This window comes from Dama dama, chromosome 25 (genome assembly GCF_033118175.1).
Source record: "Dama dama isolate Ldn47 chromosome 25, ASM3311817v1, whole genome shotgun sequence".
NCBI classification, from domain to species: Eukaryota; Metazoa; Chordata; class Mammalia; order Artiodactyla; family Cervidae; genus Dama; species Dama dama.
Genome location: NC_083705.1, coordinates 10,708,516 through 10,849,811, shown reverse-complemented (window position 1 = coordinate 10,849,811; position 141,296 = coordinate 10,708,516). Strand labels below are relative to the sequence as shown.

Genomic DNA, 141,296 nt, shown 5'->3' with positions numbered 1-141,296 from the left:
GAATTAACTCGCTAACGCAGGCGTCTTTTCCCGCAGCGTCTTTTCCTGCAGGCGTCTTCTCCCGTGAGGGTAGCTGCTGTGCTGGATGCAAATCATTTTCAGTTTAACAGGCCTCTTAAAGGCCTCAACTAAGTAAACAAGTTGCTATATTGGCTCAAATCATTGTGCTTATTTAATCATTGTGTTCTAGCTACTGTGTGCTGAGGGCTCACTTGGTACTCTGTGCTCTGGGTTTTACACACCTGATTACATTTAATTCCCAAGAAACCCCATCAGATGTGATATTATGGTTCTATTTCACAGCTAAGAAAACTGAGTCTCAGTAAGATCTTGCCCAAGTCAAGATCAGGATTCAAATCCAAGTCTGTGTGATCCTAGAGTCTATTAACCTCCGTGCTGTGTTTGACAGGACCATCAGGGCATTTTAAAATTCATTGTTCCAAGTGGGATGCTGATCCTCTCACCCGCCATCCTTGGTATACATCAGATTATCGAGGGTGTCCTAGGACTTTTCCCATATAGGTTAAAGTGAAAGTGAAAGTCACTCGTGTGTGTGTCCGACTCTGCGACATCATGGACTGTAGCCCACCAGGCTCCTCTGTACCTGGAGTTCTCCAGGCAAGAATACTGGAGTAGGTAGCTGTTTCCTTCTCCAGGGGATCTTCCCAACCCAGGGATTGAACCCAGGTCTTGCGCATTGCAGGCAGATTCTTTACCGACTTAGCCACCAGGGAAATCAATCTCAATTGCTAGAAGCAGACTTCAGTCATATGGTTAAGGGAACACCTAAGGCCACCTTGGCAGGAGAAAACATCACGAAACGACAATATACTCCCATGTGCCCTGCTGACTGGAGCCCAAGTGAACGCTTTCTTGGTAGAGAGAAGTGGGGTGAGATGTAGCAGAATTATAAACGTTCACATCCTTGACCTAGCAAGTCCACTTCCAGCAATTTATCCTAGAGGCATGTGCATGTATATGCTCAGTCACTTCAGTCATGTCCAATTCTTTGAGACCGCAAGGACTATAGCCCACCAGGCTCCTCTGTCCATGGGGTTATTCTGGCAAGAATACTGGAGTGGGTTGCCAGTTCCTCCTCCAAGGGATCTTCTGGACCCAGGGTTCGAACCCGCATCTCCTGCAGCTCCTGCATTGGCAGGTTGATTCTTTGCCACTGAGCCACCTGGGAAAGTCTACTTCTGGTAATTTATCCTGCAGGCATAATCATGGATAAGAGAAGATTCATTTCTGAGTTGTTCATAATAGTGAAATTTTTGGAACCAAACTAAATATCCAACTGTAGGGAGTTACTGAAATAAATTCTAGTACCTGCATATACCAGGACATGTGATAGCCATTTTAAAAGCTGCTCCAAAATGACATTCAACCATATGAAAGTTGTTCACAATATGTTGCATACATTTTTTTAAAGGAGTTATAAAGAATTGTCCAATAAAGGACAGAAATGGTATGGACCTAACAGAAGCAGAAAATATTAAGAAGAGGTGGAAAGAATACATAGAACTATACAGAAAAGATCTTCACGACCCAGATAATCACTATGGGTGTGATCACTCACCTAGAGCCAGACATCCTAGAATGTGAAGTCAAGTGGGCCTTAAGAAGAGTCACTATGAATAAAGCTAGTGGAGGTAATGGAATTCCAGTTGAGCTATTTCAAATTCTAAAAGATGATGCTGTGAAAGTGCTGCACTCAATATGCCAGCAAATTTGGAAAACTCACTAATGGCCACAAGACTGGAAAAGATCAGTTTTCATTCCAATCCCAAAGAAAGGCAATGCCAAAGAATGCTCAAACTACCGCACAATTGCACTCATCTCACATGCTAGTAAAGTAATGCTCAAAATTCTCCAAGCCAGGCTTCAACAATATGTAAATTGTGAACTTCCAGATGTTCAAGCTGGATTTAGAAAAGGCAGAGGAACCAGAGATCAAATTGCCAACATCCATTGGATAATCGGAAAAAAAGCAAGAAAGTTCCAGAAAAACATCTACTTCTGCTTTATTGACTGTGCCGAAGCTTTTGACTGTGTGGATCACACCAAACTGTGGAAAATTCTTCAAGAGATGGGAATACCAGACCACCTGACCTGCCTCTTGAGAAACCTGTATGCAGGTCAAGAATCAACAGTTAGAACAGGACATGGAACAACAGACTGGTTCCAAATCGGGAAAGGAGTACACCAAGGCTATATATTGTCACCCTGCTTATTTAACTTATATGCAGAGTACATCAGGAGAAACGCTGGGCTGGAAGAAGCACAAACTGGAATCAAGATTGCTGGGAGAATTATCAATAACCTCAGATATGCAGATGACACCACCCTTATGGCAGAAAGCAAAGAAGAACTAAAGAGCTTCTTGATGAAAGTGAAAGAGGAGAGTGAAAAAGTTGGCTTAAAACTCAACATTCAGAAAACTATGATCATGGCATCTGGTCCCATCACTCCATGGCAAATAGATGAGGAAACAGTGGAAACGGTAACAGACTTTATCTTTTTGGGCTCCAAAATCACTGTAGATGGTAACTTCAGTCATGAAATTAAAAGATGCTTCCTCCTTGGAAGAAAGGCTATGACCAACCTAGATAGCATATTAAAAAGCAGAGACATTACTTTACCAACAAGGGTCCGTCTAGTCAAAGCTGTGGTTTTTCCAGTAGTCATGTGTGGATGTCAGAGTTGGACTGTAAAGAAAGCTGAGCACTGAAGAATTGATGCTTTTGAACCATGGTTTTGGAGAAGACTCTTGAGAGTCCCTTGGACAGCAAGGAGATCCAACCACATGAAACACAAGGGTAATAGACAACTTGAAGGCATTTGGGTGTTGCAAGGCTATCTCTCAGATCTCTGCCGACTGACCAACTCAGCACTCCAGACAGTGCCAAGGCTTCACTACATTCTAAACAGAGGTGCCTCAGAGACTTCCGGAGATACGAAAATCCCCATGTGCTGTTTCAGTTACGTCCTGAACAGTCTGATCTCCCTACTAGCAATTAGAGGGTGCTCTTGACTCATGTGCTTCTGGCCCTGCGGCCCTGGCTGAATCTACAGATCCCCCAGGTGTGTTTTTCAGGAGAAACCAAAAAGAAAGCTGAAGAGGCACCAGGTCTGGAAGGATTCCCGCATCCTGGACAGTGAGAAAGGGAAACGAACATGTGTTCTGGTTTCCCAAGGTCCTGCCAGTCAGGCTGTAGCAGAGCCTTCATCTGGGCCAGTCAGGCCTCATAAAGCCCCTCTGTGCCAGCAAGCCTGTCTCTCCTGAGACACTGTGTTGACCTGCCCTCAAGGAGACCCTCACCCAGTGGAAGAGGTGAGTGGTCAGACGGCCCCTGCTAGTTGGTGGTACATGAAGAGTGGGTGCAGCACCCCCTGGAAGCACCGAGGAGGGACCTTCACCTGTATTTGGAGGCTCAGGGAATCTTTCCCAAGGAGGCAATACTTAGCGTTGATATTCTCTTAGCATTGAATTGGAGAGCAGGTCCTTTACGCTTTCTCATAGAAGGGACAGGGTAATGTTCTCAATCTCCATTGAATCATCTGAAGTGATTCTGAAGTCACTGTCTGGGTAAGTGGGGGCCTGGGGCTCTAGAACCCTTGTCAGATAATCAAACAAGAGCTAAGAAAAGTCAGGAAAGGAGGTAAGTCTGGAGATGTGGGGTACGACAACCAGACTCAAAGCCAGGCTTCTAGTCTGATCCAGTCTCTGATAAGGGGGGCTGGACCAAGAGGGAGAGTAGCAGCCAGTGCGGCTGTGGACAGGGGTAGGGAGGAGGCGGAGAGATGGAAGCGCAGGGAGCCATAGACGGTGAGCGCGGTGCAGCGCGGAGAACAGCCACCAGGGGGAGCTCGAGACAGCCATTGCTACTGCAATTTGCTCTTGTGATTGTGGCTTTCTTTTTTCTTTTCTTTTTTAATTGGAAGAAAATCACTTTACAATGTAGCGGTGATTTCTGCCATACAACAACGTGAATCAGTCATAATTACATATATATATATATATATATATATATCTCTCTCTCTCTCCACCCTCCCTCTTGAGCCTCCCCCTCCCCCACTCCACCCCTCTAGGCCATCACAAAGCAGCACCCGGCTGGGATCCCTGTGTTATAGAGCAGCCTCCCACTAGCTTTCTGTTTTACACTTGTTAGTTCCTCAGTCATGCCCAACTCTTTGTGACCCCATGGACTGTGGCCCACCAGGCTCTCTGTCCATGGAATTCTCCAAGCAAGAATACAGAGTGGGTAGCCATTCCCTTCTCCAGAGGATCTTCCTGACCTAGGGATCGAACCTGGGTCCTCTGTGTTGCAGGCAGATTCTTACCACCTGAACCACTAGGGAAACCCATTTTACACATGATAGTGTATATATAAATGATAGCTGTATATATGTCAATGATACATTCTCAATTCGTCCCACACTCGTCTTCTCCCCCTGTGCCCACAAATCCAATGCTCATTGCAACACTATTTACAACAGCTGTGATTATGGTTTTAAGGTTCTTCAGCCTTTGGTGTCAGGAGGAGTAAAACCCTTTACAAGACCCAACCAGGTATGGAGAGAAGAGAGGGACCAGCATAGAGGAAGTGCTGTTTGACATTAAACCTAACAAGGCTGGCAAGGAAGAACAAAGACACCTTCACATGGTTAGTGGTTAAAGAGAGCACTCTCTGTGAATTTCCCCCAGGTCAGCCATGCACCCCGCTCTCCTGACAGCTTGCCTCGACCCATGGCCCCTCCTGAGCTGTTTCTAGTGATACATTTCCTTTGCTTCACATCTCTGGTATCCATCAGCGTGCGGGAACCTTCCCCCCCACGCCGCCAGGACAGCCTGTCCTGTGCTACCTCTCAAACAGGCTTGTGGTCCACGACTACTGTGTCTGTTGACAATGACCTCTGCGTTCACTGTTTACTTCTTGCCCGTTGGTTTCTCTCCCACTTGTTTGGCCAGGGCTGGAGCTTGTCTTCCTCATCCCCACAACCTGCTCCTTAGAACATCGGCTGGCATGTGGTGGGGCTTGATTTTTAAAAAGCACTGAATGAGTAAAAAGTGATTGTGTCTAAGGGGAGGAAAATAAGCTCTAGAATCAGATGCAGACAAACCTTAGGACTGAGCCCAACTCCACCACTTACCCATGGGGTGAACTTTGAGTCTTGACCAGTAAGATGGGTTATGCAAAAATTGTGGATTTGCAAAGTGCCTAGTATATAATAGAATAAAGGTTCCAAAAGTTGGCTTTTAAATTTTATTAGTATGATAAAGAATAAAGAAGAGAATTTTGCTGTTTTACCAGAGGGGGGAATGGAACAAAGGTTCAGAATTGCCAGCAGGCGATCTGGAGAATTACCGCCTGCGTAGGTCAGGAAGAGGGGCAGGAAGGGGCAGGGTGGAGGCACCAGGTCTGAGGACCTGTCTGCCATCACGCAGAGGGAAGGGAAGGCTCAGTTGTCGGGACTCGGCCCTTGAGGGCAGATGGAATGAGGTTTCCCCAGGCGATCTGTGGGCAGGTACCAGAGCAAACGCGGGACCTTCATTGTCGCTCAGCAGTGTGTATGTTTAAGGGGAGAATGCTCAGTTCAGCTCAGTATCTCCACGACCCCCTCCCCTCACCCCCGGCCATGGAACAGTGTCTTGGCATCTTACTGGGCAAATTGCCCTGGCAGACAAACCAGGTTAGGCATCATGGGTTCCTGTTTTGTCTCTTTCATGTGATGCAGATGACAATCTGGATATTGCAAAAGGTCAGGCTCTCAGAAAAAGGGAAAGTTCAGCTGAACAAAAGAATGCATGCTGGAGAAAATGGAAAAAGGGAGTCAAGACACAGTTGGTTTGAGAGAATCATGACAACGAAGCACAGAGAGAAAGATGCTTACTGAGAGTTCCAAGAATAAGGGAAAGAATTACAGGAGGCAGGGGAGAGTGGGGAGAGGACAGGACCAGGGTCAGGGCTCCAGGACCCTCAGTGCTCTGTGGTTCCAGTACCCATAATGCTCTGTGGCTCCAGTACCCTCAGTGCTCTGTGGTTCCAGTACCCATAATGCTCTGTGGCTCCAGTACCCTCGATGCTCTGTGGCTCCAGTACCCATAATGCTCTGTGGCTCCAGGACCCATAATGCTCTGTGGCTCCAGGACCCTCGATGCTCTGTGGCTCCAGGACCCTCGATGCTCTGTGGCTCCAGTACCCATAATGCTCTGTGGCTCCAGGACCCTCGATGCTCTGTGGCTCCAGGACCCTCGATGCTCTGTGGCTCCAGTACCCTCGATGCTCTGTGGCTCCAGGACCCTCGATGCTCTGTGGCTCCAGGACCCTCGATGCTCTGTGGCTCCAGTACCCATAATGCTCTGTGGCTCCAGGACCCTCGATGCTCTGTGGCTCCAGGACCCTCGATGCTCTGTGGCTCCAGGACCCATAATGCCTTGTGGCTCCAGTACCCATAATGCTCTGTGGCTCCAGGACCCTCGATGCTCTGTGGCTCCAGGACCCTCGATGCTCTGTGGCTCCAGTACCCATAATGCCTTGTGGCTCCAGTACCCATAATGCTCTGTGGCTCCAGGACCCTCGATGCTCTGTGGCTCCAGGACCCTCGATGCTCTGTGGCTCCAGGACCCTCGATGCTCTGTGGCTCCAGTATCCTCAGTGCTCTGTGGCTCCAGGACCTTCAATGCTCTGTGGCTCCAGGACCCTCAATGATCTGTGGCTCCAGTACCCTTAATGCTCTGCCCTTAGATGCTCTGTGGCTTTATGCCAGTGGCTTTCCCTCTCTGGGCTTCAGTTTTCTCAATGATCATCTGAGCTCCTCCTCTCAAAAATTCATGGATGGATTCATTCAGTCAATAATATTCCCCAAGCACTACATTTTTGCTGCACAGTGCTTAGGTACTGGGCATTCGGTAATGGGCAAAACTGACAAAAAAATCCACCCTTTTGTTTTCTGCCCACAGTAAACCAAATCAGGAAAATATGTTGTATCTTATTAATAGATCAGGATAAGTGTTACAGAGTAAAATGTGTGGGGGGAAAAGGGGACAAGGAGCCTTTTCTGAAAAGGTGACTCTGAGTCAAGACCTGAGGAGGTGAGGGAGTGAGCCAGGAGGACACTGGGGCAGAGTTCCAGACAGAGCGGACAGCAGTATGAAGGGGGTTCTGAACATGAAAACTTCTCATCTCCACTCCTTGTCATGCCACCAGCTCCCTGCCTCTATGCCTGCTCCCTACCAGTCCTCTCTCCACACGTGGCTGGTTAGTGTCAGTCGCTCGGTTGTGTTTGACTCATTGCGACCCCGTGGACTGTAGCCCACCAGGCTCCTCTGTCCTTGGGATTCTCCAGGCAAGAATACTGGAGTGATACAAGAATACTTTCTCCAGGGGATCCTCCCACCCAGGGGTCAAACCTGAGTCTCCTACATTGCAGGCGGATTCCTTACCATCTGAGCCAGCAGGGAAGCCCTACGTAGGGCTGGGGCGACTCTACAAAATGTAAGTCAGAACCCATCACTTTCCCACTCCAAACCCACTGGGAGCCTCTACCACACTCAGAACGAATACCAAAGTCCTCCCCAGGGTCTATCAGTGTCTCCGGAGTCACGTCCTCTCTCCTGCCTCCCTGGTTCACTCCTTCCCAGCTTCTCTGCTGGGATGCTGTTTCTGGAACACACCAAGCAGGCTGCAGCCTCACAAGCTTCACTCACAACTTCTGCTTAGGTGTCCTTCCTGGCTGCCTAGGTCTGGCTTCCTGACTTCTTACAGATGCCATCTCCTCAGGAGGACCTCCTTGGCTGATCTGTCCAAGCCAGCACTCCTCATCCTCTGTCCCTTCACTCTGCTTCGTTTGTCTTCATAATATTTATCACTCTTTCCCATCATTTTATATATTTATAATATAGCTTATAATTGATCAAGTATTTACTATGTGCTGAATGCTGTTCTAAAGATCCAAGAATTAATTTGTATTCCCCTAAACTCATCGAGGATGCTGTTCTTATTAACTACATTTTATAGGTTAATAACCAGAGATTCAGAGAGCTTAAGACATTTGTTTAAACTGGTGAGTGTCAGAGAGGATTCAAACCCTGGAGCTTCCATTATTGACTACAACCCTCTAGATCAGCACTGCCCCAAAGAGCTTGGTGATGATGGAAATATTCTGTGTCCAAAATGTCAGCCACTGGCTGTGTGTGACTGCTGCGTGCTTGAAATGCTTGTGGCTGAGGAACTGAAATTTTAATTTTATTTCATTTCACTTTACTTTCAATTTAAACAGCCACATGTGGCTAGTGGCTACCATGTTGGACAGCAGAGTCCCAGAGACCCTCATTTGTTCCTTTGTTAATGCTCGTCTCCCGCACACAGAGGGAGTTTCTCTGTGCCTCAGCTTCCTTATCTTCAGTTCAGTTCAGTTGCTCAGTTGTATCCAACTCTTTGCGACCCCATGGACTGCAGCATGCCAGGCCTTCCTGTCCATCACCATTCCTTATCTTATAGTAAAAGGCAAAAGATTTACATGATCTGAAGAGAAACCAGAGTATATTCTTACCTTATAGTGAGGAAAATAGCTTATAGGGCTCTTATGAGGATGAAATAAACTTATATATATATATATGGCTTAGAACATAGCCTGGCACAAAGTAAATATTCAATGACTTAATTATTATCATCACTACTATCTTGTCATTATTTTTATCATTATAAGACCCCATAAAACTAAAGGCTTTGTTTTCTGGTGAATCTCCATTATCTAGAATGTTTTGGCACATAGTAGGTGCTCAATACATATTTCTTAAGAGAATAAATAAGTGAATTGAATTGAATACAGGACTTGGATAAAAATCAACAGTCACAGACTCAAACTCTTTGGGGAGCTTGATAGGGAAAGCGAATGAGTGAGGGGGTGATGGTATAAAAAGGAGGGAGACTGAGAACTGTGGAAACGGAAGGGAGCATGCCCAGGGAAGGTGTTCAAGGTCGTTTCCTGGGAGTGGGGACAGCGCAAGGAGCACGGTGGTCCAAGCAGCACTCCCATAACTGAAATACACCCACAGGTGGTGACTTTGGGGGGCTTCCTGTCTCTATAATGACAAGTCTCTGGCTCCATTTTCCAGAGGTTCAACTCTAGGCATCCTCTGAACGTGAAGCATCTAGGATCCAGAGCTCGGAAAGCCAGCGCCATAGATGCTGCTGCTGAACTGCGCGTGGTCATCCAGGTTCTCACTCAATGCAGATCTCCCTGAGGAGGCAGAGTGGTGCCTCAGAGCTTACATGTGCCAAAAAAGAAAGAAAGAACGAAATGTGACTGGCTTCAGAAACAGGGACGTCAGTCTGGGAGCCCAGCTGACTTGACAGCAATGACAGGGAAAGAGCATATCTAGAAGGAAGTCTTTTCTCGGACAGGGTTTCTGTTCCCAACACAGAGCCTGGAGTCAGACTTCATGAGCTCACCCTGGGCCATTCACTGGTTTTCTTGAAGAGACCAGCAGGTAAAGTGACCCACACCATTGAGACTGTTATTTCTTGCTCTCCTCCCAGCCATGCACAGGTGCGTTTGTGCGGGCGCTGCGCATGTGAACGTCACACCGACAGGGGCTTCTCCAACGTCAGCTCACCTCGTTTGCCTTTCACCAAAGCCCCGGATGGTAACATGAATCCTGCCCTAAGAATCAGCACCCTTCATGTGAGTCATAGCTGTGTGATCTGGGTCACCTCTGGACAGTAATTAGGTTGATGAGTTCTTCCGAGTGAAAGAGTCTATGTCATTCATTGATTCTAAATCAGAAGTGGCTCACTGGAACAGAATTCAGATGTGATTTCTTGGGCCCACGTGTTTGTTTGTTTCTTTTTTTTAAGTTAGTTAATGTATTAGTTTTCTACTGCTGCTGCAATAAGTCACCACAAATGCAGTGGTTCAAAACAACACAAATTCATTACCTTACAGTTCTGGAGGGTGAAAGTCTGACATAGGTCTCACTGGGCTAAAGTAGGGGGCTATGTTCCTTCCTGAAGAGTCTAGGAGAGAGTCGTTACCTTGCCTTTCCCAGTTGCTAGAGGCCACTCTTATTCCTTGGCTTGTAGACTCCTTCCTCCATTTTCGAAACCAGACATGTTTCATCTCTCTTTTTCCTAGTCACTGATCACGTTTCCCATTGACTCTTCCCTCTTTTGCCTCCCTCTTCCACTTCTAAGAACCCTTGTGATTACATTGGGTCCATCCAAGTTTTCAAGATAATCTCAGTATTTAAGGGTAGTTGACTATATTCTGCCTAGCACAGTAGACTGCATTTCCTTTTTTTTGCAACATAAAAATCTTGCTTCTATACTCTTTTTTTTTTCATTTATTTTTATTAGTTGGAGGCTAATTACTTTACAATATTGTAGTGTGTTTTGTCATACATTGACATGAATCAGCCATGGAGTTACATGTATTCCCCATCCCGATCCCCCCTCCCACCTCCCTCTCCACCCAATTCCTCTGGGTCTTCCCAGTGCACCAACCCTGAGCACTTGTCTCATGCATCCAACCTGGGCTGGTGATCTGTTTCAACCTAGATGATATACATGTTTCAATGTTGTTCTCTCGAAACATCCCACCCTCGCCTTCTCCCACAGAGTCCAAAAGTCTGTTCTGTACATCTGTGTCTCTTTTTCTGTTTTGCATATAGGGTTATCATTACCATCTTTCTAAATTCCATATATATGTGTTAGTATGCTGTAATGTTCTTTATCTTTCTGGCTTACTTCACTCTGTATAATGGGCTCCAGTTTCATCCATCTCATTAGAACTGATTCAAATGAATTCTTTTTAACGGCTGAGTAATATTCCATTGTGTATATGTACCACAGCTTCCTTATCCATTCATCTGCTGACGGGCATCTAGGTTGCTTCCATGTCCTGGCTATTATAAACAGTGCTGCGATGAACATTGGGGTGCACGTGGCTCTTTCAGATCTGGTTTCCTCAGTGTGTATGCCCAGCAGTGGGATTGCTGGGTCACATGGCAGTTCTATTTCCAGTTTTTTAAGGAATCTCCACATCGTTCTCCATAGCGGCTGTACTAGTTTGCACTCCCACCAACAGTGTAAGAGGGTTCCCTTTTCTCCACACCCTCTCCAGCATTCATTGCTTGTATACTTTTGGATATTCTTAAACAAAGATCTAGCAACAGTGGACCCCAACCTGGCCCCCATTACAGTATGGCAGCGATGAGCTTAGACGGAGCTGCTTCCAGTTTGCCCTAGTCCTTATAACCTACCTGCCTAATGTCCAGAATAAAGTACCATTTCCCCCTGCCTTGGGTTATCATTTTTCCTACCAAGCTTGCTTCTCTCATCTGCATTTTTCTGCTGGCCTCTTCAGCCTTTGAGCCTGCAGCATCTCTTCTTAATTCTTAGGAGATGTCAACTCTACCATTCTTGTTGTCTGTCCATACCAGAAAAATTAAAAGCAGTGTATGCAATTGACCCTACCCCACATGTGACATGGGAAAGGGGAGCTCAGTGTTGTATGCAACTCAGGAACTCACCAGCTCATTGCTGGTCTTTGGGGAAGGAGAAATGAGTCAGATATGCTCACAATATAGTGAGCAATGCTAACAAGAACCACCATCTCTGGTGTGCCGGGGACTGCACTTTGTGCTTGCTGTTTTATTTCACTGAGTCTTCACAATCACTTCATGAGGTTGATGCTATTATTTGGCTTCCCCCATTTCCCTCTGAAAATTGTGGCACAGAGAAGTTAAGTTGCCCAATTTCACACAGCTGGTATGTAACAAAGTTGGGATTCAAAAGTGTTATTTTGACTCCAGAGTCTGAGTCTTGATTCCTATAAATTCTGCCTTTAGAGTGAAAGAATTGTCTGTGGTTGCAAGCTTTTGAGGGATTAAACTTAGGAAGAAGAGCCACACCAGAACAATTGTTCTACCGGGACTCCAGTATAGACTTGGATCCCTCTGAGTTCCCAGGTTCACACAGGAAGCCATGGAAACAGGAACAAGGACTCTCTGTCAGAGGATCCTGCCCTCGGGAGAACTCTGGCCCTGAAGTTGTCTAGGCTGTCTGGGCTGACTAAGTTGTCTGGGAGTACAGGCTGCTGGCAGGAGGGCCTGAAACTCTATAACAGATAAAAAGAACAGCGGTAGATGTTGGGGAGGAAGGAGGGAAGTTTATTTTGCAAGAACCTGTCACTTCTGTTGGCTTTTCTCACTTTAAATTTAGAACTGTGGACCTGCGTAACCTCCCTGGTTTAAAGATAAAGCAGACCCTTTAGTTCTCGACACGGGGGTGGAAGGCCATGGGTCTGCGGAGGTCTATCAGACAGCTGGCCACATGCTCTAGCATGCTCCCACCCAAGTTTAATTTGGGGTTTCTTCCTGTGGCAAATAGGAGACTGATTTCTTGCTAAGTGCAAATAGAGTCACATTTGCCAGAACAAATAGAGTGTAGACAATTCTCCTTAATGGGGGCAGATGAGACTTCACAGGAGAAAACTGACCAAAGCGTCCATATAGCCTGGTGAGGACTCTGTGATTCAGGACCTCTGTGTCCCCACTTTCCAGGGACGGCCCTGAGGTTTGCCTGCTGTGCCAGTGTATTATTAATGTGCCCGTTCTACTTCCAGAAACTTCCAGCTTGGTCAGTAACACACCCAATCACGCTCCAGTGGATAAGCATTGACATGGATACACTACGTGTAGAACAGACAGCCAGCGGGAAGCTGCTGCGTAACATTGGGGGCGCAGCTCCGTGCTTGGTGACCGAGGGGACGGCACGGGGGGGTGGAGAGGAGGTTCAAAAGGAAGGGATACGCGTGTACACACAGCCAATTCACCTTGCTGTAGAACAGAAACCAACACAGCATCATAAAGCAGTTATCCTCAAACAATCTCTGTGAATAAACAAGTTTCAGAATAAATACTTGGTATCATGTTATAGGCATATCTCATTTTATTGTGCTTTGTAGATATTGCATTTTTTAAATTGAGGGTTTGTGGCAACCCTGTGTTGAGCAAATCTAACGGCACCATCTTCCCAACAGCATTTGTTCACTTCATGTCTCTGTATCGTATTTTGGGAGTTCTCATATTTCAAAGCTTGATTATGCTTGTTATGGTGATCTAGGCTCTTATAATGACACGCTGCAGTCTCAGGTTAGCATTTTTAGCAATAAAACATTTCTAAATTAAAGTATGTACATTCTTTCTTTTTAAACATACGGTTATTGCACACTTACTAGACTACAGTTTAAATGTCAACATAACTTTTATATGCACCAGGAAACCAAAAAATTCATGAAACTTGCTTTATTGTGAAATTTAATTTATTGTGGTGGCCTGAAACCAAATCTGCAATATCTCTGAGGTCTGCCTGCATTTGTCTTTTTTGTTTTGATTCCAAAGAGAAACAGAGAAAATTAATCAGTGACTGAGAGCATCATAGAAAGTTAGAGCTGAAAAGAAGCTCTAGAAATCTTCTGGAGAAAGGGAACAAACATGTGACATCTGTATTTATATGCCAGACACAGTTCAGGCATGAGACATGAGCAATTTCATTTGTCACACAATTGCCCAGAGAGATGCTAAGCTTCATCAGCTTCTTTTAAAGATGAGGAAACTTCATAAAGGGCTCAAGGTCAGACACCCAGTTGATGGTATGCCTATGATTAGAATCTAAGCCTGGAATTCTCCATCTCTGAACCCCACAATCTCTTCCTTACCCCAGGCTGCCTTTTTTTCTTCCCCTTGACATTTTGGGGACAAATGAAAGAGGAAGGGCATTTGCACCCTGGAAGAGTTACAGGTTTGTTGTTGTTGTTGTGCTAGGATCTGAATGTTCTTGTCCCCCAAAGCTGACATGTTGAAACCCTAACCCTCAGTGTGCTGGTATTAGGAGGTGGTGCTGTTAGGAGAGGCTTAGATCAAAGCCTCTTGCAAATAGGATTAGTGCCCTGATAAAAGAGACCCTAGAGAGTTCCCTCTCCCCTTCTACCACACGAGGACACAGTGAGCATGTGTTATGAGCCGGGAAGGGGGCTCTTGTCAGAACACAACCATGCCGGCGCCTTGATCTTGAACTTCCAGGCCTGAGAACTGTGAGAGAACATTTCTGTTGTTTTAAGCCACCCAGTCTGCAGTGTTTGTTTCAGCAGCCTGAACTAAGGCAGGTTGCAAGCACAGAACCCAACTTTGTGCTATCTGAGCAACAGGGTAGTTTATTAGAAGGATACAGGGTAACTCATATTGTTCAAAAGGATGGTTTAAGAACCAGACTTGAATACAAAGATGCCAGACAACTCCAGGAGTCTCCACAGCAGCGGGACATAGATTTCTTCAGGGTCTCAGGGTAAAATGAATGAGGGCTGGTCATTCTCTTCCTTACTTTACTTCTCTCCTGGGCCCCCATCCCATCTCCACTCAGCCTGAGCCAACCAAGCCTGTCATCCCAAGTGAGTGTCCCCTTACTTGTAGGGCACAGTCAGGGGATTCAGTGAGCGTCAGCCGCTAACCTGGCATCAGCATCACTAAACTTGTTTGTTTGTTTGTTTTTTTAATTAGAGAAAAGTGTAGGTACACCAAGAATCATTATTTATTTCTTTTTAAAGATTTGATGAAATGAGAGCTTACCATAAAAATAATAAAACTGAGAAGGAAATTAGGTTGTTTCTGTGCCTTGTAACATTTTGAAATAACAAGAGGAATTATGGCTGATAAAATTATATTATCGCTTATTATCAGGAAGCAACATCAGGACATTTTGTGGACAGTGGGAGCGTTAACATATGTCAAGGAGCTGTATACCTTAAACTATACAGATATGTCAAATGTATCTCAATAAAACCGGAAGATATAATGAAAAACAAAAAACACCCCCTAAAACATCTTACCAATGTTGTAAGATACCAATACAACCTATGCAAGGTTAAACATTTCCTCCCATGTAACAATGTTTCTCATGAAATTCAACATCAAATAATTTTTGATTCAACACTAACAATTTTTGGCATCTCTCTCTTCACAATATGGAAGAACAAATCCTTTGAGATTTTCAACTTAATTTGAGATCAAAATTATATTTAGGGTTTGTATTGGAGAAGGCAAAACACCAAAAATTGTCAAAATGACAAAATATTTGAGAACTCAAAGACAAAAGATCCTTTCTTTCATAGCCTGAAGAATATGGTTGGTACAAATTGTTCTAGGGCTTCCCAGGTCACTCAGGAGTTAAGAATCTTCCTGCCAATGAAGGAAATGCAGAAGACACAGATTCCAACCCTGGGTCGAGAAGATACCCTGGAGTAGGAAATGGCAACCTACTCCAGTATTCTTGCCTGGGAAATCTCATGGACAGAGAAGCCTGGTGGGCTATAGTTCACAGGGTCGAAAAGAACTAAGTGACTGAACACACACGCACACACAAACTCTTCTAGATAAACACTGGTTATTCACCAAGTAAAATTCCATCTTTGGAAACAGCATCTCTCAGTGGAAAGAGTCGTAGCATCAGACAGGTTTGGTTTCAGATCCTTCTAGTTATCTGTGAGGCCTTGGACAAGCATTTGCTCTTTCTTACAATTTGCAAAATGGGCATTTATGCCCCCATTTTCTATTTACAAAGAGCAGTCACATAGATCACATGGTATTATAGAAGAAGTTTCTAGAATTTCTTTTCTCCAAACCCTTGAGGTTTCACAGAAGGGTTAGATAGACAAATTACCTCTTTGCTCCAAAACCCTGATGCACTCCTTCTAAGGGATCCGTTGTCTCTAGGAACACGTCATGGGAAACGCTGACCTTCACCCATAGGAAGGGGTAAAGGACTGAAGAGGCCAAACAAGGTGCCTCTCCTATTTGGAGGGTGCACTCTGGGTCAAAAATCAGGAAGGTCAGATATAAACTGGTGGTCAGGGCACTGATGTGGTCAAGGAAGCCAACATCAGGGGGTCCAGAAACAGCATGGTGGCCACAAGCACCAGGACTACACTGAGGCAGGAACATCCAGAGTGAAAGCCAACAGCCAAGAGACTTGTCAAGACTGGGGAGACAAGTTGTGAGAGAATAGACAGAAATCTGCCCGGCCCTGAGTTGACACTCTCCCTCCACACTGACTCGCCATGGAAACTTGGGCAAGTGAATTCTGGTCTCTCAGGGTCTATAAATTTGTTCTCTACTTACTCATAGGTCTTTGGTGAGGATGAAACGTGCTGAGAGCTATAACAGATTTGACCCATGCTGGGCTGCTGGGCTTGTGGGCTGCAAATCTTCTCTTCATCTTAGAGGAAGGTGGAGCTTCCCAGGTGGCACTAGTGGTCAAGAACTCCCCTGCCAATGCAAGAGACGGAAGAGTAGGTTCGATTTCTGGGTTGGGAAGATCCCTTGGAGGAGGACATAGCAACCCACTACAGTATTTTTTCCTGGAGAATCCTCATGGACAGAGGAGCCTGGCAGGCTACAGTCCATGGGGTCACGAAGGGTTGGACACAGCTGGAGCGACCGAGCACGTAGGGGTGGGTATGCTCTTCCAGGGCCCACAGCTCTCCCTGGGAGGGTGGGCTAGAGTGGGCCACAGTCCCCGTTGCTGGGCTTCGGGTAGCACTGCTTTTGCTTTTCTGGCACGCGTCTACCCCCCTCCATTGCCTTTCTCCAGCTTGCCTGGGGAGGGGGAGGAGGGGGGTCAAGGTTTTTTTCTCCTCTATCAAGCTGAGAAGCCTGCCTTCCCCTCTCTGCCCACAGCCCACCCACCCTTGCGGGCACTCGGGGAGTTTCCCTTCACGGCAGAGCTATCTGGGATAGGCTGCCCAAAGCGAAATATAGGGCAAATGAGGAAGACAGGCTTGACAGGAAGTCCAAATAAGCACTTCCTCACACCCACCTTCCACATTCTGACGCACCTCAGCCAAAACAGCCGAGAAAGAGACACAGAGAGAGGATTGAAAAATACACATTTTTTGAAAAGAGTGAAATTGTCAGCTCTGAGGAAGTGGAAACTATTGCTCCTCATTACCTCACAAGCACCAACCGGTTCATGCTTTCCTGCTGCACCTCCCGGGATGGGTGGTGACTGTGTCCAGACGGGGGTGGTCGCCCGGACAGAGTGCAGGACGGCCTGGAGAAGGGCTGCCCTGGGGCTCCAGCCTCCAGGAGCGTGGGGAGTGCGGGGCAGGCCTGCCCCTCCCCGCACCCGCGCCCCAGGCGGCCCCTCTGCTAGTGTACGGCTGCGCGGTGCCCGGGGCGGCCAGCTCACCAACGGCCAGGGCCCCGTCCTGTGCCCGCGTTGGAACCTCCTGTGTGGGTGGAGCCCTCAGTATCCAGAGGGGCTCCACACAGAGGGTGCCTCCAGTGCCGGCCTCGGAGAGCAGAGGGGAGAATGGGCCCCTCCCTGGGAGCTGACAGCTACACTGTAGACAAACATGGACAGGCCCCAAGGAAAACTTCCAGGAGCGATTTGGCCTCAGGGGACCCATGGAGCCGTAACAGGTTGATGGAGGTGAAGCTGGGGTGAACCCCTGTGAGGACGTTCTCTCCATGGCCCGCATGCCCCGAGGGGCCACCCTCTCTGGGCCACAGGCCCCCATGTTGTCTCCTTTCCCCAGCCAATACCCTCTGTCCAAATCACATCCGAATAAGCAATGTCCTCCCTTCCACGTTCCAGCTCCGTGGGTCCCTCTCCTAAAAACGTCAACACGGGCTCTCCATCATGGTCTCTACGCTTCCATTCTGCCCTGGTGCCCAAGTGACAGCTCCTATCCCTGCCCACCCCCGCCCCCTGAGGTCGCAACCCACAAGCCTCTTCTAGCAAATTGCGCTTTTCTCACTTCTAAAATTAGCTGTGAAGAAAGGCAGTTATCTCCTCATCTAATTCTTCTGTGGGTTAGTAGGGAAAAGAGCTTCAAGTCTGGCCAGGGCAGGGTGGGGCTGGGGGCACATTAGGAGGTCCTCCCCCCACTCTGGGTTGCAGTGTGCACCACTCCATAGCCACTTTTTGTCTCTAAGACCTAAAAATCTGACATGTTGCTCCCTGCAAGATTTGCTTTCTTGTCCATAGGCTCTGTTGGATGTACATTAAGATCCCTACCCCAAGAACCCCCATCCGCATATACTAATATGAATTGCTGTTATTGTGCACAGACCATTCACCATCGCCCTAACCTGGAAAAAGAGATTGCAAAGCCTTAGAAGTCCTCCATAACCTTTCAGTTTGAGCAAAACCCCTCATGAGTTCTGTGTTTCCCTCTGGCTGGAGGAGAGAGAGATGGGAGAGGGTGTCCACCCCCCAAGCCACTGCTCTGTATCACCTAGCCTTACCTGCGCCCTGTTCTCTGCCCTGCTTCACACTTGAAGTCAAGCCTGCTGTGAGCTGGCCCCGGCCTGCCTCGCCCCGGCATCTCCTCTGCTCTCATGACTGCCCATTTTATAGTGTGGAACTTGGGGCCAGGCCAAGTGAGCTGAACTGCCCCAGGTTACTCTGGTCTTCCTGCTATCCCGAGCCTCTCTTGGGGGCCAACTAGCCCCGCCCCTGGAACTTCTGGAATTCTCCAGCCAGGGACAGGAGCTGTGAAACTCGTGAGTGTTGGGAAATCACCGAGGGCTGGGGAAGTGGAAAGGCTCCAGCCTGAAGCAACCCACTTCCCCTTGCGCCACCTGCGCTCCTGGCCCAGCTGCCCTTTTTGGGGAATGGGCTTGTGACCCTGTCGGAAGGGGGCATCAAAGACCTGCCTCGGAGAAAGTGCTGTGTCCTCTTCTTAACCAGCCCTGGTCGCCAGCCTCGCCTGCTTTTCGTGGAAGGCAGACAGATAGAGAGGACGCTGCATAGGCTCTGGAGACCCAGCCGGGTTTGAACCTCCGTTCCACCTTGTGCAATTTATGGAACATCTCGGAGTCCCAAGGTGGTACAGAGGTCAAGAGCAGGGGCTCTGGACTCAGAGAGAGTTCCAGACAAGACCTGCTGCACCACCTACTTGCTGGGTGCAAGGGCAGCAAGAAGCCTCCCTGAGCCTGAGTTTTCTCTTTTGTGAGCAAGAGTGGTAACAGTGCCCACGATTAGTGCAGAGTCCTCAGGCTACTCCTTGGCACAGTGATTCTTGGTGATTCCCGTTGTCATCACTGTCATCCAGATTTCTTAACTGCTATGTCTCTCTTTTACATGGGTCTAGAGATTGTCCCAGAGAAGGCAATGGCACCCCACTCCAGTACTCTTGCCTGGATAATCCCATGGACGGAGGAGCCTGGTAGGCTGCAGTCCATGCGGTTGCTAAGAGTCGGACACGACTGAGTGACTTCACTTTCATTTTTCACTTTCATGCATTGGAGAAGGAAATGGCAACCCACTCCAGTGTTCTTGCCTGGAGAATCCCAGGGACGGGGGAGCCTGGTGGGCTGCCGTCTATGGGGTCACACAGAGTCGGACACGACTGAAGTGACTTAGCAGAGATCGTCCATCTTGGCCACTTTCATAGGATAATTATTCCAAAAGAACCTCATGCTTAGCTGTAAGTTAATTCCAACTTCTGCTTTTCTGTAGATTTGGATTCTTGTGAGTATGGGTAAACATCATTTAAAAAATTGCTTCTCTTTCTGAGGATGATCTTGAATGTTCCTTTCCACAGGAGTGCACAGGTGTGGCATGTTTTGTTTGCTCATGAAGCATAGCCCAACACACACACACTCCATACCATGCCACATCACATCACACAGGGGTTCAGAATGCCTTCCCTCAGCTGCCTCTTCCAAGGCCCTGCTTAAATCCCAGGTAATTCCGTGATACCTTCTTTGACTTCTTTATGTGGAAGCCACTTATCTCTCTTCCTGTCTTTTCAGAAGGGCTTTTTATCACTTGCTGCTCTTCTGGGGATATAAAAAGTGAAGGCACCTCTCCCGTTCGTGGTGGAAATTTCGATCAGCAGGCCATGTTTATGGGGCACACTCAGCCACAGAGAGCACTGAGATTCCTGCGCTGTGAGACGTGCTCGGCCTGGACTGTCTCAGCTGATGCCTCTGGCGCCCTTGGAGGTGAAGATGACCTTAGCTCGGATTCATGGACCACGTCCAGAAAGGTGCTTAGTCTGGGATAAAGGGCAGATCTCATTTACATGAAGACCTGGCGAGGCTGGTGCGTAACAATGAGATTGTGTATAAGATGGAAACTGCATGGCCAAAGCGATCTTTGAAAAAGCGTAAGGAAGGCATCACTTCAGGGGCCAGCTCAGTAAATGCAACAGACTCAGACATCAGGACAGACAGTCTGTGTGTGTCTGTGGAGCACTAGATTGAGTGGTGAACTCGTGTTTGGATCCTGTGGTGTTACACAGATAGATATGTTCGCTTTTGACACTGGGTTCACCCTCAGTCAAGGAGATGCTCAGCTATGAGAAGTGCACAGGGTCTGAGGAACCGACAGAGAACCCAGACTCCCATCTCCTGTCTCCAGGGCTCTGCTCTTTAGATAGAAATGTGGCTGAATAAATAGCAGATAGAATGTCTGGAGGGAACAATAGTGACTAGACTATATGGCAACATCAGTAGCAATTGTTATTTTTTTCCTTTCTTAAGTTTGTCTAGTTAAACGCATCTAAAGTTTTATGTGCATATGAAGCAATTTTTCTGTTCCTGTTTTACACATATGGAAACTGAGCTTCCTAGAGTTTAAGTCCTTGCCTGAGGTTGCCCAGCAAGGAAACAGGTATATCTGAAATGAAGCCTGGGGATTGTCCTGCTGGTCCAGTGGTTAAGACTTCATGCTCGCAAAGCAGGGGGCCCAGGTTCAATCCCTGGTCAAGGAACTAGATCCCACATGCCGCACCCAAAGATCCTGTGTGTTGCAAGTTAAGACCTGGTGCCGCCAAATAAACAAATGAAGAAGAAGATGAAAGAAAGAAAGAAAGAAAGAAATGAAGCCCAGGTCTTCCCAGTGGTGCTCCAGTTCTGGACCTCAGCTCACTCACTCAGAGGATCCACTTGTGGTAACGATAAGGGGCAGCTAGAGAAGCTCAACTTTACACTTTTGAGAGAAACTGAGCGGCGGTTGGAGAGCACTAAAGGTCATGTTCCTTCCCCTTCACTGATGTGGGAGATTGTCTGTATTTTAGGTGAACCGTCAAATTAGATTTTTCATCTGCAAACACCCACCCAGGCAGGAATGTGGGTTAAACATATGGATGCCAGGGATTTCAAAGGAAACCTACTTGGGTGTCTCAGTTCCCTTCATCACTCTTCCTACTGGGCTGGGGTGGATGGGGCCCAGTGGGGAATTGCCAGCCTGCAGCTCTTTCTGCCTCTTGAGTCCCCAGAGCCGAGCTTCCTTGTTTACTTATTTAGGGCCCAGCAGAGGAAGTGGTAAAGGAAACTTGCTGAGTCGTTTTCTGAGAAGAGACCATATTTGTTCGCAGAGGAAGCTCTTGCTTTCTGGGATCTGGCTACAACAGAAAGGACATCGGCTCCAACTAGAGTTTTCCAGAGGGTACCCGGGAGTTGGAAGAGCTGAAGACACCTCCACACTCTGGATTTGGGGTTCTCTGTCCATGGGTGCAGCGCCCGTGTTCAGCTGGTGAGCTTCATCCTGAGCGAGCAGCCATGGCATTCAAGAACGTGCCCTTTCGCTCTGAGGTCCTGAGTTGGGACCCTGACACCCTTGCAGACTATTTCAAAAAGGTGAGCCCTGTTCTTCGGGGGCTGGGAGGCTGGGCAGAGGGAGTGCAGGCAGAATGCGAGAGGCGTGAAAGACAGCGGGGAGCTTCCAGCCCTGTGCAGTCTCTCTGAGAGAGCAGCACTGAGCTCTCTGGCAGTATGTTCTGGGGAGAAGGGAACCTCTCAAGGGGCAAGTCCTACTACATGCTAGGATTTGAGTCTGTCCTCTTCAAGCACGGTCGTGTCTAACTCACTCCAGGATTGCTGTCCTACTGGCTCAGCTGCAAAATAAGCTCAAGGAAGCTAACTGGACCCAAGCCCCAGGGACTGCATGTGATGGAGGCAGGATTCCGGTCACACCTGTCCAGTTTCAACATGCCCTGAGACTCAGACTGCTATAACTGCTAGTGAGATCAAGGCTTCTTTCTCGAAAGGGAAATATGGAGTCTTGCAGGGTAGGAGAGAGGAAAGGAAGGGTGGAAGACTGTGATGAATGATGCTGGAGATGGCGTCTGAGCAAGTCATTGCTTGTGACTTTGAAAGTCACAAGTGACTTCAACCACTTACCTAGAACAGAGTCTCATGGGAACTTCATGAGGGTCTTAGGATGCAGGCTGGGAAATGACATGAGCCTCAGGTTATAGCTAGGGAAACTGAGTCCCCTGAAAAGGAAAAGATTTGCCGGGAAGGGTCAGGGGCCAAGCTTGTGGCAGAGCTGAGACCAGAGTGTTGCTGTCCTGCCTTCTTGTCATGAAGGAGCTCAAGAATCCCTGTGTTTGGTCATCTTCTGGGGGGGCCATGGGTCACAGGCTTACTCGGGCAGATCCCAAGCCACATGACCCTCTCTGACTATCCAAGGGATACGATGTCTCATGAGCGACCACTGAGCTCTTAACACTCCCATTTCTGGAGGCTGGCATCCAATTCAGTGGATACTCCAGAATATCACAAAGATACGGTTTTAAGTCATGACCTTCGATGTTTTTCCTGGTATGGGGTAGACTCCCTGTAACACATACCCAAACCCGGGGTCTACATGTGCCAAAGCATTTAGTGTCACAACTGTTCTCCCCTAAGAAAAATGTGAAAATGCTGAATTGGGTGTGGCACGATAGAGGCACAGCCCACAGATCCTGTATTTGCTGCTTGTTGTGCATCTCGTTTCTGTTATTTTTCCCTCACTGGAACTCATAATAAACTTAGATTTCAGCACAGCGGGTGCAAAGATCATTGAGACAGCCGACTTTTGAAAGAGTCAAAAGTATTTATTCTAAATACTTTTCTTAAATGTAGACCAAATAACTGAGGGCCACAGTGAAATTTACTAAGATGCTATAAAGTGGCATATTAGATCAATAAAGAAAGGAGAAAAGAACTGAGAATTAGCAAGGGCACACTTGGGGACAGGCTGATGGGCCAGAGGCCCAGTCTCCAATCTGGGAAGGAGAATTGCACAACCCGGGGCAGCAACTGAAGAATCCAAGGGCAAAGTTCCATTTAGGACAGGGAGATGGCCTACAGCTCAGGATGATTCACGTAGATGCTCCCTGCTTGAGTTGGGGGAAGAGAGAATTTTCTTCTTACAGACCCTAGACTCCAGATCACGTCCACAGAAACTGAACAGGTTCGCTTCCCAGCATGAAGGCAGGAACGAGGAGACTGAAGGGTGTTTGTGACCTAGGAAGTTCCAGCCCTTCTACAGACCCAGATAGACACCCTTCAAATACTGAGCATCTCACCTCCCCAAGAGAGAAAATGCCAAGTGAACTGACCGTGGAGTCCTTTGGGGACGGATCTTAGCCACCAAAGTCCTACTGGCAGAGGCAATTTTTCTTTCTTTCTTTTTTTTAATAAGTCAAGGAGTTTGTCATGCTTCTCATTTAGGCATGCCATCTTCTTTTTCTTCCTTTTATTTTTATTACTTTATTTGACTGTGCTGGGCTTTAGTTGTGGTGTGCAGGATCTGTGTTGTGACATGCTGGATCTCTCAGTTGTGGCATGAACCCAAGCCCCCTATATTTGGAGTCAGCCACTGGACCCCCAGGGAAATCCCAGCAGGTTTACTTTCTAATGAAGCACTGGGGCCAGGGCCCCCTTGGAGGCACCTCCCCAACCAGCTCTGGAGTCAGCCATACCTTGGCTTGAATCCCAACTCTGCCACTTGCTAGCTTGGTGACCCTCCCTTACTTACTGCACCTCTCTGTGCCTTGGCTTCCTCATCGGTAAAACAGAGATACTAATAGTGACTAACTCATGGGATTGTTGGGATAAATAAAGGAAATACATGTGTGAGGCCTCCAGCAGACAGGGGGGCCAATTCGTGTTCGAGCTTCCCTTTCTCCTACTCTGCTCACTGGACCCTGGCTGGGGGCTCCCTGCAGACCAGTGGGCTTTTGTGTCTTACGATCTCAGACACGTGCAGCTCATCCTTTGTCTGGAACTTAAGCCCTTGAGGACTGAGGTCATGTTTTCTATTTCTTTAAGTCCTCTAATTCCTTTTGACTTAGCAGAAAGGGATCCTTGGACCATGCATTGGAGAAGACTCTGGATCAGAGCCATGAGATCTAATCCTAACTGTGCCCCCAACTCACTGTGCCCCCAACTCACTGTGTGACCTTCAGCCAGTCCCTTCCACTCTCTGGGCCTTAGTTGTCCTATCCACAACACCAGGTACCTGCTCAGAGCAGTACCAACCAGAGCTTGTCACTCATAAGAATCTTCTGGGTATATGCTAAAAAGACAGGGCTTCCCTGGGAGCTCAGTCGGTAAAGGATCTGCCTGCAATGCAGGGGACATGGGTTCGATCCCTGGGTCAGGAAGATCCCCTGGAGAAGGGAATCCCCCAGATTTTCCAGTATTCTTGCCTGGAAAATCCCATGGACGGAGGAGCCTGGTGAGCTACAGTCCATAAGGTCACAAAGAGTAGGATACTACTGAAGCGACTGAGCATGCGTGCAGGCATGCTAAAAGGACAGAGGTCTTACCCCCAGGCCTAGATATTACTGACTCAGAATCAAACTTCCAGGCAGGCCCCAGTCTGCAGGACTGTCTGTCTATCTAGAGTCCGAGTCAGCAATCTGCAAAATCAGAGATTCAGCTGATAATGCTGATGGTGAAATTGATGAATTAAAGGCAGTTGAATATTCCAAGAACAATTTCACTCAGTTGCAATATGGATAAAAGGGGTGTTTGGGGCTATGCAGAAGCTGATTTCTTCCCAAGGACCACTAAATAATTTTTTCCGAGCTTTCTAATATTCACCCTACTCTGTCACACCATGAGGTTCACAACAATTGCACTTACTCTTTCGATTTCTTGGCCATAAGGAAAGGTTATGATTTTAAGTTTGCGCAAAAAGAAGGCCTCCACAAGCTGTGAAATCCATACTTAGGAGGAGAAGCTGAGATTCTCAAGGACAAACATTTTACCTTAAATTTTCTAGCTACAAACCTCAAATTTAGAGGTATTTGAAAGGTAAATGCTTAGACAACTGTTAAGGACTAGGTCAAACAGACACCAGCTTCAACTGTCAATTGATGTGACTCTAGGAAAGCAACAGGTTCTAAAAATGATCATTCCCGTTGAGGCTGTAATTCTATTCTGAGACTCTAACTTTGACTATTTAAAATAGAAGAAAAAACTTTGTGCAAAAGAATATCTATGATTTTTTTCGATCTTGTGGGTTAAGCTTCTCTTAAGTCTGTTCACTTACCGTTTGAAAGTTTTACTGTTAGTAACTAAAAGAAGAACATTCCTGATAGAGGTATTAAAGCCTTGATCCGAAGTCCAGGTGTCACCTCTGTCACCTGCCTCTCTATGGAACCTTATATGTTACTTGACTCTTTGTGCCTTTGACTCTCCATTTGCAACATGTGAAGCTTAAATGATTAAAATTGGTTTAAACACTTAGAATGGTGCCTACCATGCAGCAAGTGTTCAGTAATTATTAGAAGTTTCAATTATCACTGTTACAGCAGCAGTTTTGGGAAGAAACTAAATGTTCAGCAATAGAGCAAATTAAAATAATGTTCAAAATCTCTTTGTAATAACATGAGGCAGTGCCTTTATTTTTCAAGGGAAAAAGTCAAGATAAGGAGATTGATTATGAATGATAACATTGATTATGTTTAGAAAGGTGCTTTGGAAAAACCACTGAAGGAGACACATTGCCATGTTCACCAAGGTTGTCTCTGGGTGACCAGATGATGGATACTATTTATTTTCTTCTTTCAATTCTTTTCTGTTTGCTGGAGGAGCGTACGGCCAGCCCTTTGCAGCCCTAACAGCTTTCTTTCTGTAGGGGTTGGCCTCAAAGCCTTCGACAGGCAATTTCTCCATTTTAAAGTCCCAAGAGGTTAGTTAGTGAAAGCAGGGCTGATGTAAGGATAGGGCCCCTGTGATAGACAGGGAGGGGAGCGGGGAGCCTGGCTAGCCACAAGTACCACAAATTGCTGAGCTCCTGGGGCAGTCAAGGAAGGGGAACCAATGGCATGAACCTGACTGTGCTGAAAGCATCTCTTGTCCTCTTTTTCAGCTAAACTACAAGGACTGTGAAAAGGTCGTGAGGAAACATCACATTGATGGGCCACGTTTTCTGGTGAGTGCTGGCTGCTAGTTCAACACATTGTGACCAATACTATTCTGTAACTTTAACCAATGGCTGCAGAGCCATTGGTCTACCCTGCCTCTGAGGCTGCTCAGGGGCAATGCCTGTCTTCAGGATCCCATACAACCCAAGGCCTTCTTCAGGGTTTTGTATGAGCACCTCTCCCATCACCTCTCAGGATCCTCCTATTTAGAATACCTCCCAGATCTTTCACAGACACTAAGGTACATTCTGAAGTCCAAGTGTAAGTAGGAATCAAATTACAGTTAACACACACACACACCCCTCTTGAAAATCTATTCAAATAGCACTCATACTCTGAGAAGGCCAAGGGGAAAAACAGCCACGTGGGAGAATGGAAGATTCTCTTTTCTTATTTGTCACTCTAGGGAACATACTCACTGACTAGAATAAAGGTAGAATCACCCTCCTTATTTCAACTATGTCCCTCTTTCTCTTTACTAAATTCACATCACTGGTTTTGTGCCAATTAACACACATGTGCTACGGCTTTCTCCACTCCTTTATGTTGCAAAAACCTTCCAGTGTAATACTGCGATGCAGCTCCATATTAAGGACTAAGCCGTTACAGGGAAGGGGCTGCTGCTCCAATTGGGGTTTGAGCCACTAGGCAGCAGCCGGGAGGCGGTCTGAGCATTTCCCCTGGAATGACACTTCTGCCAATGGGTAATGGAGACCCTGACTGCACTGATCCAACCCTTTTGGTTGTGTTTCTTCATTGTTCAAAAATGAAGCAGGAACAAGCCTTCAAAGGTCTCATGGGGTCAGTGTTCTCAATTTGGATTTGGACTCAGTAGATAAGTCAAACTGTTTCCTTGCAAGACCTGGTCAGCAGAAGCGAGGAAATTGGGCTATGAGGTTTCAGGGATGGAAGGGGCCATAGAGGGTAGTTTTCCACCCAGTACACCAATCCATTTCCTGTATTGCATCTCTGCTACCAATAGCTTCTTGAATTCCTTCACTGATAGTCAGCTCACTACCATACATAGTCATCTATTCCTTTCTGGGCAGTACTTAAGTCTCACACTGAGACCAAACTTATGCCCCCTTTGCTTTCATGCATCATATAAGACATCTTCGTTCACTGTTCCACGTAAATCATTCAGTCATTCACCCTGCCATTCACTTAACAAGGACTTTCCTGGGCTCCTTTTATATGCCAGACCATACCATGTGCTGGGAATGTAGAGATGATTAAGATGTGATTTCTGCCTCCCAGAAGTTTGTTTTATAGCAGAAAGTTATCTCTAGGAAGGCTCTAACCACCACTTCAATTGCAATTAGCAAAACATGTACAGAAATGTGATGGGATTTATTCTGTCACACACCTAGTAACTGGACTAAAGCATACATTTAATTTAATTTAACACCGCTTGAGTTTTTAACAATGCTACTTCTCTGCACTGGGCTTTAAGCCAATAGACTTTGAGCATTTAATTGTTATTCTTCTTGCAACTTATGGCTAAATCTGAATATTTCATTCATTTAGCTTTTAGCTAAAAGATGCTTTCAGAACTGAGAACTGAGACTTCTCAGGGCTAAATCAAAAGGGAATAAGACCTCTTTCTTAATGGTCCTGGTCGTGGCCCTGGGTGACCTCTAATAAGCCCATGCCCTCTCTGAACTTCTTGTTCCTTCCTCTGGAACGGAGCTCACCGGGCTGAGTGATGGGGTGACAGCCCAGGCCAGCTCTGGGGGGGGGGTCCCCCCACCCCCCTCTTGTGAGCTTCAGGCCTATTGAGACGGGGTTGTTGCCTTGGTTGAGGAGCTTTGCCTTCTCTACCCTGATATCTGGGACGTGCCAGATCCTCAGAGAATGCCGGTTACTCTCATTACTGTGTGAACAACAGGAAGTAGAAAGAGGGGCTCAAGGAGCCAGGGGAGTAGGGAGCAGAGCCCAGCCCTGCCCTGACAGCTTCTGCTAAAACCGCCTTCCATGCCAGATGCTCTGGGTATGATCTGGGCGTTGCCCTGAGCTCTCAGCTGCCACCCTTCCCAGCGTTATGACGCCCGGGGCCATTCTGCTGTAAAGGCGGAAATGGAGGGCCCCAGCCATCTTTACCCTCCACCCCTCCGTTTCTCTCCATTCTCTCCCTTTCTCCGTCCTTTCCTCCCTCCCGCCCTGCCTTCCTTTTCCTTCCTTCAGTGCAGGAGCGAGCAGCTCCCTTGGATCTGTTCTGCCAGCATTTTGTTTTCCACTGAGGACTCTGGTGAGGGCATGGGGGTTCTATGCTCCCAAAAGGCTAAAGGAGAGGAGGCCACGTGCTTGGAAGCTGTGTCAGTTAGAAAGCTGTGCGGCTGCATGAAAGAGAAACTGAACCACAGTGGCTTACCCAAAGAGGGGCTTATCTTTCTCAAGTGACAAGAAGTCTAGAGGTGGGCACTTGGGCTAGAGATGCTAAAGGAGGTCATCAAGAACTCAGGCCTCACCGAGCCAATGGAAGCTCTCTGTGGCTTCTCTCCTAATGGCTATAAGATGGCCACTCCATCTCTAGGCATTACATCTGCCTTTCAAGCAGGAGGAAGAGGGGAGGGCAAAGAGTGAAAAATGCAAAGTGCATGGGGATTGCATCCCCTTTATTTTCAGGGGTACTTTCCCGAAAGCTTTATTCAGTTAGACTTCAGATTATATCTCACTGGCCACAGTGGAGTCCCATGACCTTGGTCACATGCAAGAGAATCTAGGGTGTTAAATATTTTGAACTGGACATATTTACTGCCTTGAACAAAATCCAGATCCCACCAGTAAGGGAGCAAGAGAGTAGATATTGGGTAGGCAAGCGACAGTGTCTGCTACAACGCCTCTCCAGGCCGGGTCCAGTTCTCAGCTTTTCTTGCTCTCTTGTCCCTCTTAAGGACACACTCAGCACATAATCATATTCCTGTAAAGCCACTAGTCTAACTCCAAGTCATTGTACAAGTAACTCAGAGTTTCCAGACTTTGCTCAAGGTCTTTGAAGAAGGTAGAGGAGGGGGTTTTACACTGTTACATCACATAGAAAAATTCTCCAAACATCGTGTTTGTGTGTGCCCAATTGCTCAGTCATGTCTGACTCTTTGTGACCCCGCGGACTGTGGCCTGCTAGGCTCCTTTGTCGGTGGGATTCTCCAGGTAAAAATACTGGAGTTGGTAGCCATTTCCTCCTTCAGGGGATCTTCCCAACCCAGGGATCAAACTGACGTCTCCTGGAATGCAGGCAGATTCTTTACAGCTTGAGCCATCGGGGAAACCCAAACAGGTTTACCATCTTCCATCTTTCCTTCCAATTCCTATCCCTGTTTCAAAGGCCTTTCTCTGTATTTCTAGCCACACTCACATGCTTACCTTTTCATTCACCTGCTTCCTGAAATTCCCTCAGCTTATGTCTTTGACTCAACAGAAGAGAAGGCAATGGCCCCCTGCCTGGTTCTCAGCATCTATCCCTCTGGCCACTCCCAGGAAGCCCTCCAATCCTCATGCCACACTGCTAACTTAAGTCTTGGTATCCTCCGTGAGAAAGGGGTGGTTCCAGGGGACAGAATGCCATGGCTCAGTGATGCTAAAAAAAAAAAAAAAGAAGTTAAGAAGTTTCATGAAAGTCTTGATTGTCTCAGGACTCTTGCCAAACCCTCCTTCCCAGCTCTGTCGCAAGGTCTGTTATGGGGGCTGGGTAAGACTCCGTTCCTAAGAGCTGGAGTGGATGAGGCCATAAGCACATTTTAAGATGCCCCAGCCCCAGTGCCAGCTGGGTTTAATGGGAAGTTTGCCCAGCTCATCTCAGAAGGCAGCCAAAATCCTGCCAGGCAGCTCCCAGCCCAGAGCGGAAGAAGAAGCAAAGACACTAACTAACCTTCAACAGTCAGCCAGACCCCAGGACAGGGCTCCCCACCCCGGGACAGAAATTGCCCACCTAAGCCCCATTCATCACTCTTCAAAGGTCTGTCAGGCCCTGAGCCAAGCACAGGACACACTTCCTCTCGTTCAGTCCTCACGGCCCCTGAAACGGAGCTGTCCATATCGTTAAGGTTCCCGCTATACAGACAAGGAAGCTGAGGCTTAGAGAGACTGAGTGTCTGTCCCAAGTCAGGGACTGCTAAGTGAGGGAACCAAGATTCTACAGCAGCCTGTCCGACTCCAGCGCTTCCCCCGACCACTGGGCCCCCGGCCTCAACTAGACCGTTAAAGGGCTCCCTGCTTGGCCTCAGCTTTGGTTCTGTGGAGCATGTGCCACCCTCTTGGCTTCTCTTCTCTCTCCCTCCCCTCCTCTCTTCCAACACAGGCCACTAGGGCTCCAAAGGGCATAGATGTGGTAGGAGGAAGCTCGCAGGAAGGAAATAGTCCGCGAAAGCCATAGAGCCGGGTGCTAGCCCCAGCTCCATCGCCTGCAAGCTGAAATCCCCTTACACCCCCGGGCCCCACTTTCTCACTAAAATGAAACAATGCTACATAACAGGGCTGATGTGAGGATTAATCAAGGTGTTGTAAGGAGGCAGAGTCAGTTCTTTACAAACATGAGTCTCTTTCTCCTTTCCCCTCTCAGTTCCCTCAAGACAGCCTCTTTTTGCTTCCTTGCATCTAGAGAATTCTACCAGCACCTCAGGTGAAGGAGGCAGCTGGGCTGGGACGAGGCCACGGAGCACAGACTCCTCCAGGCCGGCTGCTCACCGCCGTCTCACACGGCGACCGAGGGCCTGAGGTCTGGGGTAGGGGGCTAGCGTGGCCATGCCCAGTGAAATCTGAGTTTTGGGCTCCCTGTGACCCGACCTGGCCATCCCGGGCCTGCGGGCTCCGGTGCCCCATCTGGAAGCTGCCTATTCGGTCGGGTGGAAGGGGCCTCCTCTTGCGCTGGCTGCAGTCCCGCTGTCCCCTGTCATTTCACATCTGAGGGCTCACCTGGCCTGGAGCCCTTCCTGTGGGTTGTAACGACCACTGTCTCCATTTCAGAGCCTGGCAGAGAACGACATCCAGAAGTTTCCTAAGCTGCGCGTGCCGTGAGTACTGGCCCGAGGACTGCGGTGGGACGGGGAGCAGGCCGGGGAGCTGAGCTACTTTTCTGTCACTGTCAGCTTAGAATGGGAAAGCAATCAGGACGAAAGAAGGCGAGAGCAGTGTTCGGGGAAGAGAAGCTCCATAATGTGTTGAGAAAAAGAAGTAACGGTTCTGGTCCGGCTGGTGTTTGGCTGCTCTTGCCAAAGATAAGCCTGATTCTGGACCGTGTTTTCATTTCCTCTCTCCCCAGTGGGGTGGGTTGGCTTTTGAAAATAGCACCAGAATCAAGAGATCTGAGGTTTCATCATGGTTTTCATGGCCAACCCAGTAATTGCTTCAGGTTTTTGGACCTTGGTAAAATGAGAGCGTTGGACCAGATGAGTCTGGTAGTGGACTCCCTTTGGTCTGTCAATAATGACCATTTGGGGTGGCTGCCACGGGCATCGTGTTGAGAAGAATTCTGAGGAAAGGGGGGCCATTTCTGAGGTCTGATGTGGCTGCTAAAATGTGAAGTTTCGGTGTACACATTGTGCCATGTTTTCTAACCTTCTAGCAGAAGTCTCACACTCGGATGTTTGCAGGAGCCAAAGTGAAATGTGTGAATGGGTCAGGCTGAAAAATACAAAGTCCAATCATTTTACCACCTTTGAATAAAGCCTGAATATGGAGAAATATTTTTCTGCTGTAAGAAAGACGATAGGGTCTTAGTTGCAGCACTTTCTTACATCAGGTGGGATATTTCGCTGTGGTGCGCAGATTCCCTAGTTGTGGTGCGCGGATTCCCTAGTTGTGGTGCGCGGATTCCCTAGTTATGGTGCCTGGATTCCCTAGTTGTGGTGCGTTGATTCTCTAGTTGTGGTGCATGGGCTCATTCGTAGCACTGTACAGACTTGGTTGCCCTGAGGCACGTGAGATCCCCAGTCAGGGATCAAACCTGCCTCCCCTGCATTGCAAGACAGATTCTTAACCACTGTACCTCCAGGGAAGTTTCAATGCCTAATCTTTAAATTTATCAAGTAGCTAGAAATACAAGTTTTATGCAATATATCTCAATTTTTAAATGTTGTTCAAATATTTTTTTAATATTTTGAATGCCAAAGTAAGCACCTTTATGGGCTAGATTTAGCGTGGGGGCCCCTAGTCTGAGACCTCCACTCCAGACACCCTCTGGGGTCCTTTCTCTTGCTCTAAACGTCTTAGGGCTCACAACAATGAAAGGGAAGTAGGTCAGTGAAATAGGAGGTAAAAAGCTTTGTGAGTAGGTAGAGCTGCCGGAGTAGCTCAAATAAGAAAAATATGACTCTCAGGTTTCCCTCATCTGGAAGGGTGAAGAAAAAGAAGGGAATAAGGATTTGCCTTTGGTACTGCCTGTCTCCAGGGGCCACTATTGTTGAAGAATACTTGATTTTAAAAGATTTTTTTCCTAGTCTAAAATGGCTATTTAAATCTGAGTTAAATTAAAAGCTCAGGGACTTCCCTGTGGCCCAGTGATCTAACACCCCATGCTCCTGATGCACAGGGCCTGGGTTCCATCCCTGGTCAGGGGACAAGAACCTGTATGCTACAACCAGGGGTTCCCACGCTGCATCTAAAAAGCCCACCTGCCACACTAAAAGATCTCGCATGCCACAACTACGAACCAGTGCAGCCAAATAACTAAAAATAAAGATTTAAAAAATAATAAAACATTCAGCCCCTCAGAGGCACTAGCCACATTTCAAGGGCTCAATAGCTAGATACAGTGATGACGATTATATTGGACATTATACATGTGATGCCCTAGGAAAAGGCCACAGTTCTAGGTCAAGGAGAGAACTTAACATATAGCAGTGAGAACTGGTGCCTGGTGGGCCAGAGTCAGCCTGTAGACACGTTAAGCTGGATCCATACAGTGTTTTAAAATCAAGAAGTGGCATCAGGAAAGACTTTGGGGAAGAAGGGAACTTAACTTGGATCTTGAAATATATTGAGAGTGGTCAGATGAAAAATGATTGAAAGACTTTCTAGAAATGGGGACTGTATTGCAAAGGCATGACACCAGTGTGTTTACTGGAACTGCAAGTAGGTCAGAGCATTGAGGCGTATACGTGGGGGAGTGAGCAGTAAAAAGACCACAGTAACTAGTTATAATTGTGAAGGATGCTTTGAGCTCTTATGAGCCTGAGAGTGTTGGTGAAATGAGTTCACCAGGGGGAACACTGAGGTATAATCTGCAATGTTGACTCTCTCCAGGGTGTGTAAAAGATGATGGAGAGGAGGACTCAGCTGGAGGCATGGAGCCTGGTTAGGAATGATGGCTATGATCTCGCTATGAGATGGCAGCTTCTCCCAGGGCTGTGGCTAGGAAGATGCTGGAAGGAGGGAATTCAATCAGAGCAGTAAAAGGAAGCAGTAGAAGGAAGGAGATGAGGAAGGCACTTTCAACTGGGAGGATCATTTTTTTAATCTTAAGGCTGAGCTGAGCTGATGTCTGCAGTTCAAGGTGAGGTGAAGGTGGGATATTTCTTCAGTTATTTAAAAACTAAAACAACAACTTGGCCTGCAGTAAAAATCCCCCTCCAGTGTGTTTGCCTCCCAAGGCAAGTCACGAGGGCTATCCATGGAGCATGAAAGGTGAACTGGTAGGGAAGGCATCCAGAGAAGGTCCGGCAGCCCTGATCAGGTGATTCTGAGTGTGAGCATTGGTATAAAAAGTACCAATTTTCAGCTATACCTCTGTGAGCTCTGTGCCTGGGATGAGTCCTAGAGTACTCTGAGTTTCCAAGTGTATATGAAGGAATGGGTTACATGAACTTCATGAGCACGTTCTTTTAAAAAGATATTATTTCAGATCTCAACAGGCAGACAGGAGAGCTTAGTGAGTAAAATGCAGGCTCTGAGATCAGACTAGTTGAGATCCAATTCTCCTATTCATTAGCTATGAGTCTGTGGACAAGTTATCACAGTTCCCTGAGCCTCAGCTTCCTCATCTGTAAAATGGGGACAATAACAGACCCTGCCTCAAAGGACCAGTGAGAGAGTTAGAAGAAATAACGGAGATATAATAAAATGTACTGAAGAGGCATTAACTACTCCAGCCATTTAATGCAAAATCCCAATGAGCACCATTTCAAATTTTTACTAATGATTTTATCCTACTAACTGCGGAGGATGAAAGAATAGAAAGGCATGGGCTTTGGAGCGAGACAAAGCCAGGTTCTAAAGCAGGCTCTGCCTCCTACCAGCTGTGGGACTCAGGCAAGTCATTTCAAGTCTGAGCTTCACCTTCCTCATCTAGAGGAGAGGAAAGAAGGAACTCAGAGACAGCAGTGTATATGGGTATGTGGGTAAGTGGGAGGCAGTCCACATAAGCTGCCTGTGTGTATAGATATTCAGGGCTCATTAGTTCCATTACTTTGTACACAGGTCCACTTGCCCTAGACCATTTCCCTAAAGGGCTATAGAAAAGAAATTGTGTTTATGTACAGTAAACCAAAACAAGATTACACTCCTCTGAATATCTCAATTTCCTTAAATTTGCTTTAAAAAGTCAGTACTAAATGGATTTTGTAAGAAGGCAGTTTCTGGTGGGAAAGTGTTCTCTGTCTGCAGACATAGGACTGTCTCAGGCATAGTTTCCCCCAGAGACCTCACAGACAATGTGATGGAAGAGAGTTTTAAAATAAAACAATGTAACATCCTTTTAGAGGACCAAGCCTAACACCTATGGTAGAACTGAGCATGATCTGGCTAAAATGATAGAATACATGATAAAATCTTCTGATGATTAACTGGAGTCTTTTTTTTTTTTTTTAACGGTGTAAATTTTTGTTGCTATTTTTGCACTGGATCTTTGTTGTTGCTTGAGGGCTTTCTTTAATCATGCTGAGTGGGGGGTACCCTGTAGTTGCAGTGTGCAGGCTTCATTTTGCTGTGGCTTCTCTTGTTGCAGAGCACAGGCTCTGGGGTGCAAGGGCTCAGTAGTTAATGGTGCATGAGATTAAGTTGCCTGCAGCATGTGGGATCCTCCCAGAGCAGGGATTCAACCCATGTCCCCTGCATTGGCAGGCAGACTGCTATCCAGTGTACCACCAGGCAATTCCAGTGCTATAAATTTTATGTTTAAAATAATACAGTGTAACTTAAAAAAAAAAAAAAATAAGAGGGTAAGGATGTGGTGGTAATGTAAGCAACAGATGATTCTCTTTATAACATCAGTGATCACTGTCCCCATTATCCATAGTGGAATTAGGATGGAAAAAGCTAAGATCCAGTGAGAGAGACAAGGCAGTTGTGCCTGTTGATTTGTCTGTCTTCTGAAAAGGCTGTCATCTCCTAACCTCAGAGACAGCTCCCTGTCTCATCTGCTCAGCGCCTACCTAAGATACAAAGACAGCAAATGATGGCGGGCAGGATGGAGGGAGGGTGCCGAGCTGAACACAGCACTGTGTCCAGAACACGTGCTTAACTCCCAGCAGACTGGGGACAGGGCCGGTCCCTGTCCGACATGCCTTCCCTCCCGTTCATTGGCTGGAGCCCTGTCCAGGTGCCCCGTCCTCCCTACATGGAAGTGTCTCCATTCCACTGACTGCCGCCTCTCCTCCTCAACGCGAGCCCAGAGCACCATGTCAAAAACCAGCATGGGGCCTGACAAACACCTCCCCCAGCGCCCTGCTGTCCTTGTTGGTAACACTGAGGACAACTCTTCCGGCTACTACACAAAATGACTGCGCAGCACAAGGAACATAAGACTTGTAAATCTGTCAGCGGGAGGGCAGGGCTGAGAAGGGGGAGACCCTCAGATTCTTGCCTTCCGCTCACACGCCTGGTCGCCCCTGGAGGCCTGAGTCTTGAGACTGATGTCCTGGCTTCTCCCTGGCTCCTCAGGTGACAGGACAGAATTTTGGAAGGTTTGACTCTTGGTTCACAGAAGACTTGCCTTTAAGAAGGAATTTTGTTCCTTTAAAGAAAGGTGAAATGCAAGTGAAAGCCAGATCGGGTGTGAGAATGTGGGCTGGGGGGTGGGAGAGGGGTCAGGGTGATGTCAGAGAGCAGGGAGGGGGTGAGGGGTGGAGGAGGGCCTCCAGGCGAGGGGGCGGTATGCCTCTCAAACTGGGGTCAAGGGAGCAGCTCTCTGTCCCCTCAAGCCCTCTAGGAGACAGGGAAACCCATCTACAGCTCACACTATGCGGTAAGAAAAACATTTCAGCTGTGCAGGAGACATATGATCACACAGGCAACAAAACAGAGTGTTCGGGAAATAACATTGACTCTTACTTGTGCTGTGGGCTCTGACACTTTCCATTCTGTTCTGTTTTCTTCCTCCCTGCCTGCCTTTCTTTCCCAGTTTCCTTCTTCCTTCTGCGTGACCAGCAAAGTTGATTTCAAGACACACTTGTGAGCCTCCACCCCCACTGGCAGAACACAGGGACCATGGGCAGGGAGCCCCACGTGTCCTGGGAGAGCCTACAGGGGCCACAACAGGACAGACAGCCTGAGTTCTGCTTCTGCTCCCCCACCTCACTCCCTTCCTCCATTTCTATTCTTTAAAAACAAGTCCAAGAAGACCAGATCACAGGAGTGATTTCACAAGCTTTCAGGCCACAGGACCCACCCATGTCTCTGGGGCGCTTGTTGTGACTGCATCCAGCGGCTCCCAGCCTCTCCTGGACGCTCTGATGGGTTAAGTCTCCAGTGGGCCTGGTCATGAGTGTTTGTGGCTATGGGCAGGCCAGCCAAGGCTTCTCCAGTGAGGGCCAGCCCTCCTGTTTCGCTGATGAGGAAGGGAGGACTAGGGAGGGCAATCCCTGGCCTGAGGTCAGGCCGGGGGCTCTGTCCGGGGTAGGAGGCTGCAGTCGCGCTCAGCAGGACCCCCTCCCAACCTCTGCACCGTCCAGCAGGACCAGAGGAGGCCTCCACCCGAGAAGTCAGAGACCCGTCCCCATCACACAGCGAGCTAGGGGTCTCGGCTGCCACGGCCTGGCTTCCTGCGGAAAGGTCCGCTCCGCTGCTGCGGCTAAAGACGGAGCGGAGAGAAAGATGTCCCCCCGCTGCCCAGCCCCCGTCGGTCTCTCGCGGGGCTGAGTGCGGCCTGGGGTCTGTGGGAAGGAGGGAGAATGAGTCACCTCCGGCCACTCACTGTCGCCTGGTCTTCTGGGGGCGTGGGAGTGAGTGAGGGCAGCCACGAGGGTTTGCAGGCAGAGGTGCAAGAACCTCGGCTCTGGTCGCCAGCACCGCTGCCCTGCGCACGCGCCCCCCGCAGCCGGCGGCCCCAGCCGCGGGGAGGGGGCGTTCTGAGGCCCCAGAGCAGGGGGCCCGGGGCCCCCCGTCTGCGTCAGGCTGGGCTACCGGCCCCTCTCCGGCCCCGCGGCTCTCAGCTCGCGCTGCTCTGTGGGGCTGCGGTTTGCCATTTCCTTCCTTCGCCAGTTAGAGCCAAAGCGGCCTCCCGCCCGGCTGCTGAAGATACCCTAAGGAGTTGCCTAGAGCAGCAGGTCTTTTCAAGATCAAAGCCGCGGCGCCCGCTGGTCAGGGCCACCCCGCTTCTCCCGGTGCCCTCCCTTACCGCCCTTACTGTGCGGGGGACCCGCTCCCCAGCACCCCCTACTTCAGGTCCTGCAGAAATGTCACCTCCTCCCAGAGGCCCGCTGGGTGGTTTTTCAATTGTAACCGCACTCGGCTCCCGCCCCCTTTGCCCAGCCCACACCTCCGCTGTCTGCTTGTACACACAGCTCTCACCTTGAATTTCACTTCCTCTAGTGTGCACTGTTTGTCTGTCTCCGCTAGCAAGTAAGCTCCTCGAGAGCAGGGATCTTTGTTTTGCTCACCGAGGTGCCCTGAACCCCAGCAGAGCTCCTGGCGCTTAGGTAGCCTGGAGTGCGCACTGTTGAGTGAAGGAATGACTGAATGAGGGTGACTGCGCCCTGACTGATGCTCTGTCAGAAGAGGGAGCAGAGGGACGCTCGTCAGCTTCTTGCACAGTCGCTTAAAGGAAACAGAGGAACCAGAAACAAGCAGTCTGGTGGGTAATTGGAGCTTCCACTGGGAAGCTCCCCACTCCGCTTTACAGCATCTCCCCGTGCCGGATGACGTCCCAGCAATGACATCGGAGGGAGAATGACAGGCTCCTCTCTCTCTGTCCTCTAATGGCTCTGCTCGTTTGTTAAAAGTCTGTCTGTCCTGTCACTCGGGCTTCCCTGGTGGCTCAGATGGTAAAGAATCCGCCTGCAATGCGGGAGATCTGGGTTCGATCCTTGGGTCGGGAAGATTCCCTGGAGGTGGCTATGGCAATCCACTCCAGTATTCTTGCCTGGAGAATCCCATGGACAGAGGAGCCTGGTAGGCTACAGTCCATGGGGTTCAAAGAGTTGGACATGACTGAGCGACTTAAGCACAGCACATCCTCTCACTCGAATGAGTGGAGAGGTTCTGAGCAGGTTACCGGGGAACGTGGCGAAGTTGGGGGGCAGGGGTTGGGAGCCTGGGGGATGATGAGGGAAGCAAAACGTGGTGGGGGCCAAGACTACTTTGCTAACTTAGCAATTTTGTTTTAGACCAAACTTGTGACCTTGCTGCAGTCACTTCAGCAGAAGGAGGGTAGACTCTGGGTCCTTCCCAGAGGGCAACAGGCGCCATAGAGCTATTCCCAAGGGGCCTCCGGCATCAGGGGCATTACCACGGGATGCGGTGTGGTGACAGTGTGGAGATGAGGGAGCCTGGCTTCTGAGGCTGGCGTGTGTTGCTGGGGCAGGGTGCCTGCTGTGCAGGCCAGTCTCTTCCTCTCTGGGCCTCTGTGGCCCCGCGTGTAAAATGATGCGGGCGAGACCGCCTCTGAGCCTCCTCCAGCTGCCCCAGGTCTCTCGGGAACACGAGCCTGTCGGCTGACAGTCCCTGAGTCTCCTCAGTGGTGCTAAGGGAGGCTGGAGTTTACGGCTAGGGCGTGCCAGAGGTGCCGTCCCACTCTGCCCTTCCTGCCCTGGGGTTTGGAGATTTTCTAGTTTACAATATCCAAGGAATGAGAGGGTCCTGGCCAAGGCAGGCCTCTGGGCACCGGTGATTCGGGGAGTCTCCCACTTTGCAGGCTGTGGCTAGATGGGGAATACCTCACCAAGTGTTTATAAGAATCCATGTCACCAAGGAGGGAGCGGAGGATGGAAGGAGATTTTAGGCCCAGGAAGTGCACTGAAGCTCTTGTCAATGAATGGCTGATTCCTCCAGGTCTCAGAGATGGACTGAAGAGTCTTGTTAGACATTGCTACAGGGATGTCAAACCAAGAGTCAGGGGAGCTCAGCGCTGCAAATACTAGGACAATAAAATATATTGCGGTCATGTCCTGATCTTAAGGCTGCTGGATTTCAGAGGAGGAGGAGCTGGTGTGAGCTGGCCAGTCCCCATGGAGGGGCTCTGAGCTACAGTCAGGAGGCTAAGCCCATGCAGAGAGCTTCCTGGGCAGGAGCAAGGGGATGCAGGTGGCAAGTTCTGTGAGAGAGAGAGGGGACTGGCTGGAGGCCAAAGGAGAGGCCAGCTAAGGTTGGCTAAGTGCCTGAGGTCACATGGACCAGGGAATCTTCAGGGTTCAGGGGAAGAGGGCTGAAGGTGGAGAGAGAGAATGCTTTTATCACCTTACCTGTCCCTTTGTCTTGTAGGATTCTCAGTAAGTTAAGTCAAGAAATCAACAAGAATGAAGAAAGAAGGAGCATTTTCACACGCAAGTGAGTGGGGCAGTCAAGTGCCCAGGGTCACTTTAATGAGATGCAAAGAATTTTCAAACTCAAGTCTAAATGGGAGGTACAAGACTGGTTTTGCCCTCATTTTTGATCTGCAATAATCTTCCAGTCCAGAAGTCCCCCCTCTGTGCCCTGCATCCTGCCCCTTACATCAGGGGAGCTTCCCCTAGAAAGTCAGGTAGTCACAAGCTCCCAATTGTACCACCAATGTGACTTCAGTGATTTCCTGAATTTTCGGGTAGCCTGGCCTGAGTTTCAAAGCAACAAGGACAAGAGTCCTGGGTGGTGAGAGATACCCTCCCCTGGGGACTCCTCTTTCAGGGCTGGACTAAGAGGGATATCTCCCCAAGTCAGTAGGGCTGTTAATGCCATGTTGCTTGCCTTTGCAGACCCCAAGTCCAGCGGTTTCCGGAGGAGACAGGTAAAGGTCTCTGGGGTGAGAACGATTGCTTTGGAGATGGGAGGCACTTCGGTTCTTCTGACTTCTGGTCCAGGTGGAGAGGAGGAGAGATATCACTCTGCCAGGCACCTGGCCATGATCCCCTTCCAACTGAGGCCCTCTGCACAGACACAGGGAGGGACTTTGCCGGGTGGTGCTTGGAACAATCTGGGTTTTGACTGAGCACCTGAGCAGAGCCCGTCCTCCTGCTCCTGAGTCTTTAAAGCAATTATTCACTTGTTAAACTCCACATCTTGTTAAAACGTAGATTCCTGGGTCCCCCCAGTTCCTGCAGAATCAGAAGCTCTAAGGATAGGGCCCGGGGAATCTGCATATTTTGAAGCTCTCTCAAGTGACTTTCACACACGTGAAAGGTTGAGAACCACCGCCTCCGGTAGAATGAGCCCCTCAGGTAGGAAGTCGGGAGCTGACACTGAGTTGCTGACCCCAAGATGTACAGGATGAAGGCAGGGGTTGGGGAGGGCAGCAGGCTGGGGAGCGGCTGACTTCCCTTCCATGGCTTCAGTCGACACTGATGGCGATGTTGTTTTCCTCCACAGAGAGCCATGAGGAAGACAACGGAGGCTGGTCGTCCTTTGTGAGTATGCGGCGGGTCCTCCCGGATTACAGCAGAGTCTGGAGGTCCAGAGTAGCAGGCCCTGACGGAGCCCCGCGGGGTCAGGTGTGCTCTGTGACCGTCAGAGTGTGGCTCTCTGGCTTTCCAGCCCTCACGGTCTCTGGTCTCGTCCAGTCCTCTTGCCCTCGGGGTGCGGGAGCAGTGGCGGAGGACACCCGCACGAAAGGCTGGGCCCTGAGCCACTCTGTGACGAACGCTGATGGCGGGCTGGGCTCGGCTGAGGCCCGCGGGGTGCTAACCCACTGCTGTTCACCGGGACCCCCCACAGCAGGGCCCTCCCCCGAAGCCCTCCTCATGTGGTCTACACTAGCTTTAAAGTAGCCTTTCTCATAGGCTTAAGTCCCCACTGGTGACACAGAGGGAAAGGGAGCTCAGAATGAACTATCAGCCCTCGAAAGACCTCAGGGATGGGACAGTCCAATTGGGTTTTATACTTGAGGGGTCATAATGACCCCTTTGAGAGTCTGATGAATTCTGTGCAGCTTCTCCCCAGAAAACTGCGTATATCATCACCACATCACCACACTTGAAGCCAGACTCGGGCTAAGAAGTCTTTTACGGCTCGTAGCCCAGTCTGTTCTTTTTACAGAGGAAGCAGCTGAGCCCACTGCAGGACGTGACTTGTGTAGACCCCATGACTAGTTAGAGGCAGGCTGAGGATGCAGCTCACCCACCCTTAGTCCAGGGGTCCTTCTGGTAAGTGGCTGCCTCTAGTGCCTTTAGGTAGCAGGCACTAAACACCCCTGTTCTACTGGGATTCTGGTAAAAGCAAGCATTGAATTTGTAAAAATAAAAATAAAAAACCTGCTAGCTAAGTATATTCTTTTTTGCATGAGAACAAAGGAATGTAACAGATTAATTTTGTTCCCAAGGGACAATAGACCAGAGTTTCCTCCCAAATATTTACATTTTCACATAGACTCTGTATCTTAGCCACTGCTTGCTCTGCAGTTCCTCCTGTGAGCTCAGTCTGAGGCTGGCGTCCTCCATGTTGTCTTTAAACAGGGAGTCCCCCCCAGCTGCTGCTACGACACTTGGGCTTCCGTGAAGTGCCCAGCACTGCACAGGGCACTCGGGCGGTGAGGATAAATGACCCTGTGACCATTTTATAGCTTGGAGAACACACACACAGATCAGAATGTGATTTGGAACAAAACGTACATAGGAATATATGAGCCGAATCACTGGAGAAACTAGTTGTTCTGGAAGCAAAGAGGAAGAGTCTATTGTTGAGAAAGGCTGATGAGGTAAAGGCCCGTTGGGAAGTCAGGAGCCATGGGTCTAGAGTGTGCAGGCTGAGAGACGGTAGGGAGGCCCTGCAGGTCTAAGGGGCAGTCCGCAAGGCCTGGAAAGGTGCTGAGGCTGTGGTTCTTAAGTCTCTCCCGTTCATCACCCTCTGCTCTCAAGTTGTAGTGACCCTGATGGCAGGACCAAGTCTTTTTTGTGTTCAGGAAGATGAACTCATGCTCATCTTGGCTTCTAATATGTATAGGAATATATATGTGTATAGGAATATATATGTGTATAGGAATATGTATGTGTATAGGAATATATATGTGTATAGGAATATATATGTGTATAGGAATATGTATGTGTATAGGAATATATATGTGTATAGGAATATATATGTGTATAGGAATATATATCATCTGTATAGGAATATATATCATCTGTATAGGAATATATATGTGTATAGGAATATATATGTGTATAGGAATATATATCATCTGTATAGGAATATATATCATCTGTATAGGAATATATATGTGTATAGGAATATATATCATCTGTATAGGAATATATATATATACACACACACACATATGATATATATGCTGAGCTGAGCTTAGTCACCCCGTCAAGTCCGACTCTTTTCGACCCCATGGACTATAGCCCGTCAGGCTCCTCTGTCCATGGGGATTCTCCAGGCAAGAAGACTGGAGTGGGTTGCTGTGCCCTCCTCCAGGGGATCTTCCCAACCCAGGGATCGAATCCAGGTCTCCCACATTTCAGGCAGATTCTTTACCGTCTGAGCCACTACGAAAGCCGGAAGAATACTGGAGTGGGTAGCTTATCCCTTCTCCAGGGAACTTCCTGACCCAGGAATCAAACTGGGATCTCCTACATTGCAAGTGGATTCTTTACCAGCTGAGGTACCAGGGAAGCCCATAGGATATATATGTCAAAAAAAGGCTGTATTCTCACCCAGAAAATTCCATGGACAGAGGAGCCTGGTGTGTCGCAGAGTCGGACATGACTGAATGACTGAACACACACATCTTTCAGTTAAGCTCCTTAGACAGTCTTCCTTAAGCCACCCAGCAATGCCATCAGGATTTCTAGGTTCCAGTGAGCACCTTTCCTCACCAAGTTGCAACCTCCTGCTGCTTCTCTCTGCACCCTCTTGACTTTAGAGAAATGCCCACGGCTCAGTTAGGACCCATGTGACTTTGGCCTGAGCGTGATAAGCCTGTCATTGCTCGGCAGTTGGTGGTGTCAGGAAATCATGACTATAACTGTCCACTTTCATGGGCTGCTTCAAAGGCAATCACCCAGCCCCTAGAGCTTCCTTTCCCTGAGACCTACAGAGAAACAAATATAAACTACCATAAAAAAACTTAAAATTTATAGAGTCTCTTCCAAGAGAGCTAGCTGTCACAAATAATAAGCTGTTGTCTCTGTACACCCAACTCTCAGCAGAGACTAGCCCAACCCTGACTACCCCCTCTCAGGTACAACTTAGCCTGCCTTCAGTTAAGGGGCTTTTTTTGTCTGGTTTTCCCATCAGCGTGGCCTTGGAGGCTGTGCCAGGTTATGATGAGGAAAGTTTTGAGTATAGGCACCCCGAGAACGAGGCTTCCCAGGTGGCACAGTGATAAAGAATCCGCCTGCCAATGCAGGAGCCTCAGGAGACGTGGGTTCTACCCCTGAGTCTGGAAGATCCCCTGAAGAAGGAAATGGCAACCTACTCCAGTATTCTTGCTGGGACAATCCTATGGCAGGCCCCTGTCCATGGGGTCGCAAAGAATCAGACACGACTGAGTGTCTGAGCACACACCCTGAGAACAGAACTGGCAATTGAGAACAGAACTGGCAATTAACCAGGGGCATCATAAATGCTCCTGCTGTTTAGTTTTCCTCTCGGTGATGCTTGAAGTGCAAAGTGTGTTTATTCAAACATAGTAAGTGGACATAGGTTGCTGTGTCCACCTCATTTCTTCTGCTTTTGCCTGCTGTGCAAAGAAATATAGGGGGAAAATGCACTTGCCTAGGGAGTCTGAAGACCTTGACTGGGTCCTAAGACGACAGCTTGCTGGCCATGTGAATTTGTACTCCCTGCGCTCAGCGTCTTCATCTGGAAAGTGGGAGGAACCAAGTGAGGACCACTGTGAGGCCTGGCAGAGAGACAGTAGATGTGGGCACACCCACTGCCAAGGAGCCTCTACACACCACACTGCCCCATCATGCTGTTGGCAGGAAGAAGATGACTATGAAAGTCCCAATGACGATGCAGATGCGGAGGATGACGGTGACTATGAGTCCCCCAATGAAGAAGAAGAGGCACCTGTGGAAGACGATGCCGATTACGAGCCACCACCCTCCAACGATGAGGAAGCTCTGCAGAACTCCATCCTGCCTGCCAAGCCTCTGTCCAACCCCAACTCCATGTACATAGGTAAGGGCCCTGGAGCCCAGCCCGCAGCCCCACTGATGCACGGGAGGCCAACACCCATGCAGCAGAAAGCGTTGCGTGCTGATGCCAACTGACCGGCCGTGTGACTTTGGGCAAGTAACTCCACCTCTCTGGGCCTCTGTTTCCTTATCTGTGAAATAGGACAATAATAATACAGGCCATAAAGGTTTGCTGTGAAGTTTAATATTTATGATTTTCAGCCAAACCATTGCTAGTGGTGGCTGATATCAGGACTGAACTGCTACTTGAGGGCATTTGGAAGGATCAGTTTATTTTGTGTGTTCCTTTGGTACTTAAGTACTTTCCTGTTCCTCCCTGTCTTGGACCAATTCATGATTATGTGGCACTACTACCCACAGATTGTCAGGATAAAAACAACAATATTGAATGTAGTTTGACCATAACTTTAAACATTTTCAACAGTATTTAAGATTTTCATTGTTTACCTGTTCCTGTCAGCACATTTCTCCCTTCCTCATTTATTCATTCATCCATTCAACAAAAATTATTGGTCTCCTATTATCCAGGAATCATTTTAAATGTTGAAATTCAAAATTATCTGGAAAGAAGACACAGCCCTTGCTTCACAGGGCTTACATCCTACCAGAAATGGTAGCAGAAAATAGCCACACACACACTTGCATAACATCAAACAGTAAGCCGAACAGCTGATGATCAGCACCACAGACATTAATGCCACGAATCCTTTAGGCTGTAGAACACTTGGCAATTTTAAAGTCATTTCAAATTTTGTCAGCATTTCGTGTTTTGAAGCACCCTGTATGATATAGATGACAATTACCAAGCCTGTTTCATATTTAGGGAAACTGAGGTCCAGAGAATAAATAGGTAACTGATATTGAGTGCCCCATGCACGCCAGTGATAAGCAAACAGAATGAATGAGACAGTAGACAGTCCTCACCCTAAAGAATTCATAATTCAATCGGTGAGGCAACGAAATGATTGAATTAAACCATGATATATACTCAGGGAGACGCACGTGGGAGACAAGGCTGAGGCTATTCCTAGTCCAGGCTTGCTTCCCTGAGGACATATTTCAGTTTCAACTCAAAGGATGAGCAGGAGCTGTATAAGTGGGGGTGGAGGTGTAAAGGCAAAGCACTCAGCGATGGCCAAGCAAAGGCGCTGAGGCTGGAAGAAGGGCAGAGGGGCTGGGAGACAGCTGGAGGGTGTGCAGGTGTGAGGTCAGAGGGGCTGAGCGACGGCTGGTGGGTGTGCAGGTGTGAGGGCAGAGGGGCTGAGCGACGGCTGGTGGGTGTGCAGGTGTGAGGTCAGAGGGGCTGAGCGACGGCTGGTGGGTGTGCAGGTGTGAGGGCAGAGGGGCTGAGCGACGGCTGGTGGGTGTGCAGGTGTGAGGTCAGAGAGGCTGAGCGACGGCTGGTGGGTGTGCAGGTGTGAGGGCAGAGGGGCTGAGCGACGGCTGGTGGGTGTGCAGGTGTGAGGTCAGAGGGGCTGAGCGACGGCTGGTGGGTGTGCAGGTGTGAGGGCAGAGGGGCTGAGCGACGGCTGGTGGGTGTGCAGGTGTGAGGGCAGAGGGGCTGGAAGATGGCTGGTGGGTGTGCAGGTGTGAGGTCAGAGGGGCTGAGCGACCGCTGGTGGGTGTGCAGGTGTGAGGTCAGAGGGGCTGAGCGACGGCTGGTGGGTGTGCAGGTGTGAGGTCAGAGAGGCTGAGCAACGGCTGGTGGGTGTGCAGGTGTGAGGGCAGAGGGGCTGAGCGACGGCTGGTGGGTGTGCAGGTGTGAGGTCAGAGGGGCTGAGCGACGGCTGGTGGGTGTGCAGGTGTGAGGTCAGAGGGGCTGAGCGACGGCTGGTGGGTGTGCAGGTGTGAGGGCAGAGGGGCTGGAAGATGGCTGGTGGGTGTGCAGGTGTGAGGTCAGAGGGGCTGAGCGACCGCTGGTGGGTGTGCAGGTGTGAGGGCAGAGGGGCTGGGAGATGGCTGGAGGGTGTGCAGGTGTGAGGGCAGAGGGGCTGAGCGATGGCTGGTGGGTGTGCAGGTGTGAGGGCAGGGGGCTGAGCGACGGCTGGTGGGTGTGCAGGTGTGAGGGCAGAGGGGCTGAGCGACGGCTGGTGGGTGTGCAGGTGTGAGGGCAGAGGGGCTGAGCGACGGCTGGTGGGTGTGCAGGTGTGAGGGCAGAGGGGCTGGGAGATGGCTGGTGGGTGTGCAGGTGTGAGGGCAGGGGGCTGAGCGACGGCTGGTGGGTGTGCAGGTGTGAGGGCAGGGGGCTGAGCGACAGCTGGTGGGTGTGCAGGTGTGAGGGCAGAGGGGCTGGAAGATGGCTGGTGGGTGTGCAGGTGTGAGGTCAGAGGGGCTGGGAGATGGCTGGAGGGTGTGCAGGTGTGAGGGCAGAGGGGCTGAGCGACGGCTGGTGGGTGTGCAGGTGTGAGGGCAGAGGGGCTGAGCGACGGCTGGAGCGGGTGTGCAGGTGTGAGGTCAGAGGGGCTGAGTGACGGCTGGTGGGTGTGCAGGTGTGAGGGCAGAGGGGCTGAGCGACGGCTGGTGGGTGTGCAGGTGTGAGGGCAGAGGGGCTGAGCGACGGCTGGAGCGGGTGTGCAGGTGTGAGGTCAGAGGGGCTGAGTGACGGCTGGTGGGTGTGCAGGTGTGAGGGCAGGGGGCTGAGCGACGGCTGGTGGGTGTGCAGGTGTGAGGGCAGGGGGCTGAGCGATGGCTGGAGGGTGTGCAGGTGTGCGGTCAGAGGGGCTGGGAGATGGCTGGTGGGTGTGCAAGTGCGAGGTCAGAGGGGCTGAGCGACGGCTGGTGGGTGTGCAGGTGTGAGGGCAGAGGGGCTGAGCGACGGCTGGAGTGGGTGTGCAGGTGTGAGGCTAGGCCAGGCTCGCCTGAGCTCTGAGCCCATTCCCTGTGGAGGAGTGCTGCCTCCCCAGGGCTGAGACTGGGTGAGGCAAAATAGGTCAGGGCACAAAACGCAGGAACACGCACAGTCCTGGCCTGGCCTTTCTCTGTCAAAGAGGCGGAGCGCTGTGAGTCTGTCAGCCTGCCCGGGGCTGCGTCTGTGAGGATCAGTAATGTGAGTTTCTGTTCGGAGCCTGTGGTTTGGTAGCAGGAGCTGGTGACTGACTCCTCCCTCTAAGGAGGAGGAAGTGGGAGGGGAGGACAACGCAGAGCACTAGTGGGGGAAGGAAGGGGACCTAGGGCAGGGTCCTCGTGAGCCACGACAGTGGGCTTGACCTTGCCCAGGCAGCTGGGTGTGCCTGCGTGTGCGGGTCTGCATGGCATGTACACGGTGTATACCGTGTGTGTGCACCTACACATGCCCATATATGTAGCGGCGTGTATGTTTATTTCTTTACAGTTTTGCCTGAAAACACTCCCTCATGGTACTGGCTGAGTTCATTATCAAGAGGCTTTTTTTTTAATGCCTTCATCACCAAAACCCCTGATAAATGCTCAGTCCCCAGAGTGAGGTGAGAGCTGCTTCCAAGTAAAAGAGTGAGATGAACGGGCAGGCACAGAGAAGGCAAGGGGCCAAGGGCGCCCCACCCTGTATGACCCAGGTGCGGGCACATCTCTGCCATGCATCTGGCGATGCACCGGGCTGGTGGCCCCACTCACCTTGGTGCAGAATTTCTCCTTCCATTTGAATGCCTTTATTTCCACAGACCGCCCCCCCACTGGGAAAGTGCAGCAGCCGCCGGTGCCCCCACAGAGGCCGACTGCGCTCCCTCCTTTGCCCGCGGGCGGCCGGACCCACCAGGTAGGCGCCATCCTTTTTCTTGTGCTTGTGTCTGCTCGATGACTTCCTCTGCAGGCAGGACTGACTGTAGACATCTGTATCCAACTGCAGCCAGTAAGAAAAAAATTACATGCAGGCTGGGAAACTCATGCCCAAGTACAGTGGGCTTTTGTGGGGGTGAAATGCTAGTGGTTTTCATACGCAGCATCGTGCTATTTATCACTGGTATTTTCTCTTTATCATAAATGATACAAGCTGTTTATATAATAAAAAGTTTCCTTCTAATATTCATTGTGCTATTATTTCCCACTTTTGAAATAAGTGAAAACTGTAAAATAAAATCTAAGAGGAATAAGTAAATGACCCCTGCTAGTGTTTGGGTCCTAGGCCTTCTCTCTCCTGAGAAAAGACTTGTACCACCTGCTGGCCGGCACCTGAGATTCCATGGACAGACAGCTTGGGACCAAAATGTGCTGTGATGGATCCAGGGAGAGGGGCAGCAACCCCCTGCTCCTCTTTCTTCAAGCTTACAGTTCCCGATTCCATGGATCTAATTAAGTAACAGGCACACCTCATTTTGTTGCATTTGCTTTATTGCGCTTCACAGATACTGTGTTTTTAATAAATCGAAGATTTGTGACAACCCTGCCTTGCCAGATGATGGTTAGCATTTTTAAGCAATATTTTAAAATTAAGATACGTATGTTGCTTTATTAAACTTAATATTATCACACACTTAATAGATTCGAATATAAATGTAGCTTTTATATACAGTGGGAAATTAAAAAAAAATGTGACTAGTGTTGATGAAAATCCAATTAACAATCAAACTAAGAAGATTAAAAGATAATTTTATTCTAATGTTGGGGACAGACTCTCAGAAGTGCTGAGAACTGCTCCTCCAGTCAGGAGCTAGAGATTCAGTTTCACACATTTTTGAGAGAAAGACTCCTGTGTCATACTCACAAGTTAACATTATACACAAAGTTCATCAGAGCTGTTTTGGCCAGGTGTGCATGCAGAGTAAGCCTTTAGTTCAGTGCAACCCCCTGACAGGATGAGAAAGAAATACTAAACTTAAAAATCACAGTGGTGGTATTAGAATAAAGGGACCATTTCCCCCCAAGTTTGTTTATATCCTCCTGTCTTGAGGAGGTCTGGTTAATGCAGGTATATATTGCACAGTAGGAAAGGCCCATCACAAATGGGCACATACTGTATGTGTTTCAGTTCTGAGTTGGTCTGATTATCCTGCCATAGAGAAATTTATGATTTTCCTGTTCACTAGCCTTATTTTGATTTTTGCTTTATTGTTGTGGTCTGGAACCAAACCCCCATTATCTCCGAGGTCTGCTTGTATCCAAAGAGACCCAGAGAAGTTCAGGCTCAGGAGTCCACAGCTGGAAATGTGCTCTCTCCACAAGGGACTGCAGCACTCGGACAGCCGTGGTGAATGCCAGGTCTCAGGACTAAGGGACACAGAGGACGCATTTTCCCCAAAGTTCAAAATCCAGGCCACGCCACCGTTGGGACACTCTGTCTAAGAACAGATGGCTTCCTCCTGCTTTTGCAGTTTTATTACAAAGGGAGCTCATGGAGCTGAATTTATCTACATATGGGTTTTGCTCTTGAAATCTGCAGCTCACTCTTGGGATGCAGAATTTCATTCATTCCATCTGTGGATACTTACTGAGCAGCAGCGCCCAGCAGTGTTCTGGGAATAGAGCATGAACAAGACAAATAATGTCCCTGTTCCATAAAATTTTCATTTGGGTTGAGGGAGGTGAATAATCAGCAAGTAAAGAGATGCATAAACAGGGTAGCTTGAGTAGTAATGTGTAGTTAGGGAGACAGGAGACCAGGGGACGTGATGGTGGGTGGAGAGGCGACATTGAGCTGGACAGTGTGAGACAGTTGTGGTGAGAGCTGGGAAAAGAATATTCCAGGCAGAGGAAGATACAAGCACGTAGATTCCGAAGATGCACAAGCATGAGATTTTGCAGGAACCGCAAGAAGGTACTTAGGGTGAGAGCCCAGTGGGCCCTGAGAGAGGAGTACACAAAGGTGATGGAAGGAGTCAGCCCAGGCAGGGCCTTGCAGGCCATGGTGGGTCTAGTTCTGTCCCTGATGTGATCGGAGCCACGAGAAAGCTTGGCAGAGCAGTGACATGCAGACGATGCTCTCCCAGAGTGTGGAACAGGGGGCTCCGTTCACGTGAGACATGGATAGGTAGCTGTCCATGGGATGGAGAAAAGTGAACAGATTCAGACCTATTAGGGGGATAAAGCTCTCAGGGCTTGCTGACGGGTGGGAAATGCTTCCTAACACGTGGATTTCTGTTAAAGCAGCCGCTACCCCCACCCCAGCCCAACCACGAGGAGCCGAGCAGAAGTCGGAACCACAGAACGGCCAAGCGTGAGCATGGGGCCACCCTCTCTTGCCCATCTGCCCACCTACCCCGGCCCAATGCTCTTCTCTGTGAATTGACTTCAGTCTCTTTCCCTTCCAGTCCCTGCTCCTTCCATAGACAGAAGCACGAAACCGGCCCTAGATCGTTCATTAGTTCCATTTGACAGAGAGCCCTTCACACTAGGTTGGTATCTTTCATATTTGTTGCTCAGTAATAGTGGCCAAGAAGAGTTGGACACGGATTGGCAGCTGAATAACAACATGACAACAACAACGGTGGCTGACGGGTGACTCAGCTGGTAAAGAATTCACCTGCAGTGCAGGAGATCTGGGTGCCATCTCTGGGTCAGGAAGATCCTCCGGAGAAGGGAATGGCTACCCACTCTAGTATTCTTGCCTGGACAATTCCATGGGCAGAGGAGCCTGGTGGACTACGGTCCATGGGGTCACAAAGAGTTGGACATGATCAAGAGACTAGCAACACAAAAACAATAGTGGCTGACATTAATGCGTGCTTACTGCGTGCTTCTCACGGGCATCACCTCATTTAACTGCCGCCACAACCCTATGGAAAGGGGACTGTTAGAGTCAGCCTCATTGTACACAGGAGGAAACTGAGACATGAAGAGGTAACTTCCCAAGGTCACTCAGATGCCAGGTGATGGGGGTGGAGACCCAAGCTCAGAGCTCCTGTCCTTCACCCTGTGCTGGGCTTGCTTCTCCATGGAGCACCATTTGTGCACATGCCCATCACATGGTCCTCCTGAAGGACGATCGGGAAGCATCTGGGCTAAGAGGCAGAGGCCAGGGAGAGCTGTTCGCTGCCTCCTGAGCAGCTCACTGACCACAGGGATGTTGCTTTTTCAGAGTGTCTCCTTATGTATGAGGTGGATGCTCTATAATGAGAAAATACTTTGTGAAACTCTAAGGTGCTATTCAGATGTCAGAGTCATCTTCTGTTGCGTGTATCATTGACCAAACTGTGGGTATGCTACAGTCCTTTCCTCCAGAATTGATCCAGAGTGTTCTTGGGTGGCAGCTACTTCTACTTAAAGCTATTTTAATTCAGTTCTAAAACTTAGCTACAGCGTATTGAGCACCTACTATGGGGCAAGTGCTTTAGCCACCACAAATAAGTTATCTCTGAGTGTCTTCAGGGGGGACTGATTCCAGGATCCCTGTGGATATGAAAATCCAGGGATACTCAAGTCCCTTATATAAAATGGTGTAGTATTTTCATATAACTTCTGTATATCCTTCCATGAACTTAAATCCTCTCTAGATTACTCATAATACCCAATACAATATAAATGCTATGTATGTAGTTGTAAATACAATATAAATACACATACATGGTTGCCAGTACATGGCAAATTCAAGTTTTGCTTTTTAGACCTTTCTGGAATTATTCTTTCCAAATATTTTTGATCTGAGGTTGATGGGTATGGAATCCATGATATGGAGAATTACTTCTACATTGTCTCTAGTCCTCCCCCCAGGTCCACAAAAGGGGGTGTATTATCATCCCCACTTTGCAGATGATAAAGCTAAGGTTCAGAGAGGTTGAGTTAATTTCCCAAAATTGCAGAACTAGGTGCAGGATTAGAATTCAACTTGGATTTGAACCCAAGTCTTTTCTGACTTCAAAGTGGATGCCCTGTTCTACCACGTCTTGCTGCAGTTGGAGATCCTGGACTTTCCTTGGGGGGGAGCTCTGGGGAAGGAGTTCTGAGCCTTGAGGGATAAGGAACCTGGAATCCAGCCCCACCCTAGCCCTTCTTTAGCTACATAGTGAGCAAGGCATTTAGCCTTTGTGGCCTTTGTCTCCTCTTCTGTAGGCAAAATGTCAGTTCTTAGATTTGATGCTATGCTTGCTACAGTTTCCCTGAACTGCGTCATAGCTCTGCTGGTTCATGCCAAGCTATATCAGCTATCTGAGTTTAAAATGGCCTGTGGCAGAGGGCTGGACACATTAGATGAAGATGAAGAGAGAGACTGGAGTTCAGACTCCAGCTCTGCTTGCTACCATGAGCCAAAGTGTCAGAAAATTGTAATACTGATGTCAAATCTTTCAGGATCACTTCCTGTACAAAAGTTACCCTTTTAAAATATTTTTGTTTTTATTTAGGTTTCTTTTGAAAGACACCTTTCCTTGATAATACTAGCTCTACCCTTGAACCCCTTATCCATGATGCTTTGGGAGAATTAATCTCTTAAAATGCTCAGACTTTTATTAGGAGGCTCCTAACATGCCCTGGGAATATGCATAAACCGGCAGATGTTTTTCAGAAAATCTATTCAGGCCTAATGATATAAATCTGTTTCCCGGGTATCCCTCTAAAGTAGGGTTTCCATATCAAACCAAAATTTTATAAGTAATGAACATTTTTATACCATCCAAACTACTCATAGGTAGTCAGTTCTTCACAGTGAGACAAGAGTCTTAGGACATATTATGGGCTGGACATGTATTCAGTCTTTAAGGAATAAATTGTGTCTCAAAAATGCAGCTCCAGGTAGATTATCACCACTCCCACAGAGTGCTGATTGAGCTGGGAGGTGGATGGAGGGGAAGAAAGAGGAGCTATCTAACAGTTCTCAGCACCCACAGGCCATTGCTGGCCCTGCATATATATTGTCACCTGATCCTTAGAGCAGACCTACGCAGTTTAACATATAATTCCCATTTTACAGGTGAGGAAATTGAGACTCAAAAATTTTAAGTAACTTGCTCAAAATCATACAAGATTTGCATCTAAACCTGGCTGAATCCAGTTAACTAGTGCTTTTATTACACTGAAGACATAGGGTATTACTCTGGGGAACTTTGGACGGAAGAAAGAATACATTGTTTTGAATGACTTTGCAATGCACGGTTCTCAGGTACACCTAGCATTTCTTCAGGAAGCCTATATGTCATCTGTTACAAGAGAAAAGTAAAAGAAGAAAAGGAAGGGAGGGCAGGAGGGAAAGAGAGGGAGACAAGAAAGAAAGAGAAAAATAAAAGCCAACGCAAAATGATTTGCAGCCCACGGGAAGAATCTCCTGAAACTCTGAACCCCAAATTAAATTTTTTTCAGGAACTAAATGCAATGCCTTATACAATGGCGAGTGTACCACAGGACTGAAAGGAAGATTGACCCCTCTGTGGCAAATGAGTTTATTTCAGATATGCAAATAAACTCAGGCTGTACAAAGCAGCTCTTGGCCAATGAAAGAGGCACAAAATTTCAAGAAGGCATTAATCCTTTTCAGCATCAATTATATTAAAACATTTTGGAAAGAAGCTCAGAATTCACAATACTGCTTGCATGTACACAACACTGTGTTACGCTTGGGTGAAGTCACTTAATTTGTCTGAGACTATAAAATTAGGTGCTTTGTAAGGGACCCTCCAGGTCTAAAGCCTATGATTCCTCAGCGTGTTGTGTGTGTTAAGTCACTTCAGTTGTGCCCGACTCTTTGTGACCCTATGGACTGTAGCCTGCCAGATTCCTGTCCATGGGATTCTCAAGGCAAGAACACTGGAGTGGGTTGCTATTCCCTGCTCCAGGGGATCTTTCTGACCCAGGGATCGAACCCGAGTCTCTTAGGTCTCCTGCATTGGCAGGCAGGTTTTTTTTACCACTAGCGCCACCAGGGAAGCCCATGATTCCTCAATGCTTAAACCCAATTATCCCTCCTAGCTGCTGGAATTCAGTTTCCTCAAAAGTTTCAAAGCTTAGCTGTTACATTCAAGGCTTATCTGCTGTTTGTCATTTACAGGAAAGAAACCAGCGATTTCTGACAAGGTGAGTTTTCTCCTGTTTTGTTTTGTTTGCTTTTTCTCTGTTTTGTGTCTTGTCTTTGTTCTGTGGAAAGTGCTGAGAATGCTCACGTATCTTCCCTCTTGCCTTGCAGCCCTCGGTCCTAGGGGGAAGGTGAGTGACTCTGGGTACCTGTGTGTTGGTACAGGGCGTGTGCCGTAGGACTGTAGTTTGTTTCTCATCCATCCTTTCTCTCTCACTGCAGGCCTCCTGGGGAGCATTTGCCCAAGATACCAAAGCCCCCGTTACCGCCAGCCACGGAGAGGCAGGACAGAGGCAGCCCCCTGCCAGGGAAGAAGCCGCCTGTGCCAAGGTAAGCGGCCCCTGCTGCTCGGGCTGTGGCGCAGAAGGGCTGACGTGAACCCCTGCCTCGTCTCAGTTAGCTCCATGCAGGGGCCCAAGACCGTGGCGCCCCTGGGTGGGAGTGGGCTCGCTGTGCCGCTGGGGGTTGAGGGGCGTTCAGGCTTCTCAGGCTGGCTGTGGAGCACCTGGGTCACTTTACAGGACAAGGTGAGCTAGCAGAGAGGCGTAAACAGATGGTTCCTCTGGAGCACAGGGACAACACCGTCTGTGGAGACCTTCTCCACCAGTCTGATTTTTGGTTGACTTTTCCTTCCACCACAAGGCGCAGCGCTGCGCCTACCATTTTATAACCATGCAGGCAGTGGAGAGGACGTCACTGTGGCCGCTTTGAGGTCTCTGTAAGCAGCTTCCTCACTGCTCAACCACATTTTATAGTGGCAGAGCACCTGTCAGCTCTAACATTTCTAACTTTACTATGCAGTCTCTGGGGACCTGTTAACCAAATGGCACAAACATCGCTGGGGTAGGCCCAACTCTGCTCCCTACTAAGGGCAAAACCAAGGCTTCCATCAACCTCATCTGTGCAATCAGGATTCAAAATTATGACCCTTGCTTGGCTAATGTGAGGATGAAATCAGGGCCAGGGCTAGGGTGCACAGGTAAAATCTTAGCAACTGAGTTAATGTTTTAATGGTATATTCTAAAAAATCAAAATGTATGTCAAAAATATCATAGTGAACAAAATAGCAAAGTTTTAAATAAACAAGATGAGATCATGTGAATCACTGATCAGGAGGCAAATTGCCAGCAAACTGCCCTCCTCGGGCCCTCTCTGTGGGGACACGATGCGAGCCCGTGAAGGCTGCTGCTCACCATGGGTCTAAGGCTGCCACCACCACATCTGCCTGGCCAGTTTGTGCCTCTGGAAAAGGGACCAAAGCAGCAGCTTTTCCCAGCTGTCTTTCCTTCACACCAAAGGTGAGCCCCCGACGACTGTTCTCAAACATCAGCAAAGGAGAATGTTTCCTCAAATGCTTATATTTGCTTGGAGAAACATCCAAGAAATTTAATAGCTACTAGTAAAGTCCGGGAGTTTGTGATGGACAGGGAGGCCTGGCGTGCTGCGATTCATGGGGTCGCAAAGAGTCGGACACGACTGAGCGACTGAACTGAACTGAACTGAAAGAGTTTGCTGACTAAACCTTTTTCCTTTAATGTAATTATTTGCTGCAGTTGCTAAACACAATAGAGGTTTGCCTAGCTCAGCTTACAATAATGACAGAACATTGAGTCATCAAGCCTCCCTCTCCCCTGCTTTTCTGCTGGGTGTTTGGGGGTTTTTTTTTTGCTTCCCATTTTATTACAGCTCAGTGGGTTTGATTTCTCAATATTAGATTAAGTGAAACTGTTTATATTCTTTGAAACTCTTTATGCTCAGTTCTTTTTCTTTGCCCTGATTCATTTCAGGCATATGCGGGGACCAGAGAGAAGAGAAAATGTAAGTACAGAATGTCATTTGGTGAATGCTTGGCCCAGGGAGACCAGCGTAGACTCTGCAGAGGTCGAGGCTCTGTCTCGGCCTTCACTGAAGTCGTGTTAGAAGCCAGGCCTACGCACAGTAGCCTCCTGAATACTGGTGTCTTTTGGGGTCTCCAGCTTTCCCTCCTGCCCCAAATGCTGCATGGATTAGCTCCTGTCCCTCTGAAGGTTCCTAGGGAGGCTGGGTTAAATGCAACCCCATTACCAGGTGGTAGTGAGCAAGGGGAGTAGCAAGTAGGTAGAAGGGAGGATAAAGTAAGGGATGCTCCAGAGTCTGGGCCTCCCAGAAAGTCTCTTAGGCCTCTGTTTTCCCCTTAAATACCTCTATGGCCTAAGAAAGAGTGTTTATGGAATGTATATTGTGTTCATGTTGCCAACCTAGCTACTTTTGACTGACTGTTTGCCTAGGACTGCTCAGTTTTAGCAATGAAAGTCTCATGTCCCAAGAACTTCATCAGTCTTAGGTAAATGAGGACCAAGACAGTTAGTCACTCCAACTTTACATTTTCTTTGCATTGACTATCTGCTAGGAGGAGTCATTGCTTCTCTTTCACTAATAAGAAATTGAAGTTTAGAAGGGTAAGATACTCATTGCAAGTTGCACAGCTGGGAGATAGCCAGGATTGAAATCCAGGTCTGTCTGACTTCCTCTGTACTGTAAACTGCCCGTGCATATTCAAGGGCTCAGTCCATAGGTGCCTGGTGTTTCACAGCTCTATGCTAAATGGTGTGCTTATTCTGATGAAGTGCTAAGACATAATGGAGATATGAGCAGATGAAGTGCTAAGATATAAGATGTAATGGACATGCTCTAATGTGCTAAGGGGCATATGATCACAGGATGAGCTGCAGAGGAGAAGTGAAGAAAGTGATGTATAAGGGTTGAAGAGCTAAGTGTGACTTCTTAGTGATGTGGTCACTGAATGATGGGGAAGACACAGGGTAGTCACCCCGAGGAAAAGCTCAGTGCCCTTCAGCCTCAGGAATGCCCTGACTAAGGCAGGTGGGCGGCAGTGCCCATGGAGCCTGTGGGAAGAGTGAGGACAGCAGTCTGGTTTCAGAGCCATAGGGACAAAGAGGAGAGAAGGTTGAAAATGAGGATGCTATCATATTCCCAAGGATCCCTATCTCTGGAAGGATTGACACTTGTTGTCATGAGAATCTAAAAATCTTATGTTTTGGACCAGAGGAGACATGGCTGCAGCAGTGTGAAAGACCAGTTTCATTTTCGGGATTCCATAAGTCCATGTGCATCTATTTATGCCGCCCTCTGCTAGGACTCATTCCCAGCTGGCCAACCTGGATGAGTGATTCTGGCTATGATCCATCTTGCCTCATCTCAGTGGTAGGACCAAGAATAACAAAATTTTATTGAGCACTCAAATATACCAGGCACAAGTAGTAACTAATTTAATCCCCACAACAACACTTGAGGGAGGTGCTTGTTCATCACTACTGTCCTAGCCTAACAAGTCCAGGTTGACAATTCTGGTCTACTAGTCAATGGCAAAATTATTTTTGCCTCTCTGAACATCATTTCCTATCTAAGGAGTAGAACATAGAGCCCCCTCCCTTATCTATTTCAGAAGGCTGTCCTAAAGATAAATGTGCTGAACCAAGTGGATACACCTTGGAAGCTATTTTCAAATCAGTAAGGCTGTATAAACTTGGACAAACTCCGGGAGGTGGTGAGGGGCAGGGAAGCCTGGCATGCTGCAGTCCGTGGTTGTCGTGAAGAGTCAGACACGACTTGGTGACAGAGAAACAAGGCTGCAGTGCTTTGAACCAGAGTGGTCAATGCAAAGCAAAGACCCAGAGAAGGTTAAGCTTTGGGTCAGAGGGATTAGGTGTGTAACCCTTGGCAAGTTAGGCGTGCTTCCTGGGCAGTGTGTTTTCATTTGTAAAATGAAAATGTTAAATTCTTGAAGAGTTGCTTGAAGAATTGGATGAAATATTGCATGTGAATCTTTGGGAGACATAGTAGATATCATCATTATTAGTATCTCTAGGCCCGTTTAGACACTTCAGAACCTATTTAAGTATATAAAGACTGCTTCAGATCGGAATTTCTTTAAATGATTTGTATTAAGGAATCATAAATTATTTAGCAAGTTCTGTCATTCTCCACAGTACCTTTATTGTGGAGACACACAACTGCTAAAGAAAGAAAACAGAGGCATTTCTATAATTGAGAAATGCATTTTTCTTTGAGAAATTGTGTTTTGATGATAAATTAATATCTCTTTTTTTCTCCCCCTTACCAGGATGAAGATGATGGTATGTTTAGAAAGACTTTCTTACGACTTGTAACCTTTCCTTTAGTTTTCTGCTCAGGGATTCAGATGGAATTAGTTAGTATAGAAACTCTGTAGAATCCATTATAATTGTAAAATTAGTATTAAGCATATGTATGCCAGTTGGTATACTGTATAACTATAATAAAATGGAATTACTTGGCTGGATTACCAAAGAGAACTGCTAAGTTCATGCATAACAGTGCAAATTATTAATACTTACTAAGTACAGCAAAATTGAAAATCACACGTACAGTATGATAGACAGCATTCCAGTATTTAAGCTCTCTAATGCATTTGGGTAAAGGATTACTCACCGTATAAGAATGACATAGCATAAAATTTGTCTTTCATTAAAAAAAAACTTGTGAATCATTTCTGAAATTCATATGGTTTCTAACTGACAATTTTCTGCCAAGTTAACATTTCAAAAATGAAAAAAAAGTGTACTATGGAGAATGATGCAGAATGGCAGCCTTTAAACCTGTGTTCTGAGGTGGTAAATCACGAGAAAAACCTTGTAGGGTGGGCATCCACCCCACCACTTCCTAATGACATTTGATCTTTTGAATTTTTGTATCTCCCTTTACACTAGCTGTTTCTAACCAGGGAGTAGTTTGGGGATGTATGTTCCTGTGACTCTTGGATTCTGACAATCTTTCCTTTTTCTTTTCCTCTGAAGTACATCAAAGACTTCCACCCCAGCCATCACCTCTCCCCATGACCTCCAACACCTTCCCTTCAAGATCTACGAAGCCATCGCCCAAGAACTCCCTCCCATTAACTCACTCATCTGGAGGCTTCCCAGAAAGGTGTGTGCTGAACCATTCAGTTCTGACCTAGCATGACGTCTAGGGCCACTGATATTGAGCTAATATCAGCTGGGTTGAGGAAAAAAGAAATAAGCCACCAGTCTTAGGGTCAGAACATTTTGGGTCTTAAGAAAGAAAGCCAAACTGAGCATGAAGAATGCACAAATACACATATAACTCACTGCTGTCCTCTGAATGCTGTGCCTGGGGAGAATGTCATGGCCCCAGACAGAATGGACTCTTTGGCAGGAAGTAGGGAATGTTTTTAACTCTGTAGGTTAAAAACAAAGAAACAAACACTCCAGAAGCCCAATTAATTACTTGGAGTTCACCCTCCATCTTGGATGGGAATACCCATCCAATGCACCTTGCACTTAGCAGACATGGAATAGTCAGTGTACGGGCTCTGTCCCCAGCAGGTCTGTTTTCTCAGTAGCAAGAGTGTTTCTCAGGGCCCGTGAGGAGGTAGAGACAGGAGGAAGAAGACTCAGGGCATGTCTCATAAATAAGTCCTCAGGCTGTCTCCTGGCACCCCCCGAGGGTTCACCCACCAGCCTTTGGGCTCCTCTCTTCCTTTACTACCCAAAGGGAGAGGCCTAGTCCCTCCCCTGAGGATGGAAGGAAACTCACCCACCAGCAAGATCCTTCTGGTCTGCTAGATATCTGGAAGGATTCCCAGTTTTTTTCATGTACCCCGGGTGCCTCTTGCTCTGATTTTTCTGCTTCTTCTCACTCTTCGGGTTGTTTTTCTTCTTCTGCCATGTCTGCCACTTTCTTATGCCACCTCATCCCACCCTGAGCCCAGCCCTATCCTTCGTTCTTTCAAAACACCACTCACAGGAGATTTCCAAACAGAGCAGGCCTATAGAAAGTTTGGCCTACAGGGTGGGGAAAATGCCTCTCAGCGTGGAGCAGACAGAGTTTCAGGGCCTCCCCGCCACTGTCCCCGCAGATGCACTTTCTGCCTGCTGCAGCATGGCCGAGCCCTCTGTTTCTGATGCCCTCCCTGCTCCGTGTAGAACACCAGGCCCCAGTCCCTAACGACAAGCCAGTGGAATATATTTTCCTAACGGAAAGAGAAGCGTTGTCCCAGAGAACGTCTGTCGTGCTCCAGACTCAGAGTCCTCAGACTGCTGCTTCCTTTTTTAAAGTAGCTTTTAAGGCTCTTTACACTGTTCTCTTGTTGCTTTTGTTTTTCATCTTGAGAAGCTTGTTAAGACTTTGGCACGGTCTTCCTCAGACGGGAGTGAAGTATGTTCAATAAGTTCCTTCTTTTTGCCCTGCCCCCATGGTTTCAGGGAGGGGGTGAGAAGTAATAGTCAGAGAAGCAGCATTTCCCCAATTCAGGCTCCATCTCTGACCCTGAACCCCAACCTGACTTAAAATCTGTCCTTTTTTTTGTCTCCACAGTAACTGTAACTTTTCGCAGAGTGCCTCCCTGCCACCATACTTCTCTCAAGGTTTGTACTCTGGGCTCTAGTGACCTACTCTAGCCAATATGCCGTCATGAATGGATGTCCCAAAGCCTTTTGGCAAAAGTGTTGTTGTTTCCTAAAAGCATCTGACTTCCTCATTCAGTACTTCCTTATTCGGCACTTCGGTTTCTCACTACAGTACCAAAGGTTGCTGTAGTGAGAGGATACTCCACACACACACACACGCACACACACACACACACACACACACACACACACACACACGCACGCACACACACGCACACACGCATGCACGCACACACACACGCATGTACACGCACACACACGCGCGCACACACGCACGCGCGCGCACACGCACACACACACACACACACACACACACTCTCTTCCACAGGAAGGCGGCCATGGCCTTTATCTTCCCACACAGAACTTTCCTTCCCTGCTGTTTTTATATGATGCTTAGGATAGCGCCAGCTTTCTCTGTAGTTTTGATTTCTATAATGAATCTAACCTGTAGTGCTAGTTGAGGATGTTTAAAATATAGATTAAGAGACCCCAGCCCCCAGGATTCTGATACAGTAAGTCTGGCTGAAGACCTGTATTTTTTAATAATACCTCCTTTGGGTGTCCATGATAAGTATTTCTTGAGAGAGTCCTCAAACTTTAAAATGCATGCAAATCACCTGGGAGCTATGTTAAAATGCAGATTCTAATCAGTGGGTCTTGGATGGGAACCAAGGTTCTGCATTTCTAGTAAGTTTCCATGTGATTCCCAAGTTCCAAGTTCCCAGCTGGTATTGCTGGCTCATGGACCACTTCAAATAGAAACAGAGGCCTACACGATAGGGCTAGCTGTGTTTATTTTTTATCCTTAAAGACTTGCAAGTGACTAGCACATGGTAAGCACTTAAAAATGTTTGTTGAATGACTGTCAAATGACTATGGAGAGTCACCCAACTCTAGTAAACACTTTTTTTTTTCTCATGCTAGGAAACACATCTTGTGTCACCAGATTTTCTGATTTCTTTTTCAAGAAAAAATAGAAATATGGCTTTTAATGTGAAATTTTTAAAGGTTGACTTAAGACTTAAAAATTCTGTGAGGAAAAAATAAAACACTTTTTTTTTGTAGTCATGTACACATGCAGGAACACTAGTATGTGTTATAAACAGAAAACTAATAAGTTAAAATTTTAATTTAAGAGTAGACTCTTCAGGAGCATGTCTATTACATTTAGTTGGGTACATCATGCCATATATGTGTGAGATTCTATTGCTGATACCAATGAAACCCAGTGTTTTCTAAGCATTTTCAGTGTTTCCTAAGCATTTTAGGATATAGTGTCTTTATTCACTACATGGTTTCCACAGTCCCCCCACCCCCACCCCTCAGTGGCCACAACTCATTATTTTGTAAACCTACTTTGTGTTCCTTGCCTGGTCAGTCTAGGCATCTGAGTTTCAGACACTTCACTTATAGCAATATCTCCCAAAGTAAATTCCATAGACCCCTGCTTCTATGAGTTGGTGGTAGAGATTATTGATATAAATAGTTGGTTATTTATTATTATTTTTTTAATATAATCATCCCTCTAATACAGGAGGGGGGATTGGTTCCAGGACCCCCACCGATATAAAAATCCAAGGATGTTCAAGTTCTTTGTATAAAATGATGTCGCACAGTTGGCTCTTCACATCCACAGCTCCACATTCACAGATTTGGCTAACCCATTGGTTGAACCAATCTGTAGTTGGCTGAATTCACAGATGTGGAAGCCATGAATGCAGAGTACTTACTCTACTACCTTAATAAAAATTGATCCCTTTTCTTCTAAGAGTGCCAGGACACCAGGTCCTCAGTCTAACCCACTGGTTGCCCCAAGGTCAGGAAGATAAAGGATGTGCTTTATAGTGGCTAAAAACCTGTCCCAGTTCCCTTGAGGATCTAGATATTAAGGGTGGAGGGTGACTGCAATGAAAAGTAATGTCATGAATAGTGACTCTGTGGTGCTGACCTGCAGATGCAGATAGAGAATAATTCCTCAATTCTAAGACAGCCATGCACTATAGACCTTCATTACATGACTTTCTCATATAGCTAGATTTCATTCACTCAACCAACATTATAAAAATGCCTGCATGTTGCACTGCAACGGTGGGCATGGGGAAGGTCTGTTCAGGTACTGGGAGCCTTAAGAAGGAAGATCAGCAGCTCAGGCTAGCCCCATCTGCATCTCGAATAATCCTGACCAGGAAGAGTTGGACTCTTCAAGAAACTCTCCCCTCTCAGGGACCCTGGGGCAGGTGATTTACCCTTCTGTGGTATATTGTAGATGAAGTAACAGACCTGGTGCAGAGCCACCTGGAGTGCTTGTTAAATGCAGGGTCCCCCTGGAATTCTCTTTTTTGCACAGTCATATTTGGGAATCACAAGTTCAAGTCCTGGCCCTGCCACTAAGACGCATGATTTGTCTAGACTCTTTGGACCTTTGTTTAATGATATTCAAAAAGAAGATAATACCCACCTTGTGGGATTGCTGTGAGGATGAAAGGTCGTGTACACAGGTGCCTTAATCAGGGCCTGGACAGAGCAGTGCTGAAAAAATATCTGTTGAATGAACAAATGAATGATGCATGAATTATTAAGAGAACATTCAACTCATGGAATTTACCAGCCTGTAATAGCTGTTCTGGCATATAGAGACAAGCTTAGCAATTGCAAATCAACATAATCAAACCTTTCCTGAGATGGAAACACATTCTCCTGAAAAATTTCATGGAACTGTCAACAAGGAAAAAAAGCATTAGAGAAGGTGAGGCACAAGTGCTGGGTAATGTACAGACTCCAACACAGACTTCCTGATGGATCAAATATTGTCAGGGCCTCCTTCTATGTGAGTCTAACAATTCTACTTCTGTAAGAAATTTGGTCAAGAACAACAGGTAGTAAGCTCTGGCTCTGAAAGCGAAGAATATTCTCAAGGTAATTTCACCTTATCTTGGGTAAGTCACATTCCTTTTTGTGAAAATGAGAACATAATTATCTTTGCCTCCACATTGTTACCACTTGCTGGTATATATGTAACATGCTCAATTAAGCAAACAATCAAATGTGCGGTGTAGTGTCTCAGAATTTCACTGGCATGGCTGCAGAATAGGGCCCGAGCAGCCCTTGTGGTTTTGAACAAGTGAAAGTTCTTTTGGAAGCTGTGGTTTCTTGAAATGTTAACTGCTGGGAACAACTACAAGGGCATTGTCAGGGAGGGGGGTGGGGTGCAGTGATGGGTTATGACTAGAGAAAAATTGCTTAAAGTAAATTAACGTTCAAAATGCTATACTTTCACAGGCTCTGGCAACAGACCACTTCCCAGAGTGGAAGGCAGGAACTTCTCGCCAGTTCCAAGCAAGCATCGACCACAATCCCCCGGGGAAGAAGAGGTAATCAGGCATATGTTCATATTTTATTTCTACCCCAGCAAATGAATCATCAGAATCTCCCACTGAATACTCTCCTATACTTTTATTTTCTTTTAGTCTTTATTTTTTTAGTGAAAAATATTGAGAGGAGAATTCAGTTGAAAAATACATCATTTTTCCTTGATGTTTCTCTTCCAATGGCAAATGTGTGTTTCACATTAAACAGTGAGAAAAATAATTCTATTTTTCATCTGTTTCTTAGTTTATGACATAGCACAAGTCATTTAACCGCTCATTAACCCAGTGTTTTTCATTAAATATATTAGTATACTAAACTGAAGAAATTATTACATCTAAATCTTTCCTGATTAGAGACTCCATTATCTACGAATGCTTATTCACCTCTGCCTTGGGAATGAGTATATGATAAAAAGCAGTTCACACAAAATATCTTCTATTTAGCTTCACCTGAATGATTCTATATTCAAAGTTAATAACACAAGTGTTTCAAACTTCATGGAACTGAGGTTGTGATTTATGGAAATGATTACTTGGAGGCTTTTTTTCCCCACTTACTTATGTAACTACAAAGTTTATTCCATTTTTTAAAATTTACATTTTCAGAATTCATTAAATGAAGAGTGGTATGTTTCTTATATTACCCGAACAGAAGCAGAAGCGGCTCTTAGAAAGATAAACCAGGTACTGTGCTACAAATTCATTTTTTTAAGTATAAATAGAAGAAAAGAAATGGGACTGACTTTTCTTGAGTACCAATGATGGGCTTTAGATACTGGCTTCAAGCTTGCTTTTCATAGCTGCTTTTCAAGTAACAACAGATTTTTAGTTTTACAACCTCTCTTCCTACAGTTTGGATAGATCATCCAATAAAACAAAACCCAGGGGATGCAGTGGTAAAGAATCTGCCTGCCAATGCAGGAGGCATAAGAGACTTGGGTTCTACCCCTGGGTCAGAAAGATCCCCTGGAGGAGGAAATGGCAACCCACTCCAGTATTCTTGCCTCGAAGCTCCCATAGACAGAGGAGCCTGGTGGGCTACAGGCCATGGGGTCTCAGAGAGTCAGACAGGCTGAACATACAGTTACGGGCTAGGGATTCTGCTGGGTGCCATTCATGCTGTTATACCAAAGGGCACCGGTTAGTGCCGGCTTCTCACCTACTAACGTCCACAGCAGTGACTCCTAGGACCCTGGGGAAATTAAATTAAGGTAGTCATTTGATTGGTGGAGTCTTAGGAGATTTTATTAATGAAAACGGTCCATCTTTTCACAGGAACCACACAGCATCAAAAGGAAACTCTTTCCCCCAAATTTCCAACATCTTACTAGTTGTATGTTCTTCTTGACACCCAATCGCCATCCATATCAATGTGGAGGAATGTCTCAATATGGATTGAGACAGACAACAGCAACTTTTTGTCCTTTTCCCTAGAAATTTCTAATTGTCATTTAATATTAAAGGTCTTAAACCAGATTTCCTGTCTTCCAGTACTGAACACTAATCTTCAACCTATATATCAAAGATGGGAAGGCAAAGATCCTTCATCTTTCACATCCTTCATATCTCGAGACTACAACGAAAGTCCTCAAGCCTCAAGCTTGGTCGCACTTTTATTCTTTTTTAATGATACGAAGCGATTAATGCTCATCTCCCCATCTTTTTATAAAAGTTATTTATTTTTGGCAGTGCTGGGCTTTGTTGCTGCTCAGGCTTTCTCCAGTTGCGGTGAGCAAGGGCTGCTTTTCACTTCGGTGTGCAGGCATCTCACTGCGCGGCTTCTCTTGCCGCGGATCACAGGCTCCAGGCACAGAGGCTCAGGAGTTGCCGCTCCCCGGCTCTAGAGCACAGGCTCAGTCATTGTGGCACGTGGGCTTAGTTGCTCCAAGGCATGTGGGATCTTCCCGGACCAGAGATTGAACCCATTGGCAGGCAGATTCTTAACCGCTGGACCGCCAGGGGATTGCACATTGAAATCACTTGAGGAGCATTAAAAAAAAATTCTGATTTTACCTGGAGAGATTCTGATTTAATTAGTCAGGGATGCTATGTGGGCTCTGGAAGTCTTCAAAACTTGAAATTCCAAAGTGAAGCCAGAGCTATGAATCCACAGGTATATTTGTTTAACAGAGATGTTTTGACTAGAATTTACTCATTCAAGCTGGAATGAAAAAAGAACAAAGGAAAGCCATTATTGCAAATTGATCATCCTGATTTCAATACACAAAAGAAGGAGTAATTTAAAGGAGTTCTTCCTAATTCATTCTATTTTAATATTAGATCTTTATAGTATTATTATATTATGTAGCTAATTTATGAAATGAAATTTTAAAGTATAGGACAGATCACCACACTATTTTGGTAAACATCAAGAAAAAAGGATGATACACATTGGATTTTTTTCAGGTGTTTGATGATGAAACGCAGTATCTGGGCACCATGAGGTTTTAAAATGGGTACATTTCTTAGGTATTTGGGTGTATTCTGACTTTTACCGTGGAAAGAAAGTGCAAAGAATTAACTCTCAGGAGCAGGAAGAGATACCTTTAGTTAACCACTAAAGTCCTTATTTTGCTGGCTCTGTATCCACTCAGCCATCTATTGTAAAAGAGATTTTTTATTGTAAAACTGCATAGAATTAACTCTCAGGAGCAGGAAGAGATACCTTTAGTTAACCACTAAAGTCCTTATTTTGCTGGCTCTGTATCCACTCAGCCATCTATTGTAAAAGAGATTCCTTTTTCACTGAGAGACTTCAAAGAGGTCTTTTCGAAATTTGGGAATTTCTCCAATACAACCTCTGCTGCCTGTTTCTTGACAACCAAGAAATCCATGACACATGGGATTACCGCTGTTTGGGGAACTAACTGTTCACTAAATTGTCAAGTGGTAGGTTTCCAGATCTCTAGAGGATTGTCTGCTGCTCTTAGAGGCAACAGAATTATTGACTTTTGCTACTTCCATAATAACAAGAATTTATGCTTTTAGGATGGCACTTTCCTGGTTAGAGACAGCTCTAAAAAAACGATCTCCAATCCATATGTTCTCATGGTGTTGTACAAAGATAAAGTTTACAACATCCAAATCCGTTATCAGGAGGAAAGCCAAGTTTACTTGTTGGGAACTGGACTCCGAGGGAAAGAGGTAAGGGTTTCAAGTTGTCAAACTTCCCCAGTTTTCTGCGTGTGCCTCTCTGCATACTACCTGCACGGAACTTGGCTGTGGCCTTCTTTTCGGGTCCGTACTGCCTGGCAACTTTAGAGTTAAGTTGCGTTAGTGAAACCCTGCATTTACTGGAAGGAAATCAAATGTTAACAGTGTCTACCTCTGCCACAGTGTCTTTTTTACATCTTTATTCCAACTAGTCTAAAATCACATGTATAACTTTAAAAAATGTTTAAATTAAAAGTATCATTAAATAGTGCCAAACGCAAGTCCTTCTATGACTCAGAAGTGAGTTAAAGTCACCTCTGTGACATGATTTTGATGTAAGGGTACAGTGTACTTATAAGGCCGTGTCTTAAATGAACATCTGGAAAAATGACTTGGGTCATTTCTCCCTAAAAATGGAGGTTAGGGCAATGAAGCTGTGCAAATTGCCGAAAACATTTCCCTCTGTTTCCCCAAGGTGTATGCTAGTCCCTTTGGGGGTAGTAGTGAGAACTGTGTAAAAAAAACCTTTCGGGGTTGCTCTTTGCAAAGGAAACTATGGCTAAACCTAATGCTTCAAATGTGTTTTTTTAACTTCAAAGTTCCAGGAGGAGGATCAGCTGTATCAACCATTTCCAGAAGGAAACACAACTTACCCATAACTTCTACTTCACTCCAAATATTTTTAAGTTATGATTATGTACGCCAGTAGAAAAAACACATGATTTTGGTCATATGTTTGAATCACTGGTTCGGGGTGGGTAGAGCTGCATAGGTCCCGTAGAAGCAGAGATGTCTGCTCTCCAGGATCTCTACTGGTCTTGTGTGGAAACACACAAATACAGACCACTCGTTGCCGTTGCCCTGGAGGGAGGCACCTAGAAGAGTAGTCTTGGAGGAAGTGTGCAACTCTGTCTGGGGTACCTCGGTAACATCTGACTCATTTCTAAATGTACGGATGGGGGTTTCTCAGTTTGGCCCTCAGGGAAAGGGTGATACAGGTGATGAATGAAAGGACTCGCTGCAAAGCTCTTGTGAGTGTGGAGGTGGCAGCGGGGACACAGCAGATGTCATGAAGGAACGACTATGCCATACTACAGATATCATCTTCAGACAACAGAGATGCTGTCTGACCTCCTGATTGCTTATATCTCCTAACATTATTAGTGATTTAAAGGAGGGACACAAAAACCAAAACCAAGTCACAAATAGAACAATCCTCCTGAGATCCAATGATTGGTGTCCTTAGAAAAAGAGGGAGATAAACGATGAGGCCCCATATTCAATAGCCTATGATAAACCATAATGGAAAACAATATGAAAAAGAATATACATATATCGTAATCACTTTGCTGTACATAAGAAACTAACACAACATTATAAATCAACTATATTTGAATAAAAAATAAAAAGAACAATCCTAAGGTAAAGCTATCATAATTAGACTCTCCATCTCTCTCTGTATATAATATATATAACCCCCTACATGAAGTTAAAAATACATATACATAAATACATACTATGTCTTTTATCCATAGTTTGCTGAATGTTGGTGAGGAATTTTTTTCAAAGTTCCATAGCAGAAATCAAAATCTTTGCCAAATTTTACATAGCCTGATAATCCTCATAGTACAAGAGGTAGGACATTATGCAGATTAAAAAAAAAAAAACTGCGAAATTCATACTACACATTCCAATGCTGATTTTCTTCCTATGTTGACTCTTTCAGGACTTTCTGTCTGTGTCAGATATTATCGACTACTTCAGAAAAATGCCGCTTCTGCTTATTGATGGAAAGAACCGAGGTTCCAGATACCAGTGCACGTTAACGTATTCTGCAGGTTATCCCTAGCAAGTTAGCCAAGCAAATGAACCTTCCTCCTGCCTCTGTCCCACCACGGGAAGATCAGTCAACCTTGGTGAACGGCCAAACCCTTAGGACTGAATTGAACCCCTTCAACATGAACAGAAGGGTTTTGTCCTTTTACTTATGAAAGTGTTTGAAATGAAGACTGTCAAATATCCCATAATTTATTTATTTTTCTTCAATGTTTGTAAAGTGCATGAGTAATAATGTTCACACTTGAAGTCTAACAGTGCACTGTAATGATTCATTTTAAAAACATGTGTATCTTTGAATACCCATGTCCAAATACATTAGTTTGCACACCTATAGAAACAATTTGGGGCAAGTTTAGAAACACTGAAATGGTAACAGATTTTGATAACACATGAAACTGATTTTTTAACTAGCCAATCCTTTGTCAGTCAAAGGCAATCATCAATTTTATATGTATAATTTGAAGATTACCAAAATTCAGTTTCTTGGCAGCCATAATTTAAGAAGCTTCAAAAGCATTTCATCCTTTCTTATTTCATGTTTTTGCTGGAGGGTGGGGATTTTTTGTATACTTTTTTTATGAAAAAGATAAATGCATGTTGGAATAATTTCCTAGAATTAAAATTAATTTGCCTTCTGCTTCACTTTTTGCTTCCTAAAAGAACTTATTGACTTTATTTAATTATTTAGCTATTATTTTCCTGTTTTAAAGCAAATTTAAGCTACAAATACCAAAAGAAAACATTTTAAATTTAGAATGAGACTTTGGCATCAAATACATCGGATTTAATTTCATCACATCTGACATCCTCATCATACCTCTTCCACCTCTACCCAACTCCAAAAGTATCAAGTGATGTGATTTTTATCAACGTCTTCCTGGGAAGATGAAATAGCAATTTCTGTATACATGGAAAAGTTTAATAAGACTTTCCAATTAGATACCTTTCTTCTATGTTTATTCCCCCTGCCATCTGTCATAAAGCCATTATCTTCACCCTTCCCCAAAAGGCTTTATAAATTCTTCAAAGCAATTCAATTCTTTCCTTCAATTTACATATCTCATTTAATAAAAAATAGTGAGCAATTTCACAAGACGAAAACTTCACATTCACTTAAGTTTTCCCTTTTGAGGCCTTGGTTGTTATTCCACAACTTGTATTAATAACAAAATTTTTTGTCTTCTTGGTTTTATCTATGAGTTTTATAAGCCACAAATAATATCTTGTATTTTAATTTTCATGAGCTTGTAGAAAGACCACTGGAAGAGATATTGGAAGTCATCTAGTTAAAAGTGATGATTTGCCAAGATAATGAATCTGTGGACTTTTAATCAATGATGAGAGACAAGATATTTCACAAAACTTCATCCTTATTAACTAGAAGTTCTCAAATCAGGACCCAGAACTCAGGTATTCTAAAACTGAAAAACCTGCATCATTTACAATGTGTTTATTCAATAGGATATTCAATAAGCATTTATTTCATGTTTATTCTGTGCACTGAGCTGGGTGCTGGGTATTGAGCATAGAAAACTCGACGGGTTCTGGTACGGAGTGAGCTGACCTTGTGCCTTGCTTCATGGTATTCTATACTTAATGTTCAAAAATTTCTAAAATGAAGAACAGTAGATTTCAAAGCAACTATCTGGTAGTGAATAATGTTTACAAGGTAAACAAATGCTTATTATTTTTAGTTGCTGTTGGTGGAAAGGGGTAGAAAACCTATTCCACTGCAATAACTGAAATGAGCTGTGAGTATCTGGTGTTTTTATGACTAGCAGTCTTCCTCCCTTCTTCAGGCCATGGCGACTCTATTCTTTTGGTGAGGACTTTCTTTCTCTAGAGGGTTTCCCAGGTGGCTCAGTGGTAAAGAATCTACCAATGCAGGAGATGCAGGTTCGATCCCTGGGTTGGGAAGAGCCCCTGGAGGAGAAAATGGCAACTCACTTCAGTATTCTTGCCGGAGAAATCCCATGGACAGAGAAGCCTGGTGAGCTACAATCCATGGGGGTCACAAAGGGTTGGACACAACTGAGTGACTGAGCAGGATGCCTGCTCCTTTTCCACTGACCTGGCATAAATCCCAGCCTCACCAAACTTAGTTGCTTAGAACCCATCTTAATTGAAGCTGGCCCAGTCAAGACCCTTCTCTGGATTGTTAAACACAGAGGCTAAGACAGAGGATCTCTCTTTTCTCTGGGGTCTCCAAAAGATAATGCTGTAGACCCACCATACCTCTACTCTCTTCTACCTGTTATATGGAAGTGATGAGTTTTTAACAGGAAAGGATGTAGACCAGCGCACAGAAACAGAACCAGGGCAGAGATATCTGATGAATTAGTGAAGGCCCTGAACTCTATCCCGACCATGAACTTTCAAGGCACATGACCTAATAAATGATTCAGCTAGTTTGAGTTGTTTTTGACACTTGCTACCAGCAGACACCTGATTAATATAAATCCATACCATACATTTATAATTTGGTAACTCTGTATCAACCTAAGCCAAATTCAAGCATACAGAATGGGATGAGCAGTGCTCCATGACCAACTTCCTATGTAATACTCTTGCCATTGGTGAAATAAATTAGCCATTTCTTGGAACATTAAAACAAGAGAAGCCTACCAAAGCATGAAATGATTATTTACAATTCAACACATTTTTTATTTTTTTAATTGAATATATTAGTAAACTCAATTCACCTATAAATGGGTTAATTCAACAATAAAAAGTCATAAATTTGCAACAAATAAATAAAAAATCAGATTAAAAAACTATCAGAAGCAAGGGATACATCTGGCATTTTAGACTCTTCAAAGTGGGGGCTGTTTCTTTCTGTTCCTTTTAAGTCATCTGTCTTCACGGGATGACTGAAATGTAGGGTAAGGTCACAAAGCAGTAACTGGGAGAGTTCTGTGTAAAAAACAGAAAATAATGTAAGACACTATATTGTAGCACATATGTCACAGGCAACTATTATTACTTTAAGTTGCTATTTTCTAATTATTAATTTAGTTTTTTAAGTGATTATTGCTTAAACCACAATTTAGATGTGCCAAATTTTGACTTAGAGTCAAATTTATACACTGCAAAATAAACATGATATAGAAGCTTACTAAAGGGTTCTTTAGCTCAAATTGTCAGCTGTTTTACTACACTGCAATTTTATTTATGCAAGTTTATGTATTTTTTAAAATTACTAGTTTTATCTGCTATATATACATACAGTATAAAGAACCAAATAAAGTATGTTACAAAAAATAGCAGCTCCTATCTCCCAGAGGTAACCACTTTTGACATTTTGGGAGCTCATTTTGTTTTTGTGGGTTTTTGTGTGTGTGTGTGTGTGTTGCATTTTTGTTTATTTTGGGAGGGGTGGTATTTAACCTCCATATCTCTAAATGATACTCATATTTTTTTCTCAATTTTGGGTATTTGGTTCTGATCACAGAAGATTAAAATATAGCTCTTTTCATTTATCCCCATTCCCCCAATATACTTGAGTATAATTTTTCTTAGCTCAGTATTTAATGTTTAATTTTTTTGATTATATATTCTTTACAGTTGAGTCTTGTAGGACATTTCCCTTCCTGCAAGCTTCCACCCAACCACAGTTAATAACTGGTTCCTTTTCTCATTGCTTAATTACCATGGATATATTCCAAATTTCCACAGTTGGGTAAATCGCCTCCCTGTATAGTCGAGAGCTTTTACTGTTCTATTGTTGGGAGTCTCTCCTCTCCTAGAGCCTTCTCATCAGCTCTAGTTTGGACTGACAGCTCTCTAGAAAGCTGTACAGTTCACATCTTGGGAATTCGCTTCACCACTATCCAATGGACTCCTTTCACCCCTCCCTTGTGTGGACTATCTTTCTTCCAGAATCTCATGTCTCTTGCGCTCTCTTTCTCTTTTTTGGTCTATTCCTTTGGTGGAATACAACCAAGGTAACTTTCTAAGGTAGGGAAATGTATATGTCTTAGAGTCTCTCTCTACACCAATGCTTAATAGATTGACTGGCTGTAACAATCTAGGCTGGACATCACGTCTCTTCAGATTTCCAAAGGCAGCGCTGCACTTCCTCTTAGCTGCCAGCGTCTCTGTGGGCAAATTTCATACAATTCTAATTCTTAGTCATTGTTTCTCTTTAAAAGATTTAAGAATCATTTTGTTCTTCCAGTGTTCTGAAATTTTGTAGTATTGCATTTTAGTATAAGACTATTTTCATCTACTGTGCTGGGCTCTTTCATTGTAAAAAAAATATATCCTTCAGCTCTGGAAAATTTTCTCAGATTATTTATTTAATGAATTCCTCCTCATTCATTGTCTGTGTTCTTTCTTTCTAACACTCTACTTATAGGATGTTAGACTTCCTTGTCCATCTGTTTTTTTTTGCTCTGCACTCAAGGGAATTTTCTTCATTTAATCTTTCAACCCTTCTCTAAAGTTTATTTCTCTTGTCACACTTAATTTTGTTCTCCAAATATTTTTATAGCATCCTATTTCTTTTTCATAAATGTAGCATCTTCTATTACTTCTCTGTGGATATTAATGACAGTTTCTTAGAGTTTTTAATTTTCATTTGTAATCTTTTTCTCCTCACTGATTGAATCTACTTAGTGGTTCCATCTCTGCTTTTCATATTAGATGGTTTCCTCAATCATCTTTTTCTTCCATAGTTGTCTGCTCATATTTAAGACTACCGTACTAAAAAGACAACTAGAATTTCTTTCCCATGGCAATTATTGTGTGGTGATCTGGCTGGGTGTTTTGTTGAGGATAAACAAAAAACCTGATAACCCTAAAAACTTGGGTCTTTTCTCTTAGGCTTATCAGATTCCTGAAATGAAAATCTGCCTGAGTGTATAAATCTGACTGCCAAATGTTTTGTAGCCAAGTGGGGAAAGAAAGCTATGGGTTTTTTAAGTCAGTATGCAAACTTTGTCTTAAGACCCTTGTTTTTAGTACTACTATTTCCTTCAACTTGTGAGACTTTAAGTCCCAGATCTACCAGTTGTGTAACTCTAGGAAAGTTAGTTAATCCCTTTATATCTGTTTCTATATCTGTAAATGTCAATGGTAATATTTCCAACCTCATAAGGTTGTTATAGCAATTCAGTCCATTTATGTAGAGCTCTTGGAAGAGTATCTGAATTATGGTAAATGCTATAAGTGTTAGCTATTGACATTAATACTTCTGGGAGAAAGTGGGTGTAACGGAGTATTTATCTTCCATGTTTACCAGAAGTCTACCTTCCTAGTCTGGCTCTATTAGTCCTTTGTATCTTCACTGCCTGCCTATCCCACAACTTTTCAGGAAAACATTGATCATATTTATTCTATTGTACTTTATGAAAGAATAATTGCCAAACTAGAACAGTCAATCTAGTTTGAGAAGAATCTAAAGCTTCTCTAATTGTTTTAAATGACTGCAAGCTTCCAGAATCAATTATTCATTTAATAAATGTTGGCCAAAAGCCTATTATATACAGGCACTGGGTTAAGAGCTAGGAATAACCTTAAGAGATGGGATAAGTAAGCAAACATACAATTACAATATAGTATGATAGGTGATACGACAAAGTAGAAGAAATGACATACTGGCTTAAAAAACATTTTTAAATGTTAGTAACTGTGACTAATAATTAGCAGTTAACCTGGTGAGGAGGAGGTGGGGAGGCAACCTGTGGAGGTGGAGTGGGCACTTCAGGAGAATATGCGTGTAATAATTAAGGCACAGCCACAAAAAAGAGCAAATGTGTAGATATGCAGGTAGTTCAATGTGGTTGGAGCCTGGAATGTGCAGGGAATGAAGAATAAAGTAGCAGAAAGGAGAGGCAGGCAGGGTCTGATCTCAAGGTCTTATAGTCCATTCTAGGAGGTCTGGACTTAGTCCTGAGGACAATGATGAGCCAATGAGCATTTTCAGCAGATTTATATTTCAGAGGGTAATCCTTGCTGTTGAGATTGCTTTTGAGAGATGATGAATTAAGCAAAGGTAACCCTATTCCTTTACATCAGACTCCTCACAGCCTCTGTTAATATGTACTGTGAATTTGTGACAGAATTACCTAGCATAAAGCCCTTTCCAGAATTATTTGATCATCAGTTCACTGATTCCATTTATAACATCTATTAACATCACCTGAGACAGCAGTGTTCCCGGATCAAAGTCCATGAAATGCTTGGGAAATGCTTCAGTCAGTTCAGTTGCTCAGTCATGTCCGACTCTTTGCGGCCCCATGGACTGCAGCACGTCAGGCTTCCCTGTCCATCACCAACTCCCAGAGTTTACTCAAACACATGTCCATTGAGTTGGTGATGCCATCCAACCATCTCATCCTCTGTCATCTCCTTCTCCTCCCACCTTCAATCTTTCCCAGCATCAGGGTCTTTTCAAATGAGTCAGTTCTTTGCATCAGGTGGCCAAAGTGTTGGAGTTTCAGCTTCAGCCTCAGTCCTTCCAATGAATATTCAGTCCATCCTTTAGGATAGACTGGTTGGATCTCCTTGTTGTCCAAGGGACTCTCAAGAGTCTTCTCCAACACCACAGTTCAAAAGTGTCAATTCTTCAGCATTCAGCTTTCTTTACAGTCTAACTCTCACATCCATACATGACTACTGGAAAAACCATAGCTTTGACTAGATGGACCTTTGTTGGCAAAGTAATGTCTCTGCTTTTTAATATGCTATCTAGATTGGTCATAACTTTTCTTCCAAGGAGCAAGCGTCTTTTAATTTCATGGCTGTAGTCACCATCTGCATTCTGGAGCCCCCAAAGTAAAGTCTGTAACGGTTTCCATTGTTTCCCCATCTATTTTCCATGAAGTGATGGGGCTAGATGCCATAATCTTAATTTTCTGAATGTTGAGTTTTAAGCCAACTTTTTCACTCTCCTCTTTTACTTTCATCAAGAGCGTCTTTAGTTTTCTTTGCTTTCTGCCATAAATGTGGGAAATGCTTAGGAGAATACATGGAAAAACCTAACAGGCACTCCCTACTTGGATTTTCATGGTTAGAAAAATGACCAGTGGGTAAAAGGATAGGGAAAAGATTTCAGCTAGTCCATGATGAAAAACTGTCTAATATAGAATAGACTGGTAACAGAGACAGTTTTCCAACACAGGAAATGTTTGGTCAAGAATAGATGAAATATTCAATCACAAAAATTCTACATGCCTGGACTAACTAACAGCCACTTCCCCCTTCTTCCTGGGGCACAACTTGATTGCACTTGAGATGATCCTCTCCCCAGTTTCAGTAGTACATCCTGACTGGTCTAAACTGGTTGTGGCAGCCCTAGTCTCCTTGGTGGTAACTGCCGTAGGATATACATGTGGTGCAAATCCGGCCAATGAAAGGAAAGGGAAAATGTGCTGGAGGGATCTGGAGAAAGGATTATTTAAAAAACACAGGCAGAGTATGTGTCTGTATATGATTATGTTTGCAGGTAATGACCACAAGAAGTGACAAACAGAGTGAACATAACAGAGCAGAAAACATGAAAACCTAATACCTGATGAAACCTTTAAAACCCTGAATTCACTTTAGGGTTGCCCAACCTTGAATCTTATTATTATTTCTTTATTGCATAATCAATGTTAAGTTGGTATTTTCTTACTTGTAGAAAGGTCTCATAACTGACACAGAGGCTGTCTTCACATATCAAGAGTTGTCATAAGAACAGTAACTACATAGTCAGTGATTTTCATGGTTAGAAAAATGATCAGTGGGTGAAAGGATAGGGAAAAGATTTCAGCTAGTCCATGAAGAAAAACTGTCTAATATAGAATAGACTGGTAACAGAGACAGTTTTTCAACACAGAGTTTTTTCCAACACAGGAAATGTTTGGTCAAGAATAGATGAAATATTCAATCACAAAAATTCTACATGCCTGGAATAAAATTACAGAATATGTCTGTAAGGTGAGTGACTAAATATCATGATCTATAAGGTCTAATCCACTAGAATCATCAATTCACACAATCAAGCAAACTTATAAGTTTTGACTTAGAAGGAACTTTAGAGACTTAGTAATGATTAATGGATAAAGATACTGAATTTTGCAGACTGTGACATCATCTGTAATAGTTTGTTGAAGGGAAGGATGGGGAGTAAATTTAGAGGGGTTAGTTAGACATCATAAGGTTTCTATAAGGAGAATGGGACCACTGAGGATGAGATGGCTGGATGGCATCACCGACTCCATGGACATGAGTTTGAGCAAGCTCCAGGAGTTGGTGATGGACAGGGAAGGCTGGCATGCTGCAGTCCATGGAGTCGCAAAGAGTCGGACATGACTGAGTGACTGAACTGAAGCTTTCTATAAAATGTCGGGGATGAAAATTCAAGTCTGCTATCTTTCAGGTCAATGCTCAAATATAATGCATTTTCAGAGATCTAGCTCATATTACATTGTAAACATTGCTTAAGAAATAGAGAAATCCTAATGAACAGGCTTCAGCAATACGTGAACCGTGAACTTCCAGATGTTCAAGCTGGTTTTAGAAAAGGCAGAGGAACCAGAGATCAAATTGCCAACATCTGCTGGATCATCGAAAAAGCAAGAGAGTTCCAGAAAAACATATATTTCTGCTTTATTGACTACACCAAAGCCTTTGACTGTGTGGATCACAATAAACTGGAAAATTCTGAAAGAAATGGGCATACCAGACCACCTGATCTGCCTCCTGAGAAACCTGTATGCAGGTCAGGAAGCAACAGTTAGAACTGGACATGAAACAACAGACTGGTTCCAAATAGGAAAAGGAGTACGTCAAGGCTGTATATTGTCACCCTGCTTTTAACTTATATGCAGAGTACATCATGAGAAATGCTGGGCTGGAGGAAGCACAAGCTGGAATCAAGATTGCCGGGAGAAGTATCAATAACCTCAAATATACAGATGACACCACTCTTATGGTAGAAAGTGAAGAAGAACTAAAGAGCCTCTTGATGAAAGTGAAAGAGGAGAGTGAAAAAGTTGGCTTAAAGCTCAACATTCATAAAACTAAGATCATGGCATCCGGTCCCATCACTTCATGGCAAATAGATGTGAAACAGTGGAAACAGTGGCTGACTTTATTTTTCTGCGCTCCATAATCACTGCAGACAGTGACTGCAGCAGAGAAATTAAAAGACACTTACTCCTTGGAAGGAAAGTTATGACCAACCTAGACAGCATATTAAAAAGCAGAGATGTTACTTTGCCAACGAAGGTCCATCTAGTCAGTGGTCTTTCCAGTGGTCACGTATGGATGTGAGAGTTGGACTATAAAGAAAGCTGAGTGCCGAAGAATTGATGCTTTTGAACTGTGGTGCTGCAGAAGACTCTTGAGAGTCCCCTGGACTGCAAGGAGATCCAACCAGTCCATCCTAAAGGAGATCAGTCCTGGGTGTTCACTGGAAGGACTGATGTTGAAGCTGAAACTCCAATACTTTGGCCACCTGATACGAAGAGCTGACTCATCGGAAAAGACCCTGATGCTGGGAAAGACTGAGGGCAGGAGGAAAAGGGGACATCAGAGGATGAGATGGTTGGATGGCATCACCGACTCGATGGACATGGGTTTGGGTGGACACCAGGAGTTGGTAATGGACAGGGAGGCCTGACATGCTGCAATTCATGGGGTTGCGGAGTCGGACACAGCTGAGCGGCTGAACTGAACTGAATGAATAGGCAAAATTCAGTTACATCCCACCAGAAGCACACATTGACTACTCTTTATAACAATGACCTGCAAACATTTTAATTCAGTGATTCCTACTTACCATTCATTTTTTTTAGCTCCAAAGAAATTGTGTTAATGTTTTTAATTATGGCTTCCGCATTTAGTTTATGGTCGGTAACATTATTCTTAATCATCTGGTTTGAAAAAGAGAAACAATGTATAAATCAGAAGTGTGTATGTATACTTTAAAAATACTCAAATTTTCAGCATTTCTGGAAGAAGAAAATCTGTTATTTAAGAACTAAAATTTTAGTGAAATTATAGTTTCTTTAAATGGTTAGAATTCTCACACAGGAAGTCATCAACTTGGTACTATTTTTCCAACTGAAAACACCTCTGGCTGCTTCTTTAATCAAACCATATCCATACAATGGAGCCCTTACAATGGAAATGCAGATGTCTCCATTTCAGAAATCCTCAGCACTTACAAAATTACCCTGTGCCTGGGTGCTCCGTTGCTTCAGTCCTTTCCAATCTTTGCGACTCTATGTATTGTATCCCACCAGGCTCCTCTGTCCATCAGATTTTCCAGGTAAGGATACTGGAGTGGGTTGCCATGCCCTCCAGAGATCCAACCGGGGTCTCCTGCATTGCAGGAGGATTCTTTACTGCTAAAACACTGGGGGAGCCCATAAACTTCCTTACAATTTAGCAATCTCATATTATCTTCTCTGATTTTATTTATATAAGCACCATTTTCCAACTTATGCTTGAATGACAGGATCCAAATATGATTTATTTAAGTACATATTAAAGCATAAAATAAGACACAATTATAATTTCTTGACTAAGAAGATGGCAACATGGACACTTGTACTTTAGCTTTGGGAGTTAGGGCAATGCATATTTTAATTCAGCTGATATACATTAATCAACCGATTACTCCGTTATATGTACAAAACATATGTTTAGTCAACTGTGTCAGATATAAACATACAGAGATGTTTCTAGGTCATTCACTAGAAGCTAACCTTAGTCATTCAAATATCTCAAAATAGCTTGAATAAATCACAATTAGTGCATACAACTTCAGAAATACAGAATATGGGAAGTTATGCCTTATGCTGCTTGTCCAAAAAAATGAGAACAAACTAACCTTGGAATCAATTCTTTGCGCCTGCCTTTTCCTGAGTCAAGGGAATTTATCCTATTTCACTCACTTCAGAGCCACTGTAGAAGGAATAAATTGTTTGCTCTCCAGACAATGAATAAAATACACTTTGCATCCACCTACAAGCCCCTAGGCACTCAAAGTCGAATGACAGCTATCTTACTTGGGTATAGCAAAGTCAGATATACAGGTCTGAGGAGAAAGTAAAGATGATAAAAAGCAAAGGAGGTGGGGTGGGGATGGCACAGATCAAGAACCTTAAAGAAATGAACGCAAAAATAAAAGTAAAAACCCTGAGTAAGTAGAAACTAAATGGAAGGAGAAATGCCCAAGAAAGTTGACCCTCCCCACTCTGGGTTCCAGTTATCGAGGACCCTCAGGTGCCCACAGGTAGGTGGGGCAAAGGGCAGCGTGGTAAGGAGACCCCTTTGGACTAGATCGAGGCCAGAGCTGGTCAACCCTTCCCCAGGAAGCTCTGTCAGGCCATCACTCTTGAGACTGGAGAGGCCGGCCAAGCGGCGTTTCTCGAGGAGGTGGGAAGTGGAGGCCAGGATCGGGGCCCAATAGCACTGGAGCCCTCCATACCATAGACTGAAGGCATGAAGGCAACTAAGGCACTATCCAGGGACCAAAGGCCAGGAGGCCAGGCCGTCCCCGTAAAGGGGGATCATTATTCCCTTCTTCTAAAAGCCACCCCCTCCTTCTCAGTCTGACTCCCGGGAGGAGCCTCAGGTCTGGGGCCACAGTCTAGGGTCTGAAGATGGCACCTGCGGCAGCCTGAAGATGCCGCAGCCCTCAGGCTCCCAAGCGAGATCGGAACAAAGCGAAACAGACTCAGTGTGGCCACCTGACGCGCCCGGACCCCCCCAGCCAACCATCCCTTCTTGACTCAACACACGACCATGCCTGTGAGGAAAGCAGGCTCTTGGGAGCCACGGGCTGAGAGACCTTGCGAACTGCACTGGGGCCAGGCTGAAGATGCAACTTGAGGCAGCCTGGACAGGTCTTTACCTACACCACACAGACCAAAGACGGATTAGAATTATTTAAAACCCAGTAACCCAGGCCAGCCCACAACCCTGAACCTGTGGGGACGCACCAATTTCTCGCTGTTAAGCGGGGAGAGCGTGAGCTGGGCCGAGGAAGTGAGACTGGGCTTCCTGATTGGTCAGTGTCCGCTCCTGGTGCATCCTGGGAGTTGTAGTCCCAGGCTAGGCCCCTGCAGAGAAAGTTCTGGCTGTGTTGGCAGGAAGTGACTAGCACTACTGCATGGGCAGAGGAGGACAGGGAGAAGGCATTTTGCCGACTGTGTGCCAGGGGCTGGGCTAGGTGCTTTACAGCTCTTGTTTGCCTTTAATTTTCCCAGAATAGGAGTGTGGTTAAGGTCAGACTCTGGACTGAAACTTCTTGGGTTTAAATTCTACTCCAGCACTGCTTTAGCCATAGATGTCCTCAGCTATCATATGAAGATAATAATAACTACTGTCCATCTTATTTTGAGAGTTAAGTGAGATAATGCATCACATTGGGCTTGGCAGATGATGTGCTCCATAAATGTTAGCTATTATCACACCTATAAATCTGTACAGATGAACTGAGAGGTATACACTGGTCTCTTGCCAAGTAGAGAAGTTGGGATTCAAGCCATCTCTGCTGGATTCCAAGAGGAATTTCTGTCACCATTGCCTTTGAATTGACTCAGAGATTTTTCTTGGTGCCCCCAGGAATTGCCTTAGACCAATGAACTTCAGATTCAGATTTTACACAAGTCCACCGTCTCTAAATCTTCCTTATTTGCACTTACCAGCCCCTTGAACCAGTGGGTTCCCAACAACTTGCAACACATAGTCTGTTTTTATTTTATATCCGACCTGGTGACTCAGATGGTAAACCATCTGCCTGCAATGCAGGAGACCTGGATTTTATTCCTGGGTTAGGCAGATCCCCTGCAGAAGACAATGGCTACCTATTCCAGTATTCTTGCCTGGAGAATTCCATTGACAGAGGAACCTGGTGGGCTACAGTCCTTGGGGGTCACAAAGAATAGGATAGGACTGCGCAAAGAACACTTTAGTTTTTCACCACCTTCCTTTTAACACTAGAATTTGTTGTCTGGTGCAGAGTTAGATGAGGAAGGGCGTAGAAGGACTGAGCTTCTGAGCTTCAGTCCTAAGGACAGGTAGCTATGCGATCTTGGAAAACAGTAACTTCTTATCTCTGAATCTCAGTTTCCTCATCTGTTTCCTTGTGAGAGAGATGGGCCCAATCAGTGTTTTCTAAATATCACTCCTTATTGGGCTGCTGTTACGATTGCTTGCCCTAGCTGTGTAACATCTGTTTTATTACTTATATTTTAATATTACTAATATTTTAAATTTACTTTCATTGACATTTAAATCTACTTAATTTTTTTAATATCATGGAGTTTAGCATGATAATTTAGTATGGAGTAAAACTTAAGCAGAGGAAATAGGAAAAATGAAGACCATGTAAATAAAACAATCATCTAGATATTTTATTTCTTGAAGACCCTAATCCTGAAGCCTGATCTCTTTGTTAAAATGTGTTAATATTAGAGAAATGTTAAAGTTAGTCTAGTACAAACTGAGACTTTCTTCTTGATGTAGTCAGAAGAACTGAAAGAGTTGGATGGGGAATAACTCTAACAGTGTGATTACACATTGTTTAATCCCTCTGTCCCGTATAAAACAGCTGTCAGATCCTTAGTAGTATATGTCCCACACATTGCTGAACATAATATTAGCTGCTGTCCAACATACCATCCATCCCTGAAGACTTCTCCATTCTGTGGAATCTAAAATAAGAAAGCAAACAAATGTATGTAACAAGATAGAAACAGACTCACAGATACAGAGAACAAACTAGTGGTTACCAGTGGGAAAAGAGGAAGAAGGGTGGGGCAAAATAAGGGTATGGGATTAAAAACAAATAAGAGACAAGAACACAGCACAGAGAAACATAGCCATTACTTTATAATAATTTTAAGTGGAGTACAATCTGTAACAATACTGAATCCTATGTTGTACATCTGAAACTAATATAATGTTGTAAATCAATTACACTTCAACTATATTAAAAAAAAAAAAAAAGACTTCATACTCAACCTGCTCTGCTGCTGCGGCCGCTAAGTCGCTTCAGTCATGTCTGACTCTGTGTAGCCCCATAGACGGCAGCCCACCAGGCTCCCCCGTCCCTGGGATTCTCCAGGCAAGAACGCTGGAGTGGGTTGCCATTTCCTTCTCCAATGCATGAAAGTGAAAAGTGAAAGTGAAATAGCTCAGTCGTGTCAGACTCTTTGCGACCCCATGGACTGTAGCCCATCAGGCTCCTCCGTCCATGGGATTTTCCAGGCAAGAGTACTGGAGTGGGGTGCCTTTGCCTTCTCCTCAACTTGCTATGGGTATCTTCAAAACTTAATCCTGGAAGGCCTTTTCCAGAATTAACCCTACCCAGTTCTGCAATTTCAAACTCTCTGACAGTGCTTCCCTAACTCACCATTTTAACTGTGGACACTAGCTAGTGTCAGAGTCTTGCATTTTCTTATTTCTGATATGTGTGCTGAGCATTTTTAGATCTATTTCTCCAAGTGGTGAAAAGGGGGACAAAGAGGCACAGAAGCTCAGAAAATAAACACTCTTTTAGAGGCTCCCCAGGTGGCGCTAGTGGTAAAGAACCCATCTGCCAAAGCAGGAGACATAAGAGACTCAGGTTTGATCCCTGGGTGAGGAAGATCCCCTGGAGGAGGGCATGGAAACACGCCCCAGTATTCTTGCCTGGAGAATTCCATGGACAGAGGAGCCTGGCAGACTACAGTCCATGGGGTCTCAAAGAGTCAGGCATGACTGAGGCAACTTAGCAATTGTTAGAAGCTTTCATCTTCTGGAGCTCTTTCAGGTAGATGTTAGCACCCCAGCTGTACAGAAAGTGAAGCTTGAGCTTAGTGCATACTCAGGGGCCACAAGAATAAGATTTAATCTCAAACACAGATCCTGTCTGTGAGATTCCAGAACCTTCTGTGCTTTTTGCTGAACCAAGTTGTTTCCCGGACCAGGATACCATCTCTTGATACATGATGTAAACAAATACATCGTGGATCCATAATGTCATGGGCTTCACAGATCATTAAATGTGAACACACACACACACACACTAATACACACAGAAATGTATAAATATGGAGTGACCTCTGAATGAGGGACATTAATAAAACAAAAATAACTTACACTGATCTATACAAGCAGAGAGAATTCAACATCAAAAAGGAAAGAAGAAAAGGAAGGAAGATCATAATAATTTCAGGATAAAAATACGTTAACAAATATCTTCCCGGATGTGTCTTTTTGCCTCTCCTTAATTGATGCAGGCTAATGAAAACTTCACATCAGACCTGCGTGAATTCAGTTGTGTGTTTGGAAACTCCACAAAGACAACAGCAGGAGAAAAGAAGGTGTTTAAGAGAAGTAGGGTGAAAAGCCTCGGCGGGCTGAGATAGCATTAAGGCTGACAGTTATGAAAATCAAGCAACGATGGGGGCTGGAGCTGAGCAGCATTTGGTGTCTCCCGGGCCCCACTGTCCCAAAGACACTGAATCCACTCATTCATGGGGTGCAGCAAGTGTTTGCAGGACCTGCTTCAGCTCAGACACCTGCACTCAGACTCTGTTCACAGGACTTTTGATTAAATTTAAAGACCTTCTACCCACCATAGGGCTGATCATTTCTTATGAGTAGGTTCAAACTTGGGAAAAGACCATCATTAAACCTTTTATTTAAAAAAGATTTAGCTTTGTGTTTCTTTTAAATTAATGTTAAAAGAGGAAAAAAGAGATCCAGACTCAGAAAAAGGTAGACTGCAATAATATATTTTCCTCCATAAAAATGTCTTGGAACAATGATGATTACTTACTGACATGCTTTTCCTCCTCAAGTAGCTATAGATTCTCTCTCTCTCTCTTTTTCTTTTTACCCCCTAAGAACATAAAACTTTAAAAGCATGATCTGCTACTTAAGGCTTGAGACCATTATAGATGAGGCCCTAAAATAAATCTATCTTCCTTAATAAGTTTGTAGATCCAACATTTACTGAAATCCAACACAGGTTGCTGTTGTTGATGCTATTGTTAATCAAATAAGGGAGATTAAAAAGCTGGCAAATTCCCCCATCAAGAGAAGAGCTGTTATAGAACAACAAGGTGATTAAGCATTTTATGGGGCCTGGTATGAGTGCCTCAGTTAGTTTTATTACAAATTCTTGACATAAAGTTTCCATTTCTAGGAAAACAAATTGAGTAAATTATCTCATGTCTTCCCCCTGTTCTCAGAGCTCCCACTCCCATCCTCCCCCTGCTCATTATAAATTACAAGTGCTGGTCTCTGTTCTGAGGGCTGACTTCCTGCTCAAGCATCAGCTCCTTTCTGAATATTGCTTTACACAACTCCTGTGTAAGCAGATGTGGCAGGCAATGAGCACATGCTCAGATCATTACCCAAGGAGTATGACCAGTGTCCAGAAGATCAAGGACATTCTCGTGCATTAGAAGAGCCAATGCTTTCCTCAAGGCCCATAAAATTAAGGAAGGAAGACAGTGCAGAACTTCTGCCTCTGGTGGTCTAAAGTGGAGGTGGGGGTTCCTGCCTTCTGTCTTCTGTAAGCAGCTGAGGTTACATTGGACACAGTCATTTTCTTTTCTCTGAAAGAAACACCTCCAACTTTAGAAAGAAGTTATTGGGATATATGTGTACATATTGGAGAAGGGCATGGCAACACACTCCCGTATTCTTGCCTGAAGAATCCCATGGAGAGAGGAGTCTGGCAGGCTATATAGTCCATGGGGTTGCAGAATCAGACACAACTGAAGTGACTTAGCACATGTGTACATATAGCTGATTCACATTGGTATAGCAGAAACTAACACAACATTGTAAAGCAATTATATTCCAACAAAGAAATATATATATTTGTATATATATAGCTGAATTTATATATGTAGCTGAATCACTTTCTGTATACCAGAAAGAAGTTATTAGCAAAATACACATAGCTCACTGCATTAACTAAAATATTTTTATTTCTAATTAAGAAATTATTTTATGTAAAAATCCTGCTGTCTGTGACAGCAGAAGTGGACCTTGAGGATATTATACTCAGTGAAATGAGCATAATTCATCTTTTAGACAGAGAAAGATGAATACTATATGCCATCACTTATACGTTGAATCTAATGGAATGTAGAATGGTGATTACTAGGGGCTGAGTGGTGGGGAAAATGGGAAGATTTGGTCAAGAGGTAGAAGTTTTAAGTTATAAAAGTTCCATGGATCCAATGTACAGCATGATAACTCTAGTTAAGCAATACTGTGTTGTCTGCTTGAAAGAGAGTGGAGCTTTCATGCTCCCCCATCACAGCTACAAAATGGTAACTGGGGGGACTGAAGAGTGAGCTCACTCGCCTGGCTGTGGTAACATGTCACAACACACACACGCATCAGATATCACACCGTAGACTTTAAACTCACATAATGTTATATGCGACTATATCTCAAGCCGGGGGAAAAGAAATTAAACTTCTGTGCCAACATTTTCCTCTGAAATAGGCAGTTATCCAAATAGAGTTGCCAATAAAATATGGGACATCCAGTTACATTTGAATTTCAGTTAAACAATTTCAGATAATTTTATTATTATAAGTATGTCCTGAATATTGTTTGGCAGATAATTATATTAAAAATTTATCTAAGAATCTAATTTAACTGGGAATTATGCACTTTTCTTAGCTAAATCTGGCAACCTTATGCCCAAAACACTTCAACCTTGAAAAGCAAAGCAAACAGTCTGAAGGACTGTAGATTCAGTAGGTATGGAAGCCAAGAAAATACTGAGACTTTCCAACTTGATGTCTAAAATTAAAAAATGCATACACTTACCCTGCTAGAACTTGGCTTCTTCTTCACTTCAACATTCTTACAATGCAAGAAAGAGGCTGGGTTTTTGAGAAAGCAGATGGACAAAAGCTGTCAATATTCAACACGGTGCTATTTTTGACAGTTGCTTGCTATGCCTGTTTGCCTCAGAACTCTTTGCACTCGGCTTTTTAGGAAATGCCGTCATCCAGCAAAGGCATATTCATGACACATGTTGTATTTATTTTCAGAGATCCACCAATCAGAGGAAACCTTCTCTCTCCTTAAATAAGATGTTTCTAATTCTATCATGTCAGCTCTCCATCTCCCAACAATACTTCTGTTGTTTATTAAAAACATAGATCCTGATCAGATGTTTCTCCCTCTAGGCATTGCCCCCATCTCCCACACTTCACCCTCATCAGCCAGCCATGAAATGACAGATGAGTGCCTTTATGAAAAAAAAATACATTATGTTCATGAAGTCAATGACAATAGAATCTAAGTGCATACTCACATTTTAAATGAAAAAATGTATATGCGAAATATCAATAACTTCAGATATGCAGGTGACACCACCCTTACGGCAGAAAGTGAAGAGAAATTAAAGAGCCTCTTGATGAAAGTGAAAGAGGAGAGTTAAAAAGCTTGCTTAAAACTGAACACTCAAAAAACGAAGCTCATGGCATCCAGTCCCATCACTTCATGGCAAATAGATGGGACCACAGTGGAAACAGTGACAGATTTTATTTTCTTGGGCTCCAAAGTCATTGTGGATGGTGACAGCAGCCATGAAATTGAAAGACACTTGCTCATTGATCTATGGAAGGCGTGGTTACTGATGCTGTTGTTTATTTCAAGGCCCTTTCGAGTGAAGCACTTGCAAGACTTCGGGCTTTTAACGAGTCCACATGGCGCCATTACAAGCGCCCAGCTGAAGCTGACGATTGGCGCAACCCCAGCCGTGAGCCCAGGGACGCTTCCAAATACAAGGCAAAACAGGACAAGATGAAGGCTGACAGAACTTTGTAAAGAACTGAATGCTCCAGTCCTCTCCGTGAAGAAAAGATGGCCTTCTGCAAGTCACCCAGAAAGAGCTCCTTTCCTCCACCAACTCTGAATGTGGTGCTATAGATCATCCAGTGCTCGAATGCGTATTTTTCTCCATATAAACTGGACCTTTTCCGCAGAAGTTTCCTGTAGCTACTTCATAGCTTCCACTAAAGTAGTATCTTGAGTTATTTTTCATAGTACATTGCTGCAGTTTGGTTGGCGCCTGTCATAAGGGGACACAGAGCCTTTTTAGCGTCCGCGCCCTCATACTTCCATCTGCTTTATCATAGACTGTCTGCAGCCTCCCCAGATCTCTCACCTCCCTCCCCATTCCAGATACAGCCGATCTCTACTGCTGCTCTTTGTGACCAAATACCATGTTGGTCCCAAACCACCAACTAAGGCCTTGGGGCGTCTGGAAGTTGAAGACGTCAGCTGAGCACGTCTTGATATTCCGGTCCCAGAGCCCTTCCTCTCTCTTACACATCCCTCCTCACTCTCTGCTTTGGACTCTGGTCTTCTTCCTTCAGACCGGTTTCTCATTGTGAGCTGTAGGTACTTTCATGTTAGATCTCCCTCTTAGGTGCATTGATTTCATTTTGAAATTCATTTGTATACTTCCATTCTGTTGATTAAAGTGTTCCAAAAGTTGAAAAAAAAAAAAAAAAGATTTTCTCCTTGGAAGAAAAGCAGAGACAAACCTAGACAGCATATAAAAAGCAGAGATATTACTTTGCCTACAAAGGTCTGTCTAGTCAAAGCTATGGTTTTTCCAGTAGTCATGTATGGATATGAGAGTTGAACTATAAAGAAGGCTGAGTGCAGAAGAATTGATGCTTTTGAACTGTGGTGTTGGAGAAGACTCTTGAGAGTCCCTTGGACTGCAAGGAGATCAAATCAGTCAATTCTAAAGGAAATCAACCCTGGTTATTCATTGGAAGGGCTGAAGCTGAAGATCCAATACTTTGGCCACCTGATGCCAAGAGCCAACTCATTGGAAAGACCCTGATGCTGGGAAAGATTGAGGGCAGGAGGAGAAGGGGTGACAGAGGATGAGATGGTTGGATGGCGTCACTGACTCAATGAACATGAGTTTGAGCAAACTCTCGGAGATGGTGAAGGACAGGGAACTCTGGTGTGCTGCAGTCCATGGGCTCGCAAAGAGTCAGACACGACTGAGTGACTGAACAACAGTATCGTATGTGCTTAAGAACAAGTGTGGAAAATAAACACCTAAATGTTAATGGTTATCCCTGAATTGTGAGATTTATGGGTGATTTATTTTCTTTGCATTTACTTATTTATTCTAGCTTACTTATTTACTCTTTACCACCTTGCCACCTGGGAATCTATAAATCTAAGGTAGGGCTCCCTATATCTACATTTTAGATCCCTCCTCTTCCATTTTAATCTGGGTGAGCTGTGGACCATATTTCAAGGAATATGACTTAAGGCTGCATTGAACATCTTTTACCTATATCAAATAGGTATAACTTTTACCTATATGAAATGTGTGGTCATAGTTGAAACTTATTTTGGTACTGATGACAGAATTCAGTCATAATATATATATATATTCTGGAGAAGGAAGTGGCAACCCACTCCAGTATTCTTGCCTGGGAAACCCCATGGACAAAGGAGCCTGGTGGGCTACTGTCCATGGGGTTGCAAAGAGTCGGACGTGACTGAGCAACTATCAGCAACAACTATCTATCTATCTCTCTCTCTCTCTCTCTCTCTATATATATATATACACACACACACATACCTGTGTGTATATAATTCTCAGCCATATATCATGTCCACTTAGCTTCCAGTTAAGTGTTTGGGACAGAAGTCCCCCCTCACAGAGCAAACAGACTCACAGTGTTGCTTGATTCTCAGAGGTAGGAAAAAGGAGATGGATAGTCCAACTTCAGGTTCTTCCTCATTTAGGTCTTTGTTTCTTCTCTTTCCTAGCCTTTCTGGTTATCTGCTTCCAGTTTCACTTGCGAACTCCAATACCAAAGTCTGAGATTTTACATGGTTTTCTTTTCTTTAATATTTCCTTTCTTGGGGGGTGCACCTAGCGGCATGTGGGATCTTAGTTCCTTGACCATGGCTTGAACCCTTGCACCCTGCAGTGGAAGTGTAGAGTTTTAACCACTGGATTCACATTTTTATGTGAACTATTTTGTGCTAGGAAAAGCTCCCTCCCACTCGCTCCGCCGCCATTCCCCTGGTCTTGGAGACCGCCACCGCTGCCTGAGCTGCTTGCTGTAACACCCCCACTGGCTTCCTACTGCTGCTCTTGCCCTCAGGATCTGCTTGCTCTACACACTGCAGCTGGATGTGCTTTTTAAATGTCGATGAGATCATGTCATCTCCTGCTCAAAGCCCTCCAGTGGTTTCCTATAGTCCACTTCAGAAGAACCACAGAGTTCCTGCCCTGGTCTATAAGTCCATGTGAGTTCCAGTCACCCTTTGCCTGACTCTTCTTTCATTCCTAGAACATACCCACAGCTGTTTTGCAGTTGTTTCCTTCTGACCCTCCCACAGTGGTTTCTCTTCATACTTCAGGGTTCAGAGAAGCCATCACTGGCCTCTAATATCACCCCATCATCTCTCCCAGGCCCTTATTTGTTTCTATGTAATACTCGATTTCATTTGTAATTTTATTTTTTTAATTTTAGTTTTTTAAGTGCATGTTTCTGTTTACTTTTTAGTTTCATTGGGGTAGACCTCTTTCGCTATTGCTGTATCTCTTTTATAAGGGCAAGAAGCTATCATCTTGTTTACTCTTGTCTACTCATCTCTTATCATTATAGCTTACGCCTGGCATAATTCCTGGAACATAATAAGGGCACAAACAATCTTTGTCCAGTGACTGAATGGAGGAGTTGGCCTGCTACAGTGGTGTCCTTAGACTCAGAGAAAACAGGGTGTGCATTTTGCCTGCCAGTGTCCTGGGCCCTCAGCACAACTCTGGCAGCAGAAGTCACATCTTTGTGGCTTCTAAAGCCCTCTGAATGAGGCACAGCTCCTGTGGCGGCCAAGGAGACAGTGGATGAACCACAGAATCTAAACACTGAATGTTCTCAGTTTTGTGTGCTTTCTGACTCATTCTGGTGCATAGACCAAAGTTCCAAGAGAGCAATGACAAGCACACTCATGGTTGTTCTAGAAGGCAGCAGGCCCGAAAGCTTCACAGCAGCCTCGTGTGGTATGGGGAGAATTACGAAACTTGTTTCTTATGAAAGAACTCTCTTGGCTGTGGATCGTCATTTGAATAAAAATCAAATGACTTCGGATCTGTCCAAAATGAAGGATGTTTTAATACTTTGTGTGTAAAAACACTGATTTTTTGCTTCTTTTTTATTAAACAGATTTTATTATTTTTCAGAACCTTGTCAGCGTAATCATTTTATGGGTGGATGAAATATTCAGCCCTGTTGCTGCAGGAGCTCTTTCACAGCAATTACCTTGTGGCATTTTCGCTGTAATTAGGTTTTCACCGAGGATTTTTCCCTGGGTCTCTGTAATAAATGAAATATGACCAGAATTTAAATTTGTCAATTACAAGCAAGCACAGTGCATAAACACACAACAGAGCCATGAATTCCAAACTGCAGGCTGTTGCTGGGGGGCAGATGCTCTGAAAATTAAAATGGAAGTAAAACTACTGACTGGCAAGTGAAAAGTGGCCCCCAAAGAAAGCAGATCTCCCCTAACACTCATGCATGATTCTACCCAACAGGGCGAGCTCTTGATTACAAATTCTTCACCGTGAAACTGACAAATCAAGCAGAAAGGAGTGAATCTGTGTTAAAATGATTTACACTGGCCTCCGATCTCTTGCTCTGGGTCTTTCTATATTTCTTGAGTCTAGATGAAAAGGATTTGGGGCATGGTTGGCCAGAGTCCCATTGCCTTGTGCAGCCTGATAAACAGATTTGGGACAGGATCAGCTACTGCCTCCCACTAGCTCCATTTTCACTGGCCTGCCTTCAGTAATTGCTCCTGTGGGGCCCTCTCCTGGCCATTCCTTGTACAGGGGGAAATTCTAGGAGAAGGCTATGGCACCCCACTCCAGTACTCTTGCCTGGAAAATCCCATGGATGGAGGCGCCTGGTAGGCTGCAGTCCATGGGGTCGCTAAGAGTCGGACACAACTGAGTGACTTCACTTTGATTTTTCACTTTTATGCATTGGAGAGGGAAACAGCAACCCAATCTAGTGTTCTTGCCTGGAGAATCCCAGGGACGGGGGAGCCTGGTGGGCTGCCATCTATGGGGTCGCACAGATGGGGTTGGACAACTGAAGTGACTTAGCAGTAACAGTACTGTTGAGGACTCTTGACAGAGCCTTTATTTCATTAAACAAACCACAAAGCAAGAGCCACTTTTTTTGAATTGCATGTCTTAAGCAAAGAAAAAGAAACACATTTTTTGGTAAACTTACTGAGTATCATGTGTTTATTCATGCAACAAATTTTTCCTATGTATCTCTTCTGTGTCAGTCGTATAGGGGTGAGCCCAAACTGACAGGTCTCTCGCTGGTCTGCATGTAGACATGGACAGCTCACAGTCTGGAGGAAGAAACAGACCATAATTCACAAATGGCACAGTTTAATTAGGCACTGTCATATAGGGTGTGTGATGTGGTTGAGGCAGCTTTCAGAGAGAATGTCCCTGGGGTAGGGACACTTGGGCTAAGATCAGAAGGAGAGAAGGACATTCCAGGCAGAGGCAACTGCATGTTCAGGATCAGAAGACAATCCTAGTACACGAGAGGGTTTGAAGGAATGTCCAGCAAGGCTGGAGTGCCGGGAGCAAGGGGATACCTAGGGCAAGAGGAGATGGGAGAAGGGGGCAGAGACCAGATCATGGAGGTTGTGTGGAGGGATGGCATCTCTCCTGACACCTGTGGGAAGCTGCTAAGGGCTCCCAGGTGAGGATGGGAATGATGGTGGCTGACAGGATCATATTTGTGGTTTGGAAAGATGACCCTGGCTTCACGATGGGGGGCAGATTGAAAGAGGACACGAATAGGCTCAGGAAGCCCAGTTAAGAGTTTAGTGGGATAGTCCACGTGACAGTTGGCAATGCTTTGTTTAAAATGGTGGCAGAGGAACTTCCTTGGTGGTCCAGTGGTTAAGATTCTGCACTTCCACTCCAGGGGGCACGGGTTCGACCCCTTGTTGGGGAACTAAGATCTTACATGCTGCGTGTGTGCTGTGTGCGTGCTAAGTCGCTTTAGTCATGCCCAAATCTTTGCGACCCTATGGCTGTAGCCCATCAGGCTCCTCTGGCCATTGGATTCTTCAAGCAAGAATACTAGAGTGGGTTTCCATGCCCTCCTCCAGGGGATCTTCCCAACTCAGGGATCGAACCCACGTCTCTTATGTCTCCTGCATTGGCAGGCAGGTTCTTTACCACTGAGCCACCTGGGAAGCCCATGCTATATGAAGAATGGCCAAAAAATAAAAAAAAAAATAAAAAAAATTTTCTTTTTTCTAAATGGTTGCAGAGAGATGGTAATGAAATCAAAGAGCATTTAAGGGGTAGAATCCGCATGGACTTGGTGATGAGTGAGATATGGTGGGAAGAACAGGGACAGGGTCTGCATTATCTCATTTAATTGTTAGAACCTTGCAAAATAGCATTATCCCCAATTAACATATGAGGAAAATTTCAGCTCAGAGAGGTTTAGTGTTGGGCTTGAGATTACTCAGCTGGGAAGTGGGCAGGGTCATATGCCCACTAGTCCACTGCAGTGTCTCTGAGATCCCTTGGGGTTATTTACCCCAAATTCATCACCCCTAGGTACTCTCAATGTACCTTCAACTTCTTGAGAACACCCTAAAATGCTTGCTGTATTTGTTTCCTTGTCTTTCTTTGCTGCTAGATTGTCGAAGCTTCAGCCTTGTCCTGGACTGTCAGTGATTAGTCCAGCGCCTGGCTCAGAGTGGGAGCCAGGGAGACTTTGTTGAGTGAATAAGAAACTTTCATCAGTCTCCTATGGAAGGGAGCCAGGGCAGTGTATTCTCACTGACCTAATTCTCTCTTACACCGGGACCCCAGGTTTGGGACTTTTGTTGGATTTGAGGTAGAGGTAGATGCCCCGCTCCCAGGGTAAAGCGATTGGAGATTCATTCCCTGTGGACCAGAACCCTAAGATAAGAACAACAGGAGAATTAGGAGAGGAGGCTGGACCCTCCCCAGACCACATATTCCTCATTCTCACAGTCAGGAGACCTCCCTGACCACACACATGCAGAAAGACTCCTTGGATGTCAAAGGAGAGTGATGCTAATTAGTGCCAGGCTACGCACAGGCTTTTGTGATTGGCTCCATCTTGGCCAAGAGATGTGTGTGCACACATGGGAGGATCCTGAGATACACCAAACATGGGCTGTGAACCAGGCAAATCAAAATGACTGGTCAAAGGAAACCCAGAAGAAATGCCCCCGTAAGTGATTTCAATTACCACAAGGGGGCGACTCAGGAGCCCTCTCGCTGAGCTAGCTTGTGTGTCTACCCACACGCACTACACTCCTTTTCCTCCCAATAAACACCCTGTTTCACTGCTTTTCATTTTTGCGGGAATTCTTTTTGGCAAAGCCAAAAGGCCCGCGCCCTTGTGACCAGCCTCTGGCCCAGTGGTTAGGATTTCCTGCTCGCACCTCTGCGACCTGGCCTCCGTCTCTGGCTAGGGAGCTAAGTTCCACTCCAAGCTGCAGCAGGCTGAGACCTCCAGACAGCAGAATGCTCAAAATGGATTTTCAAGAAGGATTTAGAAGCTCCTAGTATGGTTAAAAAAGCAGACTTCAAAACCATGTGCCTTTGGACTTCTATCTTCGCTCATCAGTTTATAGGCTGCATATTCTAGAGTTATCCTTTTAATCCTTTTAGAGTTATCCTCATGTCCTCCTGGGGAAAGTGAGGATAATTTGAGTATTTACCTAATTGGGTTGTTTGAATATTGCATTTGATCATCTATGCCAAGGGCTTGACACATTAGTATATAAATTCCTTATTTTGTAGAAAAAAATTGTCAAAGTGACATGGCTAGCCAAGAAGTTGGATGAAGCTGGGAATTTCTCTCCATCTGGCCTCAAAGTTCCTGTCACTTACAGACTTCTCTTCCTGCAGTTTATTCTGGAATAAGGAGAGAGGAAGTTGGCTCTCTGGGGGTCCCTGACAAGCTGACAGATGTCCCTAAGGCAGCTTTCAACAGAGAACTCTTTTTTATTGTTATTATTATTCTTTGTGATTTACAGCATGTGCCTACAAGCCTCTGGGCATGATCGTAGGTTAGGAATTAATAAATCATATCTGGTTCTTGCTTAATACATGGCTCCCACAAAATTAAACATGGATACAAGAAGGAGGACCTAAGAAAACAAAGTGTCCCAAGGTCTGGATTCTGGGACACAGGAGGCTGTGGGAGGAACAATACCCAGCCAGAATTGCAGTTGGAGCAAGACAGGTAGATACCAGATGGAGCAAGACAGCTACATACCACATGGAGCTGAGGAGCCTGAGCGCACGCCAGAGAGCAGCAAGTCCTTCCTTTAGATTCAAGGAATCCAGAAGTCTGGGATCATACATGAAAGTGCAAGTCACTCAGTCATGTCTGACTCTTTTGTGACCCCATGGACTGTAACCTACCAGGCTCCTCCGTCCATGGGATTTCCCAGGCAAGAATTCTGGAATGGGTTGTCATTTTCTTCTCCAAGAGATCTTCCAGACCCAGAGTGAACCCATGTTCCCCACATTGGAAGGCAGACTCTTTACAGTCTGAACCACCAGGGAAGTTGGGATCATATGTGCATGGATTCAAATCCTGACCACATGACTTATTTCTGTTAGCTGAGCCAAGGGCTCAAGGGCTCACAGCTGGTTGTTTACAGAACTGGATTAAGATGAACCCAAACCTGTGAGTGGTTCTCAGTCATTGTAGGAAAGGGAAAAGAATTTTCCCTCTATTCTTCTAAGTTCTTGGCTAAAACTCCCTGTAATATAAAGATGGGCTTCCCGGGTGGCTCAGACAGTAAAGAATCCATCTGCAATGCGGAACCTGGGTTCAATCCCTGGATTGGGAAGATCCCCTGGAGAAGGGCATGGCAACCCACTCCAGCTCTTGTCTGGAGAATTGCCATGGACAGGGGAGCCTGGTGGGCTATAGTCCATGGGGTCGCAAAGAGTCGGACACGACTGAGTGACTAAGCACAACAATATAAAGACAGATTTTATTACAAGAGAAAAACAAACAGAAGTATAGTAACACCGTTAGAAAACAAAATTCAACTGAATAAATTTTAAAACTCTACTGGCTTTATTCAACAGTTCATGAGCCAGGCAGCATCTGAGCCAGCTGGTAGAAAGGAGCTCTGAGGAGCTGTACAAGATGAAAGACTTTTATAGGGAGAAGGGAGCAGGAGCAAGGGTGCTATACTAGGTAAAGAAGTATAGATTGATTACCGTGTGGTTACTTTCCTTTAGGTGCTGGCAGGGGCATATCAGGCAGATCACCCCACTAGTGCCAATCAGGTGATTCCTGATTGACTAGTTTAAGATTCCTCTTCTGTGAGAGTCAAAACTATGATTTTTTTAAGTCTCAGTTTGGGAACTTGGGGCTTAGCATAAGTAACTCCATTTTAAGTCTGCTGTCCTTTTTTTTTTCTTTAACACTGCCCTTCTGGGCCTCTCTCCCACAAAGCCCCCACCACCCCACCTCTCTAGAGTACCACGGAGTGTGGCGCTGAGCTGTTTGTGCTTCAGAGCAGGTTCCCACTAGCTGTCTCCTTTAGACATGACAGTGCACGTGTATCAGTCCCAGCCACCCACGTCATCTCCCCTGTGTCCACCTGTCTGCTCTCTACATCTCTGTCTCTATTCCTGCCCTGCAAACAGGTTCATCAGTACCGTTTTTCTAGACTTCACATATATGCATTAATATACAATGGTTCAGATCATAAAGAATCTGCCTGCAGTGCAGGAGACCCATGTTCAATCCCCAGGTTGGGAAGATTCCCTGGAGAAGGGAATGGCAACTCACTCCAGGGTTCTTGCCTGGTGAATTCCATGGACAGAGGAGCCTGGTGGGCCATAGTCCATGAGGTCAGAAAGAATTGGACACAACTGACCGACTAAGTACACAGCATACACATAACTTGTGCACACACGGGAGATACCCAGAGGAGCTGAGTAGCTCCCTGGGATGGCCCAAGCCTCCACTTTAATACCAGCTTACCCTAAAGACAAAAGAAGGAGGGGGAGACTGACTGGTTAAGGAAGGTTCCCAGGAAAGACACAGTAAATAAGAGTGAGATTCGCTGTGAAGATTTAAGTCAGTGCCTTCCTTATTGACCAGAGTTTTTTCTGATTTAGAGTCATCCTTGGGATTCCCTGGTGGCTCAGATGGTAAAGCGTCTACGTGCAATGCAGGAGACTCGGGTTCGGTCCCTGGGTCGGGAAGATCCCCTGGAGAAGGAAATGGCAACCCACGCTAGTACTCTTGCCTAAAAACTCCATGGACCAAGGAGTCTGGTGGGTTACAGTCCAAGGGGTCACAAAGAGTCTGATCCAACTGAGCGACTCATTTTTTTTCCTCTTCCTGGTATAGAGAAGGAGATGTCTACAAATAGAGATGTCTTTTATATAAATGTTAATGTCCTTACATAAGGGCTTTACTACTCTGTTTAAGAGCTTCTTTTGAGTCTGCAGTTTCTCAAAACAATCAGTTCAAAATAATCCTTATACCAAAAAGGTATACTTTGGGGTGGCATATTCTGCTACCCTTCACCATCATGTTATACTATTTATGAGCATTCAGTTCAGTCGCTCAGTGGTGTCTGACTCTTTGTGACCCCATGAATCGCAGCATAGTATTGCATATTTATTATTGTTGTTTAGTTGCTAACTGTATGACTCTCTTGCAACCCTATGGACTATAGCCTGCCAGGCTCCTCTGTCCGTCCATGGGATCTCCCAGGCAAGAATACTGGAGTGTGTTGTCATTTCCTCCTCTGGGGGATCTTCCTGACTCAGGGATAGAACTCTCGTTCCCCGCATTGGCAAACAGATTCTTTACCACTGAGCCACCAAAGAAGCCGCTTCCTGTTGCTTAAATATTTACTGCATAACTATGAGTTCCTTAAAACAAATGCCTAGTATACACAAAGGGCTCAATAGATGCATGCTGAACATTTTACTGCCTTAGACTTTTCACTTCTGAAATTCCCTGCCCCCTCAATACCCCGCTCCCACCCCACAATTACATTGATCACCAGAAAAACCGCTTTAGAGAAAAACATCTTAATATCTTCACAAATTACCAAATTCACAATATGAAAGTAAATATCGGCACAGTGTGGGGCTGTCAAGCGTCACATCCCTCTAGTCAAGCTTTCCTGGGCTAACTGTCTTATCGACGACTGACTTTTTTCCCTACTCCTTGATGGCCACTTTTCGCAGTGAAATAACGGTTTTAATCTTAGGAGACTTGCCCCATACATGCTGCAGAGTCAAGTGGTGATGAAGGGAGAGCTGGGCTCCCTTACTCCATTCCAAGGACAGCAGGATTCAAATTCTCTCCACCGCAAAGCGTTAACCTGTCACACACTAACCCCAGGGATGCTTGCCCAGAGTCAAAACCAGTGAGCCCCGCACCAGGTGTCAGGGGTGTTCTAGGGGCCATTCCTTCCCCAAGGCCAGGTCAACCTTCTTTTGGGCCACTAGCAAAGTCTCTCACTTTAATCCTGAGTTTTCTAACGTTTCCAGGCTTATGTCTTAACCTAGTCAATATATCATTTTTAATGTAAATTTTTCCTGGTTACAAAACCAAAACTATCCTGGAAGACTCAGAAAAGTGCCCCGAAAGAAAAACAAGAGATCAGATCACCAGCAGTTTCTCCATGTAAGACGTACTGCTTGTATGTTTGCACAAAGTCTACTGGTCTTTCCCTCCTCCTATTCTGTAGCTTTAGGAAAAGAATTTTCCTTCAAATGTCCTCATATTTAAGATAAGGGGAGGGAAAGTTCCCTCTGTTATCCTTTCCAGAAAGGAACCCAGTAATTCCTATTATGTAAACTCTTTCAAAGAAACAGTCTGTTCAAAACTGTTGCTAAGCCATTTGTTGCTATAGCGATGCTTGGCCCTGGAGTGCAGTAAACAAGCTTCCTGACCCAGCCTCTAAACAGAAGCCACCATTATCGCCCCCAGAGCTTTCCAGAGGGGCTCATTTTGCCAAAGCTATTCATTTAAATTAGCAGCTCCCTTCTCAGTCGTTACTATTTCTTTTGCTTCATATCATGCTTTGCCAGGGGGCTGAAAAAGCAGTGAGGACAATACATTGAGATGCGGAAGGTTGGTGGCAACTCCCCTTTGGTGGGCGGCCTTTGGGGATCTGAGGCACATGTGGAGTCTTTTCTTCTGGTGCTATCTTTGCTGGGCACACTGTCTACCATCTTGGATGCATGTCACCCAGGGCAAAGCAAGGCAGGCTTCAGGCTTATGTGTTCAATTTAATTATATCGAGAAGTCTGATGATACCATATTTAACCAGCCCCATGTAACTTTGTTTGAACTAAACATATTAAGACAATCTTATATAGAACATACTGGAAAACTCTGGAATGTTATGTACAGCTGCAAAATATTACAGCTGAAGGGATGCAGATTGGTGATGGGGAAGATATTCAAAGTAGAAAACATACATTATTTCATTTGATTCTGGCAACAATCCTATAAGGGCAGGCAGTATCTTTTCTTTCCTCTTTTAAAGATGGGGAACACATGTAAATCCATGGCTGATTCATGTCAATGTATGGCAAAAACCACTACAATATTGTAAAGTAATTAGCCTCCAACTAATAAAATTAAATGAAATAAATAAATAAAGATGTGGAAGCAGAGGCTTAGAAAGATTAAATGATTTGCCCAAGATACTAGAGCAGAAAGTGGTAGAGTTGGTTTCAAACCGATGCTGTCTACCTTGGAGTCTGCTCTCTTGGTCCTTGTGACATTGCCTTGAAGGATAGCAATAGATATGTATGGAGCTCCTATTCTTTGCACAAAACACTGGAGGTTTTACATGTTCCCTTTAAACGTCATGATTGGCCTGGGTAGACACTTTCTTACCTGTTTGCCAGACAGTGAAGCTGAGGCCCAGATATACGGTGTGACCAAGGTGGTCTAGCCAGGAGCAGAGCGAAACTTGAACTCATACTACTTGGCTTCAAAGCTTGGGCTTCTTCTTCTGTACAGCCTTGCCTGGTACCTAAAAACCATGAGGACTACGGCCCTCCATGTACAAATGAGGAAACTGAGGCCTGGAAATACAGTGACCTGCCCAAGGTCATTGTTTAAAGTCCAGAAACCACCTCCCTCTGGCTTGACCAGAGCTCCTTTGCTGGTTTGATATGCAAAAAACTTTTTAAAATAGCCAAATCCCAGGTGACTCCCAAGCAACGGCACTTGAAGAGTGGTTTATTACAGGATTACAATGAAGTTGTGAGCTATTTCTGCTCTATTTGGTCATCTCTTCTCCCTAACCCGCCTTTGTCAAGCCTCACATTCATGGAAATTCATCTTGGAAGGGAAGCATCAAAGTGGTTCCTCCCAATGAAGTTTCTGATATCAGGTCTTATTTATTATCCCTGCTCCCCCTCTGCTGGGTCATCGAAGGTGGTGGTGTCACTTCTGCTTCCAAAGATCACATCTCCTATTGATCATGCTCTCAAGTGATGTCTTGTTCCAGGTTCTGGTAACTGCCTTCTCCCCGTACCACTTCAGGCTGTGGACAGAAATAGTGCCACACTGTTTCTAGCCATGGTGTTAATATCCCACAGCCTTCTTCTTCATCCAATCTTGCCTACATCTTTGTAACTGTCTCTCCTCCTATCATCCAGTTTGAGTGTCTCCCACCTGGACTCTGACTGATTCACTCACCCAGTTATTCTCTGACTCATCCTCCACTTTATTTTCTTCCCCAAATGTACCACAATCACTAATTGTTTCACATATTATGAATTTTCTCTCTCAGTGTTTTTCTCCCTTCTATAATATCAGCTTCAAGAAGACCAAGACTTTATTGATTTACTATCAAATATTTCCTCCTAACATCTGGTTGGCCATCTTCTCAGTCCAACTGTCAGTTTTGCAGGGAGTTTTCAGGGAGACCTCTGGAATGACTGGTTGTAACTGAGGGTAATGTTGGTGGCCACCTCCATTGAAAGGTCCCCTCCGAGAGTCTTTTTTAAGGTGAGCGCAAAGGTGGCATTTCAAAGCTGTCTGACCCTGATTGCTTCTTTGGATTTGTCCTGGATGATTCCCACTGCCATGATGCTGACTGTCAGGAGCATAGGTATCATTGTGCCAAGATCAAATTACTCTCAACTAAATTGAGTCTACCTGGTATGTGCATCGAATAGGGCTGTGGTGCTGTGGCAACGCCCTCTAGAAAGGAAACCCACCCATGCAGAACACCATCTGCCTTCAGCTGCTGTCCTTGGATGTTCATTGTCTGGCAGAGCACTGTTTGAGGAATCACATGAGAAGAAATGAAAACCTCACCCATGAGTCCATCCAGATGATCTATTCAATGCCGTTCAGGAGGGGCCATGGGACCTCCATTTATTTGGTGCCAGAAGGAGGACTCCCACTTCAGACACATAGTGACCAGCACTCCCAGCATCAGGCAATCCAGGGACGCCCCAGCTGTTTTCGAGGATAGTCTAGCCTCCACTTCACTGGCTAAGGCTTGCAGTCTCTCATCAGCACAAGAGACAGGCCATGTTGAGTTTGAGAGTTTAGGCCCTGGAGTCTGGTAACCTGGTTCAAATTTTGGATTCTCCGTTTACTAGCTCTGGGACTCTGAGCAACTCACTTAACTTTCCTGGACCTCAGTTTTTTCATCTGTATAATGGTAATACCATCAGCCTTCTGAATATACACATGTGGAACCTACAGTTATGGAGGGCCAATTGTACTGTACCTTTTTATATAAGAAACTTGAACATCTTTGGATTTCAGTATCTGCAGGGGTTTCTGGGACCATTCCTTCCTGGATACCAGGGGAAGGCTGTACTCAAACCTACATCCTAGGGTCATGGTGAAGATTAAACCGAACAAGATAAACGGGATAAGGCACTGGGTGCATGCTCAATGAAGTGTTACTCTAGCAATTTTAAGGAAATATCAGATTTTCCTTTGAAAGGTCTGCTGAGTAGTTTTTAAACAACCTAGTTTTACAACCCTTACACTCCTTGTCTATCATCTTTCCTTTGCATTTCACAGTTTCCTTAAAGCAGTCATTTACGTTGTTTTCTAGTTCTACTCCAACCGAACATTTAAGAAGCTCCCTTATCACTGCTTTTGAGCCCCATCCCGTGGCCACCAGTGGCTCAGCTAAGGAAAATGTGTGAGTGATACAGAATATTTCCCCAACAGCCCTCCCAGTCCTGCCCTGGGACTCTTGAACCTAGCATTGCACCCACCAGGCCCCTCGTCTCCCACTCCACTATCCCGGCAGTGTGGGTGAGCCCAGGGCTGTGTGAACGAGCGGGAGGAAGTGCAGGCTCTGTGCTGGAATTTTCTATCTACCATTTATTTGCTTGTGTGAATTCCAGGACTCTAAGGAATTGCCCTGTGCCCCAGTATTCTCATTTGTAAATGTAGTGTGAAAAACATTTGTACCCAGGACTTGGAAATGGAAGTTGTTTCTATTAAATGTAGGATTTTCTTTTCTTTTCTGAAGGAACTCTTAATACACCTGGGATGATTAAATGAATATTTCTTAATACCTGAGATTGCATCAAATGGCATCAAGTACAGGCCAATCCTGCTGGTTAAAGTGATTGCATTTCTTCTTTTTCATCTAACTATAGATGGCTGCCTTTGACTTAAGTATTGATCTAATCAGATGCTTTTTTTTTTCCTTCCTTCTGCCCTTTCTTCCTTCTCTCCTTTTGGTGGAGGGACGATGCTGAGGTTGCAATCAGATGGGCAAACCATGGCAGTTCTTACACTGAAAGCTGCCCGTGTCTACTTCACTACACTCAAAGAGCGATGACCGTGGCAACTGCTGCTGCTATTTAGGGTCTGCTCAGCGAAGTTCTTACTGCTCATCTCTTCACCAAAGCTGAAAAAGCCTCCAAGACCTGCGTCTGCTTGCCAGCCTTGCTTCTCAGCCCTTTGGCCCAGCTGCCCTATACTCTGCCATTCCCCAGACTCGTCAGATTGCTCTCCATGGCACTGTCTCTGCCCTCGATGCCCACTGGAGGAATGTTGCTTATCTTTCCAGAAACAGATACAATAGCTCCGTGAGCCTGAAAACGGTGTTTTTCAAAGGATAGCCTTTGACAGGTACCAGTTTGCAAACAGTAACTGGTCCACAAGAAGACAAGTACAAAAAATAGCAATATGACAGAGAAATTTTAAGTCTGTTGAATCTGGTAATCCTGTTTATGTTGTAATTGTGTCTATCTTTCCTTTTTCAAATTTTTAATTTACAAAAGTGTTGGTATATGAGGGAGCAGGGAAACAAAAACAGAATTTTTGTTTCCTGCAGCTAGCTTGAGAAGCTCTGGTCCAGACTAACATGTCTAATCCTTAACATGGCTTGATTTCCTGTGACCACCCACCTCCACCTTGCCCAGCCTCACTCACCTTCCTCCCCATTTCTCCTTTTCCCTACCTTCCCATTCCCAGCTGCTTCCCTGCCTTGACTCTTCCGATGTATTCTATCTTCTGCCTGGTGGTTCTTGCACCCTCTCCTTTGGCCCCTGCTTCCGGACTTCTGGGGCAGCCCACGCCCCCCAACACACTGCAGCCTCACTCAGGCAGCCTCGTGCTTCCGTGACACCTGCCTTTCCCCTTTCTTCCTAGTGCCCGATCCCAACTGGAGAGTTTCCTGGGGGTTCCATTGCTTAGGAACGTCATATCCCATCCCTATGAAGCAAGTAACATCATACTAGTTGTCCATCATCTACCTGGTTTCCAGGAAAATGCCTGGCACATAGTGTATGCTCAGTAAACATTGTCTGGCTTTTTGGATGACTGAGTAAATGAATGCTCAATGGAACTCAAAGATCACTATTTTAGTGAATTATCTGCTTGCCTTTCTGACACCCCTCTTATGCCTTAATAAATTTTTTAAAAAAACAGTATTTCTTTGAATATATATGCTCAAAAAGTAGGGCTTTAGGATTGGGTAGTTTAACTCCTACCTCTTCCAGCAGTCAGCTGTACAACCATAGGCAAGTCATTTGAGCTCAGTGCAAACTCAGGTTTTCTCATCTGAAGAATAGGTACATAAACACTTAGCTCATGGGATTGTTGGATAACTAGATGAGATGGTGCAGTTAAATCACGGAGCAGAGTGGCACACGGTGGCTGCCCAATCAGCATGAGCTCTTCTCTCTTCTTGGTCCCCTCCTTACTCGGTCCTGACCCCACGAGGGGCACGGCTGTGCCTTACTATCGTGCTGCCGCTGGAGCCTGAGGTACAGTAGGCACTGAACACAAATGCACAGAGCGCATAGAGTTATTAAATTATCATTAGATTGCTAAACATAAAAGGCTTCCCTGTGGCTCAGACGGTAAAGAATCTGCCTGCATTGCAAGAGACCCAGATTCTATCCCTGTGTTGGGAAGATCCCCTGGAGAAGGGAATGGCAACCCACTCCACTATTCTTGCCTGCAGAATCTCATGGACAGGAGAGCCATGGGCTATAGTCCATGGGGTCGCAGAGTCAGACCCGACTGAGCAACTGACACTTTCACTTTCATAGACATCAGATAATTGTACCGAGTGGTCAATATTTCAGCTTCTTAATATGCAAAGTGGAGATAATAGCCTTTATTGTTGAGACAATTAAACAAAATAATCCATGTATGTGCATAACATATAAAGTGTTCAATAACTGGTCGTTGGTAGTATTATAGTTATTAATAGATCAGTTTGTATCCCCAAATCCTCAGCCCAAGTGCATCTGAAATCAAGCAAGCCAGCCAACAAATCAAAGCAGTGGACAGTGGCTTGGCTGGACTTCTTTCCGGAAATGTTGTGAGTAGATAACCCACCCCCACCCCACTGTAAGCACAGCTCAGGTCATAAGGTGGAAAGCAAATTGGCTTGTAATCAGGAGTGACGGCAGGGGGTGCTGTTTCCTTAATAAAGAGATGGCCAACTGCATGCAGCTTTGATGCAGAACTTGACAGTTTAGGAAGTCAGGAGCAGTAAGCTCCTTGGGGCTGCAATCCTGTAGGTTCCGAACAGAAATCTGTTGACTGATACTCGCAAACCCGGGGACCTGAATGTTAGCCCCTTTGGCCGGCCTGGGGACTCTGGGCTGGTCCCAGGCCCCCTCTTGTATCACCAGCTTGAAGAGGGGCGTCAGTGTGCATGGATGGAAGAGAGAAGCAGAGGACGAGGGGCTGCACAGCTCGGGGACCCCCCTGCCCCCCGCCACTGTCTGGGCTGTGCTTCCCTCACCAGGCCACTTGGGGAGGGGGGAGAAGAGGAGGAGCAGACCCGAGGCTGCGGGGGCTGCCCTTTCTGAATTCTTGCTTGCACAAAGGCCCCATGTGAGCTCATAGCAGCCTTTTTAAAGCACACAGTTGTTCATCAGGGTGACTTTCTCTCAGGTGGAAGTGATTTCCTGGTTGCAACAAGGCTTAGCCTTCATCCTATCTCTAAGGTCACTAATAACTTGAAGGAAGATCTTCAGTTGTGTATCAGATCCAGTGACACACAGCACTTGGTTATCCTCTCCAATCTCAAAACATGCTATCTCTCCAGAAGCCTTCCCTGGCCCTTTTGTCCAGTCTAATAGCCCCTCTATGCACGCAGCACCCCTATTCTTCTCCACCATCACACTCAGCCCATTGAATTGTCATCAGCTGTTTAACTGCCTGTTTCTTCCTTCAGACTCTGCCAGCGAGTCTCTTAGGCTGCAAGGAGATCAAATCAGTCAATCCTAAAGGAAATCAACCCTGAATATTCATCAGAAGAACTGTTGGTGAAGCTGAAGCTCTAATACTTTGGTCACCAGATGCGAAGAGCTAACTTATTGGAAAAGACTCTGATGCTGGGAAAGGCTGAAGGCAAAAGGAGAAGGGGTGGCAGAGGATGACATGGTTAGATAACATCACCAATTCAGTGGACATGAATTTGAGCAAAGTCCGGGAGATAATGGAGGACAGAGGAGCCTGGCATGCTATAGTCCATGGGGTTGCAAAGAGTTGGACATGACTTAGTGACTGAACAACAACGGAGATTATCAAGGGCAGAGACAGGCCACTCATTTCTGTGCCCCTAGCACAGGGCTTGGCTCAGAACAGGTGCTCAGGGAATATATGATCAATGAATGAAAACAAGACTTGGGAAAATTCAGCTAATAGACTGGATAATAAATAAGGACCTAAGAAAAGATGATTCTCAGTGGAAGGAGATGCTGAAAGAAACAAGACTAAATTTATTCAGATTAAGTGTAAAGGTCTGTTCCTAGTCTTAAGACATAAACCACATAGGGAGAGGATGGACCAGTGCTGGCTTGATAGAACCCATGTGTGTATGTGATAGGGGATGGAGGCGCAGAGACAGACCTAGGGTGAAGAGGGGAGATGTTAAGAGACTAGAGGTGGGGTCTTAGAGTTAACAGTATGGTGTGCAGAGCTTGGAAATGGCAAACTTTTCCATAGTGTGTTTGGGTTTGACCACATCTGGAGTTCAGGGATGTGAAAGAGGGAGTTACTTTCCGGGCAGGCAGTAGGATGAGGCAAGAGAGGTGCCCAGGGAGAAAATACAAAGAGGCCCTCACTCCCAGGCTCCTGCTAGTGCAGCCAGGGCCCCTGAGAGCTGGGGCTTCTTCAGTGTTGCGACTGGGCTTCTCATCATCATGCTGGTCTTGACCCTGGGGGCTATCAGGACGGGTCTGGGAAGTAAAGACGGTTGAACATGCAAGGGAGGTTTACCCTGCAGAGGAGAAAACTTCGTGGAGACCCAGTCTCAATAAATAGTTTCTCCTGAACAGCAGAATCAATCGGCCATACATATACGACCCCTTCCCTTAACCACAACCCTACTGCCACTATCACACCTAGAAATTTAACTATCAGTCCTTAAATCGAATCCCATTTAAATAATAGCCCTCATGTGCAATTTTCAAGGTACTTCCTCTAAACTTTCACATTCTATTCTTATAATCTAATTTTCATATTTTGTTGTGTGAGGCAGTAAACAGTAACAATGTATGCCAGTTGCCATGCAGTGGACTTCACACATCTTACTCACTTAATACTTGCAACACACCACAAAGTAAGGGACATTATACTCACTTTACAGGCAGGAAAACTGAGGCCTAGAAACACAAAATCACTTGCTTATGAATAGAAGCTCATACAGAAGCATGTAAGTCATGTCGTTCTGGGCCTTGTACTACTGCTCCTTCTGTGGTTCAGAAAGAATGGGCCATATGTAGATAGCAGATAAGATATGCAAATACATTTTGAGATCTTTAAAATGCCCTTTACATGTATAATACTTGTGGCTGGTTATTATGAATAGTGCTAACTTATTATATACTTGAACAACTCCTCATAAAATAAATTACCTTTGACTTGGGTGTAACTTGGCTTTTTAAAAAAATTTTTTTTAGTTGGAAATAACAAAAATCTACCTCCTAGCTTAGAGAAAAGCCTGTGTTTATTTTTTGCCTCCTCTATAGAGGACTTAAAACTCAAAGACTTCAGTGGAATCAATTTTAGGGATTCACCGGAGAGGGTTGCAAACGGTTTATCAAATTCTCATTGATTTCTCCCCCATAGGAATTGCCAGCTATACAGGCAGAACAAAAAGGATTCTCTTCCTGCCTCCTTCCTGCTCTCCTGAGCAGGTATCTTTGAAACAAAAATGCAGAAATAAATACAGGCATCCATAGTCTCCAAGGCTCTGAGGTTACAATCTATAATTTTCTCTCTTGTTTGAGTTGACCACAAAGTGCTGGTATTCACTTTATTTAACAAACACTTCGTATGAGGCCCTGCTCAAAGCCCTTTACAAATACCTAGTCATTTAACCCTCTCATGAAGCCCTCTGAGCTAGAATCTCCGATGAGCACTCATTTGCAGATGAAGACGAGGTACAGAAGGAAGACAGTTTTTGCCCCAGGTGGTGGTTGTTCGGGTGCTCAGTCATGTCCGACTCTGTGACCTCATGGACCACAGCTCTCCAGGCCTCCCTGTCCTTCCCCACCTCCCAGAGCTTGCTCAGACGCATGTCCATTGAATGGGTGATGCCATCCAACCATCTCATCCTCTGTCGTCCCCTTCTCCTCCTGCCTTTCCCAGCATCAGGGCCTTTTCCAATGAGTTGGCTTCTCACATCAAGTGGCCAAATTATTGGAGCTTCAGCTTCAGCATCAGTTTTTTCCATTGAATATTCAGGATTGATTTTCTTTAGGACTGACAAGTTTGATCTTGCTTTCTAAGGGACTCATGCCTAACCATGATGCATTTTTGCCTTTTCAACCTCGACCTCTCCAGCTGCAATATTCATGCCCACAGGACTAAAGTCTCTTGAACTGGTAGTCCATTTATTATTACTAAATGTACCTGAAAATATGTACCAACAGCAACCAAGAATTACCTTGCCTGTCTCAAGGTTGTAGACCAGATTTAGCAGAACACATCTGTGTTGGTTGGGGACACAAGAGACCAGGAATTTGAAGCAACGTGTTTTATTTTTCCCTAGTTAAGTCTGAGTTTGACAAAGGAAACAGAAATCTTGTTTGCAAATGTAGATCCTGCGTGAGGCAAAGCCCCCAGATGCTGTAGTACCTTCAACATCTGGATAAAGAGTCAATTACAGTTCTGGGTGTTTAGCCTGGTTTCCATGGCAGCAGTCAGCTAAATGGCTTTGTCTGCTTCTTTTACTTTTAATAGAGCTTTAACAATAATGATCATGATAATACTTACAATAGCATTACAAGTCACAATCATAATGACCAATACTTACCCAGTGTTTGCTAGGGTCAGAACCTTGATAACAAGTTGTGTGGGCTATGGGTCTGATGTTTGGTGCTCAGAACAGAACTACGAGACAGAGGTCATGCTGATGTGCAGTTTACAGATGAGGGAACAGATCTAGAGAAGTTAGTTTCCTCACTTAAAGGCACAAAGAGTTGCAGACTTGAGCTGCCAAACAAGGTCTGCTTGACCAGGGCCTGAGTTAGTTTTCCAAACTGCTTCTCACATCATAGATTCATGTGCATGAGCATGCTGAGTCACCGCAGTTGTGTCTGACTCTTTGTGACCTCTATGCTGGGCTCCTCTGCCCACGGGGTTCTCCAGGCAAGAATTCTGGAGTGGGTTGCTGTGTCCTCCTCTAGGGGATCTTCCCAACTCAGGGATTGAACCTGCGTCTTTTGTGTTTACCTGCATTGGCAGGTGGGTTCTTACTACTGGTGCTACCTGGGAAGCCCATAAAATCTTGGCCTTAATTCCAAACCCTCATACTGCACATGGACATCCAGTTTAAGATTATTCTCAGAACTTCCCTGGTGGTTCAGTGGTTAAGAACCCACCAGCCTGATCTGGGAAGACCTCATGTGGGGCAGGGCAGCTAAGCCTATGCACACAGTTACTGAGCCCCATTCTAGGGCCCATGAGCTGCAGTTGTTGAAGCCTGCACACCCTACATCCATGCTTTGCAGCAGGACAAGCCACTGCCATGAGAAGCCCGCCTACTGCAGCTGGAGAAGGCCCACGGACAGCAAGGAAGACCCAGCATAGCCAAAAATATATATATAAGTAAGTAAAAGAAAACACATAAAAAGGATCATTCTTTAGTTTTCCTTCCTTTATCTGTGTGCTTAGTCTCTCAGCCATGTCCGACTCTTTGTGACCCCGTGGACTGTAGCCCACCAGGCTCCTCTGTCCATGGTATTTTCCAGGCAAGTATACTGGAGTGGGTTGCCATTTCCTACTCCAGGGGATCTTCCTGGAGTAGATAAACCCAGGGGTCAAACCTGTATCTCTTACATCTTCTGCATTGGCAGGCAGATTCTTTACCATTGTGCTATCTGGAAAGTTTCATTTATTTACTCAAAAACAAAATATTTCCTGAGTCATTATTTTGCACTAAACTGGGGGAAGAAAGCTTAGCTTTGGCCACTAAGTGGGGGAAGAAAACATATCCCTTGCTTCATGGGGCTATAAAGAGCTAATAAAGGGTGAGAGATGCTTAATCTCTCACCTCTCTCTTAATCTTGTTATCAAGAGATTAATAGGTAACAAAACCAAGTTAACACCTTGGTGTCTGGAGACCCTGAAGGAGGGGCATCTACTCTGGTCTAGAACTCAGGGAAGGCTTCCTGGGGGAAGTGATATCTAGGTTGGGACAAAAACAACAAACCAGAGCTTTTCAGGAAAATCGGAGTTAGGACAAGGGACGTTCTGGGCATGGGAAAGAGCATTTGCCCAATGGTGAGAAAAATCAGACACTTTCAGGTCTGTGGAAGAAACTTAGCTTGATCTGAACTGGGATGAAGGAGGAGGCAGTCAGACACGGAACTAGAAACTTACGGATTGATTTTTCAGGAGCCTATGTGCTCTGTAAGAGCTAATGCTTGATTCCTGGGGTGGTGGAGAGCCTCCCAAAGGGGGTTCTCATGAGCCATCAGTCTCAGAGGTCAGCCTTTACCTGCTCACCACCGTCTGACAGCGGGGCTGGCCATGTGGCAAGGAGACGACCCGCAGGTGCTTAGAGACAGCAATGACAGCACAAGGCGAGTTGCCAGTGATATCTAAACCCCTGTGGGCACTCAGAAGCCAGCTGATATCCTACGGCAGGGAGCCACTCCTGAGACCTTTCTAGAGATCTCCTCCGGAAGATGAAGATGACAGTCTCAGCACATAGGCGCAGTGCCTAGGACACTGAGCAGGGACGAGGAAGTCAGCTCTGCCTCTTGAGAAGAATGCAAGCGTGGGTATTAATTGCCATCTAGCTTCTTCTTCTGCTGTTAAAGCAAACTGTTTACTTATTTGAATGATTGCACTATTATAGAGGAGAAGAGTTTTGTCTTTGGATTCAAACATGTCTCAATTCAAACCTGAGTTTGGTTGCTTATTTGCTGAGGGGCTTGGGGTCAGTTGCAACAATCTCTGTTCCCAGGTTTCTGAGTCTCTAAAATGGAGGGAGCAAGAGTACCTACCTTTTATGATGTTTGGGACTATTAAGTTGGTTAGGTGAGACAACACGCAGAGTGCTTATCACCATACCTTGCATGTAACTCTCAACAAATGATGGTTCCTATGAACAGTTGCTTGGGTAAACTCTTGGAGGCAGTGAGGGACAGGGAGGCCCGGCATGCTGCAGTCCATGGGGTCGCAAAGAGTTGGACACAACTTAGTGACTGAACAGTGAAAACATTGACATTTCCAGTTCAGTCTCCTTAAGATCTGAACAGGTAACTCCTCCTCCTTCTCCTCCAATTTAAACATTTGGCATGTAAAGCTGAAGGAATGAATTAGTAATGGTGGAATTTCAGACAGAGAGGAAGAATTAGGACACAGAAAACAGTTGAAAATCTATGGAGGAGGACTCTGGAAAAACTCACAAGGTTTTGTGACATCTGGCAATTCTCTTTCTCTCTGCTTTTATATTTGGAGATAATTTCAAACTTATAGACAAGTAAATAAACCTATTAGATTCATTTATTGTTAACATCTTGCCTCATTTGCTTCTTCTGTCTGTATGCATGCATGCATGCACACACATATGCATCAAGTCATATATACATGCACTCACATATAACTTTTTTTTCTGAACCATATAAACAAACTGCATATATCATAGCCTTTATCACTGAGTATTGTCCTGGGTGTTTTCTAAGGATGAAGATATTCTCTTACATCATCATAGCAGAGTCACCAACATCGTAAATTCAAGATTGAACTTTTATCTGATCTATCATCCACATTTCAATTTTGTTAGTTGACCACAGAATAGTACTTTTCTCTCAGCACAGTTTTCAGCCTTTGCATGTATTTGTCATATTTTTTTGGTCTCTTTTAATATGGAACATTTCCATCTTTCCCTCACTTGACATAAGCCTCTTGGAAAAAAAAAAAAAAGGGAGGATGTTTTTGTCAATCAGAGATAACAGGGTTTGAACCTCAACTTTTCTTTAGGAGCTGAGTGACCCATGCAAGCTATTCCTCCATCCTGAGTTTCAATCTTCTCATCAGCTTGATGGGAATAGTAATTCTGTGTGGTGAGACTTCAGTGAAGTGGTCTGTATTCCTGGGCATCTAACAAGGAGCCTGGAACCTAGTAACTGATCAGCACATTAGATTTTAATGCAATAAACATAATGTAATCAGTTATGCATTAGTAATTAATGTAGTACAGTGTGATCATTTCCGGCTCTGACACTTTCTTGCTATGTGACCTTGAAGAATTTGCTTTACCTCTCAGAGACTCAATATCCTGGGCTGCAAGATTGCGTCTTTTGATATCTTCCTCCTGGGTTTGAAGGAGACAACACAGGTGAAGTATCTAGCTCAAGGATGGTGCTCAAGGTGTTCTGTTAATGCCAGTAACTTTTCTCTTTGCCAATGTCAACTAGCCTCTATCAGCAAACAGAGACCCCCCACCTCCATTTCCCTTATCAGTACTCCTTTCACGCAGAATCCTCCAAAGGCAGGTATGGAAATTAACTATATGGAAGTTGACTCCAGGTCCTTATAGCAGGAGGCATCCTATGAGATGCTCTGAATCCCCAAGATGCCCACGGTTTGAAGGTGAAACTGGAGGGAGTTCCCTGGTGATCTCGTGGTTAGGATTCGGCGCTTTCACTCCTGTGACCTGGGTTCAGTTCCTTTGTTAGGAACTAAGATTTCACTAGCTATGTGGTTCGGGCAAGCGTAAAAAAGAAAGAAAGGAAGGGAGAAAGGGAGGGAGGGCGGGAGGAAGGAAGGAAGAAGGAAAGAAAGAAAGAGAGCGAAAGAAAGAAGACACCGGAGCCCTCGCCTCCCGGCAGAGGTCTTCCTCTGAGTGTGTCTGGGACACTCTTCTCTGTTGCTCAAACAGACCACTGCTGCGGCTGCGCTGGGTGCCTGGGAGTTTGGGGCGGTGGTGCTCCCAGGAGCTGTGATTCACTGTTGACTAAAATGAGAGTCTGGGGCACCTTGTGACTTTCCTGTCATCGCAGAAACTGACGGATGACTGCCCAGAACCACTCCCCAGGGCTGCCTGGGAGGCCGAGGCCTTCCTTGGGCTGGCCCACTGCCAGCAGGTCTCTGTCATCGTCACCTCCGCGGGGAGGCTTTTTCTGGCCTCAGCATCTCATTTTACCCCCAACAAGCTCCCCAGTGTGACACCCCCTCTTTCACTGTCTTCTTATACTTAGCACCATCTGATGGCTGCTCTGGTTTATCTGTTTCGCTGGCTAAGACATACGTCCCAGATATCAGAGAATGTGTCTGTGCTCCTCTCCACCACCAAACCCCCAACCCGTGACACGGTGTCCCCACTTTTACGCTCGCCAGTATTTGTTGTTGCCTGATTGAACGCATCCTCTCCACTCTGACCTCATGGGATAATGGGCTCCAGTGACGGCAGACCGACGGAGCTCACCATGCTTTGGGCTCTGTCATGACTTTTCGTGGTGGAAGGTCAAGAGGGGATCTGTGGTGGATGAATCAGGACTGAGTTAAGAGCATGTAATCCCTGGAGATCAACTTGCTCCCTGAGGTAGGGTTTCCTCCCCTCCTTCTTAGTTGGAGTTGACTGACATGACCCTTTCAACCCATCCTGGATGCAAAAACCCTGGGGATGGCCAGGAGTGCTTTACTGAATCATCTTCTCAAACATGAAGACCTTCCTTGTCCAAATGAACTAGGAATTGTTGCATGCAAAGTAAGAACTAGGAGTTGTTGCATGCAAAATGAGGTCACTGATTTGATTGCTAAAACTCATGGAACTCGCCCAGTGGGTAGGACTGATAGGGAGTATGGTGGACTGAAAAGTCATAATCACTACACCTTCAGCCTCTCATTTTATATCTTGCAGGATGTGAAACCAGGGCTTGGGGTCCAAATCCTAGTCAAGCTCCATAATATCTGTATGACCTGGACAGACGCTTTTCCTCTCTGGATCCTCATTTTGCTCATCTGTGAGTTGCAACCGTAATGCCTACCTCACCCGGGAGGACTGAGTGATGTGCCCTTGTTAGGGGACCCAGGACAGGCTGAGGCAATGGGTGCTCAGGCAGGTTAGGGTAAAATTCAGGACCGTGGCCTTGAGTCAAACCTAAACGTGTGTGTCTCGGTTCTCTGTCTTACAAGTTGGGTGACTGTGGATAGTGCACTTTACTTCTCTCAAACCTCCGTTTTCTCATCTGTAAAGTGGATCTGAAGATTCCTGCATATTTCTTTGGGCCATTGGTGGAATTGGCTAGAATCACCTAACATAATTGGTGATTATTACTATTGAAAGCTTTATAAATGTGTATCCTTCCTTCTCAGATGGAAATGAAACTATCCTAGTGACCAGGTCTCACAGGACACCCAAATCCTTAAATAAAATAGTGGATTTATTTTTCAACCAAATCCAAGAAAAAAACTGGGCTCAGAGATTCGTAATGTGTGCAACAAAAGGGTTGCTGGAAGGATCTTTAGCATTTGGGAAAGTGAGGATGAAGTTTCTAGAGATGCATTCCAGAGGGAAGACGGAGTGATGTCCCCATCTGCTCTGCGGCATCCCCTCCTCACAGCCTGCCTTGGCCCAGCGCACCAGCCCTTTCACCGCCACTCTCACATCCCACTTCTGTCCCTCAGGAAGCCGTATCAGCGACTCTTCAGACACCTTGTCCTGAGAAGCGCTCTTCGGGTATGGCCAACCCCAGAGGCCCTTTCCTGATGAGTAAATCTGTGCTTCTTGGCTCGTGTGTGGGCAAGGCAGGTGGCCTGTTGCTCAAAGAGGCTGGAAGTGACCTTCTCCAACTCGACTCCATGGGCTTGTTTGCAAGGACACAGACACGCGCGGCCACTGACAATAGGTGTTCCGACATCATATACGGGGCATATTTTGCTCAGAAACATGCCCTGTTAGTTGTTGAAACCTTTTTTGCATTCCCTGAAACAAATGACACTGCTGTGTATTTTCTTTTGGGGGGCTGTAAATAAAAAATCTTTTATGTTGACAATGATAATATTATATTCGACAATCTATTTGCATTTCTTGATTCTGTGGATTTTATTGCTCAGTATAAATCCCCAGGCTGAGGCACATTAAGCTTCACTCTGGGAGAAACACTGCATTTTATCATAGGACTGGACAGCTACGTGCGTGCAATGTCACCTGGGGGGATGAGTGTTTGCCCAGATGTGTGTGGGATAAATACGCAGAGAGAGGGAGAGATGCATATGTGTGCACGGGATTTGGCATGTGTACACGAAATCTTTGGATTATCTTTGGATTCTCAGTCAAAATGGATTTCCCGGACGGAGCCGGTCTGAGCCCAAGCCTCTTGCATGTGCTGCATGTGGCACCACCCCACCCCATCAGTCAGGTCCTCAGGAAGATGATCGTGCCTGCTTTGGCCCTGGCCATCCATCTTTGGCCCATGTGGAGGGCAGAAAATTGAACTGAGGACAGAGAAGTATCTCAGAGACGCACAGAGGAGTGGAGTTGCTCACTACCTTCCTGCAGGTGTTCTGAATACTTCTGAGCAGAGAAGCATCTTCTCCCAACAGGCAAGTCAGGAACTGCTGAGAAAAACCTTGCCGCAAGCTTGAGCCAGGGTTAGTACCAACCATCAACTGTCCACTGAGCACTGACTATGCTCCATGTGCTGTGCTAAGCACACTGTCATTCAATCTTTACAACGATCTGATATGAGGTAGGTGCTATAATTATCCACATTTTATAGATGGGGAAACTGAGATCTCATTTCCACAGCTGGTAATTTGCAGACATCCAACCCTTGTGCAGTGAGGCTCCAGCTGTTGCTATTCATGACAGGAGAAAATATGCTAGGTGTGGCTTCAGAAACCATCACTCCAATGCCAGGCATAAAAATATAAAGAAAGAATGAGTAGCAGTAGACCACTACTTACGTCTGTCTGGTTATGTTTGGTTAATGATGTCTGTCTGGTTGTCTGGCATAAGTTAATTTCCATATTGTTTTTCCACTTCTAACAAGACTGTCTTCTTTTCTAGTGGAGTTTTCCAGGTGTAGGAAATGGGAACATATGGGCCAGGTTTACCTAAAAGTCTCTGACTCTGTTAAAGGGCTTGGTTGTAACTTCACCCCAAATCCCTTGGAAAAGAACAGGGAGTCCTTCAGCTCCATTCAGAACAGCACTCTTCTGATTTTGGGCTTTTGGGTCACTAGACTGGTTACGTTAAGCAAATGGGTCCTCTAAATACCCAACTTTTAAAGGAAAAGTTCTGTGGCTTGAATTATTAAAGTGCTTAATTAATTGTGTTTCAAGTCCATCTACCTTTTTTGAGTCTAAGGAAGATTCACTCAGTCAGAAGGATTAGATTGAGAGGGGATTAATAAATAATTTCCTTTTTCTCCCCCCTTTAATTGGCCTGGGATTCATCTGAATGGCTGTTTTCAAATTGAACTTCTAAGTATGGCATTCGTGAGTGAAATTGCCCCTTTTATTTTCATGGTAATTGAATCCCATTTTTCACTTACCGTTTTCTTCTAGAAAAATCAAAATGTTTTTAGAGTTTAGCTTTTCAGTGCGTGATTTTGTAAGACAGGAATCTAGTATCATGGACGATGCTGGGCTGGTGATGACATTCAACACTGGTTGGTCAGGCTCATCGGCAGCTGGACTCACCCCACCACCTGGTCTGGAAAGAATTTTGATTTCATTGTGTTTGCACTTGAAACACCAAAGCACCTCATCCTTGGGCCAGGGCTTGGGGATAGGAGAGCTGAATTCTGGACAGGATTTTGTCACTCATGGAGCAGCTGAAGGGCAGTATTACTCAGAGGCAAAGTCAGGAACTATGTGCTAAAGGCCTAGATCAGGGTCTTGGAAAGTGTTGGACACACTTTCCCTCTCACACTGGGCTCTTGAGTCTATCTTAGACGGTGCTAGCATAGGATTTTAAATAACATTGAATCACATTGCAACATAACGATTCTCTCTCCAACTCTTTTTCAAGCCTTCTGATGATCCCAAGGACAAAGTTCCAGTTTCATGTTTGTGTCTTTAACATTTCTCTAAGACCAAGTCTGAGTCTTAAGACTTTTAGAAGGTAACAGTTTCTGGTTTGAATTTAATAACTTTGTTTCATTTCTTATTGTTGTATTTTTGTGATAACTTTTGCTTGATGGCAGTTTCTAAAGCAGGATAGAAAGTTTTGTTTGAAAACAAATGAGTTTGTTTTTCACTGTTAGGTACATGATTGTGTTCGTGGATGTGGCAGAACTCACCTACATGGCACATGAGCCCTGAAGTATGGGATACACCGGTTTACATGGCCCAATAGGGAATAAAAGGAGGTTGGCGTCTCCTAAACGCATAGACGTTTGCGCTTTACTGAAGGATGTGTTCCAACTGGAGGGAGCACAGCATTGAGATCAGATCTGATTTCCAGTCTTCCCTTCACTCCCACTAGCCGTGAGTCTCCAACCTTCAAGAACCTTGGTTTTCCCATCTGTAGAGTGGGTATCATGAGAGTTGGAGAACAGCAAGTGGGCTTTGTTTCCTGAGATAGAATGGGCAATGCAGGTGGCATTCACCTGGGAGGTGGGTGCTGACCCTTGGGCTGAACCTTCAGAAGTGCAGTTTCCCTACTTCCAGGGTAGTTTAGTTCTGTTTCCTTGTTGCCTGGGTTCTGAGTATGTGGCTGGGTGGGAGGGAAGGTGGAAATGTAGTTTATATCCCATATAGTGTGGTGAGGAAGGGCTTCCCAGGAGGCGCTAGTGGTAAAGAACCCACCTGCCTATGCAGGAGATGTAAGAGACGTGGGTTCAATCCCTGGGTCAGGAAGATCCCCTGGAGGAGGGCATGGCAACCCTCTCCAGTATTCTTGCCTGGAGAATCCCATGGACGGAGGAGCCTGGTGGACTACAGTCCACAGGGTCGCACAGAGTCAGACACGGCTGAAGCGACTTGGCACACACGCCCAGTGTGGTGAGGAAATGTGCTCTTGAGGCCACAAAATCAAGCAGACCCATCTGGCCAAGACAGATCAGCAGCAGGAAGGTCAGACGTCTGTGCACAGGCAGGCTTTCCCCTTCTCAGGCTGCAAATCTTTGTCAATTGTAGGCAGGTTCTGAATGAAGCTTAATTGAAATTCATTCTTAATCAGGGCCATTACTTAACATCAACTCTACGTACTAAAGCTGTGTAATCATAATTAAGAGTTGGAATTAGGAAGCAGCATGGAACGCGAGAGCCAGCTGCGGATGGGCGCAGTGCCAGGGGGGACAGCGGCGGACTTCCCAGGTGACTAGACTTTCCGCGTCGTCGAGGACCAAGGACTGCCCTGCCGCACAGCTCCAGGGGGCACCCTCCACGTGGTCGCACCACACAGAGGCCCTGATGCACACCCCAAGCCCAGAGGTCACCCCAGACTAGTGCCGCAGCAGAGGGTTGGACCCCACACTGCGCCTCTCCCAGCTGTGACCTCGTGTCCTTCATCTCAAGACCAGTTGCCTCTATTTACACTAAATAGACCCAGCGCCGTTTGCTGGTTCCTGTGTTTGCGGAGAGTTGAGCTGGAGGCCCCCGCAGCTGGTCTGAGCAGGCAGCTGGCCTGGCGGTGGTCATGCGGAAGGGCCCGCTCGTCCCACAAAATTTAGCAAACACCTTATCTCCCGCAGAGCAGGTGAGGTAATGTTTACGAAGGATCACGCTGTCCCCTCACACCAGGTGAGGATGCCAGTGTGACCAGCCCGGGCCCCAGGCTGGGCTCCCCTTAGCCACCCTGCTTCCGCGTTCTCCTCTCCTGTGCCCTCGTTTGGGTGGAAGACTTCTCTGCTGTCCTTCCTGCTTGCAGGTCTTGGGAGAGCAAAACCTTCACTCTCCATTCCACTGACCTCCCCATCTCCATGTCCCAAGGCACAGTCACAGCCTCCTTGGGAGGCATTAGGGAACTCATCTTATACAGGAGGAAACAGAAGCAAAGAAAAGCAAGGCATCTTGGCTACTGTTACAAAGCAGATGGGTGGCTGGGTTGGGGGCCCAGGATTCTACATCTTAAAGTCCATTCTAAACTGCTCTATTTGTGATAAACATTCATTTAAAGATCCCTGATTTTTTATACAGATGAATGGATAAGTAGTTAGCTATATAGATACATGGAAAAAAGAGAGCTGGACAAGTGAATGCGTGCTCAGTCACTTCAGTCGTGTCCGACTCTTTGCGACCCCATGGACTGTAGCCCACCAGCTCCTCTGTCCATGGGATTCTCCGGGCAAGAATCCTGGAGTGGGTTGCCAGGCCCTCCTCCAGGGTATCTTCCTGACCCAAGAATCGAACCTGTGTCTCCTGCATTGCATGAGGATTTTTTACCCACTGAGCCATCTGGGAAACCCAGACAAGTGAATAGATAGGTGGAAAGACAGAGAAATGATCATGTAAGTGTAGACAGCTCCTGAAGGATGCATAAGAATCCATGGACAACAGTTGCCTCTGGAAAGGGAATGGAGAATCTGGGTGTCTTTCCTTTGCTTCCTCTGAAGCACTGGACTGTTTCTCGCATGCACAGGTCCATTTTTAAAAGTTCCTTTTCTGCTCCCGTGCCCTCTCCAGCCCGATGCATCCATCTGTGAGGCCAATTAGAAGCCGGCAGTCTAGAAAAATTGCAGGAGGTTTCCAGGGGAACCCACAAAGTTTCCTGATCAGAAACCTACTCCTCTGGATGAATCAAATTCACTGGCTCTCTTGGATCTGTGGGCAGCTCAGGCTTTTATACCAAAAAGAACCAGAGTGGAATGTGGGTGAAACTCAGCCTTTGAAGTCCAGGAGTCCACATGGCTGCCCCGGTCACCCCTTCATCAGTGACCAGAGAGACTGCTAGCAGAGATAACAGCGGAGACGCCCACTTTCACTGGTGCTTACAAATATGCCTGTACACCCCCGACATGCCCAATCACTCAGAACTGCTTATATGATTTGGGGTTCAGCCATACAATAGAATATCATATAATTATTAAGAATAAATAGGAAATCTGGTACTTTCCACATTCAGTGTTAAATTAAAACAACGGAACAAACACCTCTGTCTTCTTCAGTATGGTTTCATGGATCATAAACAGGTTCTTCAGCTGATCTGAGCCTCAGCCAAGGCTGCCCTCCCCCCTATCCTGCAATTTGGAGTCCTCAGAAGGAAATGCAGAGAAAGAAGTCAAAATATGTCAAAGAGTTAATATTAACTATCTCTTGGTTGTGATCTTTTGAATAATTTGTATCATTTTTCATGTTTTTTTCTCTTGCAGTGTGCAAATACCCTTTTTTTAATTATAAAAAAATATTTATAAAGAATAATCTCTTTGATAAAGAGCAATAGTAAAAATCCCTGCACAGGGAGACTGGAAGGAAATGAGATAAAACATCATTTGTCTAAACAAATCTTTGGGTGGTTAGATCAAAATTTATTTTTTCTCCCTATTTTTATAGTTTTCTGAAGTTTCTGCATTTGATATGTTTACTTTTATAATGGAACATTCATATTTAAGGTGACCTTGTTTTTTTTTCTTTTTTTCTTTTTCTAATGAGTTGAGAGGAAAAGACAGGCTGTCAGAAAATTCTCTCCAAAGCATATCCATGTGTCTCAGTTGCTATTTAATGAGCTCCTCCAATGTGCACAGGGGAGGGGTTGATGATACAGAGGTGAAAGAGATATAAATCCTTTAATCAAATAGATGGCAGTCCAGTTGAGGAGATAAGACCCTTCCTGATACAAGATGCAAAGTAATTTCCTAGCAGTCAGGCTATCGGGAGTAATAATCATGATAACACAACAGAGTGGCAGAGCGGCTGGGAGCTTCAGCTTTAACGCCACCTCCTCTTTTGGGGAGGACCTCACTTTCATCTCTCAGTCACGTTGGGTCTGAACCCGGCTTTCCTCTCCTACAGACATAACCTACCTCATGGAGTTGTTATGAAGATTAAATGAAGGCTACACAAGAAGGGCTGAGCAAGGTACTTTGCAAACATCCTGTCCTCAGCACGATTCATCATCGCTTCTGCTCTGGTGTGCCAGGTCTGCTATTTGAAAGTCAAGCTTTCATGAAAGTGGCCGAGTTGGCATTTGAACTCACATTTATCTCATCTCAAAGCCAATGGTCTTATTCCAACTAGCCACTGCATTTCCCTTCTAAGCTCAATCTGAACTTATTGTAAACTTTACCGTATGGTCTTGTCAGGAAGGAAAATCTGAATTTTCATGAGAACATCAAAGGAGAAATGAATCTGTTTGAAAGAACATCAGAGGAAGGTAGACTCCCCTCTTCGTGCTGTATCTTGCAGCTTCAACCACCATTTTGCAGTTCGTGTCTCTTGGTACCGGGTTCCTCTGAGGGTGACAGAGGATGCTGGTTTGCTCTGGCTGGAGGGAAGGGGTAAGGACGCAAGGGGATGGGGTGGTGGGATCTGGAAGTGCCTCAGGGACCTCGGCAATGAAAGCCAAGAGGTATAGGCAGACTGCCCTCAAGCCAAGGTCAGAAGTCTGGAGGTAGGGCAAGAGGCATGAGGAAAATTAAAGTGCAGGGAAAATTCTGTCTCTGGACTTTGATTCATTCCAAAACTGGGTAGCTTCTTGCTGTACTGTGCTGTGGTTAGTCACTCAGTCATGTCCAACTCTTGCCACCCCATGAACTGTAGCCCACCAGGCTCCTCTGTCCATGGGGATTCTCCAGGCAAGAAGACTGGAGTGGGTTGCCATGCCCTTCTCCAGGGGGTCTTCCCGAACCAGGGATTGAACCCAGGTCTCCCGCATTGCAGGTGGATTCTTTACCATCTGAGCCACGAGGGAAGCCCAAGAATACTGGAGTGGGTAGCCTATCACTTCTCCAGGAGATCTTCCTGACCCAGGAATCAAAACGGGGTCTCCTGCATTACAGGCGGATTCTTTACCAGCTGAGCTACCAGTGAAGAAGCCAAGTTAGCTCCTTGGAAGAGGTTGAATACTGGTCGTTTCTCCCTGCCACTCTGGTCAACTATCTTTTAAGAGAGCTATGTAAACCTAATTGTATATCATCCCACCCCATTCTTTCTATCCCGTTCACCCACTCTGCCCCAGGTCTCTATGAATTAGTCTTCTCTAGAGTTTCATATAAATGGAATCATACAGCAAGAATTCTTTTGAACCTGGCTTCGTCTACTCAACATACTGTGGCTCTCCTCTGGGCGTCTTCCCTCTTGTTGTGTGTGTCAGTAATTTGCTCTTTTTTTATTTATGAATGATACTCTTTCCAACTGGTTCACGGGAATTACCTCCATCTCTTCAGATAAGCCAGAGACGGCATTCTCTGATGCCTCTGCTGCTTGGTAGGAGCCTGGGCACGTGGACAGCCCTCGAGAGTGGCCCAGTCTGTCTTCCCTGATCCGGGGTATGGGAGTGAGTACCCTGTGCCCACACGCGCCAGCTGCCCTGAGTCTCACAGCCTCGCCTCAGCTCCCACGGGCTGGGGGAGAGAGCCCCGAGGGTCCCGGCACATCTGCCTCCCTTTGGAATTGCTTCAACACTTCCCACAGCCATGGCGAGACATTCTGGTTCAGCCACGGGAGTTAGGGGACGTGGCTGGGCGATCATGGGCAGATCCTTCCAAAACCGTGAACTTTAATTTCCTCCTTTGTCAGACAGAGGCACTGGGACTTCCCTGGCTGGTCCAGTGGTTAAGACCTGTGCTCCCAGTGAAGGGGGTCTGGGTTCAATCTCTGGTCAGGAAACTTAACTCTCACATGCTGCAAAGTGCAGCATAAAAAAAGCAACCAAACGAAAAACAAAGAACAAAGAAAACTTCCCCAAACAAAAAACCAGAGGTACTGCTGTCTACCTCCCAGGGCCACCACATGGGCACGTGGGCATGAATGTGCTGTTCAGAGCACTGGACAGAGGCAGTTAACCCACTCGTTTAACGTCACCCTGTCTCAGATTAATAACTGCCTGCTTCAGCTGGGCTCCCTCTCTCCCTGTATCTTTAGTTTCTTTACTAATCAGATGAGGGGTTAAGCTTGAGTTCTCTAAGCTGCCTTCTATCTTGAGCTTTCTTCGATTTGAAGGTGCTAAAATACTAGATTAAGGACCTACCTCAATGTTCAACGTTGAAAACGTGTGTTTTTGGTTTTTTTGTTTTTTTTTTTTAAGAGGACAACTGGCTTCTCTGAAAATTCTCTTCCGGGATAAAAGATTCAGCTCTACTTTGGGGAACAAACCAGCGTTTTTTACATCAATCATTAGACTGAAATCTTTACCTATTTCCAAGCCCACCACAGAAAAGAATAGACCTTCCCCCGTTCTGCTGGATGGTGCTATGAAGCATGTTTTGGTGGATGTTTGATGGGGACAGACGTGCCCCCAACTTGCTGGGACAGCAGGAGCGGCATTCGTTTTTGTGAGCCAGTATTTTCATTCCAACCAGCTCTACATGGGCCCTGTCATTCAGCAGAAGACTCCTGAGGGCCTACTATGTGTTAGAAGATTTGTGTGCAGTCACTGTCAACAGCCCTATGATGGAGGCGTTAGACCACATGTTAAGGTGGAGAAATGGGGTCAATGCAATGCAGCCTGCGGTATTACTTGGTTATTTACCATCTTGGGGCCAGAATACTAGGTCCCTTCCACTGTAATGGGCCCTGGGGTGGGCAAAGATAATCCAGATATGTTTGAATTCTTTGTAACTAGGAAGAGAAGGTAATGGCTTAATATTTACTGAAAAGAAAGTTGAGAATTTCAAGATGCCAGTAACTTACCACCTAGTTCAATGACCTCATTTTACTGATGGAGAAGAGGAGGTCCACAGAGGTGATCCAACTTGCCCTGGGTGGCACAGCTGGCTGGCTACAAGTGGAAACTTCTCCTCAGCCCTCCCCATTTCCAGATTAGAGCTTTCACGGGTGCAGCCTGCCCACGGTGAGAGTGGGGAGTGTTGCAGAAACAAGGAAATAGAGAATTAGGAACAAAGTTTTTTCCAAGTCACCTGTCCCCAGTCTGCGGAGTTCAAAGTAAAGAGCAGAATTCTGGGAACCAGTCAGCAGAGATGCTTTTAAAATAGCACAACACCCTGTCCGTTCCCTGTGACGTCTGGCAGACTCAAGGGCAAATTTCAGAACAGCCATCTCTGAAAGACCCTCACTTCTGCGTTAAGATGCAAGTCCCGGATCGGGGGAGGCGCGCGAGGAGGGGACGTAGGTACACTCACAGCTGGTGCACCCTTCACCCAGCAGAAACCAACTCGACATTGGAAAGGAAATAATCCTCCAATTAAAGATAGATAATTAAAAGCAAACCCTAAAAATAGGCGAAAGTGTCCCCTAAAAGACTCAGGCACTTCAGTCGCGATCCCCGCATTTTCTCAGCTGCACCCCATGACATGTGGAAGCTTAGCTCACTAACCAGGGATGGAATCCATGCCCCCCCAACATCAGAAGTGCAGGGTCTCAACCACTGGACCACCAGGGAAGCCCCCAGAAATTCCCTTTTCACAAGAAAAGACTTCTTTTACTATTTGGCCGCATACAGGCTTTGTTTTGAAGAACCTTAGCTACAAAATCATCTTTATTAATCCATCACAAGTTACTTTTTTCCATTTTATCTTATGCAAAGACAAAAACTTCAGATCAATATGAGATGATCAGTGAGTTGACACTACTGAAGACAGCTGCCCCTGCTGGTGCCCACCTCCTCCCGGGGCTGTGCTGGAGAAGCCCCTGACAGTCTTAGCTCACCAGATCCTCCTGCCAGCCCTTGAGGTCAGTACCCTTATGACCCCCGGTTCCCACGTGCAGGCACCGGTGTTCAGCAAGGCCATGCTGCTACGAAGTGGTGGAGACAGGAAGTCTGAGCCCCTGGGCTGTGCTGGGAAGCACCCTCCGTTAGTCTGGACACCTTACTGAGGCCAGAGGAGCAAGCACCCAGGCATGTTGAATCTAAAACCCTGACTGCCTCTGAGGGCCCTAAGACACTGTGCCTCCTCCATCCCGGAGGCCTTTCTGGGATCTGGGGCCTCTGAGGGCCCTAAGACACTGTGCCTCCTCCATCCCGGAGGCCTTTCTGGGATCTGGGGGGCGGCTGAGGAGCTGTAGAGGTGCTGTAAGACCCGAGAGGACCCCAGCCACCTCGGGAAGCCTGGACTGAGGCACACGGACTCCCCAGCCTTGAGCATGGTGACCGTTCTCCCCGCAGGATACAGGACTCTCACACTTGGGCAGATTGGGCCACATGACCCATGAGGGCAAGGGTGCAGAAGTTTGTGAGCCAGGCAGACAACGGTGCCAAAAAGATTTCTCCATTTCACAGCTGTGTGAACTTGAGCAACACTTATCATTTCTGCAAGCCTTGGTGTTCCCACCTGTAAAATGGGACCAGTAAAACCTACCTCGGTGTTACTTCAGATGATTCAGTAAGACACTACCTGATGCCTGAAAAACAGTAGGTACTTAATAATTGAGAGCTGCCATTCTCACTATTTGCAGGTACAGCTCTAGAATCTCCCTTGGCCATGAACCTGAAATATTCTGACTCACACAGAGTCTGGGTAAGACTGGGTCGTAGCTGCACCCCTGATTGTCTCTTGTACTGGCCAAGGTCTGGAGCACCCTCTGGGGGTCAGCAACCATCCCCGCCACATCACAATCTGGGGAGAGGCATGCCCCCGCCACGCAAAGATCTGGATGCACCCTGTGCCAGGACAGATGATCTGGAGAAGCTGACATGTGAATCAAGTCAAGGCAACAGTGAACCAAGAAAGCATGAAAGAGAAGATTGAGGAGACAAACGCAGAGGTGATTGTGGAGGCTACATTGAAATTGATGGGGAGCAGGATATAAAATTTAGCCATATTCATAATCGTTATTATCTCCTTCTGGCCAAGTGATTATCTGTTCTCTCAAAGGCCATGTGGGGGTACCATCATCATTATTCCCATTTTACAGATAGGGAGGTCAAGGTGAGTACAGAGCCACCCCAAGACATAGATCATTTCTCTTACACTCTGTTGCCATCTGGCTGGGCTCTGAGTATCCAGCTGGTGAGTGATGCCATGGGCTGGAGCAAAACCACCCTTCGGACCTCCCTCGCTCTTTGGGGGGCTCTATGTCCCTGGCTGACTTTGCCCAACCTCTTCAAACTGTGGTCCGGGCTCAGCAAACCTCCAGGGACCGGCCTCAAGGGGGCAGCAGGAGCCGTGGAAACCTTGGACTGGATGCAAAACCAGGCGGTGCGTGCAGAGCTAGGGGCCACGCACACCAGGGGATGCTATTCAGGGGAGCCTGAGGAGGGCTGGCATGCCGAGACCCACACTGCTGGGCTGGGAGCTGAAGGCAGGCTTTGAGAGAGGGGGAAGCAGAAGGGGGCTGACTTAGCATGCTTGGCCTCCTGCAGTCTCCCCTCCTAAATGTGGCATCCTCAGCCCCCAGCAGTGAGTGAGGCCAGTTCAGTCTGGGGAGGGGAGGCCCAGAGAGCAGGGTGTTTGGGATGCTTCAAGCTGGAGTCCATCAGGAAGGGCCTTTCCCAAGCCCCCAGGGACCGCACAGAGCCAGGGCGTTTCTCAGGACTGCACTTGGACCCCTCCGGCCTCTGCCTAAACCACTTGCCACCATGGCGTAGTTCTAGGGTCCCCTAAGGGCCAGGTTCCTTAGCGACCTGAGTCAGAGGGTCTGCTCTTTTGGCTCGCTGTCCAGAGGATCTGTGTGTAGGCTCACATCTGACAGCCCCTGCTCTGTGCTGGCAACGGGGAAACCTCACGGAAGGACCACAGAAAGGATGAATACAGCTGTTTATGGCTCACCCCTTGCCAGGCCCTAAGTGCTCTGGGATATCTTTCTAAGTATTTCCCCCTTCGCAGTATTTCCTTTGTTCTTTATACAAGATGACCCACACAAGGTTCAGAGAGGTGAAGTGCCATGCCCACGGGCACATAGCAGTCAGCGCCTGAGGCAGGATCAGAACTCAGGGCTGCCCGCTTCTAAATAACATGGAGACACTTAAGATTTTTTTAAAAACCTTTGATGATATAGGAGAGCTAAGCCTTTTGTTCTCTTCTTCACCCTGGCCTCTGCCAGAGAACGCTCATCCCCCTGATCAGACCAAAGGCCGTGTAGCTCTGGACTTGAACCCTGTGCATTTTGGCAGAAGGGAGTCAGGAGTGGGAGAAGGGTCTGAGTCTGGCAATCCATCTTCAGACTCCTCCAGCTTCCTGGAAGCAGGCCCTTCCAGCTCTGCTTCCCATTGCCCTTGGATTCTCCAATCTCAGTTTCTTTGTATGAAAAGTGGTTCTCCTGCCTGTGGCCTCACAGGAAGTTTGCAAGGATTCCACGAGAAGGCGGCTCTGGGAACCCGAGTGTGCAGTACAGCCAACAATCATTACTGAGGACGACTACTGCATGCTGTCTCGGTCACTGTGGGTGAGCCTCTGACCACACTGACTCCATCCCATAGTCAAATAAGATTCAAATAGTCCATTTGAATGATCCCCGTGACAACCTCGTAAACGCTTGGCTAGCTCTGGTCAATCAGACGATCTCTGTCTTTGGTGTCTCCTCATGTTATTTTGTCTCTTATCTATCCATCTCCGTGTCATCAATATTCAAATTAGTTATTTGAATGACTAGAAGCCAGAAGTTTCTTTCCAGGCCCCACGGCCCAGACCTGCTGAAGTGTTTTCCTTCGTCAGGCTTTCCTAGATTGCGAAATGCCAAGGTTTCCCTGTGCTCTGGACAGTCCCCCTGCCAGCTGAGCGTCCTTCCTGCCAGTTCAACGCAGTGGAGCCCACAGGTCATCCACAAAGCATCAGCTTTCCCCCAGCCTGCATAAATAAGAAAAGGAAAAGTGGCCACACCGGCATCTTTAGGTGTTCCAGATTGGTGGATCTCTTCTGCCTTTCTGTCAAAGGTGATGCTTAGCCAACAGGTTGATGAACTGGAAACAGGGAAAGGAAAGACAGAGACAGTTAATAACATTGCTTGCTCAGATGGTCCTCAGCCTGCCCCATCGCCCCAACAGCAGACACCTCTCACCTTTGGAATCTTTCAGGTCTTCCTGCACCAGATGTCTTCTACTTATGGTTCAAACTACAGTGGCAGCTATGAGGGGGTAACAGCTCTTTCGCTTTTTGGAGTTGGGCTGAGATCTCAGAATCTCCCAGTTTGAGCAAGTGCTTTAGTCTCTCTGAGCCTCGGTTTCCACATCTGTGTGATGGGTATTTCTTAGTCTTAATTTCCCAATCTAGGATTAAGGGGAGGACTTGAGATAATTCATAACAGTAAGTGTTTGGTATTTAGTAGATGTGGACCCTGCCCACCCCACCCCCAGGCCCCGCCCCAGCCAAATCTCCAGGCTTTCTAGAAGATTGTTGCTTTGTAGTCAACAAATTTCTGACTCCTCAATTTCCCAGGTGGCGCTAGTGGTCTACAACCCACCTATCAGTGCAGGAGATGTGAGAGATGTGGGTTCAATCCCCAGGTCGGGAAGGTCCCCTGGAGGACGGTGCAGCAACCCACTGCAGTATTCTCGCCTGGAGAGTCTCGTGGACAGAGGAGCCTGGTGGGCTACAGTCCATAGGTTCTCAAAGAGCTGGACACGACTGAGCGACTTAGCACCAGAGCCAAGTAAGGGTGCAGACACTGCTTTTTCTCTTTGACCAGAAATCGCAAGTCTGGGTCTCTAACTGTGGGAACCAAAACCCTTCAGCTTACACGGTCATGATGATTATCGCTACATGGGTTGAAATGATGAGAGAAAACCAGAAAACTCCTACAAAGCTAATATTCATCAACAGGTTAAAGGCCCAATAAACTATGGTACATCTGCAGTGTTGAATTAAATGTCTATGACAGTAATTTTTTTTCCCTTTTATTCATCTGGAGAGATGGCTATGATGCATTCAGTGAAAAATGTGATGCATGCAGGAAAATATGTATAGTATGATTTTTTTTAAACATCTTTTTTGTTTTTTCTACCCCTATAGGTGATATGAGTGAAAGATGCTCAGTCATGAGCGACCCCATGAGCGAAGCCCAAACTGAAAACCTAGCTGTAAAGAGTGAATGAGATATGTGCTTCCCTGGTGGCTCAGATGGTAAAAGCGTCTACGCAGAAGACCTGGGTTCGATCCCTGGGTTGGGAAGATCCCCTGGGGAAGGAAATGGCAATCCACTCCAGTACTCTTGCCTGGAAAATCCCATGGAGGGAGGAGCCTGATAGGCTATAGTCCATGGGGTCACAAAGAGTCGGACACGACTGAGCGACTTCCCTTCACTTTTTATAGGTGATAAATATACATATTCTAGGAACCTAGCAAGAGATGTGGCACTTCCCTGGTGAGTCAGTGGTACAGAATTCACCTGCCAATGCAGGAGACGCAGGTTTGATGCCTGGGTTGGGAAAATCCTCTAGAGAAGGAAATGGCAACCCACTCCAGTATTCCTGCTTGGGAAATTCCATGACAGAGAAGCCTGGTGGGCTACAGTCCATGGGGTCGCAAAAGAGCCACCCAGGCCTTGGCACATGCCCCTGGGCTGGCCCTGACTTAGTGACTAAATAATAACAAGCAATTTGGAGTGATATACATCAGCTGTCAACACTGCAACTGGGGTACAGAAGGGAAACTAGAGGGGGAAAAGATTTAAGAGTCTACTGAATTTACTTCTATTCATCTCTGAATTGTTTGCTCTTTTCTAAACACGTGTCATTTTTTTTTGTAATGAAATAAAGTTGTTAGAAGACATGTATTTACGTTCTTAGTGAATGAAATGAGTGTTGGAATGAGGTCTGGTAATCCTACCTTTTCACTCTTTTGAAATGGGAAGTGTTTTCATGTCTCTACCAATATGCAAATACCCCTAAGGGGGCTGATAAAGCCAGAGCTGTCACTGAGCACCAATCTGGGGCTTGTCAGCCTCAGGCCAAGATTAAAACAGGAGTGTGTGCTTGTGTGTGTGTGTGTGCCTGCTCCTGTGTGTCGGGGGAGGAGGGGAGAGGAGTATCCTCTGTCAGTCACCTTCTGCATGTCCAGCAATGTGCCATGTCTTCATACACAGATCCCACTTCACTGAGTCCAGATGCAACCTTGCAGAACAGGGACTAGCCTCATTTTATGAACAAGGAAACTATAGGTTTAAACGGTTTGTGATGGTCTTGCCTAAGATTATACCCCAAAGGCTGAGCTGGATACAAACATAGGCCATCACATTCCAAGGCAAAGCAGGATGGTTCCAAAAGACCCGCTTTAAAACAATGTGAATAATAACAATAACAGTAGCCACTCCTTCAGGCTGGGCCCACTACCAGGCCTCAGGAGTGTATTACCTGCTGTCTGTTTAATGAAAGATCTGTTTAAAGGAAAAAAAGAATAGAAATAATAAGACAGCTAGCATTCACTGAATTTTAGCTTCATCCTTGCCAGATCCTGTCAAGTACTTTAGGTGATTGTCTCGGTTTTCAAAAAGACCGAGGATAGGAACCATTATTACTCCCATTTAACAGATGAGGGAACTGAGCCACAAGTAAATTGTGGTGGGGACGCAAACTCACAAAGTGAAGGGAAGGAATTTGAAGCCAGGCCCTTGAGAGCCCGCCCCTTCCCTCCCCAGGGACACAGAGCTCTGATGCTGGAGTGCTGGACTCCCGTTCAGGGCTCTTTCCACTGGACGAGGCTGACCTCAGTCCCCGGGGGATGCTCAGAGATCACACCTGGGTGCTGCCCTAGCTCTCCTCTGGCTCGTCCAGACAGGTCTTAGTGAGGCTTCCAGGGCTAACTGACTTTGTCCTTCTCTGGGGCATCTCGGAGCATCTCTATTCCAACAGCCTGTCCTCACGGACATCAGCTGCCCCCTCCCAGGAGTCCTGCCCTGAGCAGCCCCGGCCTTGGCACAGGCCCCTGTGCCGGCCGGGCACCTGTCTTCAGGGTTTCACTTGGGAGAAAGCCATCTCATTTATCTAATACAGGGTGTGCCAGAAGTTAGCCACTTTCTCTCCACTGGAATGATTTTAGTAATTTCTGCCAATAACCCCAAACATTATTTATTTAATATTTTAATTTAAATGCTCTTGCTGTTTAAAATGAGGGGGAAAAAACCCAAACTTTAAAAGGAAGTATTTGGCATGGTAAACCTATGTTACATGTATTATGTTTGGTGAACCAGCGTGATTTACCATAGATAGGATGCTATAAAGAGAAGACAATAAAAAACAGAACAAGTGTTGGGAGAGACAGGCAGACTTGCCAGCACCTACCTTTCTCCTTGACACCCTGTGAAGGCCTGAGTGTGGGCCAGAGGCACCGCGCCATGTGCCTGGGTGTTGGCGGCTCTGCCTCGGTGGCCCCCAGCTGCTGTGGAGAAGCCTCGCCTTGGACACGGTCCTCCTCCTTGACCCCCGGATGTTCTCCATGCGGCTCTCACAGCTGCTCCAAGGACCTCCGTGCTCCCCAGCCCCTCCGGAGCCTCCTGGCTAGAGGACCTGTCTTGCCCAGTGATGACCAGCCCAGCAGCCCTGTCACTCAGGCCAGTCCGGGCCCCTCTGCTGGCTAACGGGGCTGCTTTGAGAGCCTCCCAGGGAAAGATCTGAAAGGACGTGACATTCCCTTTAACCGGTAATACTGCCCCCTAGAAGGGGAGTGGTGCTAGGGGAGACAAACTATCTTATTTGGCCATCCAATTTTTTTAATACTGAGAAAATATTTATACATCATTTAATAATAAGGAGGGCTTCCCAGGTGGCCCTGGTGGTAAAGAACCTGCCTGCCAATGCAGTAGACGTCAGAAAACAAAGCTTCAGTCTCTCGTCAGGAAGATCCCCTGGAGAAGGAAATGGCAACCCACTCCACTATGTTTGCCTGGAGAATCCCATGGACAGAGGAGCCTGGTGGGCTATAGCCCATGGGGTCGCACAAAGTCAGATATGACTGAAGTGACTTAGCATGCGTGTAATAATAAGGAAGACTTTCCTGAGATAGTCTGGCATCCCAGTGCACTGTCCTACTACTTAAGTTATTGGGTATTAAATATTCACAGCAGCTGTATTTTAGAGATGAGTAAACTAAGGCCTAGAGAAGTTAAATAACTAGCCCCAGGTCATACAAAGATGAATGAGAGAGCTGGGACTCGAACCCACACAGTCTGGTTCTGTGTTCATTTTATCATGCTGCCTCTCAGCCCGAGAGCCAAGAACTGTGACAGATGCTGGGGAGGCAGATGGCGGCAGAGAGACACTCCTGGGGTTCTCTCTGCAGGTTCTCCCACCCTTTGCTTTGCTGGGAAGCTGAGGGCTAACCTTGCACTGACTGTCTCACTCTGGTGCACGTCCAGCCAGAGACTGGCTGGGTGGAGTGTGCAGAGCTCACTGGAGGCGGATGAAGCCAAGCCCCCTCCCCCCTGACAGCCGCCCCTGGCCCAGGCCGGCCCCCAGCTGGCCCTGGGCGACCCCCCAGGGGTGCAGGAGCAGCACTGCCCTGGCTCTCTGTTGTGGCTTGGCAGAGGTGCACGCCAGCCTCCCCAGGCGCTCCGGCCCTCCTGTTTACCCTGCAAACAGTCAAGCGCTCCACACGGCCGTTCAGAGGCCAGGGGGCGGCCGCCTCAGGGCTCCGGGCGGTCCAGGCCTGTCTGAGCTGCCCCTGGGCCTGCGCCTGCACACGCGCCCAGAGGCCGTCTGCCCAGGAATTAATGGCCCACACCCTCTGTAGGTGCGGACACGAGCCAGGGAGGCGGTCAGGGAGGGAGGAGGCGAGGGGACACGGGAAGGAGGGCGGGTGCTGCTGGGCTCTGCCCCTCTCAGCCTCCCAGGAACCCTGTGACCTTGAGCCTCTGGGGCTTGAGGCCTCAGTTTCCCCATCGTACCTGCCCTTTCAGAGCCAGGGAGAGCAGCAAACTCACAAACTCAGATCACTAACGGCAATAGAAATAGCTCTTATTTATGGAGTATTTGCTTGTGCCAGGAACTTACATAGCTAAGTGCAGTGAATTCTGGTAATGTTCTGTGAGGTGGGTGCAGTGTGTCCTCAATTAGAGGCGTGGGCACTGAGGCTGGGAGAGGTAAAATAATTTTTCCAGGTCTTTACCATCCATAATTGGCAGAGCCAGTATTCCCAATCAGGTCTGCTCAGTTTCAGAGCGTGTGATCTTAATGATGAAGCTAGACCCCAATCTATACCCTCCTGCTTCTTAAAATCATGACTGCTAGTTAATCCTTGGTCAGAACCCGTGGGGCTTCCCAGATGGCTCAGCAGTAAAGAATCCACTTGCTGAAGAGATTCAGGTTTTATCCCTGGTTTGGAAGATCTCCTGGAGGAGGAAATGGCAACCCACTCCAGGATTCTTGCTTGGAAAATCCCATGGACAGAGGAGCCTGGCGGGCTACAGTCCACGGGGTCACGGAGTGGGACACAAGTGAGCACGCACGCGTGCAGAACCAGTGAGACAACTTGAGGAAGTTATATTATCAGAGAAGAAAACAGCCCCAGAGGGCTCAGTGACTCGCGTAACATGGTAGTTCCCAGCATTTCTATTCATGGACCGATAGAATCTGAGGGGCATACTCTAAAGGATTGCAAAGCAAATACCAAATTTATAAAAATAAATTGAGCGCTGTTGAAGATTTGGATGTTTATTAAACACATGAATGAACAGATGAGTAGAGATGTATAGTTCCAGCTCTGCACCTTCACTGCCTCCTACAGGGGTGGCCAGTTTGTAGACCTTGGTGTCTGCTTTGTTGGTGGAAGGAGTGTTCACAGTGAGTGACACTAGAGATCTTAGTAACTTGCCAAATTTTGTCTGGAGGCCTGAGATGCAGGGATGTGGTGTGGCCTCAGATCTAGTGTGTGTGTCTGACTCTTTGTGACCTCATGGACTCCAGTTTGCCAGGCTTCTCTGTCCATAGAATTTTTCAGGCAAGAATACTGGAGTGGGCTGTCATATCCTCCTTCAGGAGATCTTCCTGACCCAGGAATTGAACGTGGGTCTCCTGCACCTCCTGCACTGGCAGGGGGATTCTTTACCACTAGCACCGCCTAGGAAGCCCCCTCAGATCTAGCAACCTCCCTGACTTCTCAAGATCTGCCATTTTCCTTCAGGCCAGAGAAGGGCAGTAGGAAGCTTTGGGAATAGCTAGTGTATTTTATATACATATGTATATAAAATACATATACACACACACATATATATATATATACACATATACACATATGTATATAAAATCCAGATTCACATTGGTTCAAGATACTTTCTTCAAGCTTAAAAAGGCTGGCACTGGGATGCTTTTTGCTTCAAGTATGAAAAGACTCAGCGACCATGGCTTGAGCAGTGACTTCATTGATTCTCCCAGTATAAGAACTCCAGAGCCATGAAAGTTTCACAAAGTTCCCCCCATCTCTCAAATCCTTTGCACATTGGTCTTGGGACTGTCCCCTCATGCTTGCAACACGGCAGTGGTAGCTCCTAGCATCACAGTTACCTACCCACATCAACATCCTGCCAAAGAAGTGTGTGTCCTTCCATTGATGGATTACATGCTCACATGCAAGGAAGCCTAGGGAAGACTGTCTAGCACTTCCAGTTTCTACTATGATGGAAAGTGGCTCTGCCTGTAAGGAAGAAGTGAGCCTAGGTTTTAGGAGACTGGCTATTGGAAGGGTAATCAATAGAACTTACCATGACTGCAAAGAAGAACTGCATTTCACCGATATGGTTCTGTAGCTGTCTCCCACCTAGGGCATGGACTCATGCAGCCAAGCTCACTGCATTAGGGCAGGCCTGCTCCCCAGACTGCACACTTCAACCCTGTCTCTCCCCTGTGTGAGGACAGGGGACACAAACATGGAGAATGTTTTCCAACAAAAACCAGTTGCCTTGAGCATCCATAATATGCCAGGGTCTGTGCTAGAGGCCTAATCTATTATTTCATTTGTCCTCCCATTTTACAGATGAGGAAGTTGAGGCTCAGAGAGATAAGGGACTTGTCTGAGGTGGCACAGGTGCTATGATAAGAAACTGGAGTTGAACCCAGTTCTCTGACTCCAGGCATGCCCTCTTGGAAGCTATTATAAAATTGCCCTGACCTGAAGTCTCTGGGGCTCCAACATGAATTTCCATTCTGGTAGCATCTCCTTGGCTTAAGGCCAAGCCAGAAGTGCCACCCTTTTCCCACCTGGCCTGGCCTCAGCTGATCCCTAATCTACATTCTGTCTCCTGCCGGACTCCTTGCTCCTACTAGTTACTTCCTTTGTGTGCGTGTGGGGTGGGGTGGGGTGGGTCCGGGGCAGCAGGGTCACTTTCACTTGCCACTTCAGGAGTGCCTCTTTCCAGGCACCTCAGCCCATGGCTATAGAAGGCACGTGGGCAATCAGACCGGATCTTGGAATCACAGACAGGGAACATCCAAGGGAATAGATCCTGTTGGCTCTGGGCAGGTGTAGCTGTGGTTGTCCCCAGCCTCAAGTTCTGGCTGTCGCCCCTCCCCTGGGCCACAGGCAGAGGGCGGGGTCCTGCAGGAGCACCGGGGAGCAGGGTGAGGGTGTGCTCCACGTGGACATGCCCGCACCGGCCCTGCCGCCCCTCTGCTGGAGCAAACATGCTCCCCATCCTGTTAAGAAAACCCACTGGACGTTGTGAGGTTGCCCCTGCCCAATAAACGCAGTTAAGCTTGTTGTGCATTTTCCCCAAAATAAAGGTTGTCGGACACCCTTGATCTCCAGGGTCAGGCTCTTTGGGATGTGACCCTCCTCCTCTAGCTAGTCCCTGTAAAAAAATTCTGGTGCAAGGGAGAACTATCAGACACACAGCCAACCATCTGCTTCATCTTGTCCATCTCACTCTCCCATCCTCTTCTCTGGATCTGAAATGCCCCTACTAGGAAGGACAGTCATCTTTGCATAATGGAATTCCACTTGAGAGCAGGAAGTTGATCTTCCCACCAATGTTTTCGGAGGGCCAGCAACGGGCTCATGCTGGGCTCCCCAGCTTAGAGTGCTGTACATGCCTGGATCTCTTTCCATCCGCCTGTCCATCCAAGCCCTCATCCAGCCAACAAGCATTTGGAGAGTGCCGGCTATGGGGCAGGCACTGAGGATCAGGGAATGGGATACTCTGTGAATGCAGAGTTTATCGTGTGGTGGAGGAGACAGACAGGTCACCCCTGTGATGCGCTCACATGCAGGGAGCTACATACCTTGATGCGGGTCCATCTCTGCCTAACCCCAGAGCATTCGGCTTCAGTGGGCTCTGTCACCATTTCAACTCTTTCAGGAGTGGATCCTCCAGGAAACAAGACAAGTGGTCAGATTAAGGAAGGCCACCCTGGATCGGAGTGGGTGAGCCAGGAGGCAGACACAGGCAGGGAGGCTGACCCAGAGGTGAGGGGATGACTCTGAAGCAGGTGAGGAGGGTTTGGAGAGCGCGGGGAGGGAGCTGACACCGTAGGAGGTGATGTCAACAGGGCTGGGTGAAGGGTAAGATGGGGGTGGTGAGGAAGGGAGAGTCAGAGGTGATGCCCACACTTCTTTGTGGGGAAACTGGGTGGATGCTGGGGATCCTTCCTGATGACAAAGAAATGCTGGAAGAAGGGGCTGATCATCAGGTCACATATGAGGCAGTGGCGCTGGACTAGCCCTCAGCTTTCTCTCAAGGCACTCCATCCAGGAGACACGGCCTCGGGTACTAGTGGGGAGGAGGCTGCTGCTGCTTTAGGAGAGGGGAAAGCTGCTGCTCCCTTAGAGCAGTGGTTTCAGCTGGGGGTCCTCCACCCGGGGGACATTTATCAGTGTCAGGAGACAATTTTGTTTCTTCTAATGTGGCATCTAGTGGGTAGAGGAAGGTATGCTGCTGAACATCCTACAGTGCCCCAGAATGGAGAGCGATCTGGCCCCAAATGCCCATAATGCTGAGGTCTTGAAACACCTCATTAGAGAAGCTGAACAGTGAAGTTCCATCTTGGCAGCTTGGGAGCCCGAAGCTTAGGTTCAAAGCTCAGCTCTCCCGCTGTTGTGCCTGTCTGGTCACAGGCAAGTTGCTAGTTGCTCTGCGCTACAATGAGGGAGACCCGGGTTTGATCCCTGGGTCGGGAAGATACCCTGGAGAAGGAAATGGCAACCCACTCTAGTACTATTGCCTGGAAAATCCCATGGATGGAGGAGCCTGATAGACTGCAGTCCATGGGGTCGCAAAGAGTCGGACACGACTGAGCGACTTCACTTTCACTTTCTGGGTTAAGGGAGCTATTGCTTGTCAAACATCAAGCATTTCACACAGAGCCCAGTGTCTAGGAGATGAGCATTTAGTAAAAGGGGAGCAGTCTCTAAGCCTGTCACCAGTCACCTTAGATGGTCACACCCTGGGAGTGTGAGGAAGCTCACCTCTGCCTGCACCTGCTCAGCTCTGGACACTGGCTGTGACACCTTTGTATAAGCTGGGTATGATCACAGTTGGGCTCTCACATGATGCCAGGCACCATGCAAAATGATTTACATGCCTCAGTTCATGTTATCCTCAGAAAACCCTATCAAGTAGGGAAGTTATTCCTATTTTACAGGTGAAATGACTGAGACTCAGAGAGATTATGTGCTAGGCACTGTGAATACATAGAGGAATAAGGCTTATCTGTAATCTCTTAAACTTCCGTTTAGTTAGGGAGACAGGATAATAAATTGACACTATAACAAAACAACAGCAAGTGTAATTTCCACTCTACCTCATCTGCCATGCATTCAACAAATGATTCCTGAGCATCTACTATGGACCAGGCCCTGTCTCGGTCACCTGGATTCTTATCTCTAAGTAGCTCACAGTCTAGTGGGCGAGACAGATTACAGGATAACACAAGCTACCAGCATCCATATTGCTTGCCATCTCCCTAGTGCCAGGTATCAACATGCCTTGGCTCATTCAACCTTAAAATTTGTCATGACAAGGTATTACTGCTACCCTCATTTTACAGTTTTGGGACTGAGGTTTTGAAAGGTTATTAACAAATTCGCCCAAAATATTACAGCTGATTTGTGGTGGAGCCAACTGGGGAAGCGCTGGTCTTTCTAACCCCAGAGCTCAAAGTTGTAACCACTCAGATGAAGCCCATATTTTAAAGGTATCACCTGCTCATACCTGGCACCCTGTTCCTACCACCTTCTCTGTTTGCCTCAGACATCCCTTTGACCTTCGCTTTCTGGAAGTGGTCAGCAGTCAGTCCTGGGCTTGCTCAGCATTGGGAGAAGATCCCATTCATAGTTTTAAGGTAGTGGGATCCTGGGTGTTGGCAACCTGAAGCTTGTTCCTGCGAAGCCCAGATGGCAATAGACAAAGGAGGGTAGTCCTGGGGCGCCACCTAGAATTCAGACAGCCTCCTGGGGGCACTACCTACTCATCAGACAGGCTCTCCTTGCACTGATGTGACCAGGAGAAGAGAAGTCCAGCCCATTCTCTACAAGAGGCTGGGGGCATGTGTGTTTTAAAGGAAGAGGAAGAGGGACCCTGCAGGGTTGTCTCTTCAAAGGGGTTCCCTGCAAGGACCCAGGGAGGGTCATCATCTCCCCTAGCTTCCTTTCCAAGTTTCCCTCAACGGAGCACAGTCAGATGGCTCAAGGCAACTCACACACTGACTAAATGCAAGCCGGTGGATTCCCCTCTTCCGGGCATAGGTCCCAGATGTCCCTGCTGTTACTGCAGGATGCCAGGGTACCAGCTGGAGTCCTGTCAATTGCCTGCACAGCTACCAATCAGTAAATCACGCATTTGTGGACAAATTTTTTGTGGTTCCATTTATTCCCCAGATATCATTGAGGATCTCTAAGAGGCCTGGCACTGGCATCTGAAAGTCATGATGCAAATGGGTCATGGTGAGCCAAGCAGATATGGCCTGTCCTCAAGGACACAAGGGATAGAAGCCGTTTCCATGGCTACTTCATGGCTGGGGTTGTGGTCTGCTGTCTCCAGCAACAGGCAGTCTTTCTAGAAGAGCCGAAGAACAGGCACGTCTACCTAGAATGTTCTGCTGTGAGAGTGTCCAGAGGCTTCCACATCCATCTGGGGGACCCCAGAGACCTCTCAGAGGTGGTAGCCTCTGATAAGACAGAATTTTCACAAGTGGAGCTGGAGAAACCCTTTAGGTGGAGGAAAAATGATCAGAAAAACAACAAAAAATTCTCAAAAAAAATTCTCAGAAAGTTTGCCATGTTCCAGACTCAGAATACCTATTTTGCTCAGTCATGTCTGACCCTTTTGTGACCCCATGGACTGTAGCCCACCAGGCTCCTCTGTCCACTGAATTTTCCAGGCAAGAATATTGGACTGGGTTGCCATTTCCTGCTCCAGGAGAGCTTCCAAACTCTGGGACAGAACCTGTGTGTGTCTCTTGTGTCTCCTGCATTGGCAGGCAGATTCTTTACCACTGGCAACACCTGGGAAGCCCACAAATCACAGGTGAGCAACAGGGATCTAAGTAAGGCCGAAGCTGAATTGCCGCCCTCCCCCAGCCATCGATTCTTTCCTTCACTCACTTGCTCATTCAAGACATATTTATCATACACCTGGCACTGAGCCCCGGGCTTTGCAGGGCGACCTTATCTAAGCCTCACAGCACCTCCTGAGGCAGGCATTCTTCACACTTGGTACACTGAAGAGATAAGGAAGCAAGGCCCAGAGAGCCCAAGGTCATTGGTCAGTGTTGCACAGCCAGTAGGCTGACTTAGGTCAGATTCTGATTCTGCCACCTTCAACTGTGTGACCTCAGACTTCACAAACATTGGTTTCCTCGTGTATAAAATGGCTGCGATGATCCCTAACCCACAGCTGCAGTGGCGGTTAAATGTTCCCACTGGTCTGTAGATGCCTTTGGTATACTTCAGTTCTCCTGCCCTGTCTTGGCTCCCAGGGTTCTGGGCTGTGACTCTTCTTAGAACCAGGCCAGGCTTGTTCTGTCCATGAAAATCTGCCCCCTCAGCCCTCAGGCCACCCATTCCTGACCTTCTGGAAGCATCTACGGCAGCTCAGTGGTGTTCAGGTCCAGATCTCTGGTGCATGTGTCCTGTGGACGCCACCCTGCAGGGAGGGTGGGCAGAGGGTGGACGTTCCCCTCAGCCGAGAATGTGAGGATTCAGCAGTCCTATTTCCCATATCTCTGTGCCTGAGCATTGCTGCCAGAAACTAGCAAGGCAGTAAGTGCTTTAAATGCAAGGTAATAAAAGTTTGGAAAAATAGAATTGAAATCTTGCCCGAGTGCTAACTCCTGAAAGGGCCTGTTTGTCTTACTGGGAGCCAGCTGAATAAGTATGACTGGAAACGCTGGTGGCAGTCAAAGTCCTGGCTCAGCCAGGGAGAGAGCGCCCCACTGGCCCCAGATCCTGGGGCCTCGGGGTCCTAATGTTGGTTTGGGGGAAAATGAAAGTGAAAGTGTGAGTCACTCAGTCGTGTGCAACACTTGGAGACGATGATGAGCCGTAGCCCACCAGGCTCCTCTGTCCATGGGGTTCTCCCGGCAAGGACACTGGAGTGGGTAGCCATGCCCTTCTCCAGGGGATCTTCCCAACCTCGGGCTCCTGCCTTGCAGGCACCTTCTTTACCATCTGAGCCACCAGGGGCCTGGGGGTGGGGCTGCCCTATAAAACTTCCATCGGCTCCAGTGGGCTGGAAGACATAGAAACCCAGTTTGGAAAAGAGTCAGATAACGGGGGAAGAGAAGAAGATGGAAGGCAAACCTGGGATATTAATCCTAGTTTAGCTTCACACTTCTTAGCACTGTCTCTTGCCAGGTTTTCTGCAGGGTGCTTTAATAAATGCATCCTCTCCAAGCCACACAGCAGCCCTAGGAGGTGAGAGCAGATACACTTGACTGTATTTGCTTTGTGATGGGCTGGCACTAGGGGATGGCAAGGGAGATAGCA

General features: G+C 46.2%; 2 protein-coding genes across 10 annotated transcripts; one reads left to right on the top strand and one right to left on the bottom strand.

Moving 5' to 3' along the window:
• Positions 1-21,341: 21,341 nt before the first annotated feature.
• On the top strand, positions 21,342-70,075 carry LCP2 (lymphocyte cytosolic protein 2). Of its 2 annotated transcripts, none has more exons than XM_061129427.1 (21): positions 21,342-21,652; positions 26,163-26,225; positions 31,180-31,226; positions 39,847-39,912; positions 40,317-40,348; positions 40,927-40,964; positions 44,481-44,679; positions 48,335-48,429; positions 50,757-50,823; positions 50,918-51,001; positions 54,583-54,608; positions 54,718-54,737; positions 54,829-54,936; positions 56,394-56,424; positions 58,730-58,742; positions 59,442-59,571; positions 60,982-61,031; positions 64,353-64,444; positions 65,048-65,125; positions 67,430-67,585; positions 69,321-70,075. In XM_061129427.1, the coding sequence occupies exons 1-21, from the start codon at positions 21,575-21,577 to the stop codon at positions 69,441-69,443; spliced, it is 1,596 nt and encodes a 531-aa protein (XP_060985410.1). In that variant the 5' UTR covers positions 21,342-21,574; the 3' UTR covers positions 69,444-70,075. The 2 variants fall into 2 exon arrangements, with proteins under 2 accessions (XP_060985410.1, XP_060985409.1); XM_061129426.1 differs by having other exon boundaries at positions 50,754-50,823.
• A 2,029-nt stretch (positions 70,076-72,104) lies between these two features.
• C25H5orf58 (chromosome 25 C5orf58 homolog) lies at positions 72,105-87,390 on the bottom strand. Of its 8 annotated transcripts, XM_061129430.1 has the most exons (7): positions 87,218-87,390; positions 83,054-83,088; positions 81,373-81,492; positions 81,180-81,284; positions 80,259-80,332; positions 79,203-79,296; positions 72,105-72,346 (listed from the first exon to the last, which is right to left on the bottom strand). In XM_061129430.1, the coding sequence occupies exons 6-7, from the start codon at positions 79,294-79,296 to the stop codon at positions 72,195-72,197; spliced, it is 246 nt and encodes an 81-aa protein (XP_060985413.1). In that variant the 5' UTR covers positions 80,259-80,332; positions 81,180-81,284; positions 81,373-81,492; positions 83,054-83,088; positions 87,218-87,390; the 3' UTR covers positions 72,105-72,194. The 8 variants fall into 8 exon arrangements, with proteins under 8 accessions (XP_060985413.1, XP_060985414.1, XP_060985415.1 ...); XM_061129431.1 differs by lacking the exons at positions 80,259-80,332; positions 81,180-81,284; XM_061129432.1 differs by lacking the exons at positions 81,180-81,284; positions 81,373-81,492; positions 87,218-87,390 and adding an exon at positions 83,399-83,531.
• Between the last annotated feature and the right edge of the window lie 53,906 nt (positions 87,391-141,296).

Coding starts and splice junctions, on each gene's coding strand:
- C25H5orf58 (XM_061129428.1), bottom strand. Junction 72,347..79,202: donor GGAGCTAAAAAAAATGAATG/GTAAGTAGGAAT, acceptor TTTTTTACACAG/AACTCTCCCAGTTACTGCTT.
- LCP2 (XM_061129426.1), top strand. CDS start 21,575: ATGGCATTCAAGAACGTGCCCTTTCGCTCTGAGGTCCTGAGTTGGGAC. Junction 44,680..48,334: donor CCCCAACTCCATGTACATAG/GTAAGGGCCCTG, acceptor TTATTTCCACAG/ACCGCCCCCCCACTGGGAAA. Junction 54,609..54,717: donor AACCAGCGATTTCTGACAAG/GTGAGTTTTCTC, acceptor CTTGCCTTGCAG/CCCTCGGTCCTAGGGGGAAG.